We start from the raw sequence: 144,179 nt of genomic DNA on the forward strand, positions 1-144,179 counted from the left end.
TTAGTCAGGAGGTCCCTGTGGGTGAACCTAACTCAGACATTTTATGGTTTCATGGACCCTTCTTGTAAAAACGGCTTACTACTATCCTATGCATTTTATAAATGTATTTTATACACTGTTTTCTTTTTCATAGTATGTACAATCCTTTGTTCTGGCAATGCTTACTCACCCATTCACTCACACTATCACTACGCATTCATCCACACACACATTATTAGAAAGTCCTTGGAAAACTTTATTAAACACACATAGTTTACAATTGATGCTCATCACAGCCATACTCGCCAAAACATGAGCACTATGCTTGGACTCCTTTATCCCATCTGCAAACATTGGTTTTTATCTCATTTTGGTCCTTTCTCTGACATTGAGGCCACCATTGCTGTCAGTCATGTGATATTTGGGTGACCACACTGAGCTGATTCTTCATGGCAATGCAAATGAAGTCTTAAGTAGCTGAGATCCTTCAATACTAGAAAGGAACATCAATGAGGCACTTGTTATGTATTTTGGCTGAAGGTAGTCAAAGATCCCGGCCACCCCCTACCACTTACCTCTGCAGTTGCCATCTTCTGTGCTGAGCACCGGCATATGTTGGGGTCAGGGGGTTAAAATTCCTAAAAACTTATGGGAGACTCATGCCCAAAGCCATGCCTCCCCCTTACCCCTCCCTGGTTAATAGGGGTCCTAGGACCTTCATTTATTAATTTTCTTTTTGAATGATGTTTGGGAAGAGGGGCTCTCAAGTCAAATGAAGGTAAGTATACCCTCGCGTATGCGAGTTGGGCTTTTTCCGAGATTTATTATTATTTAATTATTTATTTGTAATTTTTTTTGTTGACAAATCTCACAGTTTAGTGAATAGACCCTATTGTTCTTGTGGTTTAATATACTTCATGCACAGGTAAGTTCGGAAAACATGACTTAAGTCCATAGAAAGCCAAGTAGCCTCTTAACTTACAAAGTCTGCACTTCATAAACTCAACCATTTGGATGAATAGCCGGTGATTTGAAAACTGATCCCCGTCAAGTACATGGCGAGTGAGGAGCCATGAAATTCTTCCGAGTCTGTAAATACCGAGTAACCACCGTGTCTTGAGTTATTGAAAACACAAGCGTTTTTTTTTTTGTCTGAACAGTGTATAATTTCACTTTTACGGCATTTTTATTAATATATGGGGAATTAGTGCCTACGTTGTTTGATTTTAATTTCATAAGCAGTTAAACTTAAGTTAAATAACTCAACAGGGAAAATAAAGTGATTTTTAGAGCAAATCCTTGGTATTATAACCGAATTAAGCTATTTTATGTGTATGCAGTTCAGTATTCTTCTGCGTGAGAAATAAACTACTTTCTATAATTTTACAATTTGAACTTAAAAGCTCTAGAAAAAAAAAGCATTCAAAGGATTTTCCTAAATATTAAGTGGAATTTTTCATAAAATAATAATAATAATAATAATAATAATAATAATAATAATTATTATTATTATTATTATTGTGGTATTTAAAGGGAAAGTGTCGTTGAAAGGTTTATTCACTATGGCCTAGGTGTTAACTAGTAAGCTTGTGGACATTGACCTCATGGAATCAAAAAACGATTCGGACAATTTGTTTTTGGACAGCAAATTTTGTTTCCTGCCTTTTCGGTTAGGACCAAAGTTGGAGGTTTTTTTTTAATTGGAAACAAAATTCATTACCGCTCACCTTCACTCTCTATCACATTTTCCTTCGCAATGTCTCCCTTAGTTTTCCGTGTCGCCACAGCTCCGCTTCTTGTTCTCTCTTTCTTCTTTTTCTTCCTGTTCTCCGCTACTTCATTCTTCTTTCTTCTCCTCCAGTGTTCCACAGCTTCACCTTGGCCTCCTGGAACACTTCTACATCAGGGCAGAACCTTGATGTGCGCCATTAGGACAAGTCTCTCGGTTCCTCCATGATAAGGGAAGGTCCCTAGAGGTCTTGTTTATGGGAGCTGGTGAGAAGTAGAAACTGGAGCAGAGGACAAAGATCATCTGATGAGTTTAAGGACTGGGTGGGTATATATTTGGAGATAAATAAGGAGATGTAGCTAAGGAAACAACTATGATGAAAGATAAGTCTGGCAGCAACATTTGTGATGGATTGTAAGGAAACAAGATGGGTATCCAGTTAAGTCAAGTTAAGACTGAGTGGCAATAGTCAAGAGGGGAGATATTGAGGGAATGGACAAGAGCTTTATTTGCTTCTTGTATTAAGAAGAGGAAGGCCATTTGTTTGGATGTTGGAGGCAGTTTTTTTAAACAGATTAAATGTGAGGGATGAATGAGATGAATGTCAGTGGTGACAGCAAAGCAGGGAACATGAAAGCAAGGGGTGATAATTGTGCCATTGACTATGAGGTAGACTGTTGATGAAATGTTAGCATTGGAGGGAAGACATGAAGTCCCTCTTGCCATGGAAACAGGAAATAAACGCGTAGAAGAAGTTGAATTAAAATGGTGAGCTTCTCCTCTTCTTAGTGTAGTTAAAATGGCGGCCGTGACGAGAAACAAATGAACGAAAGATTTTCATATTGCGCACGTTCGTTTTTTGTTTCTTTCATCCAATGTTGCATTCATTTGTTTGTACACGTGTACTGGAAGCCAAAAGATGTCAAGCGAGGTAGAGTAAAATGAGAACAGAAGGGGTCCTAGATATTGAGATACTGCAACTGAAAGCGGAAGGGCAGAGAAGGAGTTACTGGAAAGGAGGACAATGAATGTGAGGTGTTGTGGAGACCAAGATTGTAAAGGGTTTGAAGAAGAAGAGGGTGGTCCACGGTATCAAGAACAACAGAAAGGTCCACAAGGATTAGCAAAAGAGTGCTGGCTCTTGGATTTACCAAGTAATTGGTCACTTTAGCAAGAGTGGTCTCAGTAGAGTGCCAAGAACAGATTCAAGAGGGTCAAGTATGGAGTTGATTAGTTGGCTATATATACAAGCATATGAGAAAAAGACTCAAAAAGATATCTATTTAATTGGGTGGTTTGGAGACACGTCATATGCTTGGGACTTTCATCTGAACCTGGAACCTCTAGAACCGGAACAATTATCGATTCCCATACGATGTCTCCACAGCAGGTCTTGGGCAACTCCACAAGAGTAGACCATTGAGTTCAGACCAGTTTCCAACATACAAAGTTTCACATTTAAAGGTGACCCTGTACCATTTTAATAAAACAATCGCTGTTAATGTCATCTCTATCATAAGAGCAGGCATAGCCATATGCGATTGTATAAAATTATCCTCACGACTCTCGGCTACTAAATAATTTACGGACTTTCTGTGCTCCGTGCGCTAAAATGCTATTAAAGGTTGAAAACCGCATTAATGCCGTTTCTCCGTGAAGAAAGTATATCCTTCATAATTAACTTAACTTTGATTTGATATAAACGCATGCATGGTGACACATATCGATGTGACGGTTTCTCCTCAAGTAATGGCATTTCTAATCCGATTCATCCTTATGTCATAGTATGTTCTCGGGAGCTTTTCACCCATGGCAGGTAATCCTAAATTATAAATAGAGGAGTCAAAGCAGAGATGACAGGGTCAACATCGAAGATGACCAATTAATAGCACAAAGTACTTCAAAAGACTTTGACATTTCTTGAAGGGTACTTAACTTTCTAAGCAGGTCATCGAGAAGACGATGGCCGAAAAAGGAGGAGTAGGACAGGTGGAACCGAAACCGCCTAATCAATAATGATCTACTCATTCAAGTGAGACCCATCAATTCTGATCAAAAGGCGCACGCAATTCTAACCAAATCAAAAATATGTCCCACTCAGTACTAAGAAGCATGTCTAGATCCCAACAGTCTTCAAAAAGTTGACCTCTGTTGATCACATAAAAAAAACAAAATTCCAAAGTCAAGCACTATTTCTTTGTTTTTCTTGTGTTTTCTTTGATATTATGTTCTGATTAAACAAAAAAAAAACAAAAAAAAAAATAATAAAAAAATTATAAAAATGAAGAATTTATTTCCTAAGGGTAAAAAAATTGTCAAAGAATTTCTAATTGCAAAAAATGGGACATATTCAGCCATAAACCTCAAGTAAGACTGGGGAGGCACAGAAATTGATGTAGAAATTCTTCCCAGAAGAGTGGAAGCCGTTATAGCTCCAAAAGGGGAGAGTAACTGTCACGAACTGGGTCCTAGCCGGTGACTGGAAGGACCCAGCGCGCCCGATGTAGTTTGCAGGAGTCACGATGCAGCAGTGGAGTCAGGGGCAGGGCCTGGTTGCAGGGTAACCACACTCGCCCAGGCTTTGAGCACCTAGGAAGTGCAGCCAAACACCAGCGCCCTGATATGGCAGCAGATGTAGTCCAACACAAAACGAATCCTGCAGGCACCCTGGAGCAGGCATGAAGCATATCACACGGATCACGAGCAGGATGCTGCAGGCTGGGAGAATGAAAGCTAAGCAAAGGTTAATGAGCAGACACAAAACACAGCAAAGGGAAAGGGAGACCAGGCAAGAAACATGATATGAGATGTACACGAGAAGTGGCTAGAAACATGACATGAATAGCATAAAGTAGAAACAGGCACAAGACAAGGAATAAACATAACCTGACAAGACATACATGGTACAGGGCACAACAAAGGACAGGGAAGAAGGCAGGGAACACAGGGGAAGGAGTGAGGAGCCGGAACCCTCGGACGCTTCTCCTATAAGCAAGGATAGGACATATTAACTGGGACATGGGGAGAGGAGAGAGGAACCGGAATCCTCAGATGAATAGGAAGAAGGGCAAAGGTACATAAGAGACAGACAAACATGAATACAGCAACTAGCCTAGGACTACAAGATAACTATTGGAGATTCCGTCACATGATATGGCCATAGTATGCTTAGCCCACCACTACGCCAAAGTACTCCAATGACGGTGGGTCCTAACGCTAATCCCTGCAGACAAGATACAAAACAAACCACACATGTAAACCAAACACAGCACAGAGACATACCTTAGACTGCAGACTGCAGACTGAGACAAACAGAACACAGGTGGGGCACACCTAATAAAGGAAGCAGAGCTGAAGCAAAGAGCCGGAGCAGAAGCAAGGAATGGAAAATAGAACAAAGCAAAAGGAAATCCAGGAATGGATCAAAGCAAAGCAGAGAAACTAAAGCAAGACAGATATGCAGCTCCGCAGCCTGGGCAGAACGTGACAGTAACCCCATATTAATGTCTATGTATTTAGAATGTGATGTCATCAAAGTCCCTGTTGGTGTAATGGCCAGGTGTCCCAATACTTTTGTCCATATAGTTGATGTTGAGATATGCTTGCTAAATGTGTTGGTACCGTTGGTTATTTGGAATACAAATGAGAATCTTAGGGGAAAAAATATATATTTTATGCACAAAAAAAATATTGAGTTTATTAGTTGACATGTTTAATCTGAATTTGATTTAACCTGATTTTTATTTATTATCTGTGTCCAGGGAGTGCAAATGGCCCTTTTTTTTAATTTATTTTTATTTGATTTATTCTTTCTATCTTGGTTAATTGCCAGCTTGTTGCCAGAGCTAGTTTACAGCCTGAAGGTATAACGCACGAGATAATAGGCAACTTGGAACGCAAGTACTATTTACCACCTTAAGGGCACGGCCACGGCTCGATACTTTTAGTATTCAGGGTGGTAATGTGAAAAAAATCCTTTGATATCATGACAAGCAATTTATCAGAGATGAGCGGCATTTCATTTCCATATCACACCAATTCTCATAAAACATTTAACGTAAAAAAAAAATGCAATGAAAAGAGATCGGCTTTATAATTACAGAAGAATCACGAGCCGGTAAATATTGTTCTTTCGCCCCGATGATGACAATCAGGACGCATTTGATGAGCGCTCTATAATTACTTAAAATCGTGTGCAGAAACAGAGCGGCGATCGGTGCGTCGGTGGATTGCAGACCTGCAAGTCATTGTGGGCTTCCCGACAACCTCCCAGCTCTCCGTGTGTTCTGTACAGCCTAGGGCCCCCCAGATAAACATGTACAGCAGCCTGAGGTTCTGCAGCCACCCCGGGCATGAAGCCCTCTCCAGCTGGACCTCCAGGCGCTGCTACTGATGCCCTATGAGGAGAGGAGCTTCCATGTCGGCAGGCCAACTCCCCGCAAGTTTGGGTGGACAAAAATATGAAACCGGGTGGAATGATGGACAAATTAGCTAGTAATAAAATCGTAATTCAAAAAATATATATTTACCTTACAAATGCCCCTAAAACAAGAAGAAACCAGTGAAAAATCAGGATATCCCAAGAAAATATATTAAAAAAAAACATAGAAAATACAAATGCTCTTCGACAATCGGTCGAAAGAAAAAACAATTCAGGGAAGGTGAGAATGGGTCTTTGTATTACATGAAATGACATCTAATTAGCGTAGAACGCGATTTAAAATGCATTTCTTCTGTATTATCAGAAATATAATGTGTTGACGCCGATAAGAGGCCCGTTCAATTTTGACAATTATTTATCTGAGAAATGCTTACTTATCAAGGTCAGCGTGATCTTCAATGGATTCGTTATTTAGGGAATATTCACTAAACCTCTTGCTGGATTCATTTATTAATTTAGTATTTTCTAATTCATTTTGAAAGGCATTCTAAAAAAATTGGAATGCAGAAAGTCAAAGCTGGTGTATAGTATTAAGGGTAGCATACTGTCAAAGGAGGAGGTAAGCAAAATGCAAGCAGGGTGTCAGTTAGAGACATAAGTAGCAGGAAGAAGGAGGTAGTTGCCCCAATTTACAGATCTGAGGTCGGACCTTGGCTGGAGTAGGGTTGCCAAATTCAAAAAAGGAAACATTGTTACATTGTGTCCAATCTGCTGGGAGGGGAGGCTGCCGGTTCCATGCAGGCACTGCTACACTCTGTCTGACTTCTACTGTCAGAGGGAAAACCAGGCCAGACTGGGTAGGAAAGGGACCCTAGTGCTTTACATATGTGTGACTGCACACAACGCAAAATAAGAGAGTAGCACCATCTTTGCCCAGGTTTGGCCAAAGGCCAGTTTGGGCCTACAGCCTACTCAGAAATGTCTCTCTAAGGAGTAGGTAAGAGAAGCCAACTGGCAAAACACCAGCCACTAGCTAAGAATAGAACATAATTGGGGACCCCCATCTCCAAAATGATATAGAAATAGAAGCAACATCTAAAAAACAGGTCTACCTGTCCTAGCTGCCAACAACTTCCATGTTTCAATTTTTTTCTACATCTTATATTTTCAATCCAACAGCCCAGCCGGGACTAGCCATGTGGCACACCAGGCAAATGACCGGTGGACTACTGGCCAACATTGCTCCATACACACCCAATCTGCCACTCCAGTAGCCAATCGAGTGCTGTAGTGTGCGGCCATTGGCTGGATATACCCTGCTGAAGGTGTCGTATTCAGTTGTCGGCCATGCTTTTGACATTGGGCGGCCACCGGTCTTAAAGAGCCAGGGTCGTCTCTTTATCCCCAGTCCTTCCTGTCGACAGCGGCGCTGTAATCGTAGCAAATCGAGGTCCACCAAACTACTTATTAAACTTTAAATAGAAAACAGGCCATTCAAGTTTCTTACCTGTTACACAAACTTTTTTTTAAAGGAGATTGCCAGGCTTTTAACTGGAGCAGAACAGCAGAATGTCATAAGAGACATTAATTAGGTCTTGGTTGCTAGATTAATTTTATGTGTCAATTGGCTTGAAGTGCTGTTTAGAAAACAATTATACAACAAAGAACTGGGATGCTAGTCATTCATCACAATTGTTCCTTGTCTAATTGTCTTCCCCCATCATGGCTCAAACATGCCCAAACCAGCTTCTTTGCCTAACGTTTCAATGATTTCTATTTTTTTTACCTTGAAACTCTAGAATATGTCCGTTCTACATGGAGGAAGAAGTTACGGATATGAGACATGAAGGTTGATCCTGTACTCTATCTTTGGGTAATTAAAACTGATTGTCTCGTGATATGGCAGACACAAATATTGATAAATGGCTCTTCCGTGTTGCGTAACAGGAAATCTTTTAGGCTTCAGTTCATCTGCTGCTGTAAGCTGTTTTTTTTTTTGTTAAAATGCATTATTATTTAAAAAAAAATATTTTGGTTGATCGATATTATAAATATTTTCTTTTGGGTAATTTAGTAATAGCACAAAGATTTATGGCAAATATGGAGTGGGAAATAACCATTTCCTAGGGTTTCAGAGAAAGAAGCAATGGTTGTAGGGAGTTCTAAACTTTACTCAACACAGGTTTACATGTCAGTAGCCAGTGTGACCTCCCATTCCAGATGGGGACATAGTCCGACTGTGGGTTACCAACAGCTTAATGTAAAAGTGGCAGGTTAAAGCAGAAATGAATGGATAAAGGGGAATCTGCAGAGATTGAATATTTATCAAACATATTTATGTTTATTGTCTGTTTTGCCCAAGGTTTATGTACAAGAATCATCGGTTTATTTAGAATCCACATTGGAAAACCGCCTGGAGCTATGAGTAATACACGTGAGTCTCCCTGTTTCACAGACAAAAGGATAGGAATTGCAATGAAAATCTGAATGCATGAAAACACTTTGGATGTATCTTGTATGAAGGGGACAAAAAGGGGCAAATTTGGTGAATGCTTAAAACATGTCCCAAATAGGACATAGAACAGGACAATCAGATGCCAAAATTCCAAGATGAAAAACATGTTCATAATATCATCCCATCTATAAATTAAAAAAAAATGTTCATAATTTGTTCCTATCAATAAAAATGAAAAACAGAAATAAACATAAGAATAAATCAAATAAAAGCACATATTTTGGAACATGACTATACAGGGCCCATCTCGTAGTAAAAGTAATGTTTGAAATAACATTTCCAACCCTAGATCAGTCACCCAGACAAGAGCGCCAAATAAACACAGGTGCTTCCTTTTTCGTTGTGCTCAGGGCCTCGGCGCAGATTTAAAGTACACATCTTACTATGAGAGCAGTATCTATGAGATACTTAAACCACTGATTTTTTGGAGTGTAGATCTCAGAGATCTCTTTGATCAGAAGAAGAGGTCTGTTAAGGTCCTTATGTGCCTTGATCAAAATAAATAAAGGCTCCAGGCACTCAAGGGTTCCAGCTCAGGCAGATTTATTAAAGGAAGACAGCAACAACGTTTCAACCTCACAATGTCTTCTTCTGTGTTGGGATCAACTCTGACTAAGGACTCCATCTTCTCTTGAACCAATATGTCTAAATCCATTTTACTTCAAACATGCAAAATCCAAAATCGCAACAGCAAAGTGGGGTGTATGAAGACTAATAGTTTTTATTGAGATTAGCCTGAACTAGTGATGAACATCAAAACAAGTGTAGGACACATCCAGGGACTTTCCTACTTCTCATCATGCATCACCGGCTTCGGTGTTCACCTCTAACTATATGTGAACGAGAAGAGTTTTGGTGGTCCAATCCATGCGTGAGGACATTTGCTGAGATACCGTTAAACATTTCTGGAGGACCCCATCCGTTCATCATTCTGGTTATTTGCCAATTTTGTTTTTTTCTACGTTAGCGCAACTTGTTGAGATGTGCGATCTGAGGTCTAAAAATAGCAAAAGGGGCAGTTTGTTACCTGGAGCCCCCCTTGCTGGATGCGTCCAGAACAACCCACTTACATCGGTCAGTGTTCTGTCCCAAAAGGCCGATTGTTCTGCCCAAATGGTTGCAATCTGAGCAATTCGTTGGCATTGGAAGGCTTATGTTAGTGCCTGGAACCCGAGACATCTTTATACTTGGTTTTTCTGTGGCCTTGTTTCATGACAAAGTGGTGGTACAAATCGGATTACATCACATCCAAACCACCATCAGCTTAACACCTCGCCAAGGAATGGAGTCCTTCTAGTGGGAAGCAGAGACGTCTCCCCTTTGCTTGGCACAATTCCAGCAAACGGTAGATACATCACCATCTGAGAAGACATATTACCCAGCCCCATAGGTACAGGTATAAACGCAAACTACAATCAATTACGGCACACATACAATGATATATACCTACATACAATTATTATTATTTTTTTATTTATATAGCCGAATGGGGCCGATCTGCTGGAAAATTCTGTGTTTCTATATTTCTGTATCAACTCAAGTAGTGCATCACGTAACAAATTGGGCTTGAAGAAAAAAAATGCTATGTATCCCCAGACACGCAAAAGTAGTTTATATGTAAACTAATTAAAAAAAACTACATATCCAAACATGCTGCATTACACCCAGCTACTCCTATGCAGCAGCGGCCTCTGGTGGTTAGAAGATGTATTGCATCCTACATTGGTTACATTGGAAGTAATACGGTATATACACTTAACTCCCATCATCCTTCATACAAAAGGCCCTTGGTTTTTTAAAATAAATGTGCGAGCATCCTGGTGTTTTTTACTGGGCCTGGCTGTAACGTGACTCTGTTGCGTGAAGAGCCTGGTCAACCCTTTGTGAATACCTTAAGAAATATGTTTGAATGCTCCCACATAAGCAAAATATAACGTTTCCCCAACTCTGCCAATCAGTTAATGTTCTAATGTAGCGGTGTTCCTGGCTCGTCTTTCATAGATGATGTCACAATAATCAGAAGCCTTTTAGCCAAGCCATTGTTGACCTTCTCAGGGTGTCTAGGAATGGTCCTACAAAGCTCACAGGCCGCAGCACTCGGTCTTCAGGAGTAGAAAGCATTCTTTTGGGGAATTGTAGAAAAAAACAATGCAAGAATGCAGATAATTGCACACGCTCAGGGGCAGGAATAATGGGCTCCTAGGATAAGTGTTGATCAATATGAGAAGCCACGTCATCATATGGGGATCATCATCACACCTCTATTCTCTATTCCTCATTGGATGATTTTCTGCGCTATTACCTGGGACATTTGTGTTATTACCAGTGATTCTATGGAAGATGTAACATGTCACGTCATTTTTATATTAAACCCAACGTATTTAGCAAACCAAAATCAATTGTGGAAGTAAGTTTAAAGAATTTAACATATATTGGCACAAAAGGGATTTTGTGTAAAAAAAAAAAATTGCATTAAATTATTCAGTTAGATCTTGACTAAAAAAATAGAGATCAGAGTACCGAATTCTGAAGATCTGACAAGCCGTAATTTGGCCCTGTAAAATATTTGCCTTGCCTCTCAGATATATCCCTTCAATTAATTTCCAATAGCCCCTCTGAAACTTAAAAGAGAAGAATATCAATACGAGTTGGGTTTTTAATCTGCATATAAATATAACCCGTATTCAATCATTTTTTTTCTTTTTATGAAGCCATCAATTATATGCTCTATGAAACGAGAAGCTTGCCGAGACATGTGTCATTCTCGGAAGGACGAGGTAGGTATGAGCCTCCAGTTTCATTCTTCGTAATGTCCTTCATTCTGCCGCGTGTTCTCCTAGTCAGTTGTCCACGGCACATTGAAGGCCTAATGTGGCATAAATAACATAGACAATAGTAGATATAAGACATTTCAATTGATTTCAGCGCATTAAGCAATGGTTTTCATAATTCATTCAAGGTGCCTCCGCAGATTGAGTAATGAACCTAAAATTTAAGAATGTTTTAGAAACCGAAACAGTGTTGTTCTCGAAATCCACAGAAATCCACTTTCTGACTGATTTTGAAGCGCAAAATGTTGGCACCCCCCGAATGCTCATTTGAGGGCCCTCGCTCTCCTCGTATTTAACCTATTGTGGATCTCAATGCCTTTGTGTCTTAATCTTTAACTTATATTGTGGAGCCATTGATATCATAGCAAACACCATCCACATGTCTAGTGATAAATATGTCCACCAAGAAGCCCTTGTGGGACCCCCAGGACCACAGGGGATGCAGGAGCCTATGTTGTGATCCAGACCTGAAGATTTGTCAAACGTTCTGAAAAGGCAGGGAAGCCCTACTTGCCAGCTGTCTTGATCTTGCCGGGACAGTCCTGATTTTTGAGGGGCCGCAATTGTGGAGAGGAAGTTCCCTGGTGCTAGTCTACGTTCTTCTGCTACAGAAACCCTTCGCTCCTCCAGGGTTGCTCTTACCTCACTCAACTCTGAGTTGCAACGGCAGAGTACATTTCACATACGGTACAAATAACAATGAAAATATCAAGAAGAGAAAAAGAGAGTGAGACCAAGAAAAGAAAGTGAGAAGAAGACAGATTGGGAAAATGGGGGAGAGGGTATTGCCAAAGAATCGGTATGGAGAGAGAAAACAGGCCACCCAAGCGAGGACAGATTCTCAGAGCCCACTGGAAGTGGAAGCTTTCTGTTATGATATTAAGAGAGATTTCAGAGCAAAGGGGTTAATATAAACAGTGCAACATTTTACTTTAAAATTCATCAGACAACAAGAAAGTGGACCAATAGACCTGCTAGAGAGGAATGACCTATCTATCGGACTTTTTCCCAACATGGGTCGGTCCCCCTTCATCCTAAGCACAATTTGTTGGACCGTATGATTGGAATTCAGGGTGTTTTTTAGTTTCTCTACAATTTGGTTTCTCTCAGCAATTCCCTCAATAACGTTGGCCTGTCCTGCTCTGTGTTGGTCAGCTTAGCTTCCGGGTTGGATTGGACCCCATCATATACATACCTGGGAACTTAGAAAACCAGTATATGTTTATCAGTTTCCATAGAAATAAGTTGGATTTTTCTAAAACTTGGGTTTTCATAGCATTTCCTCGCGTTGGCTGATATGCGATTGTCAAAGATCCGGCAATTATAATTCATACATTGACTTTCAAATATATTTCAGACGAATATATGTCAAGTCAAGCATAAAATAATGGTCTATGTGAGTATTTTCTTTATTCGGCTCTTGCTAGAATGTCAACTTTATTTCATCCTCCCTCATCCAAAGAAATTATTCATAGAGACATACCTTATTTACAAGGAAGCAACATTAGGTCAACATTGCTTAAAAAAACAGGACTTTATCATTTTTAACCATATACGGAAGAGTATTATTCGCATCACATCATACCAAAGGTAACATAGATCATACGTTTTCTGTCTCAACGGTGAACATCGTAAATATCCCTCAAAATAAAAAAAAATTCTTAGGTTGGTTAATTTATAATACAATTCATTAGCAATCTATGGTGGCAACTGTAGAGCACCGTTATCATCTGTTATGTGAAGTATAGTATGAAAGCTCTACTTACCCTCATATAAGCATACCTGGGACCCTCCAGGCTCTTTGGGGTGAAGTGGCTTCATGTGGAGCTGTATATGGACCTCTTCTGGGGAAGTAGCCTTGTTTAAAGGACAAGGCTAACCACATGTGTGCAGGGAGCAGAAGATAAAGTAGATGGGTAGCAGGCAGAACATGTCGGGGAGAAAAGAAACTGACCCGGAGACCCAGGGAAGCAGGGCTTCAACCAGAGACTCAAGGTAAAACCTGCCCCCAGGCATGTGTATCACTAGAAATTGGAAAGCAGTCCCCAAAAGAACCCTGGGAAATTTGGCATCGCCAATAAAAAATGGTCTCAAAGACCATTTGTTTGTTTACAAATTGATGTCACGGCTTTAGATCCTACATTGCTTAATAGACTAAGTTTGAGTCCAGTTTTCCTCAACTCTCTTCTTGTTTATGCACTTCTTTGGCTTTTGTGGACCAAAAATGTCTCATCATAGATTCCAGTGGTGGAAGACAAAACTGTGCCTGAGCTGTGAAGAAGCTGTCATGGGATCGTGGAATTTACAATGTTCAAGAAGTTAATTTTACTCTTCTGTTTAGCATGAAAACTCCTACCCATGATCCTCTTGAACTCAGTCTTCTCCTCGCAACCTTGAAGCCACCTGGAGCTTGGAAGACTACAGCAATGAAGTTTCACTTAAGATAATTGTGACGTCATTGCGTAAGTATGCCAAAAATGGCGCCCAACATCCCATATGGAAACAACTATGTCTAAAAAGAACTGAAACTGTGATTTTGTTTTTGACAACACGCGGCTTCTGATGGCATCAGAGGTTGTCTTGAACCTGTCTGGCTGTGGGAAGTGAAGCCGGAATACCGAGAAGACAGAAGAGATGGCAGTGTGTTCTAATGGAAGCGAGGACAACCAAACATTTTACAAATGGTTTCCTACACACAGATTCACCTAACACCTACCGACAAAGCACACAACACTAAGTACCCTACTGACCATGCAACTATACAGCCATCAACAACAACAACAAAAATCTGTAAGTAGTATTTTTTGGGGGGGAAATTTGTATTTGTCCCAAATATTTCTGCTCTTAAATTATTAATTAAATTAATTAATTATGTGTTATGACTTCAGAAATCTACCAAAGTAACCGAAATGTTGTGTGTTCAACGAGGTGGCACCAGGAACCATCTCAAAACCCCCGCTTCACGACGGTTCCTGAGATGTAACAATGGTACAAGCGTTTTCTCATGAGAGCAAGAAGACAAATTCATTGTGTGTGAATGCAGCTGTAGGGTAGACTCAATCAGCACACATTTCAGCTTATTCTAACCTTTGAATTATATCCCTGGGCAGTAAGAAAATACACTCAATGGAAAGCTCCTGAGAAATGAATTCATGTAATTTCCGTGAACTAAAGCTTTGGTAGAGTGCGATTGTATCTATCGTAATGTAATATGTAACGACGTGAAGGAGAAGACATTTAAATAGAATTGTAGTGAGATAATGATGTATAATGACTCTACAAAGAGTGTGGTAAACATAGGCACACAATATTTACATAGATATAGGGGGTAGGAAAAGGAATTGTAAAATGTTAGAAAAGGGAAAACGTTAAGCACAAAAAGTCTTGCCATACCTGGGAACTTCCCAGGGCAGGTACAAGACGCCACGTCTCTTTTGGCTTTGTGGGAGGGTAGCTGATCACAGGGTGAGGTCTAGTATTGCATGTGGTGGGGCTTATGGGTTTGATGTGTGCTGTGGGCATGGGGACAAGGCTAGTCCTGGAACGTAGGAGCCAAAGTGGTCAGGAATGGGCATGACAAGACAGCGCTCCCATCGCCGATAGAATGAGCAAATTGACCCAGAGACTCGAAGAAGCAGAAGATTTACCTGGAGACCCCAGGTCGAACCCCTGGAGAGTTTGACATCACACACGCATCGCCATTACTTTGCCTGATCATGGAATCCGCAAACGACACTTCTGGCCATGGCTGGATATGTCCAGCCGCAAAAAAAAGGTAACCTGTGGGCACGCATATCCAGATGTTGGCGGCACTTATGTCATCAGACAGCTGCTGGCCTTAAAGTGCCAGGATCGAACGGTCACCACCAGTCTGGCCCTTGGGAAGGATTATATTAGTACAGCACTGCAGAATATGAATCAATGAGTGATAATGAAAATAAGATCTGGCAAACCCAAATGACTGCCTCAGAGAAATGGAAGAAGGAAACAATTAAAACATTTTCTCCCCTTTAACCCTTTGGTATCCTTGATCTGTAGCTTTGCTGTTTCCTTTGGTTGGTTTGCCCATCTCCAAGAAGAATATGACAAATAACAAATTGCCCAGGTATTATCATGTTACCCTCGATGAGCTGAGCCTGAGGCTCTTAACAATTTAACTGTTTAATAGCCCACCATGACGATTCTCACTGGTCATCACGGGCATCAATATTTAAAGATATACCTGTTGAGTCTCTTGTTGAGTATTCAAGCAGGGACATCATACTGGTACGCAAAAGGACAAATATATGATCACAGCAGGTAGAATAGGAAGGAGTCATCTCCAAACTGTGTGACCCTGAGAATTTACCCCTTCACCCAGAGATTGGGGCAAAGAGACCCGGCTGTCGTTGTAGATGTCACATGACTATGCTTCCAATATTGTCTAGCTCTAATCATATAGCAGAAATCAATACTTAACATATCACATACGGTATTACATTTGCTTATTGACGATTCAGTCCATGCCATGGATAAATGGCAAATAAATTCAGCTGCTGTAGTCCAATCAATATACAGTTTTTTGACGTTTTACTGGGTTAGACCAGGGGATTATTACGACGCTCAGTTAGCTTTTTATGTTTCCCTAGCAGACTGGGATTTTAATTCATATGGCACTCCATGGACAAGAAGCTTCACTGGTCTCAGGCAACATAAACACAATTTCGGAGAAAAGCAGATGTTCCGGTGGTGAAAAAAAAAAAAGATCTGACATTTGTTTAACCCCTTAATGACAAAGCCCGTACATGTACGGGCTCAAAATGCATTGTTTTCAATGGGTTTAGGGACCGCCCATTGTCCTTAAGGGGTTAAGATTCAGAATACCTTTTAAATTTACTAATTTTTTTCCCGTTAATTGTTTTTGTAGACAGGTAATACTTCTTCAGGTAAAATATCTTTTTCTACTCCTGTGACTGGACACCAGGTCATTAATGTGATTTTCAAATGGTAAAATAATACAAGTTTGCATTATTTTTCAAACACAATTACCCCAAAAATTTGGCCTATTTGGCGTGGACTTCAATGATTTTTTCCTGCGTGCAAATTGGTGCTGGCATTCCTTTTTTATTGAAGTTAGAAAATAACACTTTTGCTTCATTTAACTCCTCCCCCGACTGCCGCTATTGAAACCAGGAAGCATTCTCAGGTACACTTTTCTCTCCTTGCTTAAAGCCAGAGGGACTGGTGCGTCTCAGTTCCGCCATGTAGAGAAAAACATGGTTGGTGCCCAAGAGAAGTGTTAGGGTCCCCAATCTTCCTCTTCCAGTCACAGGGGGATACGCGACCCCTTACTTTCCTCGATACTGAAGCCAAGAGAGGACCAGATCTTCTAGAGTCCACCCCAAGAGAGGTCTTCAAGGACGAAATGGCAGCCAAAAGGCCCCAGCCTACCCTCCTCACCAAAAGCCAAGTTTTCAGGCACCTGAACTCCACTGTGGCGTTTGCAGTGATACCATTTCAGGTGCAAAATTAGGAGGTGCTCAAAAACAACAAAAAAAGTGCTTGTGAACCAAAAAAAAATACCATTCCACCACCAGCCATAGGCCGGGGCAATTTAAAGTGCATGACAAAGTGCCAAATAGTGTGCTCACCAGCTCTTGCTCCTAAGGTGAAAATATTGCCCCCTCACAGCCACCCATGTGCCGAGTGCTCATGCAGACCAAATCAGGAGGCTCCATCTCATCCCTATGGCTTCATAATGCAAACTCGTCCTTAAGGCCAAAGGACCAAGCTTCCGCTCGAAGGTATTCACTTGATCTTAGCCGATAGGTCGAGAAGGTAGATCCGCTGCGCACGAAGAACTTACTTTAAAGAACTCTGGCAGCAGCCAATTGCATGCATGCTAGCTAAACATCAATGTCCCAAAAAGACATCTGATTGGCTGCTGCTACTATGGGTTGGATAGTTGGACTGATCATGAGCAAGAAGCCTACATAAAGATCTCATGGCTTAAAGATACCCTTATGCATTGAATGCCATATAAAATCTCAATTAGCACCGTTATACGAGATGATTAGGGAATTAAAACACATCCAGAGAATTTTTAAACAAAATCCCATAATCTGCATTCCTAATGCAACCTTTCATTCGGATCTATTGAGACAGAAGAAACGCATTAACTCAACGGTACCCATCTCGTCTCTTTTTCCATCAAAGAATTTCAACCTTTTTTTAAAATAATGAGTTGCGTAATTAGCCAAGAGGTTGGTTTATCTCAGTCGAACATACATTCAAGATGTTTTTTTTTTTTTTATATAATTATATTACCCTTTGATCATAATTCATTTGCAAAGCCCTTCTCAAAAAAAAAGGACGCAATGCAAAGTGGCACTTTTTGTGCTACGACACATTGATTATAAAATGTATTCATTCATTAAATACAAATCCCTCATTATACTAGAATTTTTACAGAATGTGTACATTATATTATATAAAAAAAAAACAATATACATCAATGTCATTTACTTGAAAACATAATTTTAACCATTATTATAATTTTTTTTTATTTATAATTTTATTATCCAGAATTTTCTTAAGAGAGTTATCCTTATTATACTGTTTTGATACCTTGGAATTATTTTTTTAATTAATTTTTAATTAATTAATAATTTAATTAAATTTAATTTAATGGCATCATGCAAATTTTTTTTTATTTTTTTGTTTGTTTTATTATTAATATTTTGTACATTGTGTAATATTATATTATATTAATTTCATTATTTTATTAAAGGTATCACTAGATAGTATTACATTCTGAAAGATATATGATTTCAATACCTAGAGCAAAAAAAAGTTATTATAGACAAATAAATATTGAGATAAATACAAACCAATATTTTACCTGATATTGAATTTTTTTATGGAGCGAATGTGGCATAAATCTAGCTTTTCTCTTATTAATATTGACAAATTTCTATACAAAATATATATTGAATTTACCGTATTTGCTCGATTATAAGACGAGGTTTTTTCCAGAGCAAATGCTCTGAAAAATACCCCTCGTCTTATAATCAGGGTCGTCTTATAATCAGACCTCAAATAGATCCAATCGCGTAGAGCTCTACACGCTTCCCGGACTAAGCACTGGGGACCCAGATGCAGGGGACCTGGATCCTCCTGTGTTAACCCCCGACCCAACTTACCGGTGCATCTGAGTCCCCGGTGCTTAATCCGGGCTGCGTGTAGAGCTCTACGCGATATAGTCGCGTAGAGCTCTACACGATACAATCGCGTAGAGCTCTACATGCTGCCCGGACTAAGCACTGGGGACTCAGAAGCACCGGTAAGTTGGAGGGGGGGGGCATAACACAGGAGGATGCAGGGGACCTGGATCCTCCTGTGTTATGCGCCTCCCCCCAACTCAGAAGCACCGGTAAGTTTGGAGGAGGGAGGGGGAGTGTTAAATGGGGGGTGTAAGGCATTTCTGGAGGCAGAGTGCTCTGTGAAATGCCTTTTAACCCCTTTAATGCCACTCTGCCTCCTGAAATGCCTTAAACCTCCCTATATGCCACTCTTCCCCATAATATGCCTTTTAACCCTCTAAGTGCCAGAGTGGCATATAGGGTTAAAAGGCATATCATGGGGCACAGTGGCATATAGGGTTAAAAGGCATATTATGGGGCACTGTGGCATTTAGAGGGTTAAAAGGCATATCATGGGGCACAGTGGCATATAGGGGGTATAAGGCACTTCTGGGGCAGATGTGCATAACTGGGGGCAGGTTGGAAAATAGAAGGAAATAAAACCAAAATATTTTTCTCAAGCATAGCTTTTATTAAAAAAAGTGTTTAAATGAATTAACATTTACTGGTAAAACTTTTTTCCTATAGGGTCGTCTTATATTCAGGCTTTTTCTTTTTTTCCTAAATTAATATTAAGATTTGGGGGGTCGTCTTATAATCAGGGTCGTTTTATAATCGAGCAAATACGGTATATATAAATACATTTTTAGTCCAAGATAATATGTTTTACTATATAATATGAAATTAATAAAAATTAATCTAGACTTTTTTAATTCTTATTTTTTTATTATAAAATTATTCTAATTTTCAAATATTTTTATTTTTTTTTTGCTAGGGACTTCCGCCAGAAATGTTTAAAACTCAAAAAGCGCATAGTATCTTCTCTTAATGGTGCCTGATGCCACCATCTTCATTAGCAAAGCGCTCGATAGGCTGACATAAAACTTTTACTCCAATTAACCAACTTTTTCAAAGGTTATCGGAAAAAATTCAAATTAGTGAGTCGGAAGGCAGAAGGATTTTTTTTTTTTCCTTTTCTGAGTAACACGACAAAAGGTTAAAAAGCCACCAGATGTCAGTGTAGTACAAAATTTAACATTAAGGAGCAAAAGCAGGTTCAGTCAACTTGATGAGATCATGATACCTACACTATACTAGAAATATAACGTATCTACAAAATTATATTATTTCAGTCTTCGGAATTATGGAGAATATTCTATTTTATATATATATAATAACGAATTTGTGGAGCGTGCCTACAAGACTATACTGTTGGATTAACTTTGTCACATTTTTCCTTTTTTTTACTTGCCAATGAGTTCTTCTGTCGTTATACATCAGTGATGCCAGAACCCCCGGAAGCTCCTAAGATTTTTTATTCTTTTTTTTTTTCTTTTTGTTCCTCAGCGTTGGTAACTTGGCCAAATAAAGTTTCAATCCTTACAGAAATGCAAATTCCAGGTCATGTACATTTTTTTTGTTAAATCCCAAAAAAATGTATTCTTGTCTTCTATTGTTTTTTCCCCCAATGATGTCTGTCTCATAAATTGACTCAAGGGCTTCAAGACAGATTTTTTTTTCGGTGGGAAGTGCTGCAAATTCTACGTGTTCTACCTTAAGTTGGCTTTAACGTGGATAGAATGGAAAAAAGTCATTGTACGATTGTTTAAACTTCAGATTATATCACCAAACAGAGAGTCCAAGTCTCCAAAGTAATGGCGACCCAATATCTCGATGGTTGACCTCAAGAAACTGACCACCATAGACTCTCATTGTCCGTTTTCAAACATTAACCCTAATCTCACGCTCACGCTAGGCTCTGTGTAAAGAGGAACCTCAAATACAGGAGCATTTGTCTGTAGGCGCGATGTTAGAGAAAGAATAGATTGCGTCCCCTTTGAGTCTTCCATGTACATTGGGTTTCCTGATAGGATGTCTGATTCAAGAAGGTCTAATTCCTCTTAATTCCTTTTATACAAAAGAGTATACATTTTTTAAAGGACAATTTATATGTAAATTCACAGTCTCCAAAAAAAGATTATTTTTACTGTTTAGAACAAAAGAACTAATTTCTTTTCAACAAAGGACAAATACGAGCTTTGAATAACCGGAACAGACTAATTTTATTTGAATCTCAATTTCACTTCCACCATTAAGACGTCTCATTTGCCTTTGAATTAACGGGGCTTGTTATGTAAGAGAGGCATTAGTGTTGGGTTAAAGGGATTTACTTTATTGTTGTGTTTTGGGGTTTTTTTTGGAAGATGACTTGGGTTTTTGTAGTTACGTTTCCACCTTAAACTAAATTGACTAGTGATCAAGAAGAATTATTCCCATTGGTGGGCAATTAGCTTCTGTGAAACAAGAGCTTATAGGTCTTCACCATTTGTAGAGCCTACAAGTTAATGATGATGGGATGAGAGAAAGGGTAAGAGAGTGAGTGAGGAAGACAAGCAGGCAGGGAGGGAGGGAGAGCATGAAAAAGTTAATAAGGGAGTTAGAGAAGGAGTGAGCGTGTACACATGCAGTGAACATAACGGTGAATGTGCATTTGTTAGTATGTGTGTGTGTATGTTTGTGTATTATTATGAGTGTCTGTGTTAGCAGGGATATGTATGTGTGAATCTGTGTGTGTTAGCATGAGTGTGTATATGTAAATGTGTATTAGTATGAGTGTGTGTGTTAGCATGAGTTTGTATGTGTAATTTTGTGTATGTGTTAGCATGAGTGTTATGTGTAAGTGTACATGTTTGCATGTCTGTGTATTAGCAGGAGTGTATACGTGTAAGTGTGTGTTAGCTTACTCCTGTTTGTAGAATGAGGGTGTATGTATGTATGTGGAGAGTATGTAAACCTTCTGAGCCAAAAGCTGTCAGCTCTCCCCACACTCTTTCTCTGATGGATCCAGCCGGCAGGAAGTGACTTGACATCCACTTCCTTCATGCTGGATCAGCCTGCACACAGCACAGAGGAAGAGAGACACAGCACTCCTGTAGGTAACTGGTATGGCCAAGGGCACGGGCAGGCTGTTTGGGGGGAAGAATGGTTTGAGGGTACTGACCACTTGTTGGACAAAGATGGAGCAGACAAATTGTTTGGGGGCACTGACAACCTATTTGGGGGCAGAGATGGCACATGCACTCTGTTTGGGGTACTTTAAAGCTGGTTGAGGACAAAAATGACAGAGGCAAGCTTTTTGGGGGCAAATATGGCATAAAGAAGCTGTTTGGTGGTGAAGATGGGACAGACAGGCTGTTAGGGGGCACTGGCAAGCTGTTTCGGAACAAATATGGCACAGACAACCTGTTTGAGGATGAAAATGGCACAGTAAGGCTGTTTGAGGCTAAAATGCCACTTATAAGCTGTTTGAGTGCAAAAGTGACACAAGTTTTTTGGGGGCAAGGCTGGCACTGTAGGAAATGGCAATTTACACACCGGGGCCCTGTGGTTTCTAGTTATGCTCTTAGGTAGAGGGAATTTAAACATGAATCAGATAGCTATATGGCTTCTGAGTTGAAGCCCAATGACTGATTTAGATGAGAAGAATGAGTCTTATCTGCAATCAATTTCTATATTTGTAAGTAACTTGGTAGCAGGAACATTTTTTCTCTAGTATTGGGTACCATACTATATAGGACCACTGCTTTCCTCCACAATACTTTCTACTAGACTTGGGCAAAAGGGGGCTCTTCGTCTTCGTGCTCGTCTTCGGCAAAAAAAAATCTTTGTATTCCGCGAATATTCACTCGTTCCTGTCTTCTCTTCGGGCGAATATTCGTGGACATTCGTGGTATTGAAAGGGGTTAATACGGGGTTAATGCGTACCGCAGCAGCTCAATGGTTGATGGCAGATGAGTCCCCTGCTGGCAACCAATAGAGTCGCTCATACAGACATTTAAACCCCTAATGCAGCAACTTGTCCGGCAGGGAGACCAGTGGTGTTCCTGCTCTATCAGTTAAATGTCCGTACCAGCGACTTTGTTGAGTTATTGTAACTGTAACGGTAAAAATTTAACTTTTTTGAAGTTTACGAATTCAAAACAGGGCTTCAAAACCTCAAATATTTGTTTCAATTGCTCTGAATTACGCTTTGTGGTTTGTATATTGACCATTCTCCATCTGGTGCGGCAACGTGGAATATTGTGAACATTTCCAGATACAATTTTATAACCCTGAAGCTTGAACTGTTGCTTTAACGACGTGAAGCAATTACATTTAATTGGGAATTTCGTCTTCATATAGATTCACGCCTGTGGCAAGGTATGAGTTTATCATCACTATTTATGCCATTTTCGATATTTTTTCCTTATCTTTCTAAATATTTTTTTCTAGTCTCAAAATAGGTCTACGAAAATGTGAACAGGCTCCAAAGTCAAGTACAATATGGTTCACTTTTGAAGTTTGCGTGGTTTTCCATGAGATAAACTCAAATTACAGGCGTGGATAAAAATAAAGGTTGGTGCTGGTACCTACAATTAATCAATGGCTCTATAGAATAAAAGATAGAACTAGATTGGTAACCTCAACAAGTCTACTTGGCTAAATAACAAAGTTGTTGACCATAAAGCTTACAGTAGGATACTCTGCCAAGAACCTTAGCTTTCTGGATACTGCTATAAGGACTTATCTCACTTTTCCATCTGTATAAAGCCATTAAAGACTCCACTCGAAAACATGCTGGTTGGTCTACATATTTTAGAACATGGATCATTTTATTATTCAAGGGCATCTTCAAAAAAAAACCCCCCAAAAATATCAGTATTTCCAATGGAATCACAATAATAGATTTCTGCATCTAAAATTGTGGTATCCATAGCCCTCATGTCATCGTTTAAATGTCAATATGCCAACTGGATTCGTTTCCAACTGGTTTGTGGCCCCAGGGTACCACTCATAACGGGGCCCACACAAAGTTCCAGAAATTCCCCCTCTCTCAATGTCTCCCTATCTTCTCCACCAACCACTTCCGCTTTCCTGTCTCCTTTCCCGCCGCTCCACTTCTTCTCTTGCCTCGTCTTGTCCTTCTGTTTATTGTAGAAAGGTTCACTTCATAAAGGGATGCAGAAACGCTTTCCTTATTCCTCGGAGAAACACGCGAATGGCGGCCCTTCAGAATTTGAAACTTCAAACTTCTTGTGACGTCCCTCTTTGATGAATAAGTCCATGGCAGATCATATTAGGTTGGTGACCATAAAGTGTTAATAAACTTTATCTATAGCTCACAAAAAAGTATTATCCGGAAGTATTTCTTTTTGCTTTTTTTTTGTTTTAATTTTGCCTTTTCTTATATTTTTTGTTTTTGAGATGTAATACTGTCACTCCTGTTGCAATATATTAAATCATTATTAAAAGTTAACAGAAACCAGAGTTGTAGTTTATGACCTTCAATATCCATTAATGCAAAATATGTTAATCATTTTGTAGAACACAATCATACAATTTCATTTAAATAGCTTGCTCCCAGTCCACGTATGCACCTGGTTGTGTATTTACCAATTATACCGCCTACACATTATTTATACACATTCGATTTTTTATACTTTGGTGGGTAATAAAATCAGATTAGATGCTTTATTCCTAAAAAAATGATTAAATTAATGGGTGGTCTAAGACAGCCTTAGAGGGTAGGGGTCTCCAGGTAATATTGCTTGGTAAACATTGCTTGGTAAACAGAGTGGATAACGGTACTCACAGGAAGCAGACAGCAGGCAAAGGGTTAACCAGGAACAGTTGGAGGTCACAAAGGCAGGAGGCAGGCAAAGAGTTAACCATATGCAGTCCAGGAAAGCAAAGGCAGGCAACAGGCAAAGGGTTAACCATATACAGTCCAGGATCACAAAGGCAGACAGCTGGCAAAGGGTTAACCATATACAGCTAAGGATCACAAAGGCAGGGAGCAGGCAAAGGGTTAACCATATGCAGCGAAGGATCACAAAGGGTTAATACAGGGACCACAGCAGAAGCACACTTACAGGCACTAGGGAGGTCAGAATATCTGTTTCCAGGGGCTTTATAGGGCTGTTGGGCGTGACATCACGCATCACGCCTCAAGTCCCGCCCCTTGCGTATACCATCACCAATAGTGATAAAGTAGCTGGTGCCGTCATGTTAAAAAGCCTGTCCTTCTTTATGTGTTAGGACTTGGTTAAAAAAGCTCTAGACACATGTTCATGCAATGAAATGCGATTTATCTCCCCGATGTAAGAGAGTGAATGAGAGTTTGAGAGAGTGAATGAAAGTGAGTGAATTCCGTTCCCGAATTGAAATAGCCTTCCGAATTCATCCGAACCAAAACAGAAAACAAAATTCATCGTCCAAAAACAACTCAAAAATATTTTTGCATTTGCACAAGTCTAGCAGCAAGTGTTTGTTGTATCATAATTCTGTGAAAGGCATCTGTCCATATCACAACATTGTTCCAATTTAAGAGATATCGGCAGATTTAAAACATACAAGGCCTCGCCAGCATGCAGTAATTATCCAGACGACTGCCAAACAGAGATAATAACAGAGATTGAGTAATCCTTTTTGACAAATGGAATGATGAGAATTATCATTAGTGGAGTAACTTCTACCTACAAAGTTTGGGGATTAAAAGCCATCAAGTCAGAACAACGCAAAGGGATTCGACCCGGAAGAATCGTGGGCTCCCATTATAAGAGAACCTGTTAATTGTAGTAATTTAACAGAATCGTTAACCAATATAGCAAAGAAAATAGCTTTCTTACTAAACCACTAAAAAAAAATGTGCCAACGTGCAAATGGGCCAAAAGCAAATGTTCCGGTTTGTTTTTGGCCCATTCGTTTTCGGACAACGAATTCCAATTCCTGACAAAAATTAAGGGGTTAATTTAAATTCGGGAACAAAATGTATTGTTCGAGACCCACATTTACCCTCACTCACGCTCTCAGACTGTCACACACTCACAGTTTTGTTCAATCTCTCATGCTCTCTAAATGTCTCCCTAACTTCTCTGCTGACCACTTCCGCTTCCATGTCTCACCGCTCCACTTCCGTGTCTTGGAGCTCCACTTCTGTGTTTTGCATCTTCTTGTTCTCCTTTCTCCTCTCAGCTATCTTCTCTTTTCTCTCTTCTTTCTTTTCTCTTCTTTCTTTGTTTGCATGTCCCAGCGAACTGCCACCAAAATGGTAGAGCTTCTGTTATTGTCCACCCCCCCGATCCTCCTATCAGGGGAGAGGATGTCACCAGAAGATGTACAGTATTGAGGGAACTTTACAGAAGGTTATTGTAGTGCTAAATGGCGACTCTTCTGATGACGTCCTCTCCCCTGATTATTTTGGCAGATGTTCACTCAGGGGTCTCTTGGGGCAAAATAGCAGAACTTCCGGTGACATCCGATTCTCCAGTCAGGGTAGGCACGGTCACCAGAAGCTCCCCCATTTTAGCATTTACACAAGGTGATCTTGGGGGCAAAATATCAGAGCTTCTAGTGACGTCATCTACCCTGACTGGTCTGAGGCTACACAGCAACGAACTGCGACGCTCTGTGTGTTCTGACTCCTTTCTATCAGAACCAGCATTAACTCTTTCAGCAATTTCAGCCACAGTCGCTCGTCTGTTGGATTCGACCACACGTGCCAGCCTACACCCCCCCACGTGCATCAATGAGCGTTGGCCGCCCATGACCCTGTCGCCGGTTCTCCGCTTTTCCTTCCTTGGACCACTTTTGATAAATACCGACCGCCGCAGACCGGGAACCCCCCGCAAAAGCTGCAGTTTTGGAGATGCTCTGCCCCGGTCGACTCGTCATCACAATTTGGCCCTCGTCAAAGTCTCTCAGTTCTTTACAGTTGGCCATTTTTCCTGCTTCTATTATTATGGCGCTTTTTTTTATCTTTTTCGTGATTATGTATAAGGACATTGTGAGATCTATAACATCCTGTAGTTTCCTAAACCCACAGTTCAAATACAATTACAGAAATGGGTATTATCTAGGGAGGGGAGGGGGGAAGCACCGGCTATAATTTCTATTAATTAGTTTAAACCCTCTGCGGTTAACAAGGAGAATGTTTTTTTTTTTTTTTTCGTATTACCATTTAAATCCTAATTTGTGCGTTGAAAGAAAACGAAAGTTTGAAACTTTTAGCTTCAAAGCTAGACCTCGGAAGAAAAAAAAAAAAAAGAACATTGTAGAATTACAGAAAATGTGCTGTTTGATCCTTTCTGTTCCTAGCCTAAAAGAAGCAGGATTAAAAATTCACTCTGTAGTTATCGGGCATGTGTCCCGTAGATACAGCCTGGTCAGACGGTGGGATCTCCTCTTTAAGGTTTCTCTGCAGCCGTAACAATAAATAAACAATAAGGCAGAGAACTGGGGGTGGGAAAAAAAAGAAAGAAAGGTAACGTTGAATGTTCTATTGTAGCAAATTCCATAGCTACCTACAGGGATATTTCTAGATATTTCATAGAGGAGGACTGGCAAGCTGTCGCATCAATGTATCTAAGCTCCAATTAATTGACCTCTTCTCTGATTGGGTGGGGAGAAATTGGTGAGGTCGCGGACAAAGACAGATCTGTTGATCCGTGCTGAAATAGGCCAATGGAATGGGCCGGGTGGATAGACCATTCGAGCCAAGGAGAGGGCTGGTATCAAGTGGCCCAAAGGCAAGCCCAGCTAGGAGGTCCATGAACACGTAGAGCCATCAAAAAGGTCTACCTAGAATGAGGATCCCATAATAGGAATACGGAAGGGATCCAGACATGGGGTGAATGTTGTATTAAATATGTTTTTCATATAGACCTTTTTGGGTTGAACTACAAGTAGGATATACAAAAAATGGCTCTGATAGTGCCCCAAAATTGGGCCAGAGCAACCATTCGCCCTGTCTAGTCTTCCCATGTAAGGACCTAAACCTGAATTATTAATCTCGTCTTCGATTTAGCATAGGACTCACTGAGGTCTTTAGATAACCTTCAACTACCGGCTCCATCTTCTCTCGGACCAACGTAGCTCTTTCCAATATCCTTAGCTATAAAATAGAAATCATAAAAACTGCTTTAACATAGAATGGATAAAATCTTACTATGCCGGCATTCAAAATTAATTAGTCTTAAAACCCCGCAACCTAATCAATCCAGTCAGCTAATAAATTATCAAAATTTAGTGATAAGGAACGCTTTTTTTGTTAATTTATTTTTTATAATCATTGCCTAATTAAATTTAAGAAACAGTAAAAACAAAAAGTATTATTTCTTGTCATTAAAATACATTTTTTTTGTTTTTTTCTTAAATATATTCAAAAAAACAAATATAAAAAAATAATTATCAAGGAGTTTATTAGCGCTTTGTGCCGGTACATGGGAATTCTGAAGTAGCCACGAGAAACAAATTAAATAGCCCCGATGAGTATCACTGCGGTAAACATCTGATTGCCACTTAATGTGATACAAGGAAAGCCATTATCACATACATCAAATTGTCAGCTCACAAGTTAATGTCGTGAACTGCAACACAGCGTACTGCATCACTCCCGACAGACTGGCATTGTAGAAGTCGCGGGGATTTGGCCGGTGGGTACATCATACGGCATGTAATTCATCACCGAAGTAGACTTAATGCATCTACCGGCTTGACATTTAAATCATTCTTAGAATGTTCTCTGATGAGCAGCGGAAACAGGTAAATTATTCTGCACATAGTCATTTGGCAAATACTCCAAATGAACCGTTTGCGAGTCCATAGATGTGTCATCGCCCCAAAAATAAACGAAGCATTCAAATATTCTGCTCCCCTCTAGACCAAATATGAATTGTGCTCTCCATAGAACTTTAAGCCTCAAAGGTCTTAAAGGTGCCACCCCAAGTCCGGTCCTGACCAGACTCCTATGTTTTTCAACCTAGTATAGTTCCAGAACAGATTTGGAGATATCCGTTAGCATCCCAGCCCTTCAGTGCTCTGCCTACACTTGAGAGCTATTGCGCCCCGGGCCAGTCCGACATGACTGTATGGTAAGAGGGAGGCTGCGAATAAGGTAAGGGGTGAGAAGAGGGAGTGAGGGAGAGAGCAAGCGAGTAAGTGAGAGGGTAACGGAGGGAGTATATATGTATATATATATGTGTTAAAGTGATAGTGTGTATAAGTTTTTGTGCGTGAACATCAATGAGTTTGTGTGTGTGAGCATAGATGTGTATGTGAAAGTGTGTGTGAGCATGGATGCATATGTGTAAGTGTGTGTGAGCATGAATGTTTTTGCGTATATGCGTGTGAGAGAGAGTATGTGTTAGCGTGAATGTGTGTGTGTTAGAATGAAAGTGTGTGGGTTAGTGAGTATGTGTAAGAGTAAGTGTGTGTGCTTTAGCATAAATGTGTACGTTTGTGCAAATGTGAGAGTGCGTGTACTACTTTTCGGGAACTCCTTCACTCTGACTTCTCTCAGAGAGCCTCTCATCCTAATACTCTCAAACAGCATCCTACAGAATCCATCCGCCATGGCCACCTGAAAGATCAACACTTCAAAGATCAAGAGTTCTCCCTCTCACCTTCAAAGATCAAGAGGTCTCCCTCTCACCTTCTCTATCATTAACTCATCCTTACCCAAACAGTCTTCCCTTAATGTCTCGCAGTCCCCTCATCCGCTCAGTAGACTGTAAGCTCTTGAGAACGGGACGCTCTTTTCTTCCATAACAGTCTGTCTTGACGTGCATCAATGATTCACTGCCCCCCTATTGCAACAGCGCTACTGAATCTGCTGCCGCCATATATTTAAGTGGGGGTTAGCAGAAATGGATGGAACTGCTATGAATGCGGAACAAGAGAGGGCTATCAAGTGTTCTAAAACAAACAGCAGTTGCATGAAAACAAATATTTAAATTGACAATGCTCTCCCAGCTCATAGCTGTACGCAGCTGAAAGAAAACAAACATTACCTACACGATGGTTTAGAAGTGTACTTGTTCAACTGTCTGCATTGCATGTGGTTACCATGGTAATTTTCCCAATTACGCAGAAAACACTTTTTTTTTTTTCCCCACACCAGGAGGGGTTTATTTCCCCTTCAGGCATCAACCATCCATGCTGTTATATATTTGTCGATATAAACTTTTTGATCCGTTTCTCTATTTTCCCTCCAATAGTGTCAAGTGACTTTTTTGTTTTTTGAATTTATGATGATGATGTTACATGTAATCGCTAATTATAATTTATTTTTATTAAATAAAAACTAAAATACAATAGAAAAACTTTTAAAAATGTTTTAAAAAAAATCTGTATTAAAAAAAAAATATATTACCGTAAAGGGAACACAGAAAGGATATAGTCTATGAGATTCTGTATTAAAGGCCCCTAGTGGCTGTGTGCAGAATTGCAAGTAAACACACAATTATTTTAATATGCTCATACCTGTGAATAATCAACATTTGACTATATTTAAATTCACTTGTGCTATTGTTCATGTACTAATAAGTACATACTGGGCATTGTTGTCTTAGAAACGCTTTGAGCTGCTTTATTATTGGCCATGTTGGACCACTAGGGGCCACAGGGCCACAGGCAGCCTGGAGAGGAGGACAACAATGACCACAACCTGGTTCAGAAGTCTTGACAAACAGCTCAACGTCTTCCTCGTTACTCCTATATTAATCCTTAGACTTCTGCCTCACAGGAGTCATCAGCACTATAACAATACAAGTTTGGCCCGTCTAGTCTTCCCGTTCATTCAGGAGCCATATGCCTATTTCATGCATATTCAAATTCAACGTATTAACCTCTACCACTTCTGCTGGGAGGCTGTCCCACCTATTTACTACCCTATCAGTAAATATAACAGTATACATCAGCTGATTTGGTTAACCCCTGCAACCTTCTATTGCAAGAAGATCATGTCTGGCCTCACATTACACATCTTAACTGCGGGAATCCGGACAAACCCCCCACCCAAAAAAAAATTTTCTTTCAATATCTACTAAAAATGCATATTTTATAAGACATATATATTTTCAACTGTTATAATTAATATTTAGCAAATTTCCTAGTTTTTTGTACATTCTTACCCATTTTAGCCACTAATTTTAAATCATGGGAGTAATTGGAACTTTACTCAAAGATACCTAGCGAAGGTAAGCATTTTTTTTTAATGAAAAACACCAAAATTTGCTTTAGGGCTATGAAAAGCAATCTTAATAGAAAAAAGAAGTACAGATTGTTCTATTAAAAAATACAAAATAGCGTAACTGTTGGGATAGTTGCATTTGTTTAATAAGTAGTTTTTAAAAAATAACAGCAAGTTGTTTTTCTTTCAAATTTGTACTTTTACAATTTAACACATCAATAGTCCTACCATATGTTCCAAATAATTTAATTTTACATCTTTAATATACCATATGTAACGCTTTCCAGGACTCCGAGCCCTACTAAAGTTTTCAAAATGTTTTGTAACTAAAAAGAAAATGCAATCACAATTTATGGATTAATCACAAAATTATATATATATATTTTATTATTATTATTATTTATTTATTTATTTTTTATTTATTTTTTTAATTTTTTTTTTTTTTTTTATAATTTATTTTAGCCCAAAAATATGACAATTTAAATGTATATCTCAATACACTTTCAGGCGGTCCTACAAGAGCACACCCAGAGTAGCAACACACAAGCCGTCTCAACAGGTTTGCTTTATAAAGGCTGTACTTGTTCATGTGGTCTGAAAAAAAAAATACTGATTAATTGCAAAATGATATATTTTTTTCTAATTGATTTTATCCCAAATATGTGAAAATTTTAATGGATATCTCCAAACATATATTACGCACATGGGAACTCTCCAGGTTTGTCCCGGGTGAAGTTCTGCTTCTTTGGGCTCTCTGAGTCAGTTTCTTCTTTCTCCACACCCACTCTCCGCCTACTCCCCTCCACTCTCCACCCACTGAAGTCGACCTTATATGAAGGTGGTCCCGCCCCTTCAAAAAACCACTCCCCTAGAGGAGGGAGAGCCCCAGGCAGCCTCTGGGTATTCAAAGATATCTAACTAGCAATTAGATAGTTAAGCACAATTCATTCGTATTATATGTTTTAAAACATTCAATACGCCAAATGATATTGAAGTTAAAATATCCCAGAAATTAAATATTTGCCGTTGGAACATTTCTTCATGAAAAAAAAAAAGTATTTGACATAGACTTGACTTTACATCCTGTCAAAATTCCCAATTCTCATTGTTCTTTTTGTCGCTTTCCTGACTTCGCGCTTTCATTCTTCGCTTCGGAATCCTAAGCAGAGAAAGGTTACGGAATGAAAAAGACCATTCATAATTAATTGTTTCACAGGGCAGCCGTGTTACAAATTATGGCAACGCAGACATGCTGTAGTTCTGTGAACCCCAGCACTAGCTTGGCGGTTTTCAGTTCTTTTGAAATAAAAATCATAACAGCTACCTACAAAATAGATGCGGAAGAATATTTTGATACCGTGGAGAGAAAATTGAAAGGAGAAAAGAAATATAAAAAGGATAATGTACATAAGGATTATAAGATTTATGGTTAATATCATTCCTGTAAATATGGTTAGCAGTAGGGCTTCCAGCACCCTATGAAAACATTGTCCTTTTGTACTAGAGCCCCTGGAGTCAAACTTAATCTACAAGAAGAGGCCAAAGACTGATTAGGGTTTGCGTGTTTACATCAGGAAGACAGGCCGAATGATTCTTATCTCCCGGCCAATTCTAAATTTCCAAGACTAATAAAATTACACAGTGTCTGTCTCTAAACATGTACAGAGCTGTGGTTTATGAACCTTTCTAAGTTCCAAAAAAAAAAAGAGATGTAGCCATATTGGTCCAAGAGAACATGGAGTCTTCTGTCGAAGGTGACACCTATTTTCTTTTTTATAGAAAAAAAGATGTAGAGTCACATAAGCATTTGGGACACTGGTGGTGTCCTCTCTAATTTTTATCTGAACAGGTCCCGAAAGCTAATGAATAGAGATATCCCTTGACCCGACGAGCAGCGGCCTGATCTGTCCTTGGTTTTTGGGTGTAGCAGTTTGGTTCCTAGGAGGACCAAAATCAGATAGACCACAGAGCTTTCACCAATGACTGTCTCTTTTCCCAAGAGGTACTCGGACACTCTGTGGCCACTGGAAATTCGCTGCCTGCACGTGTGGCTGGAGGAGGATGGAGATTGGTAGTCAGCAGAGTGCTTAAGGGCTAACATAGTTCAGTAGAGAAGACATCTTGAGGGCAAAGTCCGAAACGTAGTCTAGGACAAGCTGCCGTTAATAAGTTAATAAGAGGCAATCTAGAGGGATAATCCTAGAGTGAAGCCAAAGTATGGGGTTCTATCAACCCTTGGCCCACTGGGCATTTGTCCAGTGTGCCAGATGGCCAGTTTGGGCCTGTTAGATGTCATGTTAGATAAGTCATACCCTACTTCTTGAGATACAGCTGGACGCACACATTGAGTTGTAAGCAACAGTAAATTCTGTCCAAGCTCTTAATGCACATGTTGAGATAAGATACCGCTTACGGAATTTTAATAGATCTATCTTTTTCATACCTTGTCAACGCTAGAGAGATCTAAGAGGTTTCGTGAAACATTAATGTCTTTAACGGGAGTCTATCTCTTCTTTCTTTTCTATCTTTGTGATGTAAAAAATTAATTTGCGGTGGGCTGCTTTAGCACAGATGTGTTTCTCTCTCTTTTTTTTTTTAGTCTCTCTGGAAAATCTTCAGGTGTATACGCGAAACCTAGAATGGCTTTGCCTGCAGCCTAGGGACAAATGGCAAAAAATATCCTCCTTGATTGATAGAGAGAACATTTGGAATTTTAAATGCACATTTGCTGGAAACGTTCCAGGCAATATAGAGACTCAATATAGTCATCCGTAAGTAATCCCGTCTGTGCATGCAAATTCTCTTTCTGCCCAGAATGGATCGTAATAAGGAGGAAAGGAATTAAAGGAGAGGAATTTATACTCCTGCAGGACTGTTCCTCAGGTTCGTAGAATAACTTTAAGCTGATTCCCCGTAGAAGGCAAATATATAGAAAACAAGCTTGAGATGAACTCAAGGGTAGACGGCCCCTTAATATGGTTCTTCGCCGCTTGTGCTTTCTTTGTTTCCTACACACATACCTGGGAACTTGTTGGCTACGGTTATCCGGAGTCTACCCTTGTAGGACGCGGCCAGAACTGCCCACTGATGCTAGTGGAGGGGTCCTGCTGACATTGGAGGCGTTCCTCCTGCTGTCAGTGGTCATTACTGCCCGACATCAGTGGTCATTCCCATCGGCGTCAGTGGGAAGCACCCCCATTTCAAGGTGAAATGGAAATGGAGTGGGGCGCGTCAAGACCCAGAGGATACGGATGTTGACCCGGAGAAGAGGAGAAGCAGCTAAATCCGGAGAGTTCCCAGGTATGCCTATACATATGCTCACATGTGGCGTAAGTAAAACGTGAGTATAAGGAACATGTCCGATGATCACGTGACATAACTGTTGATTGAGTGTTGATAGGATTAGGAATATTCAATTCTTGCCCATATATGGTAGAAGCTATACCCTAACGGATAATGTTAAGGGGTAAAAAAAACCTAATTTCTCATCTTTTCAAGAACATAGAGCTTACAGCACCCAAGCTCCGTTCTCTTACTACCATGTGTCTTCAACTAGCGCTGTATGTATGCTATTCTGGTCTAACAACGAAACAATCTAACAAATACATAGAAGCTGTGATTTTGTCTTTTTTTTTTTAATGGCCTTCTTTCCTCCACATTTGTTTTTATTTTGAGTTTCTATGGCGACAGCCAATCACTGCCTGCTTTTGCGTCACATGACAATTAGGTGTTCCCAGCAAAAACTGCAAATGAGACAAAAAACTGTTACGTGATTGAACAATTATTTCGGAAAAAGGGCTGAATAGAAGGATAGGTGGAACGGCATCTTTAATCTGGTCGTCAACAAGGATCTCAATTGTTATCAAAGCGATAGAACGATATAAAAGCAATTAAGAAGACAAGAAATGAACAGGGATAACTAGGATTTATTGCTATAGGTATGACGAATGTATTGAATTAAAATCACATAATTAACACACAGTTTTATCTTATCCCGCATCATATAATCTGTGAAGGACAACACAGATCCATCCTTTGTTCTTTCAGTTGGGAAATGTGAAAAAACAAATTTAAAAGCTTTAAGCCCTTGTGATATTTATTTATAGCTTCGCAAAAGCTATTTTATATTTATACAGCCAGTTGACTTTATTTCGTAATTAAATATAATAAATTAATAGTAAAAAAAAACAAAAAAAACAAAAACTGATATAGCATCAGTTCAGAAATTGTACATTGTTGTGGAAAATGATGGCCCTATAAAAACCAGTGAAAATAAATAAATAAATAAATAATAATTATTATTATTTTTTTTTCATTATTATTATTATTTTATTATTATTATTTTATTATTATTTTATTATTATTATTGCTGTTATTATTATTATTATTATTATTATTATTATTATTATTATTATAATAATAATTAATAATTATAATATATAATATAATATTATATAATATATAATATGATTTTTTTTCAAACCTGCATATACTGCAATTTAAATTAAAAAAAAAACTCAGTATTAATGAAATTAGATTTTTAATCATAAAAAAAATATTATTATTATTTTTAAAGAACATTTTTGTTTTGGAATAACTGGTTCTCGCTTCAGATTGTAAAATATACTCTAGAATGCCACATCCTTGGGAGATTTTGAGATATCTCTTTTGAAAGGCTGCCATAAATCAATCAATTTAATTAAAATATGGCTTTTTCTGTGCCAGATTTGGATCAGGGTAATGAGAGAATGTCAACAAAAATCAATATTCTGGACTCTCCTCAGTCAAAGCAAAAAAAAAAAAACTAAAAAAAAAAACAACTGTCCAAATGCCAAATAAATAATTAGAGCCCTTACTGTTCAATGCAATGCAATAGTAGCCAGGGATCCTAATGAGGATATTAAGCATAGCATGGGGCTGATCTGTTTCACAGATGAACACGCGACCCTCGATCTTCTGGACCGCTGCCATTTTTTGGGTCTTAATATGGAAAGATTGGGGAATAGAAAAAGATGAAATTCTAATGAACTCCAACTTGTGTTATTAAATTCACTTTACTTTGCCAATGGCAAAAACAGCCTTACCCAGTTGGGCGAAAGTGGAATGAGGTCACTCATGGGTGAAGATATGAAACATATTTTCACTGAAAACAAAGAACTTCAATAAAAATGACATGGGGAGGCGGAAGAGGTGGTCGTCGAACAGATAGAGCTGATGGACCACACTATCAGTTGATAGTGTGGTCCATCAGCTCTATCAACTGATAGTGTATTCCATACTATCAACTGATAGTGTGGTCCATCAGTTGATAGTGTGGTCCATCAGCTGATGAGAGACCAGGATGTATACTGCGGAAAACTAGGGTTTGGAGAAGCATGGAGTTGGATGAGAGTGGAAGAAGAATTGGTTGTTTGGGATTGTTATTAAATGTAAAAAATATAACATTAAATGACAACTTCAGGAGAAGGTGCAGCTTCAAGGCCACGGTAGGACATCTCCTCTGTGGTCTGAGGTTTCCAGTCACTGATTGGCTCTTTGGTTGACGGAGAACAAGACAGAAGCTGTATAACAAGAGATGTCTTATCTGACTCTGAGCAGCACCCCAGCCACCCTCTACCACTTCCTCCTTGGCCACCATTAACCATGCTCAACACCGAGATAATATGTTGTATCCTGTGTGGCACAGAGTAAGGTCACTCTGGAGGTTTCCCCTATCAGCCCAAGAAGCAGTGGTGCGCCAGGGAGCCTGATCGCTCAACGGGCCAGAATATGGAACCGAAGACAAAATGGGGACTCCATTTTTCGAGGTATATCATTTTATTTGTGACTTTATGTAGCAAAACGGATTGAACCACTTTTATTTCAGATGATTTGTGCTGATAAAACATATTTCTGTGTTTTTTTCATTTCTGTGTCTGTTCTGGTGGTGCCATTAGTCTAAAAATGTATAGTATGTAAAAGGCGGAATTAGAAAAAATCTGTTGTGCTTGGAACACAGCAGGGAATTTATAATACTGTATCCTTTAACGTATGAAGGTACTACAAACTTAAAGACAAATTCCTTGTTCTACATTATTGCAAGTAAGAGTACCTGGGGGTGATTTAATTCTTGCTGTGTATAAAGACTCAAAGATATGATGTAGAGTAGCTAAAATAAAAGTTTGTGAAAAGATGCAAAACGTCTAACCTGAAATCATTTAGTATTCATTTAAGCAAAAATGAGATTTAGTTTGAGGAATATTGGTAAATAGACATAACAAGTAGATCAAATAAAAAAGAAAGATGTTTGAATCTATAGAATCCACCAAATGAAGCATCCGATCTGTAGATAGCTTCAACAAAAGCAAACTCACAAAGGATCAAAGGAGAAATCACAGTTGCTCTTCGGAACTCCTAGTGTTGGACTCCAGAACTGCAATTTCGTAAAATTAAATTCTTTAAATTATCCATTAATCTCTTATATATTCCTCTATAGACCCAGATGGGGAGCATTATGGGCTGTGAGTCCCTCATCAGATTTTATGCTTTTTTTTTAAATTTTATTTAATTTTACTGCAATGTTGCAGTAGCAAAAGAAAAAACAAATTGTGAGAAGTTACATAACGTCTTACCTGAAATCATTTAGTATTCTCATTAGATTCAAAATGTTCAAAATGAATGACACTAATAAAGTGTATAATCAAAGGATTGAACATAATTATATATGTGTAATTTATTTTTATATATTTTTTATAACAATAAAATACATATTTTTTTGTTTTTAATTTATTTATTTTTAATAATGCAATAATACCACCCAGTGATTATCAAAGTCAGTTTTGTAAGGACTATTTTTCTGTAAGTCCTATATAAAACAATAATTAATATTTATTATAAATAAAATATAATAATTAATAATTATTATTTATTAATTAACAATACTTAATATTTATTATAAATAAATAATAATAATAATAATAATAATAATAATAATAATAATTATTATTATTATTATATAACAAAGTATAGCTCTTTTCTTATTTCCTCATTCGTCCATTCTTTGTAGTAATTTTTTAGTGAAAGAGGGAGCTGGTTACTAGATAAATCAGCAAAGCTAGCACATTATATCTTTCTAAACACAATTTAGCAACGCAACCTTGACTTGGCGGAGACCTCTGTCTCCTGTAGAAGATTTATAGAATTCTTTTCATATATGAGGGCAAAAGCTGAACAATTTGGTTCATACTCTTTCCGCGTTTAATTACAGTATTTTGCGGGGGAAGGGATCATAAATCGTCTTTGTCTTAATTGGTCACAAAAGCAGGTTAATTGCTATCAGAAATTAGACGTAAAAATTTGCTTTGAACTTTAAAGTTCACTTTTTTAAGTTTAATAAAAAACTTTTTTTTTTTTTTTAACGTCTTCAGGATCGGGTTTTTTTCCCCCCATATCCTAAGGGCCTTCTTTTGAAACCAAAGAAACAGACAAAAACAGAATAATTATTAGAGCTAATAAGTAAAAAAAAAACAAAAAAACATAATAACTCAATTTATATTCGACAACATATTACCCTATATTGTATTTTCTTCTGGTTTATGGGGGGTTTGGGGGTAGTGACTTTTTTATATATATGTATATATATATTTTTTTTTTCTACTTGTAAGGGTAAAAGGTAATGGAAATTTTAATATTATAGGGTGATTTTTTTACCCCCGTTTGGCAGCACGGGGACTACCGCCCATCTGGACCTGCCGCTCTGGCTGGCCTAGGGCAGAATACGTCCCTAGATATGGCTTCCATTAACCTTTTTGGTTTTATACTGGATGACTACTATTATGTACCCATCTGCATACTGGACTCCATCTCATCGTGGATCGTGACAACATGGAGCTGCCGGTTGGAATGGCGGTCTTCAGCCGAGCTCGTCTGTACAGAAAATAGCTGGGGGGGGGGTGACGGAGAAATTAATACGGGGGATTCTGCCCAAACTTACATTACATACCTTAAAATGCATTTGATGGCTGAAGTGTCCCTCTAATTGTCTAAAAAGCAAAAAAAAACCTTGCTTAACAAGAAATATATCTTTCTGTAACCCCAGAGGGTTGAAGATAAAAATCACAGCTAGATACCTGCTGCTGAATAATAGCAGTCGATCTCTAAAGAGATGTTACGTGGAAATAAAGCTGCAGGTGCAATCACACGCATTAGTGTTTATGCGTCCTACTAACATTTAAGTAGCATTTCAATTTTATTTACAAGCATACAAATGTTCTATGCATGATTGAAACCACACCACCATCTGTGCGATGGGGCAGTTACATTAGGATAGAAGAATTTCTATTGTTTTCTCTACATAGGATTCACAAAACCAGAAATGTCTCCCTGTCTCTGTGCCACGCAGGTCTGCTTCTTGCATCTTCTCGTTCTTCTGTCTTCGTCCGCTTCTCAAAAAACGACCTTGTTCTTCTCCGGGGACAATGGGACAGGGACATGACCGCAGGTGAACTTCTGCAAAATGGCAGAGCTTCCGGGCACATCTTCACCCCTGATTGGAGGATCAGTGGAGAGGGTGTGCCTGGAGGCTCCGCCCTTTTGCCCAAAGTAACCCTTCCAGTGAACTTCTGCAAAATGTCAGAGCTTCCAAGCACATTCTCTTCCCTGTTTGGAGGCTTGCGGTGGTTTACCTGAAGGCTCCGCCCTTTTGTCCCAAGCAACCGCCTGCTGAAGGGTTAAATATAGATTTTGACATGCACCTCTTTCTGTAATGTTCCAATTATGCTTGTTTTATTTAAAAAAAAAAAAAAAAAAAAAAAAAAAAATTGTGGAAAAAAAAAAAAAAAAAAAAAATTGTGATAAGCCACACCCCTTGTTGATGACGTCATTTGGCGCCATTTTAGACATTTCAAACTGCATAAAAACATTCAATGTATCAGGAGCTTTTCTATACACTCTGAGGAAGCCTGTGCTAGGCGAAACGCGTTTGTGTATTATTTTATATTAACCCTTTGTTGGTTTTTATTGTTTTTTATTACCAAAAGTTTAAAATAAATAAGTTTTTTTAAAAACTTTTTTATCTTGCTCCTGGACCTTTTTTAATTTATAAGACAAAATATCTTGTCAGCCACAACTATATCCTTGGTGGGGATTTTACCACCTATGCGCTGAGGAGTGAGCAACTCTATCATTGCTCACCAAAAAGGAACTGTGGACACTCCAGACTGCTTCAAAGGCTGAGGCTAAAGAAATTCCAAGGCAAGGATTATACCACCTAAATGCACATCTTGGGGCTAACTGAAGAAGCCCATATTACATAGTGCTGCCAAAGAAATCTTTAAGGCGAGGATTATATCGCCCAAGCGTATACTTTGGGGCTAACTGAAGAAGCCCCTACCAAATGTGAGTAGCCCTTTGTGGCCTTCATTTCAAACAAAAATAAGCTTTGAGACATATTGCACTATTGTGTTTTTCTTTCTTTTATATATTTCATACACATCCGTGAGAGCGCAGCCACTAACCCCCTTGTGAACTACTCTACCTGTCTAAGCCAAGAAGAGGAAACCTTGGCAAGTGGTTCTGCTGCTACATCATCATCTATAATAACTTTGTTTTAAAAAGGACTTTTTTTTTTTTTTTTTTTTTTTTCTCTCGTTTTTTGTTGTTGTTGCTTTTAGCGCTTTTATCCTACCCCTTTTAAGTTTACTCTTATCTCCGGTTTCCTCTGGTTAAAAGCTGCTCAAATTTTTTTATATATAATGTCTATATTTGAATATAGAACAAAACATAAGATAGATATGGAAATTTTTAATGAACCAAATGAAAACACCAGGTTCCCAACTCCCATACAAACGAGGGAATCCCAGAGAGAACTATTTTTCCAATTAGAAAAATGCATCAGTAAGGAAATTAAAATCAAATGGGAAATAGCCACTTTGAAAAAATACACTGATGAAAAAATAACCCCACGTGGTCTAAGATTGTTTAAATTACCTACTACCTACAGAGAAGATGGGGACTTCATGAATGATTGGCACAACCAATTAGAAAGTTGTACCTTTGGCCTCATGAACCTGTTAATTCAAAAAAAGAAACACCATCTAGTACTACTTGATAAAAAAATCAATGAGTTAAAAGATAAATTAATTGAATTTGAGGACACTCAGGAATTCAAGCAGAACTCTGTATTAATTCAAAGTAAGGTAGAGAAGGTAGAGATGGAAACAAAACACATTAAAATTAAAAAATACATAAGAGACAAACAGGATTATGCTAAAAATGAAGTTAGGACTTTTAATCAAAAATCCAAATCCTATCAACCTAGGGGAAGAACACCAATAAGATATCAAACAAATTATGTAAAAAAAACCCTACTTCAGAGACACATCCTCACCACAAAGATATAGAAAAAATGCACCACCCCTCACACGGAGGACACCAAGGAAAAACCAAGATCAACAAGATTTCACAAAACACTATAGCAACAGACAACAATATAACACAAGAAACCAGACACAATACAGAATGAAAATCCCACGTTCACCTGAATCACCAAAAACACAAATACACAGAAATAAATCACCTTTATGGAAAACTCATCACAACAAAGAATACAGAACTCATCAGCTCCTAAACAAATATCCCACTAGAGCACCTTCAATTTATGACACACCTCAACAATCACCAAAAGCTCGGAATACAATCACCCACAAACTAAGGAGTAGGTCACCACTAAGGAAGAAACTGACAATCCCCTATAGTGAAGTTTTAAAAAATAACAGATTTTATCCATTGTCCTCTGACTGTGAATCAGACTATGAGGAACATTTTTTAGAGATACGCACAGACACAAAAAGGAAAAAGTGCAATACTACGCTAGAGGAAATAGAGGTGGAAGAAGAGTACAAAAAAGGAAGAATAGGCCCATCACCACAGAAATAATTACAAAAAACAAAACAGAAAAAGAACAAGGTATTTTTAATTTGACAGATAAATCTTTTAACCCCACACAAATATCCGTTTTAAGTAAAGGTCTCAAATATGCGCCCACTCGTAATTTTAATTATTTTAAAGCTTTTATTGACCTTAATAAATTTACGAGAAATGTCACATTAAAAAGATTTTATAAAATTAAAGAGGATGAAGCTTTAGGCACGACAAAAAATAGAAGTACCGGTGAAAATATCTCAAAAACAAACTTAAAAGTTAAATCAAAATTTTATCCATACCAATATAAATCTAGTGCAATACAAACCTTTGAGAGGCTGGTCCTTAAAGATTTAGAAAAAATTAAAAAGAATAAATATGATTTTAATAATTTTACTAATAAAGAAAGAAAAATACTTAAAGAATTATATGAGGACAAAGAAATCGTTATAAAGCCTGCCGATAAAGGCGGAGGTCTGGTTATTTTAAGTAAAAAACAATATGAGGACGAAGCATATAAGCAGTTAAACGATAACAATGTATATAGAAAACTGAGCCATAACCCTATTGAACAAATAAAAGACAAACTTAAGGTTTTGCTGGAAAAGGGACTATTAAATCAACTTATCTCAAAAGAAGAATTGAATTACATAAACAACACCAATCCAATAACACCAGTGATCTATTTTTTACCAAAAATCCATAAGAATGAAAAGAATCCTCCAGGACGCCCTATTGTGTCAGGCGTTAACTCTATCCTGTCCAACTTATCTGAGTATATTGATATTATCCTCCAACCAGTAGTAAAAAAAACAAAAGCTTATCTAAAAGATACAATTAATTTATTGCAAATTTTAGAGGATTTTAAGTGGAATCCCAATTATATGATGGTGACATGTGACGTTCAGTCTTTGTACACGATAATTAATCATAATTTGGGCTGTCAAGCAGTAAAAAATCTTTTAGAATCAGATGGAAATTTTCCTCCTATTTTTATAGATTTTCTAATAGAAGCCATTAGGTTAATTTTGGAAAATAATTATTTCTGGTTCGATGACTCTTTTTATCTTCAATTAACAGGTACTGCTATGGGAACCAAGTTTGCGCCCAGTTACGCCAATTTGTTCATGGCGGACTGGGAAAATGACGTAATCTGGACCAATAACAAGTGGAGTGCAAACTTGGTCACCTATAGCAGATACATCGACGATGTGTTTTTTATTTGGGGAGGCTCTGTACCAGATCTTAATGATTTCTTAAAATTTTTAAATAACAATAATAGGGGAATAATCTTAACCTCTAATTTTAGTCAAGACAGTGTTAATTTTTTAGATTTAGATATTTATATAGAGGATAATAAAATTAAAACAAAAACTCATTTTAAAAAAGTATGCACAAATACTTATATTGAACAATCTAGCTGCCACTATGGTCCTTGGTTGGAAGGAATACCCAAGAGCCAAATGCTACGAATTAGAAGGAATTGCACAGAGACCCCTGTTTTTAAAGCACAAGCGGATTTTTTAAAAAACAAATTTTTAGAAAAAAACTACAATGCACAGAAAATTCAACACACAATAGCTAGCATAGAAAACCTGGAAAGAAAAGATTTAATAAAGTATAAAGAAAAGCCAGATAAAACAAATACAAACTTTATCCTACCTATAGTAACCGATTTTAATAATAAGAATAACATTTTTAAAAGAATTATTAAAAAAAATTGGAATATTCTAAAAGAGGATGACATCTTAAGAAAAATACTCCCAGATAACCCAAAAATTGTTTTTAGAGGTGCACCTAATTTAAAAATGTTATTAACAAAGAATTTTACACGCAAACATACGGATACGAAAGGAATGTTTTTTAATAATCACAAAGGTTTTTATAAATGCAATTCATGTTTGGCATGTAGATTAACTACTGACACGCAAAGAAAACAAATAATGTTTAAATCAAATATCACAAATAAAGAATATAAAATACAAGAATGCATTACCTGTAATTCTAAAAATGTAATCTATCTACTAGAATGCCCTTGTGGCTTACAGTATGTAGGTATGACGACAAGATGTCTAAAAGTTAGAATATCAGAACATTGTCGCAATATTAGAAATGGAATTGTCACCCATAGCGTCTCTAAACATTTTTTAAATCATAATAAAGATCCAAAGTTACTAAAATTTACTGCTATAAAAAAAATATCCATACCCTGGAGAGGAGGGGATATTGTGAAGATTTTAGGAAAGACTGAATTGTATTGGATATATTGTTTAAAAACCCTAACCCCTGAAGGGTTAAATATAGATTTTGACATGCACCTCTTTCTGTAATGTTCCAATTATGCTTGTTTTATTTAAAAAAAAAAAAAAAAAAAAAAAAAAAATTGTGGAAAAAAAAAAAAAAAAAAAAAAAAAAAAAAAAAAAATTGTGATAAGCCACACCCCTTGTTGATGACGTCATTTGGCGCCATTTTAGACATTTCAAACTGCATAAAAACATTCAATGTATCAGGAGCTTTTCTATACACTCTGAGGAAGCCTGTGCTAGGCGAAACGCGTTTGTGTATTATTTTATATTAACCCTTTGTTGGTTTTTATTGTTTTTTATTACCAAAAGTTTAAAATAAATAAGTTTTTTTAAAAACTTTTTTATCTTGCTCCTGGACCTTTTTTAATTTATAAGACAAAATATCTTGTCAGCCACAACTATATCCTTGGTGGGGATTTTACCACCTATGCGCTGAGGAGTGAGCAACTCTATCATTGCTCACCAAAAAGGAACTGTGGACACTCCAGACTGCTTCAAAGGCTGAGGCTAAAGAAATTCCAAGGCAAGGATTATACCACCTAAATGCACATCTTGGGGCTAACTGAAGAAGCCCATATTACATAGTGCTGCCAAAGAAATCTTTAAGGCGAGGATTATATCGCCCAAGCGTATACTTTGGGGCTAACTGAAGAAGCCCCTACCAAATGTGAGTAGCCCTTTGTGGCCTTCATTTCAAACAAAAATAAGCTTTGAGACATATTGCACTATTGTGTTTTTCTTTCTTTTATATATTTCATACACATCCGTGAGAGCGCAGCCACTAACCCCCTTGTGAACTACTCTACCTGTCTAAGCCAAGAAGAGGAAACCTTGGCAAGTGGTTCTGCTGCTACATCATCATCTATAATAACTTTGTTTTAAAAAGGACTTTTTTTTTTTTTTTTTTTTTTTTTTTTTTTTTCTCTCGTTTTTTGTTGTTGTTGCTTTTAGCGCTTTTATCCTACCCCTTTTAAGCACGGGGACTACCGCCCATCTGGACCTGCCGCTCTGGCTGGCCTAGGGCAGAATACGTCCCTAGATATGGCTTCCATTAACCTTTTTGGTTTTATACTGGATGACTACTATTATGTACCCATCTGCATACTGGACTCCATCTCATCGTGGATCGTGACAACATGGAGCTGCCGGTTGGAATGGCGGTCTTCAGCCGAGCTCGTCTGTACAGAAAATAGCTGGGGGGGGGGTGACGGAGAAATTAATACGGGGGATTCTGCCCAAACTTACATTACATACCTTAAAATGCATTTGATGGCTGAAGTGTCCCTCTAATTGTCTAAAAAGCAAAAAAAAACCTTGCTTAACAAGAAATATATCTTTCTGTAACCCCAGAGGGTTGAAGATAAAAATCACAGCTAGATACCTGCTGCTGAATAATAGCAGTCGATCTCTAAAGAGATGTTACGTGGAAATAAAGCTGCAGGTGCAATCACACGCATTAGTGTTTATGTGTCCTACTAACATTTAAGTAGCATTTCAATTTTATTTACAAGCATAAAAATGTTCTATGCATGATTGAAACCACACCACCATCTGTGCGATGGGGCAGTTACATTAGGATAGAAGAATTTCTATTGTTTTCTCTACGTAGGATTCACAAAACCAGAAATGTCTCCCTGTCTCTGTGCCACGCAGGTCTGCTTCTTGCATCTCCTCGTTCTTCTGTCTTCTCTCTTCTGTCTTCGTCCGCTACTCAAAAAACGACCTTGTTCTTCTCCGGGGACAATGGGACAGGGACATGACCGCAGGTGAACTTCTGCAAAATGGCGGAGCTTCCGGGCACATCTTCACCCCTGATTGGAGGATCAGTGGAGAGGGTGTGCCTGGAGGCTCCGCCCTTTTGCCCAAAGTAACCCTTCCAGTGAACTTCTGCAAAATGTCAGAGCTTCCAAGCACATTCTCTTCCCTGTTTGGAGGCTTGCGGTGGTTTACCTGAAGGCTCCGCCCTTTTGTCCCAAGCAACCGCCTGCTAATGTATGCAAAATGTCGGAGCTTCCAGGCACATCCTCTCCCCTGATCCTTGGGGAAGGGGATGTGTCTGGTAGCCCCAACATTTTACATATTGTTCCACAGGTAGTCACGTCCAACTGTTCACCGAGAAGCGGAAGAAGGATGAAGACTTTTTGGAGCTGCAGAAGAAGTCAGAAGAAAGAAGAAGAACAAGAGGATGAAACATCAGAAGTGGAACTGCACGACATGGAGACAAGGACATGGAAATGGACTGGCCCTGCGTCACACAGGGCAAATGCTTGGCTGGCCGCTGCCCCCCAATCTGCCGGTCTGCTGGCTGGATATACCAGGCCACAAACTAGCTTAGCATAAAAAGCCTGTCATATTCAGTAACGTAAGGAAGGTTTACTTTACTGAGAGGGTGGTAGATAAGTGGAGCAGCCTCCCAGCAAAAGAGGTAGAGGCTGATATTAATTTTAGCATGCATGGGATAGGCATATGGTTCCTGAATCTAAGACGTGACCAACGACTCTTTAAGGTTTGGTGTTTCTATGCATATCAGAAGCGTAATCATCAATTGACTTTTTTAAATCAAAATATAGAATATCATATAATATGAATCGATCCAATGTACTATAAGATATTATCTCACAATTATAACCAGTATAAATTGTACTTTATTGGAAATACAATATTTATCTCTATTATGAAAATATATTTCCATCTAATAGAAATCTATTTATTAGACAGTTATTCCATAATGAAGGCTAGCAATGCATAATGAAACAATTTACACTAATTAATTCACAATTGGTTAATTTAATAATATATTACTAATCCCAATAATAATATAAATGACCTATACTTTACAATCTTCAAATAAGTCTGAGGAATTATGGCCAAAAATGTTTTTTCTTTCCCAAATTATTCAAAGATGAGTTGTATAATGTAATATATTATAATATAATGAATAATATGTGAATATATGGAATAAAACGTAGTTTGTGCCAGATTATGTCTTATCCTCCAACTGGGTGAGAGGACGTCACTGAAAGCACCACCATTTTACTCTAAGGCCAACTTCCACCAAAATGGCAGCACATTGGGGGCGACATCTTTTTCACGTGTCACCCCAATGTCTTTGATCACGCGATTAGGCCTCTTTATTAAGTATTTAATACAAGATGATGATTACATACATTTGAAGATTTCTCGAACAACAGAATCAAAAACCATGCAAATGATAATTAGTGACCTTATGCTGCTATCTCGACCTTTTTGCCAACTTGAAATGATTGGATCTCTTCACTTGAGATTTCCTCTACTTATCTTAATTAATTCTTGTACCCACTTAAGAAATATATCTGAATAAATACAAAAGGTTTTAATTTTAATACAGCAGAATAAAGGTTTTATTTTCCTTGATACCAATGTTTATGATGCCGTAACATGCACACATGACATCACTGAACAAATACATCAAATAATAAAATGCATATTTTTTAAAACGTCTTCATGTAGGCATGAAAACTAGTTGAATGTGAAGGGCAAGATCAATCGAATGGAATGTCCTTAAAAAGTAGTAAAAAAAATGAGTAATTTGTAAAGGTTATATTTTCAGTTTGTATGGAAGACTCTAAGGATATCCATATTCGTTGGTGAGTATAAAGGCATGAATATTTTATTAGTAAATGTTAACAGTTTCAGGTGTGGACTTCTGTGTTCTAATATAGATGTCTCTTGCATACCCTCACCTAAAACCTGCAAAATGTAAAGTCACTTCTTTATAAGAATATATTGTGTTAGCTTGTTCACATTAAGCTCAAAATCAGATTTGATGTCAGCTCAAATACCAAAGTACAGCGGTATTCACAGATAGGGGATTTTAGTCTTAATAAGGGCCCCTGCTTTTCCAAATATTGGTGAGGTTGGGTTGAAATTGAAGCATTTCGCAAAACTACCAATTTAGTGAATAGGAGCATTATGTTGGCCAGTTTCATGATTGGGCACACAGATCGGCCACAGATTCGAATTTGCTAACTCTAATCATTGACCTTTTTGTGACCTCATTGAGTAGTGTGTCGCCCATCAGAAGTGGTAGAGGCTAACGCAGTAAGGGAATTTAAATGTGGGATAGATATTTGGCAGACAAATCCAATACGTGACCAACCACTGATCTTTACAACAGAAAAAATTGGCAGACTAGATGGGCTGAATGTGTCTGATCTGTCCTGTCCCCTGATAGGAGGACCGGGGAGAGGACGTCACCGGACGTGCCGCCATATAAAAATAGAAGAGATAAAATATAGAAGATGAGGAAGTGGTCGGCAGAAGCGGAAGTGGTCGGCAGAGAAGGTAGTGAAACATTTAGAGAGCGTGAGACAGAGAGAGTGTGAGTGAGCATGTTAGAGAGTGTGAGTGAATGTCGGCACCGGGCAGCGAATTTCATTCCCGAATTAAAAATCCCGCCTGAATTTTCAGCCAAAACAAAACCAAAAAAAATCTATGTACTTACATTGGAGACCAATGTCGTTCAACCGATTATCTCCAATATTTGGATGCACATGAAATCATTAAATACGATTAAAATAAGAATTCTCTAACGGGAAAAGTTACGTATTTTCTACTCCCATTTAATGTTCAATACCAAATTTTTTATTTTCATATTGTTAAGCTTTATTATCATTGGTTGCAAACCACCTTAGAATAATTATTTTTATACTTTTGCAGATAATTATTATCAAACATACATTTTATGATATCTTACGCGTATCATTTGTAACATTACCGGGAGAATTTAAGTCATAAAAGTATGAATTTCAAATGGCAAAAATAAAAACGATGGTGGATACCAAAACAAATAAACAATGTCTCAACAATTTAATCAAGCTGTAGGTTTCAGAAGCAATTTCACGGCGAAGCAGGGGGTAATAGCTTAATTATACATTTTCACTATATTAGAAAGTTTCCACGGTCCATTACAACAGATTTTTGGTTTTTATTTGAAATTACCAGCTGGTACGAAGTTCTTGTTTGTCTAAAATGACCTTAATGCCGATCATCTGCTATAACTTGGAAAATGCTCGTGAGTTTTTCAATTTTTAAAGGAAAATAAAGTTTTTTTAATGTATTTTATTTACGAGCAGACCTTGCAATCTGGCACAACGGACGATTCCCCGGTGGGCCGTTTCCCGACAACACTTCATTGGCACCCAATCCATCGCTCTACCACCAGATCAATTGCTATAGAGTGCAGCCACCAGGGTCCAACCTGATATACCCAACTAAAGAAATGGACCCTCAGTCTTAAAGTTCATCTTATTTCACATTATGAACGAGTACCCCTAAGGATACAATCAAATAGAAAAGATTATGTAGGTAAGTAGAATCCAAAGTGACTCAAATGATAAATATTTTCAGTGTCTGCTGCATTGGTGGACGACAAAGTCCACCAATGTCCCCTCTCGGTGAAAACTTGTATAGAAAGCCCAAAAAGAAGACAGGCACGCAAATGTTTCTGGGTAACCCCCTTTGTTGATGTGCAAAGCCAGCCAGAAAACGATGGAATCAACGGGGAACCTTAAGGAAATGTCACAGTTTGGAAGGGAAAACCAGGTTTGGTTTATCTATAGGACAATGTTTGATGTTTGCATGAAATTTCTCCAGCAGGTGCCTCCAAACCTTTAAAGGTGCTAAATTTAATACTTGTGTAACAAAACTCAGCATCAGGAACAATTGCATGCTTCTGACTTTGTGGGGACAGTTTGGGGAAGACCCCTTTCTATTTCAGCATGCACAAATAAGGCCCATAAAGACACGGTTGGATGAGTTTGGGGTAGAAGAACTTGACCGGCCGCACAGAGCCCTGGCCTCAACCCCAACAAACACCTTTGGGAAGAACTGGAACGGAGATTGCGATCAGCGCCTGACCTCACAAACGCTCTACTGGATGAATGGGCAAAAATTCCCACATACCCCCCCCAAATCTTGTGGAGAGCCTTCCCAGAAGAGCAGAAGCTGTTATAGGTGCGAGGCGGGAAACCTCGTATTAATGTTCATGGTTTTAGGATGGGATGTCCAACAACCTCATATAGGTATGATGGTCAGGTGTCCACATACTTTTGGTCATATGGTGTAGATGGCTATACAACTGGCACAGATACAGGATGAGCATATGGACAAAGATTTATAAGGATATTTTTTAAATTAAATTAAGAATTTGGATTTTTCACAGATTTTTCCTTTTTTTCTCTAATCATTTAAGTAACTTTGTAATATCAATCCAAAAGTTAAGTTCTTAGGGTATTGCATTTTTAAGGGTGGACACATCTACAAGAAAAGAAGACCAAGGACTTAATAAAGCTTGAGGATTGTGCAGCATTTAATAATAAGCAGACCTGATGGTCCGAATGGTTATTTTTTGCCTTCACATTCTGCGTCTGTCTCTAAGGTTACTTTCCGGTGTCTACGTTAATGGATAAACCTTGGATCGGAAATAATTCCCATTTTGTCTAATTCAAATATTGAAACCCAACAGAGTCCACAATAGATAACGGTGTCCTGTACTTTTCCCCCCCACCGCTTTCTGATTATTGGTGGTATTTATAGATGTTATCGCAGGTGAAAGGTAAGCAGACGTTGACCGATTCAATTAAATGATAAAATCTATTACCAACAATGAAAAACAATTCATTATAGAAGATGAACATGTATTAGCTAACCATCCCACCGTTTCAATGTATGGGATACGTATATGCTCTCCGTCATCTAATATCGACTTTAAGAGCATTCAAATGTCTGGTAGAATTAATCATAAAATTTCTATGTTGTCCTGTAATTGAATTTATCAATTTTGGTCTCGGAAACCTGGATTCTAAAATAGAAGGACGGTATTTAATTACAGTGGGTAGGGGCAGAGACGTTTACATATATTTACAGATTTATTTTACATATATTCACAGAATAAAACAATACTCACATGGGTGAGAATACATTACTATTTCCACTAGACTTGGGCCGCAGGGGCTCTTCGTGTTCGTCTTCGGCAAAAAAAATTCTGTGAATATTCGCCCGTTCCTGTCTTCTCTTCGGGCGAATATTCGTGGACATTCTTCGTGTTCGTTTTTTCTTAGTTTTTTCCGGTTTTGTATAAGGGGTTAATACGGGGTTAATGCGTACCGCAGCAGCTCTGGCGCCAGGAGTTTAAATGTCGGTATGAGCAACTCTATTGGTCGCCAGCAACAGTTAAAAGTCCGTACGAACGACCAATAAAGTCGCTTGTACGGACATTTAACTGATAGAGCCGGCCAAGTTGCTGCATTAGGATTTTAAAAGTCTGTACGAGCGACTCTATTGGTCGCCAGCAGGGTCTCGTCTGCCATCAACCAATGAAGTACAGGTACACTTCATTGGTTGATGGCAGAGGGGGCCCCTGCAGGCGACCAATAGAGTTGCTCGTACGGACATTTAAACTCTTGGTGCCAAAGCTGCTGCGTAGTCCGTACCGTATTAACCCCTTCTAAAAAACCCTGAAAAAACGAAGAAAAAAACCGAACACGAAGAACGCAAGCGAATATTTGCCTGAATAGAAGACAGCAATGGGCGAATATTTGCGGAATACGAAGACGAACATTAAGACGAACACGAAGAGTTGGCCGGCGACCAAGTCTAAAAGTAATACAGAAATGAGAGGTCTGGATGACCAAGTGGCAGGTGAATTTTAATGCTGACAAATGCAAAGTATGTATTTTGGGAAAACAGATAAGTGTGTAACGGGAAATCATTAACCGTAAAGTCCTTGGTCGATCCGGCGTTGAGGTAGGCTTTCTGCCGGCTCCATTCGGCCAGCCCTGCCGACCTAGCAATGAGGGAGGCCTCCTGCTGGCGCCAGGTGGGCAGCCTGGTGAGCCGATGACGAGGGCGCCCCAATATTGTATGTCTAAAGAAAGGGCAGAGAAAAGGCTAGATGAGGGTGAATTCTAAATCCTAAAATTCCAGCTAGAATGACCTTTGATGTAAAGGTCAAGGTATATTTTCATATTCGCGTTCAAAGCCTTTGTTCCTTTTAGCGCCGGTACACGAGGAAATTATCCTTTATGTAATACGGATAATGGCGGGTTTTTCAGAAATTATTTCATGTGATTTTTCAATTATCTCACTGCAATTTATCAATTTTGTGCTGCACCTGTTGTTCTCGATGTTCTATTCTGGTAATGAAAAGTTATACCTCTCACGAAGCGGCGGCGGCGGCGGCGAGAGAAAAAGAAATTCTATAACGGCAGAAAATCGGCCGCAAATTGCTGTATGCATATTCGCTGCGTTGTTACCCAAATCAGTTCGATTTATTTTACGTTTTTTCCCACATTTTTACGAAATTATTCGAGTTATTAACAATTTTTAAAAGTCGGGATATTACGGTAAACAAAAAGGTAACGGGGAAAGCATTTTGACGGATTTTAATAAAGCTTCATTTTGATACATTGCTTAATAATGTTTCGTCTGGAGTACATCATTTGCACAGCAACAACAATCCAATTATTACATCTGTATAACAACGTCAGTGTATTAACTCTTACATATTTTATTTTATTATTATTATTTTATTAACATTCTCATATGCAAAAAAATACATATTACATAGCTAAAATTAATTCTTTCTTTTTATTTCTTTTTTTTATTTACCTGAAGGAGAAGATGTAGCTCTTCCCTTTCTCCACAGTCCAACCTTTCGTGACTCTGATTAATTGTTTTACGTGCATGGTGGGTCTTGTTAGACCACCCCTAAACGTTTGCTGAAGCTGACTGGCAGTGAGTATATCACTCCAATTTTCGGTTTAAATTTCATTTTCCACACTCCCTTTTTGTCATGCGCTTTCACTCTCTCACAATCTCCCTCAATGTCTCCCTACGGTCTCCTTTTTCACAGCTCCGATTCTTGTTCTAAGTCTTCATGTTGTCACCATCTTTATTCTTTCTTCTTTAAGGATCGGCTTCTACTGGTGATCTGTTGGGTTACCTTGGCTGCCTGGAGTGCTTCTGCATCCGGGAGGACCCTTGGCAAGTATCACAGGGAAAACCTCTCCCACATTCGTCCAATCGGTGTCCCTGTGGTGCGGGCTGAGGCTTCACCAGAGTAATGAAGACAGACCCATGGAGAAAGAGAAGCATTTCTCTTTCTTCTCTGCTGCTGAAGTACTCCAGAAGGCCAGGGTGTCATAGCCATAGTTGTTTACTTTCTGGCTCCAGCTACTCGACCCTGCCCATTGTGGGATGTGGATAGGGGGTCCCGCTGTCATTGGTGGGGCGGTCCAGCTAAGGACAGTGGTCAACCTCGTCAGGGTTGTGGGACATGCGCTATTGTTGGGGGGAGAAATAGGAGGGGGGTGGGCGTGCCACAACACCAATCCTGCAACTTAGAGTTTCCTTGTAGTGACCTGGAGTTCCCAGTATTATTGCACTGTATAACTGAGAGAAGTGGATCAACATAGAAGAAGAAAGAAGAGGAGAACAGGAAGAAGAAGAAGCAGAGCTGTGGTGAAGGTAGGGAGAGTGACAAGGAATTTCGTTTCCAAAAAAAACCCCTCCAAACTGAAAGGGGGGGCACAATGGACCAAAAACAAAATACAAAATAGTTCGGCCCATGTGCACAGGAGTAGTATTTATATAGAAACATATAAATTAAGGGCAGATAATAACCATTCAGCCCATGTAGTCTACCCACTTTTTCATTTTTTTGACCAACACTACCATTGACCGCAGCCAATTTGACCCGACCACCGATTATAACTCAAAGTTCTAAAAGAGACTTTGCGTCCTGGTTTTACTGGGGGGGGGGGGTACACGGCACAAATACCTTTTAAAATAATCATTCTTCACTGAAAGATAACACTTCTTTTATATGAATTCATTTTCCGAAAACACCTAATTAATAGAAAAACCGTGAAAACGGGCAGAGCAAGTGAACAAGTCGCGTGTGTTTACAAGACATGCTGGTAATTATCAAACCGTAATGTTTTGTTACTCATTACGCTAACAGCAGGTTTTATTTTTTTTATAATGTCAGACATTTTTAGAATGTTAAAAGTTTTATAATGAACTGTTTTATCGGATAGTGAGAGCGTACCCATATAACAATTTAGCTCCTAAGTAATTCAAAGTAATCTACCATGGAAGTGCGTCTGCGGCTTATACTTTAAGATTTATTATATAATAGTTTAAATGTGTTTTATTCTTATTTTCTTGGTATTATATTGACCTTTTGTATTTGGAATCGAATTTCCTTTCATGAAACTATAAACTCTTACTGAAGTAAAACAATAACTTCGGGGGTTAATACGAACAAAAATTATACATAATGTCTTCTCCTTCTTCTCTTTTTTTCTCCTTCTCCTTCTCTTCCGTCTCCTTCCCCTTCTCCTTTCATTATTATCATGATCTTTTATTCCTATAGCGCCAACTATTTACGTAGGACCTCTTATAGCCCATGCATTCAAAGGGTATGACAAAACTAGAATTGACAGACTAATACAAACCGGTACATTCATGAACGAGGGTCTTAAACTCAAGAGAGAATGGGGTGTAGAAAGAGAGATATAGATGAAGAGATGGATAAGGATGGGAGTTGGATGAGTAGTAGATACGTTCTAGATGGACAGATTGTATGCTCCCTGATGAAGTGGATTTTGAGGTTTTTCTTGAATATTGAGAGGGGTGGAAGCTGGGGGTTTGGTGAAAATTAGTTCACGAGGTATGGGTCAGCACGAGTGAAGGTCCGAGGAGATCCTTACCCCACGGAAAGATCAAGTAGGGCAGTATTTTGTTATGAAGCAAGAAATATATGGAGGATCAATATCTCAGAGGGCTTTGCCTGTTGGTATAAGAACTTTACATTTCATTCTCAAGGTAATTGGGAGCAAATGGAAGAACAATATCATGGGGGGGCTTTGTGCTCCTCCTTGAAGATGATGCGTTTGGCCAAGGGTTGGGGTTCTGATTTTCTTAAACTGGCTTTCAGATTAGGGGGGGACGCGTTGTGCCCCATGACCTTAACCTAACCTTAACCTAAAACCATGCCGTTATTTTGCTGTGAATTAATCAGTCAGAGTTTGCTCCGCTTCATACACTTCTCCGCGTTTTCAGAGCGACTTGCCACCAACTGGAACGTTCATAGAGCCCCCCCCCCGTCGTCTTATTTGTTAAACTTTAAATAGAAGAATATAAAGTAAATTGTATTTGAGCAAATGTTTTCAGTCCGAAAGTTTTCTCCGCAAATCTGCACAGATCCTTTCCCTAAACAGCTGTCTGATGCCGCGCAACATGAATCTGACCAGCTGTTGTCAGGATGTAGCAAAAGTAAGGTAAACTGCTTTGGGATACATATATTTTAAGCTTTTAATGGGTCATTTCATTCAAAATGCTTAACTGAGATGAACTCACGATGTTCCAGCAGCGTTTTAAAAGTAAATCATAGAACTATTAGGTCTGAGAACTAGCCAACAAGAAGCCCCTTAGCTACGGTTGTATTGCCACAACCAAGATGTCATGTTGAAATAAGTGCATAGGGTGGTTTAGGCTCATGGGGGTCGTTATTTCCCAGCAGCTGGGGTGTTACATGTTACTAGCTTGAGACACACCTGCCCCCGGGTCCCCGATGCCGGCGGGTTCCTCGGGGGTATGCTCTTGATGTCACTTCCGGGAAGCGTTGCCCAGCAGGACTGCAATTACATGCCTCCACCGTGCTGCTGGTGCTCCCCCTTATTCAGCGCCATCTTAACCTCCAAACTGCTTGCCTCTGTCTCTCTCCCTCTGTCCAGACTGATCCAGCATGCAGGAAATGGATGTGATGTCACTTCCTGCATGCTGGATCAAGATGAACTCTACACTACTCTACAGCTAGCGATCCCGATTGTTACGCCCCTGACAACGACAGAAGAAACAGATCTTTGATTTACCCAAAATGCCTTCTGATTTACTGAATAATCCAACAAAATGTCTTTGTAATAACTCAGAAATTGATATTTCCCTTAGAATTTAACACCTTGACTGTGTAACTTTTAAATCTATGATGGTGTCAGCGTGTCCTGACTTTTAAAAAGGTAGATTTTTTTTTAATAAAGTTATGTCTGTGAAGTCACAAATCTTCTTTGTAACAGTTGCTGGCAGAAAAGGTCACAAAAGATTAATTGCTGTCAAATTGTTGTCACTTCATGTGTCACTTCAGTCACTCTAACAATTTCTAAAGATCATTTTCTAATTTCCAAATAAATTTGGTTGCGTTCAAGTTTAGGAAAAAGAAATAACATTAAAGGACATTTAACTACCAAAAAAGCGTACCTCCAGGCAGAGAGATTAGATAGTAAAATGGCACAAATATTGCACAAATATTACCTTGCTGGGGGAAAAGAGTGGCACTTGACACAGAAGGCAAAGTGTGTATGAATGTGTGAGTGTTAGCATGAATGTGCATGTGCAAGTGAATGTGTGTTATCATGACACCATAAAATCTGTTTTGTTACTCAAAAATAAGAAGTCCACCTTCAGCTGCCTCTACTGAAAGTAGGAAGCATTCGTGGATAAGCAGTAGCACTCCCAGTTAAGTCATTATCTAGGAGTTAAGAAGCACCCAATCGCATACATGCTAGTAGAACATCAGAAGTGAATTACTTCTCTTTTAGCCGTCAATCATTGCTTCTCTTCTACCTTTGTGCCAGCTATTCTGTGAGGGGTATGAAGAGACCTCTCCCCATTTTTAGTCAATATCCCACCGAGGCACTTCATTGTCCCATTTTTGCGGGCAGTGGGGATCATGTGCCAGTTGGCTTAACCGACCAGCCACACAGGTGCCTCACTAATGGTGTCCAGAGAATGCTTTAAATCGCATGAGGGTCTCAGTCCCACTGATTCAGCTCTATGGTAAGCAATATAGCCATGAAAAATTAGACAGGATGCGCCAAACTTGGTGGTGGGCTAAGCAATGTATGGTCATATAGCGTGATGGAATCCCAATATTTATGGCTTAGATAGGTGTTTTTGGAACGGTATTCTCGGAATTCTTGCTCAGTCGGGTTACCAGCTTGGTTATCTACAAAATTCATGGAGGCCTAAGGCAAGCTTGGCTTAGAGCAGCTACCCCTTTTGTTAAAGTTTGCCCTAGGCATTGTCAGGGGTATACTCACTATGTGTCGCCTTGACTTGGACACATCCCCTTCTTGCCTCGTTTGAGGATCAGGACAAGGGAAGCTCATTAGGAGCATTGGTGTCAGCATCAAAAGACAAGCTTATGCACTAAAAAGGCCTAGGGACCTCTAAGAGCTTATGGCTCCCCTATCTGCAACAGACAGCATGGCAATGACAAGGTGGCCCTGGCTCTTTAAGGCCAGTGGCTTCCTGATGACATAAAGGCAGCCGAAACCCGTATGCACTGCTGCCTGCTACATTTGTATGTGCAAATAATGTGCAGTCGGGCACAGACAGCCGCTAGCCACGCCAGTGTGCGGTGCTGCCAGCCTGCAGCCCCACCAGGCACTGGCTTGGTTTGCCAACTGGTCAGTCCGAGCCCGAACAGCCCCTTTAACCCCTTAATGACAAAGCCCGTATATGTACGGGCTCAAAATGCATTGTTTTCAATGGGTTTAGGGACCGCCCATTGTCCTTAAGGGGTTAAATTGTGAACATTTTACCAAACACACAAATAACTACGGGCACAAAAATTTAGATAAGAAAACCTATAACAGCACCCGTAGTCAATTATATTATGTATAATTAAGCAGCTTATAACACATTTGTATGACACATTTTCATATAAAACTTCTGCCAATTAAAAAAAAAAGTTGGCGTAATCTTGCAACAACAAAATGCCAAAGATCAAGGGAACAGCTGCTGGGACGACGCAGTGACTTATCAATCGGCCTCATGATAGCATGTTTGTATTGCCATGGAAACCCCATGTAAAACTAGCAGGGGGGTATGCAGATGGGGAAAAAAAACATTGAAGGCAAATGTGTGAATGTTTCAGATTTAGATCTGTTTTTTAATACGGAAACGTCTGAATTGATTTAACAAATTTAAAAAATATATTTCAATATTAACTTCTGTGTCTTTAAAAGTAATATAGAAAGAAATCAAGGCGTGATTTTACAAATTAAATTTTGAAAAAATAAAATAAAATTAAAAAATATATATATTTTTATTTTTAACTTTAATTGTTTTTTTTGCAAATTTTATAAATATAAAAAAAATTATATTTAAATATATTTAATTAACAATAAAAATATAAAGTTATAAATGAAAATCTAAAATTAAGAATAAAAATATAAAACAGAAAAAAAATATGAAATTAAAAATATTCTCCTGCTATACTTAAGTCACTAATAATAAATTGTAATTATATGTATATAAATATATATATATAGCTATTAATATGTTCTAACTAAGTTCAGCTAAAAAGTCTCATTAAAGTATTAGCATTATGGGAGAACGCAGAGCGATTTTCTATAGCTATTTCTGGAACGTAAACAACATAAGTGAGTCTGGTCATGATGATGATGACATTAGCAACAGTCTCACTTGTTACTGGAATAAATATTTTGTCTGCTTTCAGCGTTGAATATCCAGGCTTTAGCTACCCAGAGCCTTCCCCTTTTGGGATGTGCGTAGACGCCCCCGCTGACTGGAGGGGAAATGGGCCCGGGAGTGGGGCGTTCTGGAACGCCACTCCTGTGACCCAGAGTTTCTTCATGGTGCGCTGGAGAAGCGACGCTTCACCTGGAGTATCCGGGCCAAAGCCAGAGAGTTCCCAGGGATGGGCGCCAACAGCAGATTCTCCCCTATGTTACTTAGCAAATTTGGGGTGAAATGGGTAAGGCTGTTTGCCCCTACTGTCTCTGATCCATACATTACAGTAAACGTAATTCAAAGGGAGTAAAAGTCCAACCAAAGGACAAAATTAATGCTCTTCTTACATGGACTTTCCCTTCTCAATGTCTTCTCAACTCCAATTTAGTCAAGGGCAATGCTATGTGAGTATTGTACTGTTTTTCTATGTTGATTATATATTTTCTCATAGTCACAGTGATGGTGATTTCCCCCTAGCCAACGTATAATGAAGATCTTGGAAGTGGACATTGTGTCTGGACAGGCATGCCCAGTAAGCGGATTATGATCATTCTGGGAAATTAATAAAGCGGTGGCCAATGCTCTTACCCCGTTAAAGGGTTGAAAGGATTTTGGCCTGGAGATGGTGGGTGGAACGCTCTAGGCATAAGCAGTCAAGACATATGGCTCCTGAATCTAAGACGAGACCAAGCACCGCTTAAGGTCTAAGTGCCTACGTTCATAAAAACGGGCAGAGTAGATGGGGTTGAATGGGTCTTATTTACCGGAACATTCTATGTTTCTATGTTTGCAAGCAAACTGCATTCAGAAATTAAAAGAAATACAAAGCAACATAGAACTTGGTAATAAAATGCGTAACCTTACATTTATCTACATGTTCTCCAACTTAATATGGTCCTTATTCATTTATAAATGTATCGGAAAATAATGAAATCCATAACTGTTGGTATACGTGTATGATTTACTCCCATCCCCAGTTCTGATCCGCCACACGACATGACTTATTAATTCAGTTTTGCGTTTGGCAGCAGCTAATATTCAGCGAGAATGGCCTACCTTGACACGTTGTAGTTTGAGGCTATGCAAATATGTGTGTACATTATTGCATGACAGGCTTATAACCAACTATGACACATTTTCCTAGGCTAAGAAAAATGGAGGGAAAAAAAAAATGTATTTGCCAGCGAAATGTTCAACTGACTAGTTTCATACATTTAATTTCCTCAAAACTACCTGACGTTGCCGTAGCAATCTCATTGACTAAAACATCATTATCGAACGTTAAGTTTCCTCGGTACAGTTACAAATGAAGATAGAACTGCATGCAGCTCGATTTCCATGTAGATATTACACAAATCAGCAATTTTTTGGTGGTAGGCGATATACTGGTCTGACGTCAATGCATATATATTAAAAATCCATATATTAACCCCTTAATGACAAAGCCCGTACATGTACGGGCTCAAAATGCATTGTTTTCAATGGGCTTAGGGACCGCCCATTGTCCTTAAGGGGTTAAAATGGACCCGCTAAACCCATCAGTATAACTAGCTCGTTCTTTTTGTTTATCAATCAGTTTAATTGTTCTAGGGATAGTTAAAACCAATGAACTATTTTACATACAAAGGGTATGGTTAGGGGGGTGGCCTACCCCGGTTGCCACTCACCACTCAGACTGCTTTCGTGTTCCTGTCTCCTTTTCCTCAGTTATTCCCTCCTTCTTTTCCCATCTCTTCTCCTTTCTTCTGTCTTCTTTCTTTGTCCGCTTCTCCCTGGTATCAGCTCCATTGACAAGGCCTCAGTAAGGACTTACCTGGATTCAACTCAGCTGGAGAACCGAAAGGAACGGCTCGAGGGACGTGGTCATGGAGTCACAAAGTTCAGTCACGTGATCCCGGGATCTTGCGCTCGCATTGGTGACATCACTGAAGCCAGGTGGCTGCCCATACTTGACCCCAGAAGTTTACTGTTGAAATCCCATCCATTTCTATCAGTTACCCTTGGTTGGTGTATAAATTTTTCTTGCTCCTGTGTTATTTTGATGGACTTTTGACTCGGCTTGTTTGACCCAGTTTTTGATTCCTGATTTAGCTCCACAGACATTGTCGGACTATTTACCCGGCTTGCCTGACCTTGTATTCCTCCCTGCTGATTTTGTTCTGTCTTACCCGATTGTTGCTGATCCATTCTGCCAGCTTTGCTCCTTGTGTCCACCTGTGTCTGTCTCTGCCCCTGGGATCCTCTCATCTCAGCATTACAGCCTCCTGGAGTACTTCTGCAAAAGGGCGGAGCCACAGCGTGCACCACATCAACATCCTGTCCTCTGTTCTTCCAGTCGAGGGAGAGGGTGTGCGTGGACTCCCCTGCCCTTTTGAGGAATGCAATCTGGGAGGTCCAGTCAATGGAGCCAACAAAGAAAGAAGACAAAAACAAGAAGAGGCAAGAGAAGAAGCAGAGCTGTGGGAAAGGAGACAGAGATATGGAAGGGGTCAACGGAGAAGGTAGGTGGACATTGAGAGAGAGTGAGTAGGAGTGTAAGAGAGTGTGAGAGGGTGAGTAAGGGCATGAGACAGCGTGAGTAAGAATGTGGGCGTTTTTACATTTTAGAATGTGGGGCGGCTGGGGGAAATATAGGATCCGCTCCAGGTGGCAAATACTCTAGGTAGGCCACAGCACGCAGCGTGTCAAATCCAGCCATTGGCCGCACTTCGTTAGTAATCAGGGGACCACTGGCCTTAAAGTGCCGGGTCTGCCTTATTCCTAGACCGGCCCTGCCAGAACCCATGCAAATCCCTACAACTATAGGCCTGGCGGCCATATTGGAATACATATAATATCCAATATAGCAGCTCATGTGAAAAAAATACAACTTTCTATTTAGGTTGAAAAATTCTATCTAATGCCGCTAAACTCTTCTTCCGTTATTGTTTGGAATATTAAGCTCACAAGACGAATCTCTGTTATGCCGGGGAAATGTTTCTGCAAAAAAAAAAAAAAAATCAATTTGCATACTGTTGCTTTATCTCTTACGGAGATAATATTCCTCCTAGGAGATCCGTTAAGAATTTTTAAGGGAGTAATTAAATAAGAGAATCGGCAGAATCATTCCGCGATACAATTCATACTCTTCCGATAACGACTCCCTTTTTGTAAAACTTTGTCTAAAATATTAGTTAGAATTCCTTTAAAGTCATTAGCTGGTCTACGAAGCAACGTTTTTAATGTAAATGCGGCTCCCCGCGGGCCCCCGCGTCTCGTTCTTGATTCATCTGCACCGTATCGTTTTGGCAAAGCTTTTCTTCGCTTATTTTGCCCTCAAATTATTGCTCACATTAACCCCTTAAGGACAATGGGCGGTCCCTAAACCCATTGAAAACAATGCATTTTGAGCCCGTACATGTACGGGCTTTGTCATTAAGGGGTTAAATTTTATTAGTTTTATTTCATCGCGTTGCTTTATGCTTCCTGTAAAAAAAAAAGAGACTATATTGAAAACTTAATTTTTTTTAATCAAAATGTGACGAAACAACACAAAAAATTGTATATTTATCATGTATTATGTATTATTTGGTACTTCTGTCTTCTTTCAGCCAATCAATTTTAAGTACTAGTTTTACGGTCACTTATACTGATCCGTAATAATAATAAAAATAATAATAATAATAATAATACTCGTTTTCTCTTGAAGTGAGACAATTGCCGGTAAGAATGTTTTTTTTTTATTGCACTATTTTTTTAAAATTATTACTGATATTAATTTTCAAAAATATTGTGTTTTCTTTTTTAAAACAGTTCTAATTTCGGGTAATATAATATAATATTTTTAGGCAGCTGCGTATTAGCCGTTTGTATGTGTTCTAACTCTGTTATCTAGATAAACACCCTAAGACTCCTTATAATATCATTGTAAACAACAGAATGCCTTGGTCTCAATCACACAGTCAGACCTTCTGACTAATGAAAGTCTATGGAGGAAGGGACTTCATTAGCATTGCCATAAAGCATCCGCTCAGTGTGGTGATTGAGCAGGGAACGTCACCCAAAATATCACATGACTGACAACAATGGCCGCCTCCAGGCCTCAAGATAAATTAGTTTATTGAAACAAAATGTGATAAAACATGTTGTTTTTTTTCAATATTAACGCAGATTTGGTTTATGCTCAAAAAAATATTGTTTATCTCCATTAAATGTATACAGCTCAATTATTTCACAAAAATAATGTTTTTTTTTTTTTTTTTTTTTAACTCTGTTATGGTGACACATACAGTACAAAAATACAAAGATCAATCGTCGTTTTCCCAAATCCAAAACAAAACACACTTAACAAAATAAAAAAACAACAACCCCCCCCCAAACCGACGCCACCCCCAATTCCCCCTCCCTATGGTCAAAAGGAGAAGGGGTTGTTAAAATACATCATTGGGACCAGGGGGTATGCAGTAAAGAGTGCAAAGAAGTATCCTGAAAGAGAGCCTGATCCAGATCTCTATCGGTATACTTGGGCGTCTCGGATATCTAATCGACGACATATCGGAAGAGAGCTGCCATATTGTAGTATTTTATGTTTAGCCCCATATGGCCTCCAGAACACTGCAGCTTAACAAGTCCTATCCTGGGTCTTTTGTCTTTCCATATAAACTTAGAGAATGCCGAAATCAAGTAAACGCAAATCCATTTAAGTAAGAAAAAGCAGCAAGACTTGTAGGAGATTCAATAATTTGGGGAAACTTAGCATTTTTAGAAGGGCAACTCTTCCTGAGAAGGTTAGCGACATCCAGCCCCTCAGCTCGGCCAACACAGTAGCTTTCAGCGCCCCTGGGGCCTTCTTCAATCTGACCCAGTGATAATTAATATACCGCAGTTCCCATTTAATGCCCAAATCATGGAGGTATGCAAGTAAAGGCCAGAAGACTTTATTAAATTAACTTTAAAGCCAACAACAGGGCCCCAGGGATCAACGCGTATCAAGTCATCGGTCTTAAGTAGCCTAGATGCCACCTCAATGCCCTCAAAACCCGGGTCATTACACAGAGCTCGAATCAGAGGATCCAAACAGATATTGAAGAGCAGCGGGGGGGACAGCGGACAGCCCTGACGCACTCCCCCATTTGTCAACACGTCGGTTTTCTGAAAAAAAAATAAAAAAAAAAGTGTAATGCAGAAAATATATAACGGATTTTTACAAATTCTCTCATTTGAAGCGGCCGCTCTTTGAAAAATTGTAGTTGAAAATGTTGCGTTAACCTCTAATTATTAGGAGTCTGTTCTAGAAGGAGATGTAATTATCTTAACAACGTAACTGTAATTAATTTATGCTCGACGGAATAGCCACGGTAATTAGCAAAATGACAATTATAATTAGTACAATATATTTTTTTTTTCCACGTTGAAATAAATATGTGATCACAATTTGGGTTTGTTATTCGACTTGCTTGTGCATCTTATATAGTATAATGGGCTTTGCCTATACAGTATCTTAATGCTTTACGACAGCGTCGAAAATGGCCGTCTGTGTCTGGTGCTATGTTCTGTAGATGTCTATCCCACTTTGTGAAGTTAACCATACCTTCCAAGTGTCCTTTAGGGTGCAGGACAGTCCTGTTGAGCTTCCCCGACCTGCCCGCTGATCTGCGAAAATGATTATGGCTTCCCCTTCCACTAGACTTCTGCTTCAATACATCTAGTCAACTCGGCACAGCCCTCCATAGTGTTAGGGAGATCAGCGATCTTCCCGTTAACCGGCCCACCAAGTTGCGGGATTCAGGGGAGCCAAGCAGCTCCTGCCCTGAATATGTTACTGAATACATTAAAAGGCTTCAAGATGGTGGTCTACCCCCCATCAATGATGTCCATCTTGGGACACCTAATACAGCGGTGGCACAAGATAATCATTGTGTAGTCTTGGAGTGAGTTCACCAAAACCAATCGCCCTGGTGCCCGTTTTTAAAGTATGGTTATATGCAAGTCCTCTCACACTGATTGGAGGATCCGGGATAGGACGTCACCAGAAGCTCACCCCATTTTGCCCCTAAGATAACATCTTGTGGACTTCCGCCAAAATTGTGAAGCTTCTGGTGACGTCCTCTCCCCAGTCAGAGGGTCGGGTAGAGGACGTCACAGGAAACAGATATAAAAGGTTTATACAATTCAAGTCGGATCGCGTCCATTCACTAAGAGAAAAGTTGACTGCGGATTGTCCTACAGACAGAAGTTATTGCTGTTTTCTAATTATTTTTTTAATTTATATATTTTTTATATAAGGGACATTTAGAAAAAAATAATAAAAAATAAAAAAAAATATTTCAGAATTTCAGAAATTCATTAAAAGGCTATTAGACCCTATACCGGATCTAAAAGTGGGAAAAGTAAAAAAAAAAAGTGGGAAACAATGCACTTTTCTATTGTTTTATTCTTTTCAATTCTCACCAGAATAACATAAAACCGATTAGAATTCCAATTCCAATTCCAATATTCGGAGATCAACAGGCACAATGAGATACCTTCAAAAAATTGCACAAGATACGATGAAGATATGTTCCCATCACCTTTTGTATATTTCAAATTAAGACACGGAACGACATAAAGGCAGTTGCTTAGAAATGACATAAAATGACAAGTGCCTAAAAAGTATCAGACGCTAGGGCTTAAGGTGAAGATGTCTCTGCCTTGGGGGAATTTGATGTCAAGGGAAATCTCAAACCACCGAGCGGCGGTTCCCGTTAAGTTGTGTGTAGCATTCAATGTGTTCTCTCTTCTAATAGCCAGACTTTTCCTTTTCCTGTACTGAATTTTTTTTAGACAAAAAAAGGCTTTTTAGCTAATATTCCCAGGGTAGGCTACCCAGTATGGCTCCATCTTCTGGGGGAGTTCATTAGGGGGTGGGACTAACCATTCATGGAGGCGGTGCTAGCTGAACATGTGGTGGACATAGTTGGGTACTGGGGTGGGGTTAGCACCAGGCAGCCTAAAGTGGGCGTAGAGTAAGAAGGGGAGTGGCCAGAAAGCGGAATGTGACCTGGAGACCTCGGAAAGCATTTCTTCACTCAGAGACTCCATTTACATTAATATGCTTTCATCTAAGAGTGGCATGGGCGTCCGCAGTGGGGGGGCAAGAGGGGCACTTTACCCACCCTCCCTGTAAAAAAGAAAACAGGAGCATTTGGAATAATTTAATGGTCTATCCTACTGAGCAGAGATGGTTTTGGGCAACCTGCACAATGGCAGGCGTAGATCTATTACAAGCCCTCCTGCCACCGGTACGGCCTTGATGTGGGGCCTAAGCTCAGAGCTAGCCTATGAGTTATAAGCTCGACACGTGCAAATGGGCCAATCGTTTTTGGGCAATGAATTACATTCCCTGCCCATTGAGTTTCGACGAAAATCAGGGGGCATTTTTAATTGCCCACATTCGCTTTCATTCAGTCTCTCACACTCTCATTCTTGTTCATTCCCTCTCTCACGCTCTCTAAATCATTCTCTTCTTTGCCAACAACTTCTGCATCTTCTCTCTTTAATCCTTTATCTTCTATCTTCTTCCGCATCTCCGGGGACATAACCTGTTGCGAACTTCCGCAGAACACGTGTCGCTTCTGGTCATCTTCTCGCCCCATCCTATAATCGGTGTGTGGGGGGCTACATACGGAAAATTGTCCATGCCAAAAAAAATCTTTCTAGCCAAAGTGAGAATTTTCTCAACTATCATGGCAATTGTCATTGCAGAATAACATTTTGGTATTAAAGATATCCTCACAGCACCTTTTAGTCATGTGACAAGTCTTTATATAGATAGATTACAGGGCTGGACTGGTGGTGCTCCGGTGGCCCTGGCACTTAAAGTCTGGTGGCCGCTTGACAACATCAGTGAGCCCGACAGCTGGATACAAAAAGGCTGAAAGCTACTTTTTTCTGCTTGCATAGCAGCAATGGGCATCTGTGCTTAAGAACTGGGCCACGGAGCAATGGAAGAAGGTGGCCGGTCTGATGAATCACATTTTTTTTACATCACGTGGATGACCGGGTGCGTCGCTTACCTGGAGAACACAAGTGATAAAATAATAAAATCAGTTTAAGGGGTTGGCTCTTACCTACGCTATGAACTGCCACACTCCCGATTATTAACCCTTTATAATATGACAGCGACTAATAAACTCTGAACTCCAGTGCAATGGCCCTCTATAATAATGTATTATATTTATTATTACACATAGGCAGCAGCTGTGTGCTACGAGCACATGCAAAGAAGTCGTACATAAAAAAATGCAGCTGGTCTCAACATATGCCGGCGCCTAAAATGGAGAGATATTCCGAAATGTACTGGGATCTAGCGTTGTTTTTTTGTGAAATGTGTCACATTTCCCTACAAGCCATATAGTGACCTATTTACCACAAGGGCTCTTGATTTTTTTTCTTTTTTTTTATATATTTTTTTTTATTTTTTTTTTTGGAAATTACCATTTGTGTTGTACCGTAGAGAGAAAATCCCATATAAATATGAAAAAAAGAAAAAAAAAAAGCATAAAAATAATACTTCCGGATATAAGCAGGCAACGACTTGCTGACAGTCTGCTTGCTCAATGTCCAAGAGAGTAGTTTAAAGCATTGTTTCAAGATTTTGTTCTTAAACAACTCAGTCATAAGCCAGAGGCGGAAAGCACTTGCTGGCTGATTGGTGGCAGTTTGTGAAAAGTCACATACAAAAAAAAATATATATAAAAAAAAAATAGGCTAAAGGAAAAAAAAGAATAAATAAATTAGCAAGTCCATTGCCGCAGGGTAAAATGTTTTACACGTCAGTAGCCAGTTATTTCGATGCATTTTCTTTCATTTTCTTTTTTTTAGGTATAAAACATTAACAATAATAAATGATAGGTTACGCAGTGAAATTTGTGGATTTAAAATGGATTTTAAATATTAATTTTTATTGTAATTACTTTTTGTAACATGGAAAAAAGCTCAAAGGGTGTTATTCATCTAAGTATTTGTATCTGGAATGGGGCAAATAACCGGTAGACTGCTGACATTGCCCCCCCCCCCAGACTCACCTGATCCGCCGCTCAAGCATACAACCAGTGGTTGGATATACCCGGCCACATGCTTGGCCATAAAAATGTCAGTCGCGCTTACATCACCATGCGACTGCTGGCCTTAAAGTGCCAGGGCCGCCTCATGTTGTCGGTCCAGCCCTGCCAGCTGAATTCGGTCAGTTTGATCGGTGAATATGCCGCTTACTTCATTTTGCAACATTGTAACAAGCTGAGCAATAAACCGTTCACATGTAGTTTTCACCAATGAGACTTGGCAGCCAGGATGCCAATTAAGAAAAGACCAGTTTGGCCAAAACGACAATAGAGGATTTAAAAAAAATAACCCTTGCAATGCTGACACAGTAAGCCGGTTAAAATAACCCTTCCATTGCTGGTACATATTTATTCTGGCACAAAAGGGTTAAACACCTGTCTAAATTTTTTTAGATATGGCTTTGATAGCAAGGAGAATATGACTAGATGCCTACAGACCACAAATAATCCTGTAAAGGAACACTCGAGCCATCATATGCACTTTAATACATAGGACAGTTTAGCGTCTTTTAACCCTTGCAAGGGCATAGAGAGATTTATCAGACACCCCCCCCCATGCATGTACTTCTTTCCCCACCGCCATCGCTTCTGCCCAGTATACTTACTAACAGGCCGATTCAATACTGGCTTCAATTTAGGAGCCATGTTGATTTCCAAATAGTTACATACAGTCATTAGCAGACATGAGCCGTTTTAGACAATGAATCCCTCAATTACCAGAAATAAGCTGTTTTGGACAATTAACCCCTCCGCTGCCAGGCATGAGCAGTTTCAGAGAACCAACCCCTCTACTACCAGACATTACACACACAGTCACACAAACACGATGTGGACGATGAGGCGGCCTTGGAACTTTAAGGTCAGCGGCTGCCGATAACGTAAGGATGCCCGACGGCTGGATATTAGAGGCTACTGGATCTGCCACTGGATGTCATCCATAGATCGGTGTCACCCAGTGGCCCACCAGGCCATAAGTTTGGTGCGCCAGATGGCCATTCCACGCCCGATTGCATTGATTGCAAAATCAACAGTTATCTGCCTCCGTTCTAAACACATGCAGTTTGTTTCTTATATATTGCTTGCTTTAACCCCTTAAGGACAATGGGCGGTCCCTAAACCCATTGAAAACAATGCATTTTAAGCCCGTACATGTACGGGCTCTCCCTTAAGGGGTTAATCTGGATTTAAAATACACTGACGCCAGTAAGGAACAGGCCCACAAGGTATTTTAATCCTAAAATATCATTACATAGGTTTATTAAGTATAAAGCGCCGCATAAAGTAGGATTAAGCAAAAGCGACAGATCCGTGTTCAATGCTATTGCTTGGAAAATAGGGGGGTTTTTTTTGTTTTGTTTTTTTAAAGACGACTACTTTAAGTTTCGAAGCATGAGCTCCGAACAAGCAAAAGTAGAATGATGGATAGAAAAATGAAATATTCAGTAGCCGATGGTTTTTTTCCGCACAAATAACGGAAAATGTTAATAGATATGATTTGTATTCATATTCTGCCCATAAGCTCCTTTTGCTCCTTTTTTTCTCCTCCGACCTCCTCCTTATAACACAACGTAGTGAAAAATTTATTTGACAGGCGTGTTTATTTTTTATTTATTATAAAATTATTTATTTTTAGTTATTTTCATTATTAACAGAACCAATACACGTTCATTCTTTATGACTAATGAAAAAAAAAATCACTATTAATTGCACGGAAAGCATAAAATTCTATGTTTTCCCAGTTGTTTGGCAAATTTTCTTTCATAAACAAAATGTTCAACCTCACCTTGTTCCGGAGTATATATATCATAGCAGGTATCACATCTTCGTAGAATGTTTTAGTGCCTGTTGTCATGACAACGGCAGCAGTAAGCTTCTGTTTAGCTTTTTGAGCCTGGTTATGCATTTCTGTGAATTATGGGGCAAATACTGCAGATGTGAAACAACTGCAAATTCTAAAAAAAAAAAAAAATGTAAAAATTCTGAATTCTAAAAATAATAAAAAAAAAATAAAATAAAATCAAAGGACATTTAAAATCGCCTCAGGACAGGTGATAGACGGGAGGAAAATATTATTTAAGATTTATTTTATTTTATTTTATTTTTTTGAGTTCCACGAACGTCAGCTAAACATGAAGAATCGGTTAAAGTTGCTCCTAAAACTCTTTAATCAAGGAAAAATGTCATCATATTTTTGTCGGAACACTTAATTGTCACATGGCTTCTTAAAAGTTTGTTTCTTGTTTTTATGGGCTCTGCAGAGGAAAGAATGAAACCTCAGATCTGCTCAGATGTATTAATTAATATATATATCTAATCAATCTGAGGTCTAGAGTGATCAAGATCATCTGTCTCAAGATATATCATTTCTGGGGCAATCGAACATTAGATAAATTTGAGGCGACATAAGTGATCTATCACATGAGATTCTGGTACAAAGATTCAATTGTGGTCTTATCTTCATCAACCAGTGGAATGGCCCTGCCGATTGGCATCGTAACGACTCAATCCAGGCCTGGGTGAAAGTCTGAAACGGGCGCCCACGACAGTACCAGTGGAAAGTTCATCTTTTTACCTGCTTCCAAGGCGACTTCTACAGTCATGAGACGCAGAAAGCGAGTGGAAACCACCAGTTTCAGGACGTGGATGTCATGAAACGTTAGATGCATACTGGTTGCATGAGTGGTCACCGTTGGGTTTATTCACTAAAGAGAGAATTGTCTCTCATTCACTATTCGGGTTCCACACGGAGAGTCCAGATGAAGAGTCGGTTCTCCGGGGAACGAGTTAAATCTCCGGGTCGCAGCCACGTCCACTCCCCACCCTATTCCTGTAATGTGTTGGGAGCTAGCAACCTCCATGTATATAGCATGGTGTTCCTTTAGACAGGGCCAACGCTGGCATGTTCCTCCATCAAAACGCTGAGCTATATAAGTATAAGAAAGCTGACTGACTATACATTATACAGGGCCAGCTAAGTTTCTCCTTCAGCAGAAGCTCACATGGGTCTAGGAGCTTAAACACAACTCTCCCGAAACACTTCTTTTAGTGAATGGACCTAATAGATCTAAATATCACCATAAACTCAACCACTGGAACACTCCAGAAGGTTCCTTGGGTAGGTATTTCAATATGAAGGTATTTATTAAATACAGCATTTTTTTTTACTTTTGACCTATTCCGTATACAACTTTTTGTAAACAGGCAACATGATTTAACAAAACAAAAAAAACTTTATTGTCCAAGGTTCCAGCTGTAAATTAACCATGACCACCAGCCAAGTAGGACACGACAAGGCTCCTAGAGTCAGTTTCCAGGCTTCCTTTTTTTTGGGGAAAAAATTCAATCACAGGTGCATCAATCAGTTTTTCTGACACAGAAAGGTTGAAATTTGCTGCTATCTGAACGCTCGGGAATGTACTGCAAAGACCTGAGGCCATTCATTCTGAATATATGGAACAAGCTGGGGAAAAAAAAGCTGAAATAAGAGAAATGTAGAATAACGAGGAGGGATTTACGAGCGTAGCTACAGGGCGAACTTTGACATTGAACAGACATTAAGAATGCTGGTTAAAAATAATCCTCTAAGTAAGATATTTTGGGGGTGTTCTCTTTGATCCCTCCCCAAACACTTATACATCCATGCTAACACACACGTATACATACATACAAACTTATTCACACATATTCATTCATACTCCATCTTTACCTTACCTGCAGATTTCTCTGTGGTGCTCACAACTTCTCTTTTACCACCCAGGGGAAGCAGGAACGCAGCAGGGTCACGTAAACGTAACATGAGCTGCGGGCCCGTGTGGACTGTTGTGGGCTCAAGGGGCAGGAATGACCGAACCCGGGGGAGCTCCCTCTTTCGCCCTGCATTAAAGACGATCCCATGTGTTATCTTTAACTGTAACAGGTGTGTACAAACAGATGTCCTAACACAAACACTGCTGGCCTCTTCTTGTCCTAGCTGGGAAGATGCTGGTGGAACTGGAGAAGGTCTTTGCTGGAGAACCCAAAGGGGTGAAGTGCACGGAGTGAGCTGTGCGGCGAGTTAAATGGGTGCAGGGAAGGGAAGGTTGGAGGATAAATGGGAGGTGATACAGCCTTCACACCCTCAGCCTATTCTGTATCATGGAGTTGTGAACGGGGCTCGGCTGGAAAGGCTGAGTGCGTGTAGGATCTGAAATGTAAAGCAGGGTAGCTTTCTATCCTAGAAACATCAGTTATTTTCCACTGTAAAAAATAATAATAAGCCAAAGACGGACCATTGTGGGCTTAGTTACAATATTAATAAAATTCGGGATTTTTTTTAAAAAAAAGTTTAAAATTTAAATCCAGTTTAAAACAGGTCCCCATGGAGATATCATAGTTTGGAAAGGGAGATGGCCCTTTAGAACTGTAGAGGCAAGTTCAAATCTTGTTAATTCAGAAGTAAGAATTTTTTACTAAGAATTTACTATAAATTAACGAGTTTCCAAAAGTAACCATACCTGGCTCTATAATAAATATTGGGGAGCGCACCACCTAAAAAGCATAAAAGGCATAAAGATTCAGATTCCCAGGTTGCTGCTAGAATAACATGGTTCTGTATTGTCTTACATGGACACCATCTGGTCAAAAAAGATCTACTTTGAACTAACTCACCAGGCATCAACACCCAGCATCAATGCCGTTGCTTATGATGCAACTTAATCATACCAAAAAGAGCTGTTTGTTCCTCTTCAGATAATGTGTGAAGGCTTGCTGCCATTTATATACTGTAGAGATTGAACCCTGGGTAAAATAATTACTCTACTCAATGTTCTGTATCATCTTAAGTAGACACCTCCTGGTCGAAATACTGTCCACTTTGAACATACTCAACAAGCGTGAAGACCCAGCACCAACACTGTTCCTTATCATGCAGCCTTATCGCAACCAGCAATTTTTGGGTCTTGAGATCTTGACTGTGTCTAAGAACCCTGGGTAAAATAGTTACACTACATACCCTCTGCTTCATCTTAAGTAGATACCTTTTGGTCAAACTATTGTCTACTTTGAATGGACTCCACAAGATGAAGACCCAGCACTCACACAGCCCTGCGTCACTTATCTTAATCACACAAAGAACGGCAATTTGTTGGTCTTAAAATCATGCTTTTAGAACTTGTTCTAGTCTATGTAGTTCTAGAACCATGGGTAAAATGGTTACGCTACATAACGTTCTCTGTCATCCTGAGTAGATACCTTCTGGTCAAAATACCGTCTACGTTGAAGTCAAAGAACCGGCTTCAAATAAGTTAAAAGTTTGACTTTTCTTAAAAAAAATGAATGATTAAATAGAGAAAGATGTCGTTGATGTTAAAAAAATGAATTGTAACCTAAAGAATCGGAATGATAGGAGCCGTAAACAACGGCCAATGATATGAGGCGTTGACTTCAATGGGACATCCTTTGCGAACTATCAATACGAACACGATTTTAGTGCAAATCACTGTAGGGGTTCATCGGTACAAACGCACGTCTTATCAAGGCAACGAACTTTACAATCACGAAGCCATCAGGGAAGCTTTTTTGGAGAACATTTATTTTCTGTGCAATTTATCAGCTACCTTGACTGAATTAATGAGAACAGCTATTGTTGGGAATTTAAGTAATATTTCCTTTATAAAAAAAAAATCAATGAGAGTAATCTTTTTTTTTTTCTCTCCAATCTATTAAAATGAATTATGTGAAGAACATGAGGCTGATTATCTGACAACGGGGGTGTTATCTTTGAAGTTCAGATAAGTAGGAACATTTGCTAATGGAAAAAAAAAAAAAGTTAAGATGTAGACTTCTGTGAGATACCAAAGATTTAATTCAGATGTGGAAATTGGCATCAGAAGGAAAACTTCGCTAATTTGCAGAAGATTACTAATAATATGTCATATATTGAATAATGTCCGCTTATTAAGTCTGTGGAATATAAGAGTGGAGAGGATGAAGATTTTTTTTTATATACTTTAATGCCTATGATAGTTGCGGTATCTCTTTATCAAAATGTTTCCGTAGAATCCTCCATATAGGTTTGCCCTTTCGCCCGCTCCCCAGCTACTTTGCGTGCAGAAGATGTGTTCGGCCAAAAACATCTCCACCCAACTCTGTGTGTTGGACATCCCATTCCAAAACCATGGGCATTAATATTGGCTCCCCCTTGCTTTGAGCTTATAACGGCTTCCACTCTTCTAGAAAGGCTTTCCACAAGATTTTGTGGGATTTTTTGCCCATTCATCCAGTAGAGCGTCTGTGAGGTCCGGCACTGATGTTGGACGAGACGCCCGGCTCGTAATCTCCATTCCAGTTCATCCCAAAGGTGTTCGATGGGGTTGAGGTCAGGGCCGGTCAAGTCCTTCCACACCAAACTCATCCAACCAGGTCTTTATGGAGCTTGCTTTGTGTGCTAGGGTAGAGTCAGGCTGGAATAGAAAAGGGTCTTCTCCAAACTGTTCCTCCAAAGTTGGAAGCAAATCATTGTCCCAAAGGTCTTGGTATACTGAAGCATTACGATTTTCCTCCAGATCCTTAAAGACAGCCCCATGCCATTAACCCTCAGCCACTGAACTTTAGTGTCACTATGCTGAACCCAGATTGTCCATCAGACCTCCGGTGAAGATTCATCACTCCAGAGAACACGTTTCCATTGTTCCAGACTCCATTTTTTTCTGCTTTATTACTATTGTGCCTAATATATTTTATTATATATATATCACGAGAATTATCTTGGTATTCTATACTGAACATGATCATTTAAATAGGCTATGAACATCCGATCACAATAATTAGATAATTTGGTTTCATATAGCAAGCAGGCCCTGCATGTAAATTCTACAATTAAAACAAAAGTGGCATTATTAAGCCATAATAAATGAATCAGTACGTCACACGGGTTAATTGCCCGGTAACAGCATATTGAGAAGCTAATGAAAGTAATCCTGATAAAAAATAAAAAAAATAAAAAAGGGAAAAAATGAGTTGTCACCTTTTTAAAGAAAATAGGAATTAACTGAGAAAGTGGTTTTTGTGATAAATCAGAAAGTGAGAAATAAAAAAATTGGTAGCGAGCAGTTTGACAGAGGCTAGCGACCTTTATCGTAGCAGACGTGTCTGTCTGGGCTACCTCCCGAAAAAAGACAGGGAACTCATTGTACGGTACGTGTGGATTGCTCTAAAAAAAAAAATTACCAATTTTGGGTTTCAACTTCAAAACTTCAAAAATGTTTAAATAACTTCTATATGATTGTATAGGAAAGTTTTCATGAATTTAAAAACAAAAGTTCAAAATAAAATTATCATCCCTTCATTGCAAGTTTTCTAATGAAATCTGCAGCTATAAAGATTATCAAAGATGATTATAATGTTATATAATAATATACTAAGTACAATAATAATAATAATAATAACATACTAAGTATAATATAATAATGCTATAATAATAATACTATACTATAATATACTGAGTATAATATAATATAATAATCCTATAATAATAGTAATAATATAATAACATACTAAGTATAATATAATACTATGGTAATACGACAATATAATAATGTTCTAAGTATACTATAATTCTATAATAATAGTAATACTATAATACTATAATATAATAATATTCTAAGTATAATATAATGCTATAATAATAATAATAATACTATACTATTATAATATACTAAGTGTAATATAATAATGCTATAATAATAGTAATACTATAATAACATACTAAGTATAATATAATACTATGATAATACTATAATATAATAATGTTCTAAGTATACTATAATTCTATAATAATAGTAATACTATAATAATACTATAATATAATAATATACTAAGTATAATATAATGCTATAATAATAATAATACTATACTATTATAATATACTGAGTATAATATAATAATGCTATATTAATAGTATAATACTATAATAACATACTAAGTATAATATAATACTATGATAATACTATAATATAATAATGTTCTAAGTATACTATGATAATTCTATAATAATAGTAATACTATAATAATACTATAATAATATATATTAGGTATAATATAATACTATAATAATAAAACTATAATAATATACTGAGTATAATATAATAATACTGTAATAATAATAGAGAGCAGAATTTTCCATTAATCCACTGGCTGCAATATATTAACCCTAAATGCAACATCAGAAACACCATTCCCGGTACTGTTGAACGCCCAAACCCCTGTCCAGAAAGAATTATTTGACCTAGTAAAAATTTGCCTTGTTCATGGATTTGTAGGGAACACTTAAATGTCACGTGACATAAAAGCTGCCACTGATTGGTTCTTGTTAAAAAAGGTGAAATGGGTCTTAAAAATGTATGTGTTGTTTTTTTATATAAATTAACTTGACAGATCTCATAAGGTTTATTTGCTTGACAGACTAGTGAACACAATTAATGCTTTGTCTAAGCAGAACAGCGAGCGGAATTCCCTCCATAGGATGTTCTCACTTAGACGTTTATTGTCAGATTATATTGTGCTCGGTTCCCTAAATAAATGATACAAAGTACCCTTTGTCTTCCCGCAAATTGTAAACCAATGTCCAAGCGTCATTATCTTACACTGGCCTTGTAATTGATTTTAATTACCAATGAAGTAGAAGACCTCTTGGAGCCCAGGTCATAATTTAAATTGGTCAATGAGTCATGGTCTACAGGAACGAAATAAAGAAAGAACAAGATGTTTTTGCTCAATTTTCAGTCTTTGAACTTCACCTTTCTGTTTCTCCTGGAGATGTGGAATGGAACGCAGTGTTTTAATTAGATCTTCTGTGTACTTGCGTCCAAAGTTTCTGTCCACAACATATTCTAGCAGTTAGCAGCGTGCCGTTTAATGATGAGCAGAACTATGGAGGCTGTGGCGACTCGGCGTGGTCCTCCATAGTGTTAGTGGCCAGGCTGGGGTAGATCACTGATCTCTCTCTTAAACCGGCCCACTGAGAGATGGGCTTCCTGTTTTCTGCCACCCCTGGACCTGTCGTCCTAGGCCTAGTCAGCCTAGGCCAGAGTACACTACTTAATGATACATGTCATCTACACACAAGCAGGGATATCAACCAGGTCACACCAGTTGGGGGTCTTATATGTGGTGAGAGCAGTGTAGAATAGGAAGGAGTGAGTTTGAGGCTGTGTCACCCTAAGAAACTGCCCCTTCACTCTGAGATTGGGCCAAAAATACCTAAAACGATCGTTTTGAGGAAGAATTGTCAAGTGAAAAGTTCACAAAGCTCTTCCGTATTTGTAACTTTAGAACAAGACCTATCTACGGTCGTCACGAGCCGCACGTAATCAAGGGCTGCCTTTTGGGATGGTGTTGCGACCCACGCCACATGAATTTATTATGCCCAAAGAATAGAAATTTAGACTTAGACAGATAGAGATGAGAATAACAATTCGCACAATGTCACAAAATGTATGCTAGTCCTTTTACGATGGAAATTTTATTCAAATTAGTCACTTTTTACCATTCAACTGTTTCTCGGAAAGCGATACCACATGGGAAGAGTAAGAAACGATCCGACATCTAAATTCCAACACGTGTAAATAGTTCCTTATTGCTGCATAATATATGGTAAAACCAATAGTTCCTGGGCTGCAGCAGTTACCAAGTTTAAGCTAACATGTTTTAGCAGTCGATTTGTATGTTTATTACAGTTTAAAATATACGTGGCCTTTTATCTCCGGCCTCTGCGTCTATGGCTTAGTTTGAATATAATTGAGTGACCAAATTCATGTTGCACCTTTCGTGACCGTACCTGGGACCTCACTGGGAGAAGCACCGGGTCCGACACCCGAATCCTCCAGGTCGCGTGAGCGAGGTCCTGACACTCCGTACCCAGCCACGCCCACTGATGTCGGTGGGAACGCCCACTACATCAGTGGGAACGCCCACCAACATCAGCAGAAACGCCCACCAACATTAGTGGGACCGTCCACAAGGTCAGCACAAGCACTCCTTAATATGTTAAGCAAATAAACCAACTTGATAAAGACCTCATTGTGAGGTCGAAACGTTGTTGTCCTTCTCCTTCAATAAACCTGCCTGAGTTGGAACCCTTGAGTGCCTGGAGCCTTTTTCTAAGCAAATAAACCTTGGCAGATCTGTGGGGGTTATATTACTGTATACAGTGCTCGGGGTTATTACTGTATACAGCGCTGGGGGTTATATTACTGTTTACAGTGCTGGGGGTTATATTACTGTATACAGCACTGGGGGGTTATATTACTGTATACAGCGCTGGGGGGTTATATTACTGTATACAGCGCTGGGGGTTATATTACTGTATACAGCGCTGGGGTGTTATATTACTGTATACAGTGCTGGGGGTTATATTACTGTATACAGCGCTGGGGGTTATATTACTGTATACAGTGCTGGGGGGGTTATATTACTGTATACAGTGCTGGGGGGTTATATTACTGTATACAGCGCTGGGGGGTTGTTGCCGTATACAGTGCTGGGGGTTATATTACTGTATACAGCGCTGGGGGGTTATATTACTGTATACAGCACTGGGGGGTTATATTACTGTATACAGCGCTGGGGGTTATATTACTGTATACAGCGCTGGGGGTTATATTACTGTATACAGCGCTGGGGGTTATATTACTGTATGCAGTGCTGGGGGGTTATATTACTGTATACAGCGCTGGGGGTTACATAGAAACATAGAAACATAGAAAGTGACGGCAGATAAGAGCCAGAAGGCCCATCCAGTCTGCCCAACCTCTGAGTACTCTCCTTTAGTACTTGCCCTTATCCTATATCTAGCTTGGCATTATGCCTATCCCATGCTTGCTTAAATGACTTTACTGTATTAACATCTACCACTTCCACTGGGAGGCTATTCCATGCGTCCACTACCCTTTCCGTAAAGTAATATTTTCTGATGTTACCATTAAACCTTTGCCCCTCTAGTTTATGCTTGTGTCCTCTTGTTGCGGTTTTATTTCTTCTTTTAAATAAACTTTCTTCCTTTACTTTGTTGATTCCCTTTAAGTATTTAAATGTTTCTATCATATCCCCCCTGTCCCGTCTTTTTTCCAGGCTATATAGGTTAAGATCCTTTAACCTGTAAAAGGTTATATTACTGTATACAGCGCTGGGGGGTTATATTACTGTATACAGTGCTGGGGGTTATATTACTGTATACAGTGCTGGGGGTTATATTACTGTATACAGCGCTGGGGGTTATATTACTGTATACAGCGCTGGGGGGTTATATTACTGTATACAGCGCTGGGGGTTATATTACTGTATACAGCGCTGGGGGTTATATTACTGTATACAGCGCTGGGGGTTATATTACTGTATACGGTGCTGGGGGGTTATATTACTGTATACAGTGCTGGGGGGTTATATTACTGTATACAGTGCGGGGGTTATATTACTGTATACAGTGCTGGGGGTTATATTACTGTATACAGCGCTGGGGGGTTATATTACTGTATACAGTGCTCGGGGTTATTACTGTATACAGCGCTGGGGTTATATTACTGTATACAGTGCTGGGGGTTATATTACTGTATACAGCGCTGGGGGTTATATTACTGTATACAGCGCTGGGGGGTTATATTACTGTATACAGCGCTGGGGGGTTATATTACTGTATACAGTGCTGGGGGTTATTACTGTATACAGTACTGGGGGGTTATATTACTGTATACAGCGCTGGGGGTTATATTACTGTATACAGCACTGGGGGTTATATTACTGTATACAGCGCTGGGGGTTATATTACTGTATACAGCGCTGGGGGTTATATTACTGTATACAGCGCTGGGGGTTATATTACTGTATACAGTGCTGGGGGTTATATTACTGTATACAGCGCTGGGGGGTTATATTACTGTATGCAGTGCTGGGGGTTATATTACTGTATACAGCGCTGGGGGGTTATATTACTGTATACAGTGCTGGGGGTTATATTACTGTATACAGCGCTGGGGGTTATATTACTGTATACAGCGCTGGGGGTTATATTACTGTATACAGCGCTGGAGTTATATTACTGTATACAGCGCTGGGGGTTATATTACTGTATACAGTGCTGGGGGTTATATTACTGTATACAGTGCTGGGGGTTATATTACTGTATACAGTGCTGGGGGTTATATTACTGTATACAGTGCTGGGGGGTTATATTACTGTATACAGCGCTGGGGATTATATTACTGTATACAGCGCTGGGGGTTATATTACTGTATACAGCGCTGGGGGTTATATTACTGTATACAGCGCTGGGGGTTATATTGCTGTATACAGCGCTGGGGGTTATATTACTGTATACAGCGCTGGGGGGTTATATTACTGTATACAGCGCTGGGGGGTTATATTACTGTATACAGCGCTGGGGGGTTATATTACTGTATACAGCGCTGGGGGTTATATTACTGTATACAGTGCTGGGGGGTTATATTACTGTATACAGCGCTGGGGGGTTATATTACTGTATACAGCGCTGGGGGTTATATTACTGTATACAGTGCTGGGGGTTATATTACTGTATACAGCGCTGGGGGTTATATTACTGTATACAGTGCTGGGGGTTATATTACTGTATACAGTGCTGGGGGTTATTACTGTATACAGTGCTGGGGGTTATATTACTGTATACAGCGCTGGGGGTTATATTACTGTATACAGTGCTGGGGGTTATTACTGTATACAGTGCTGGGGGTTATATTACTGTATACAGCGCTGGGGGGTTATATTACTGTATACAGCGCTGGGGGTTATATTACTGTATACAGTGCTGGGGGTTATATTACTGTATACAGCGCTGGGGGTTATATTACTGTATACAGTGCTGGGGGTTATATTACTGTATACAGCGCTGGGGGTTATATTACTGTATACAGCGCTGGGGGTTATATTACTGTATACAGCGCTGGGGGTTATATTACTGTATACAGCGCTGGGGGTTATATTACTGTATACAGCGTGGGGGGTTATATTACTGTATACAGCGCTGGGGGTTATATTACTGTATACAGCGCTGGGGGTTATATTACTGTATACAGCGCTGGGGGGTTATATTACTGTATACAGCGCTGGGGGTTATATTACTGTATACAGTGCTGGGGGGTTATATTACTGTATACAGCAGAAGAAATGACCAAAAAAAGGATTTTTGAAGCATATTTGTAATTGAGTTATTTCCGTGCCTTGTCCACCATTTCTTTTTTTTAAAAAAAGTAGTATGTAGGGCATTAAGTTACATATGATTGCAAGTTTGTAAAAGTTTACAGGTCTACCCTCCCCAGAATGGAGTGAATAATTTAAAGGCCAAATTTACATTATGTTAGCAGAAGAGATAATAGCAGATGCTCGGGACGCGTAGTGACAGCACCGTCATCCTGCCTTCCCTAAGCAGATGGCTCAGAAAAGGCGAACTGAGGCCGGGAGTAACGATCATATTATATAAGTTTAAAGTACGAGGACGTGGCTGTCTTTTGTGTTTAAATCCATACAGAGCTAATCAGTGTTCCCCCATGATCAAAAGATAATTAAAGGGACACTCCAGCCATCTTATGAGAAGTACTTTAAAGCAAGCAAACAGAAACATACAATTTTACGGCCGATAAGACCCATTGGCTCCTCCAGGGTGCAGGATTTCTTTGGCGCGCCCCTTAATTAACAAACACATACTCATGCTAACACACAGACACACATACTAACACCAAAACTTGCTGTAACACCCATACATACCATATTTTTGTGGGTTAGATTACAGCGTTCAGCATTACCAGAAATTATGTTTTCTAATACTGCTTTTAGTTACCAACTTTTCTTAAAACAAAAAAGTAATAAAAAAAATTATGAATAAATAAATTAAAAAAAATATAAAAAAAAATAAAATGATGTTTTTTCAAAAATGAATTCTCATCGTGTAAATTCTCACATGATTAATGTTTATGATGTTTAGAAATAGAATAATAGACACATATGTATGCTAACACACAGACACACATACTAACACCAAAACTTATATATGGTATATCCACACATAACATATTTTTCTGGGAAAGATTACAGCGTTCAGCAGTACCAGAAATTATGTTTTCTAATGCTGCCCTTAGTTACAAAAGTTTATTAAATCATAAAAAAAATCATAAAAAAAAGATTAAACATCAATAAATAAATTAAAAACAGAATAATAGACACATACTCATATTAACACACAGACACACATACTAACACCAAAACTTGCTGTTACACCCACATATACCATATTTTTCTAGTAAAGATTACAGCGTTCAGCTTTACTAGAAATTATGTTTTCTAACGCTGCTTTTAGTTACCGATGTTTCTTAAAACAATAAAAAGTAAAAAAATATTTTAAATATAAATAAATTTCAAAAAATACTAAAAAAATTAAATAATGCTTTTTCAAAAAATACATTTGTCAATTCTGACTTTATTAATGTTTATGATGTTTAGAAATAGAATACTAGACACATACGTATACTAACACGCAGACACACATACTAACACCAAAACTTGCTGCAACACACCATATTTTTCTAATGCTGCCTTTAGTTACCAACTTTTCTTAAAACAAAAAAGTAATAATAAAAAAATAAAAAATTATAAATAAATAAATTAAAAAAATACTAAAAAAAATAAAATGATGCTTTTTCAAAAATAAATTCTCATCATGTAAATTCTCACATTATTATTGTTTATGATGTTTAGAAATAGGATAATAGACATTGGATTCGGCCGACGACCAACGTACAGTGACAGAGATCAATTTCCGTTGTTCTCTCGTTGCTCCGGGTTTCACGTTTTACTGAATTGTTTAGACGAAATAACCGTTCTTGTTTTTGCAATGATAATCTTGTTTTAAAGACAGAATCTTTCATGTCGCTCATGCTGCCCCCAAACCAGCGCGTTCGTGAATTACAAACGTGCTCCGATGTATGCGACACTACATTATCTGCTATGGCGCAGAGAAAACAATTTAAAAGGCGTTCAGCGTCTACTTAATTCCCAAGAGATTTTCTCTGAACTCGCTCGAGCCCTGGGCAATTGACGGAACACACATACAAAAACAAAAAAACAAAAAAAACATTTTTAACAATTTTCTGGCAGATATGGCCTCATTTTATTGTTACGATCCTTCATAAAAAGGAAAAAAATAATAAAAAAAGGGAAAAAAAACATTAGCAGAACAATTCAAAGGTGAACTGTACATATTGTTAACACAGAAAATCTACAGCGTTTTAAGTGGTAGAGGAGAGATGTTTCGTTCTGGAAATTTGCAGACAGTCCCTTTAAAAAAAGAATTTTTTAGAATTTTTTTTTAGTATTACTAGAGCTACTGCCTCCCCAGAATTTTCCCAGAAATAATTCCTTAATTTGGCCTCTTTTGTAATTTTTTTTGCTGGGAACACTTAATTGTCATGTGATTCTAAAGCCATAGCAACTGGGGGAAAAAAATCTTAAAAATTGCTATGTTATTTTTATGTTAAAAAAAACTTGTAGAGGAAAGAATAAAAAGGCAGATCTGCCAAGGTTTATTTGCTTAACATATTAAGGAGTGCTCGTGCTGACCTTGTGGACGTTCCCACTAATGTTGGTGGGCGTTTCTGCTGATGTTGGTGGGCGTTCCCACAGATGTAGTGGGCGTGTCTGGACCTCGCTCACGCGACCTGGAGGATACGGGTGTCGAACCGGTGCTTCTCCCAGTGAGTTCCAAGGTATGGTCACAGAAGGTGCAACATCAATTTGGTCATTCAATTGAATTTATTTAAGCATGTTCTAAGCTCAAGAACCCAGACTACCTAACTGCTCCCTACACTGTCTATCCTACTGTATACCTAATAAGCTATATTGTAATGTCTGTCAACCTTAAACTGAAAACAGCCCTTGCATTAAGTCTTAATCCAATGCTATTTTTTAATGTTCTTGCATGCTCTCACCTGAAACACGCAAAATGTAAAGTTGGGTGTACTCGCAAACAACTCACATATTGATTAAACCTTAACTGGCAACCAACAACTTGACTTCTCTGTAATTAGACCCATTAGTCAAATCAGGGATTATTTACATTTTAGCTCTCATCATCCCCGTTATGTTCTAATCATTTGCTTCGGAATTTTATACCCTACGAAAGTCGGAAGTAACGTTTGATAAATCATGTATATAATAACGTATTTGATGCCTGCAGCTGAAGAATGTATTTCTTAGAAATCTTTTCGCTCACTTCACATCTAATTTGTAAATGTCAGCATAAAACTAATAAAACAATATTTCATTTTTTGCTTTTTTTTTAATCAAACAGTTCCAGCTAGAACATACCTACACTCTTAAATTTGGAAGGAATTTGGGGCCCTGAAGCTGAGGTGGCAACATGTAGTCCTCGAAGTCCCAAATAGAGCATTCCCCACTTTACCCTCGTCCTTCACCACCACCATATTAACAAGGTTGAGATCCTAGGACAACAATCTTCCTAGTGGCCCTCACCAATGTTTTTTCTGGTTGAACGTTACAACACTCAAACCTATGGCCGTCTCGGTACAATCTCTCTTGTGAAACATCCAATGCTCAAGCAGCCACTTGTACTTTCTTATCATAGAACCAGACTATAAACCTCCACATCAGTTGGAATATGGAACCCGCAATTACATCTAAGAACTACTTCCGAATGATGGGGCTTTGTAATTGGTATGACATTTAATTAAAAAAATGTTCAGAATCCTTTAACCAAACTTCGCCCTTGATCTTAAGACGCTTTGAAGAACATAATTAAAGAGGACTCTTTTATAATCTTATGAAGGACCTTAACTTGTAGTTGAGCATGATCTTTGCCCCCCAACGCCTTTGGATTATATTCCTTTGTTTAACCTATAATCTCGACAGCATGTTAACAAATAATGTTCATGTCTTACTTAATAATACTAAAATCCACTGCAATTATCCGGATATTAAAATTTTATGCATTTCATTATAGGTCTGATCAAAGGAAGAAACACGTTTTTCATAGGATGGCAGGCATCGATAATTGATAATGTTTGTCTCTAGAATTGATAAACACAGGGGAAGTGAGCACCACTCAACAGTCAGTCATATCCAATGCTCCATTACTCCATAGATGAAGCACAACAGAGGCTCTCTACAGCATTCATTGGATATGGATATAATTGGATGTTGACACTTATTTCCGTAACTGTTGGTGTCACAGAAAATACCCTCAGTAAAAAGAGAGGTTGACCGCCTGTGTGTGTAACGGTACATGTGCACTAACTGGGTGTAGGGCTAAACCCGTGTAAAAGTCTTCTGCTGAGAAGATGGGAAAAGACTGATTGATTGTAGTAGAGCACAGGGGAGGTCAATTGAGTTTAGTCAATGACAGAATATAGAGTGTATACTTCCAAATTGTGACAGGGTTAGGAGGAAGAGCATATGACAAGGGTCAAGTGTTGGGGGCAAGAGAATGAGGGCTGAGGGTTAGTTCACACAGCCAAGACTGTCAATGATGGAGCAGCCATTAAGAAAGATCAGATGTTTCTTACTCAGGATCAGGTTCTTCCTAGCAAGGTGTCCTTAATACAACACATTCGGTGGCAGACTTCTTCAATGTCACACTTCGTGTGAGTTCCTGGATAAAAAAACTGAGTGGTAGGAGAGGAACCTCTTCTCCACAGGGTCTTTGAGCTCATTTTCCAGACATCTCACCAAAGCCTACACAAACTAGTCAACCAGTGTGATGCCACATCTGTCTCTGTCGTGTCATTAGGGAGACCTGAAATCTGCTCCATCGAGTCCTTGGCTCTTATGAATCACCCTAGTTTAACTCCTTCCAGTTGGTGATACCTCACAAGCTTGATAACATCCAGATAAAACCAGGGTAAGGTATGGAGTTGCCCCACTTGTCCCATTTCATTCTCCTCCAGGAGCAGCAAATAAAACAGAGGCATGGAGGTCCTTGCAGAGGTCCTCTACATTGTCCTACACACACAGTTGCACACAAACGAGGCTTGCGGCCAAGTTGGTATAACGGGCCCTCCTTTGAAGGGTCCTTGTACACTAAGAAGGCACTGCATTAAGCATCCAGTGCTACAGGCCGGACCGGCCATCTGCCAGCGCTGGCCATGGGTGCTCCATACATAATGTCAGCTGTCATTTGGCCTTAAAGTGCCGGAAGTCACCCCTAGTCCCGATTTACAATATGCTTTTATGGCTATGCTTAATCCAGCTATAGGCTTTTTGGACCACTCTATTACCTTGTCACATGGCTTTGTGTATTTGAAATGTTAAAAAAAATTGCATTAAAAAAAATTTGAAATTAAAGAAAATAAAATATTGTTGGATTGTTGAACTGTTATCTCATTTATTTATTATATTATATTACATAATATTACATCATAATGCACGTTTAACCTCGACATACAAATGAAACCAATGTATGCATATATATAAGATTAAATGGATACATTTGAATGATGATGTCATAGCATCACTATTGCTAATTGTTTTTATTACAAGTGATGTAAAAAAAAAATATGGTGTTTACTGCGATACTCCCAACTGGGGTAAAAGCAATGAATTACTTATTGTTACAATGACAGAATGGCTGCCAGTCTCGACTCCTCTTCACAGTCTGTCACTTTCTATATATCGCCTGTACCATAAAATTTCACATCATGTTAATAGCCGCATGCTGAAATAAGCACGAGAAAAGAAGTTTTTTTGACACCGGGGGTCAAATACATTTTGAAAACGATGTAGTGCTTTTTACGCGGTTTCCTGTCTCTTTCACTAAATGCTACATTCATATAAGTAAATATATATATATATATACACCACAGTACACACATACTAACACACACATACAATAACATACCTATACACACAGTGTCATAATACACTCACAGTGACATAATTACACACACTAACATCCTATCACACATATACTAACATATACACATACAGTATCCAGTAACATACATAGAGCAACATATTATCACACACTAACATACTTATTCACATGTACACACCTACACACAGTGTTAATGTAGGGGCATCGGGGCAGGGGGTGCTATCTCTTGTCAAGCATCCCTATCAGCTGATCTGCAGTAGTGGCTAAGCAGGGCCCCCTAGGTAGATGGGGGAGCACCATGGTCTAAATAATAAGGGATGACGTAGTCAGGAACAGTCCAAAAGGTCAAGACAGGTGGCAATCAATCAGAGAAGAGGATATCAAGCAGAGGTCAAGGGCAAACAGAGCAATCCATGAGGCAAGCAAGAGGTCAAACATCAGATAATATAAAGGAGACACTGTAGCACAGCAAGGAGGCTAGGTCTGGAGACTGGAGTCCAAGGACACACAGGAACCAAAGCTCTTGAACACTGTGGCTCTGTGGTACCGGTTTGTGGAGTTCTTATAGTGTTGTAAGTCTTCACTTCTCCCTACTGTTGGCTAAAGACCTCATCAGATTGGATGACAGAGGGGTGTTTTTCCATAACGCATATGCCTCTTTGACTACAGGTCATTGGTGGCAGTATAATTGAGGAACTAGAGTCTACTTCCCCTCTACAGGTGCAAACGTCATTGGTGTGTCAGTAGGCCACGCCACTACTTCAGGTCGCAGCTTCGACATACTCCACCACCACCATTGCAGCCAACTCTGCAGTGGTCAACCTTGCGACCACAGTTGCGGCCTACTCCAGTTGATTGGGCTCGATACAGTAGGACACAGGTACTCTGGTTGAGGCTCTGACCACCAAGTGCAAAACGAGAAACATGTGACATTGGCTGGATACATTGCAAGATCCAGCATTAGTCATGTCAGCCCTACCAACCACTGTCCCGTTGGGCATCTGCCACATGGCCGTCTCAAGCCAAGTGCATTTGGGGACATGGGAGACATTTTTACTCTAACTTTACTTACCATATATGCATTCACCCAACACTCCCTTGCACTCCCTATGGTGTTCAGAAATATTTGTCTAAATGACAGATTTTCTGTTGATTTCGAATATTTGAGCTGACATCACTCTTTCAGAATCCAATATATGTACTCCATGAATAACTCAGTTCACTTTAGTTCTGATACGATATTAATCGAGTCCGATACACTCCAAATCTGTACGGCTGTCACGTTTAATAAATGTAACGCATTGATCACGTTCGGAGATTTCCCCTTCTGTAAGTCCTGAAACATACGTCGAAATAGGAACATTATTTATGAAATAACACATTTTTATTACCGGGAGGGAGGTTGATAATGAGTGATATGTAAAGAAAAAAAAGATTAACTGTCAACAAGATAATATTTTCTGGATTCATGAGATGAACACACCTGTTATGGCTACAGAAATACACGTCTCCAACATGCCTAAGACACGGCTGCTTACTAAGAAAAAAAGACTGACCTATTATATCACATTTATTGCCAGATTGCAAAGCGCTATTGCAATAAAGGTACACTGAAAAACAATAACATCAACAATGGACAATAAGATTAACGCTCATAAAAACATACAGCAATAGTTGGAAAAGTGGTCTCTCCTATATTGAGCTTACAATCTATTCGGAGGTTGAAGGGGGGGGGGATGACACCTAAGAAGAGGGGCTGCTGGAAAGAGGATGACTTGATTGTATCGAGGGTGGTCTGGAAAAGTCAGGGCCCTGGAGACCTCAAAAGTGGAGAGGACAGATGTTGTATGCTTGTATGTTGTATGTTGTGTCCTAGATGCTTGTTCTGGTTCGTGTCCGGGCTCTGCACTGTGGGTCCCCAGCTACTGATCCTGACCACTCCTGGCCGTTACGTCCAGACATGACATCACAAGGAAAAGGATTAGTATTGTGCTTGTCTCTTGTGTGAGAAAGGGATGAATTAGAGGGGTAAAGGAGGGCTACGAGGGCTAAAGGAGAGACTCAAGCCAAGTGTGACACCAAAGCAGCAAACTTGGTAGATTGGGTAGAATCTGGAACAGTGATGGAGAATTATGGATAGAAGTGGCGAGGAAATAACCAAAAGATGAGTCTTGGTCATGTTGCTCTTCGGGTAGTGGGATGCCTTCCGGGATGCAGGCGGTGAGGGGGTATATTTAAACAATATACTCTCCCCCACCCCCAACGGGTGGCTAAATAAGGGAACAATAGCTCCCCTCCTACATTAAGAGAGGACCCCAATTTAACTTTTATTATTTATTTAATATTTATACATTGATTGCTGGGCTGGCTTGCGAGTTTCAGGTGAGAGCATGCGAGTTCCTGTTGATGTTAAAGGCCCTAACATGCACAGACAAATTATTTGCATTTTGCTTGTGTTAACATGCAAGACCATGCAACTTTAGTGGTTAGACCACTTTGTCTGAAGAAGAGGGATATTGTATGCAATGTATTTGGTCGATATCCTTCCAGAGCAATGATAAACTTCATTTTTTAGTTCAACAATTGAACTCAAACGATTGGCACTACTTCTTATCCCCAAACAAACTACTACAATCCTTTCTTTTGTTATAAAACATGCATGAGTCCCGTGATAATTTACCTTATTATTATTTTATAATGCAGTTCCTTTCATGGCCACCACAGAGAATATTATGTTGATGATACAATTCATAAAGTTCTTTTTGTGTCATGTAGTTTCATTTTCATCTCCTATCTAGAGGTTTGGCTACCACGAATGGCACTTAAGTTAAAAACACAGCATTTTCTGCCTTTCTTCAGCCCAGGAACTTGGGTCTTGTATATTGTAATGAACATGTCATTCTATTGACAATGTCTTGCATATCAAAGAAGGCGGAATTGAATAGAAATACAGATTTTCAATTTGAATGCATTTAGAATGTGCATGAATAATATATATTTTACAAATAGAGCAAGACTAAATCTACAGCTAAAATGTTCATTTTAGCTATTTTTCCATGGAGCAGATTGGTTCACGCATAATGTTAAGTGTGCAGCATCTTCTCATGCATAACTTTGTGCACCAGGAGTCCTATAATGTTTTGTAATGCATTTTCTTTTCTATACATCTATTTTGTTTTTTCCTGGTTTAGGGATTTTTTAAAGGCATGCCTGGGACCTCTCTAAGTTTGGCTGAAAGTCTCTGGGTGAAGACTTGCTTGGGCCTCCTGGTCACTTTCCTCCTTGTCTAAGCAGTTTTGGCCGTGTCCGTTTACCCTCTTACTCCCCATCCGCTTAAGGCCATCTGGAGGTAGCCCAATTCCATGCGTCGTAAGCCCCAACCCTTTCAAAGCCACAGAGCTTTAGATGTCAACCATAGGAAGCTCCCATGTATAGTAATGGGCAGTCTTTGGGGTGGGCAAAATCAGAAGCTCCCCATGTCTTAAGGCATTTAAATCCATCCAGATCAGCTGGGTCTTATGCCTAGCTAAGGTGGAGGATAAGGCAAATGGGATTCAAAGTGAATTAGGTACAATGAGACATGCTGTGATGGAGGAACAGTTAGGCAGGGTAGCATGGAGATGGAATTATTGGTGAACTCATGTGGGAGGCACAAATAAAGGATCTTCAAGGGCTTCATCAACTTAAAAGATGGCCCTACACAATGGTAACCCAAGATGAGGTAAATCATAGGTAAGATTTAAGGGTTAAATTTAGTAATATATCTGGAGTTCCTCTAAAGTTCATGCTCCTCTGATCCTCCCCTGATCAGAACAATCCAAAGGAAGTCTTGGTAGGCCTTCATTAGAACGTGACGTAACTTTCCACCCAGCTCTACTCCTGATGTCAACATTATCGTGAAAGGAGATCCAACATATATCAGCTATGGGAAGCTGTTGCTTCTTAGATGTAATATAAGGTGGTAGTTTTACTTTACTGAGAGGGTGGTAGATAAGAGGTCTATCCTTCCAGCAGAAGTGGTAGAGGGTGCTACAGTAAAGGAATTTAAACAGTTGTATAACTCCTGAATCTAAGACGAGACCCATGACTGACGGGGAAAATGATGGGAATAGACGGGCCGAATGGTTCTTATCTAATGCGAAATTCTGGGCTTTTATGTAAAGAGAGCAAATAAGCGGAACAGCACCTTTAATATGTATGTCCTATTTAACAGGGCTTTTAATCACGTCTTGTTCTTTTTAATTATATATATAATGACGTATTGCTTACTAAGACTTTAGGCACACGAATGATTGAATGAATGAATAAGTTTGTGATTTCTCGTAGTAACTAGATAGACTTTGTCACTTCATGTTATATGACATGCAGAATGAGTTAGCATGATGTCACAAAATGTGACATCAATGCGTTCCAGAGGCCAATTCCAGTCCATGGAATGATCTTAAAGTTAAATAATACAAGTGGTTTTCTGGCACAAAATAAATTACTTATATTCAAAGCTAATTATAGGTGAATTGTAGAAAACTATAAATCTATATAAACAATTTATAGCAAGCCCCAGATTTAATCAAATGGTCCAATCATGTGTGAAATGGGGTAATTCACTAAACATGAGGTGGCATATTGCCACATATATACCCAACTACCCCATCCTTTGTTCAGAGGGTGGGGGGCCGTGAGCCATGACTCACATCCCATCCTATTCCCAGCGGGATGAGAAGTTAAAATAAAATAAATACCTTTTTATTTGCCCCTTGCTCACTTTAAACTCGCATGACTTCGCCTGAAACAGGCAAAATTGCAAGTCGCATGCCCTCGCCAAGAACTTGCAGATTAGTGAACCTCAGTCTTGGCTGATTAGTAGATATCTAAACATTAACTCTGCTGGCCATCTGAGTCATTAGTGGGCTACCTTGTATAAGAGAATCTTTGCAGTTAACCCCCCCTTTTATTTTTTACAAAATATGTGTTTTCTTAAAGCTGTATAGACACGTTGGGTACTGTAGTGGTTGCAGGCAAACAGGAATATGTATCTCTATTAAAGGCTTGCTTTTTTTTGCCAAGCCATTTTAGTCTGGTGATACGATTGAGTAACTTTGTAAAGAATATCAGTGTAATTTACTCGGCCTATGTGGGGGAGGGAGAAAATCAAAGTCTTTTTTTTTCTGCGAGGACAATATTAGAGCTCTGTTTACATGTTCTATCTGTCTGTACGTTTTCATCATAGATGTTCTTTTCAGGGGAAAAAAACCAACAAATAGCATTTTTATCATAGTCTTTCATTACATAACATCACTGATGTGTGTTCGACGTTACAAATAATACGTTTTCCATTGATTTCTGGATTTTTTTTGGTTTTTCTTTCTACAACTAACTGCTAAATGTTCCAGGAAAATAACACTATCTTGGAGACCAAAGGAAAGGTCAAGCGCTGACAATTATGTAAACTACTCAACATGATTTTTTGTGATTACAATACACGTTTTATTGTTCTTTTTTGTCTCCGACGATCAGCTTGGGTAACAAAGAGGTCATTCCTATTCTTCATGTATTGAATTACCCATACGCTTGTTTTTTTTTTTCTTCTTTTTCTCGGAAAACAGTAATGACTATGAATTGAGTATATTTTTTTTCTAAAAAAGGTTGTTTTTGCTACTCAGTATGTAATGCTTTGTACTGAACAAAACAATAGATCATCAGCAGATCGGGTGAACGTAGATTTTTCATTTTTCAGTCATCTAGTAAAAATGCAGATTAATAATACTAGATTTTTTGTTGATGGATAGCGTGTCTGAATGACTGAGATCCTTTCTGCTTAGTAATGGCCATGCCTGGAAATTATTTGGGTTTTGCCTGGAGAATCTGGGGCGAAGTGTTGGGACTCGTGGTAAAAAGTGCCCATTCTTTAAGATTTATAGACTTTGGCTCTCATGGTTGCTAATTACTTGTCTTTTTTTATATATATAAATTAACCCCTTAAGGACAATGGGTTGTCCTTAAACACATTAAAACCATGTCATTGTGAGCTTTGTCATTAAGGGGTTAACTTTTTGACCAAGCACTTTTATGGCTTGAGAAAAACCCTTGAGCGGGTTGAAACGTCAGCGCACATTTGGAAAATTCATTTATCCTATTGCTGAGCGTCTTTCGAAATTGCTGGTAGACCGAATCACCAGCCAGTTTGAGATTCAATTTCAATTCCAGCTTCAAATATTCCTTACATAAACGTTCAAGAAACCTCACTGATCTGAATATGCTTTATGAAGGGTCATCCAAGCTGTTCTTGGAGTAGAAGAACATGAGTGGATCAATGACAGTAGTGTCTTCTGTAAGGGACATATGACACCCTAGCCATGCCATCAATTCCAATGCCAGTTGACCTGGAAGCTAAAACTGATGGGACACTTTGGAGGGCTCCTTATTCTCCTTGGGTCTACCCATGGTTCGTATCAATATATTTTTTTCCAAACCATTCTCTTTGTGAAAAATACATTTGGTACCAAAAAACATTGACCGCTATCTCTCTGGATTTTGCCAAACCATCTTCGATGGAGCTGAAGACCAGCCTTTATTATATTGCTTTATTCAACACCAGCCCCACATAATGCCCCATGACTGCATTTACATGCGAATTGTTTAGTCACTTATACCCTGCTGCTCGACTCCACATTAGAATCCTCATTTCCTATACAACGGAAAATGAAATATCTATGACCTGTATAATGGCAGTTGACATCTGCATAGAGATAACGAGCATGTTATAACACAAAAGCGACGTGTGTGTAATGTTATAATGATCCTTAGTGATGCATGGTTGTGGCTAGAATTATTTTATTAATCCTAACAGGATAAGAAAAAGACATGTATTTGATATTTTTATTCCATTTCACTGCTTTAACTATAAATTATTAGGGACCAACCCTGACCAATTGTGAACCCACGAACCACAGTAGATGTGTCATTTTTTTGTGTTGGCCAGGTGTCCAACTCTTATCAGACTCTTCCATGGTTACATCCTGGTGTTCCCTATGGGATCCTGAGCTTAAGCGCAAGTTCTAGAGGCTTGGGTTCCACCTGGGATACGTAGTGCTACCCCTTTATACCCTTATAGCAACACACAGGTACTTCTTGGTCTTTGCAGGCACACCTCACAAGGGTAGGTTACTTGGAGCTCCCCATCTTCTGGGGTAACTCAGCCAGCTGGATAAGAGTGAACTAGCACCAAAAAGTCGGACTTAGACTATCAGTCGTTGATTCAGGAGCCGTACGCCTATCCCATGCATGCTTAAATTCCCTCACTGCATTATCCTCTACCACTAATGCCGGGAGTGACCCAGAGATCCAGACCAGCTTTATGGTCCTTCATTCAAGTTTCCCTCTCGTGCCCTCGAGCTCCCTCTCATGAAACCTAGGAAAGATCTGTCACCTGATTGGTGCAGCTGTTCACATGTCCTGCTTGCCAGGGTTGATAAAAGGAACAGCCAGCTCCTCCAATTTGAGGCTCAGTGACCCATCAACATACCTGAGAAGGTTATGGCTCCGGAGTCCTCCCTTGCGGAATGCGGGCAACAAGTCCCACCGACGCCGGTGGGTGTTTCTGCTGACGTTGTGGGACACAACGCTGGAGGAAATGGGCACAACCTGGGAGGAAAAGACGGGAAGACACATCGACAGATTTTCGCATGACTTTACACCGTTGCCCCCCAAAAAAGTGATAATATTCCAATTAAACACAACTTGTTAAGCAAATAAACCCTAGCAGGTCTATCATCTTTTTCTCTCCTTAGAGGATTAAATCTCATTAATTTTTTTTAAAAAAAATCAGTATCTATGGCAACAACCTATCAGGGAATCCTCTATTTTGGTAATTAAGTGTTTCTGGTAAAATTATGAATGAAGCAGAATTTTACTTAATTACAGAATAATTTCTGGCATTCAACAGAACTAGGAATCGTGATTCTAATGCTGCTTTTTATTTACTAAAGTGTTAAACCAGCTGGAACAGCACGTTTTCTGCTAAATTACACAAGAAAACTGATATGCCCGTCATGCCCCGTGTTTTGTGCATGGATGTAACAAGCACGTCTCTTCTACAGAAGTCATATAGACGGAGAAACTGTGATTATATACTTTGATTTTGTACAATAATCATAAATAATAGCCTCGTGTGGATCATATGCACAGATGATGTGTTAACACCTTCAGGCCCAGGGGGTTTCATACCTGGGGGAATTGTCTGTCATGCTAGGCGTGGATTAAGTTCCATAAGTGATTTAGTATTTTATTACTATTTTATATCTGTTGCCCTTCATGTCCACCTGGTATCTGGAATCCCCTCTGACCCTACCTGGGGACTTCTTGGCTCTGGCGGCTACCCGGAGCCTTCCCTTGCGGGACGCGGCCAGGACTGCACACTGACATCAGTGGGCGGTCCCACTGATGTTGGTGGACGGTCCTGCTGATGTCAGGGGCGTTCCCGTTGATGTCGGGGGGCATTCCCGCTGATGGCAGCAGGAAACACCCCTATTTCAGTTAAAAATGGGAGGGGTGCGAGGCGTGCCAAGACCCCGCCCCCGCGACCCGGAGCATTTGGATTTTGACCCGGAGAACCGGAGGAGCAAGTTCCCAGGTATGGTCATGACCCATCCTTTCCACCATCTCCTGAGAAAGAGAGAGGGGGGGAGAGAGAAATAGGGATGGGAAAAGGAGAGAGAAAGGAGAAAGAAAGATGGAATGAGAAAAGAAAGGAGAGAGAAGAAAGGAAAAAAGGAGAGAAGGGTAAAAGAAGGTAAGAAAAGGAAACGAATAAGAAAGTATGAAAAAATCTAGAGAGATACAGAAAGAGGGGGAAAGGAAGATAGAGAGAGAGAGAGAAAAACAGAAGAAAGTATGAAAGAAAGAATAAAAAAGTGCTTGTCATTTTAATGATGGGCATATTCGCTAGTAAATATAGAGATCCAGACCATATGAGCTTGTAGTTTTATTTTGTAGACATGTTCTGCGGCAGCTCTATCGAGTCTATTATAGAAAGTAAATGTTCCATAAATACTGCAGATGGTTCAACGACGGGCTATAAAACGGTAAAATCCCCCATATCCAAGTGCGCTGTGATGCTCGACGGCGTCAGCGCCTAATGACAACAATCGACATCGTTCAACAAACAGCGTAGCGCGATGCTCTGAAATAAGGGTTAACAGCAAGGTGACCGACGATATAATACAGATCGTTCTAAACATCAACGCAAATTGTACATTTGACATCATCAGAACAAAGGCGGATTTATTTACTTGCACTGTTTTCTCCTAAGCAGATATAAGCACATGGGCCAGCGTAGGTCAAACACTCGCATCTGTGCGAAAAATGTAGTGGATGACTTAAATGCTTTTTTAACCCCTTAATGACAAAGCCCGTACATGTACGGCCTCAAAATGCATGGTTGTCAACGGGTTTAGGGACCGCCCATTGTCCTTAAGGGGTTAAAGAACTTATGTTTCTCTTTCCAACAAGCGTAAGGTATGTCAAAAACAAGTAAATTAGGTTGAAAAAAGGGACCTAAGTCCATCAGGTTCAACCCTTAAACCCCCAATTTATCCCAATTATTTTTTTTACAATTCTCTTGACTTCACAGGCCAATCAGATTTCTCCTTGGATCAAGACCTTCTAAAAGTTTAATACTTTTCAAGGACCGGTGCCCAGAATTGCGCCGCATATCCAAGGTGAGGTCTTACCGTTGACTTGTAAAGAATCAAGTTGATCTCCCCCTCCTGTGAATCAATCCCCCGTTTTATTCATGCCAATATCTTATTGGCTGTTGTAGCTGCTGACTGGCATTTGGCACTGTTGCCATTATTCACAAATCTTTCTTCTTAGTAGTTTTTCCAACAAAAGTATATATTGCATTTTAATTATTGCTCTCCTACTGCATAACTTTACTTTCATCCATGTTGAACTATATAAAACAATAACTATATAATATATATATAAGTAATAAAAAAGAAAAAAATAATTAAGAGAAAAATACGAAAAGTAGAAGAAAGATAACCTCATATGATATCTTTCTTCTACTTTTTGTATTTTCCTCTATTTTTTTCTTTTTTTTTAATTATTTCCTCATCTTGTAGGAATTATGTTGATAATGCAGCATTTTGTTATAAAAATATGACTTTTAGCAGAGTGGGTGGACCAGCAGCTTTAAACCCCCCCCCCCCGGTCAAGTGTTTTTCTTTCGGTGACAATGGACAAATTTAGCACATATGAATTTTTTTTTCTTGGTACATTTAAAAAAAATAAATAATTGGAAATGAAATGTCTTTATAAACATATTTCACGGTAGGTAATAATTACAGTCACTTCTTTCATAATTAACATTCCTGACCTACCGACTTCGTTTACCTTTTAAACAACCTTTAGAGTTTTTGAAGAAAGTAGAAAGGAATACAATATATATTATTGTAAAAAAGGGCAATGTTATTTTTTATAGAAAATAAAATACATTTTTTCATAAAATGGTTGCTTTTCACCTATTTTAATATTTTTTCCTCCAATTTTAACAGCTCTACTGAATCTGCTGGCGCTAAATAAATATGAAGTGATGTAATTAACTCTCTGTTGGGTGTGTAAATTGCCAGCCTCACAATATAAAGCATGACATATTTTCCTATGCGTTCCTCTTCTCACGTTTGATTTTTCTCAACAAAACAGTACCTTTTACTTTCTTTCAGCACGGAGCAACCCCTCGATCACTGAGCCTAGGGTGAGTGGCGCCTGGGTGTAGAATTTCTTTGGTGCCCTCCCTTAACTAAAACACACGCACATACTAGTATGTAAACACTCTCTAACACCGACTCATTCTAACACCATACACACACACACTCAACCTCTGACACTCTAACACCATATACTAACACACACACACACACACATGCTGGCACCAAATATTAACATACGCTCTGTGCACCTGTGCTCTCACACATGCACACACCATATACTGACACAGTAACACACACACTCACTCTGCCACCGTACACTTACACATACACTCACACACCGTCCCCAACATACACCAACACAAACTCTCACCCCATAAACGTACACATACACACTATCACGCCCCCCGTTATTAGTGCAGCTTGCCAGCCCTTCCTTCTCGCTCTGTCCTCGCACAGAACTCTGTTGTCACCCAAGTGAGCTGTCTCCCCACTACCGCATGTTACACGACCCCACCGGGCGTCTCAGTTGCCAGATGCCTGGTTGCCATGCGCCTCCCCCTCTTACCAAAACCCTGTTTCGGCATAGGTATTTCAGATAGGTGTAAAAAGTTATTATACAAAGTGCAGGATCATTTACAAAGACTTCATTTTCTTTTCAAGCTCTTTAATCCCTTAAGGACAATGGGCGGTCCCTAAACCCATTGAAATCAATGCACTTTGAGCCCGTACATGTACGGCCTTTGTCATTAAGGGGTTAAGAAGAATTTCTTTATGATTTAGCACCGACTATTTCGTAATAATGAAACCCGTATATTCTGGGATAGGTAGAAGAGACTAAACGGAGAAGATTTATAACAAACGCTGGCCTGAACACACACTGGTCGATCTCATCGACCACAATAGGAAAATCAGCGGGTTATCGTCGGCTGACGTCGTAACAAAATATAAAGTCTAAATAGAACCTTACCAAACTGTAGCAAATTGAAAAGGCTGCCTTCTACATTATAAAGACAACATTTATCCGAAGTCGCTGAAATATAAAAAAAAAAAAAAAGCAATAATAGCCTTGCGGTGCTTCTAGAACGGTTACTGAAGAAGTGATTATGGTTCAAATCAAAATACAGCTCCATGGACAAATCATTTTGTCCTCCAGACCAAGAATAAATTTCTATTGTAGACAAAGCTGTACATAAATCTTTTTGAGGAGCAGAAAAGCATAAGTTATTCAATCTAAGTGGTTTACGATATATTATCTTTCCCCCCCCCTCAATGATATTCAACATTCCAAATGATAAAAGTCGTCATTGTTTAACTATCTTTGTAAAATAAATAAATGAGTCTCCTGCAAATTTACATTTTTGACAAATGTTGTTGAATTGTTGTTTGATTGGTTGTTTGAAATCTCTGAAAGCGAGGAGGGAGATACAATGAATCAAACAAACAAAAAAAAAATGCACCGTCTCATACAAATATACTCCGGATTGATTATTTTAAATGGTTTCATAAAGTAGTTATTTCACTTGGTATTGATCATTATTCTGTTATTGTGCTTCTCCAGAATGACAGCATTTAACTATTTTGTGCACTTTTTTTTTTTCTTCTCAACCTGAGAACTTGAAACCGCAGGGCACGGGTGCGAAAATTGCTCCGTAGCCCCCACCTTCAACATGTCCCACAGTGCCAATTTTGCCCCCAAACAGCTTGTGAGTGCCACCTTTGCCTCAAGCAGCTTATCGGTGCCCCCAAACAGCTTGCCTATGCCATCTTTGCTCCAGTTAGTCAGTGCCCTCAAACATCTTATCTGAGCCATCTTTGCCCCCCAAACAGCTTGTCTGTGCCACCATTGCCCCTTGCCCCCCTCCATAAAATTTTCTGAAACTTTTTCCACCATTTTTCGTATGTGGTTGAAAGTTTGTGCTCACTTTTTTCCTTTTCATACTTTTGCGCCATCTTCTGTAAGAAGAGAAAGAAAGAGATCAGTTTGATATTAGTTGATGAAGGACATAACTGTTTTGAAGAATTATAGTGATATCATTTTTTATTATCAACAAGAACGTTAAGTAAAATTAAATGTCAAGGTGAACATATGTTCTTTTGTTATTTAGCTTATTAAAATGAGATACTTTGCTATGAAGGGAAGCCATTTTTTTGTTTAGGTTCCCTTACATGAATTAACCTGAGTGGCCTACCCTGATCTTCACTTGAAAGCTCATTAAAAGTCCACTCCAGACCCATCTCCATGTTAAATTAATGAGTTAATTTTGCATGGATTCCAGTACACTTTACTGCGTGCCAATTGGTTGAGGCATTCTTTCCTTTTAAATCAATGGGAGAAGCAACAGCCAATCATTGAAAGCCAAGCATCAATGTTTCTCTAGCATGCCTGTGATTGGCTGTCACATTTTCCATTGGATTCAATGGGAGTGCCACCATTTCTTAAGCCATATTTATCATCTCATGAGGAGGTTATGAATGCATGGGATTGGCATAGGATGAAAACCACATGCTAAGACAAAGGCTGAGTCAAGTTTAGGGCCTTAAAGCAAGTTTCAAAGTGTGGGTAGACTAGATCGAGAAGACTTTTAACACTTTACACAAGAACTGCGTTCTCTGTAAATAAACCCTATTTATTTAAAGCAGATCCTGGGCTATTCTGATGTAAAGGTTTTTGAAGCTTTATTGTATTTCGATTGCAATTCCGCATATGGCCACTAGGGACAGGGCCTTTAAGAAAGAATTTAATTACTGAGTGTATCCTTTCTGTATTACCTTTATGTCTTTTCTATGCATTCTCTTTCTGTTAATGTGTTTAAGACCAGACTGGAATGAACAGGTTGGTCATATGTTCCCCTGAATGTGCTTTAGGCCGCTTAATTGACCCCCTGGATGAATGTTGCCAGCTGCTCCCTGATTATTCCCATTCCATAAACTCAGAGCAAATATTCTCCGAAGCAATCAAGATAACTATGAGCTAAAGATTAATTATTCTAATATCTAAATAATTTATATTATTATATTTAAGATAATTAAGGAAAAGGAGAATTGAAAAGCAATGATGATTTCGATACATTTTGTTACCATATTTAATGGAATATCACACAAAGGATAAGTAAAAGAACGGACTTCTTTTACTAGGTTTCAGAGTATTATGATATTCATCTTGATAACAGCATAAAAACAAAAACTGTACTCAGTTTAACCATAAATCAAGTTAATAGTGATTTTGTGTTTACCATTCAGAAGACAATTGCTTTGTATTAAAAAACAAATAAGGATTGAAGATCAAATCCTTCTCTTCATTTTCTGCTATAAATATACTTTTAGTGTTGCTGTTAGCTTTTATAAATGACTTATCAGTTGTACCGAGACAAGGGTAAATCACAGAAATGGTTTCCATCTGAAGAAGAGACCTCTGAGGAATTGAAAGATAAGCTATAGAGCCTGTATCTGAAAGATGGTGGAATCCTGGAAACGTTGGAGCCATGTGACCGTTCAGGACACTTCGTTCATGTTGTTGTCTTTTTTGACTAAAGTAAGAGCTGATTGGAAAATTTGCAGGAGAGTCATGGTTGCAGCTACTTGGCCTCACTATACATTATGAAGGGCCAACCCAAATGAGCTTCCGCTGCAAGGAGAACTTGGCTAGCCCTTTATAATGCATATTGTAATACATGAAATTCCTCCAAAGTCCCCTAACTCATTGAGTTATACATTTTACAGGGCCAGTTGAGCCTTTCCTAGTGGAGAGACTCGCCGTTGTTGGCCCTTCATGATACGTAGTGAAGTGAGGGAGCTGAAACTCCAACTGTCCTTCAACCTCTCTTACCAACTCTTCCTTTAGTAAATAAACCCCACAGTGACACTGTATAATAACAGGGAGATGATTTGTGTGGGATTGGAAGACCATGCCAGGATATGAAGGTCCAGTCTAAGTCCAACAAAGCCTGCAACAGGTGTAGAAGATGGACATTTATATTTCATTAGGCTACAGACTGGGGATACAGTTGAGGGGAGAGGAAGTCCCCCTGTCCTCCAAGGGCAAAGAAAGATCCTGAAACAAAATTCCTGATCCACGTGAGGCATTAACCACCTGGAAGGAGTCTGCTGTCTGGGGGATCTTGTCTTGTATATGCATCTGGTAGGGAGATACCTTGGTTTAGCGTGGACTGTTAGGTTAACAAATTATAGTCTAAAGAACCCCTTGGTTTTGGGGGGTACTGGGGACCCCTATTCCTTTTTAAAAAAACTATATATTTTATTTAATTATTAATTTAAGGTTTTTTTCCAGGAGAGGTGGACAACCCTTGGGCTTACGATTTTGTTAATGGGTTAATGAATCTGTGAATCATGCTCGCACATACACTCATCTTTCCCGCTGGCCAGTGTACACGAGTCGACAGTTATTCTTTGTGATTATGAATGCAGATTATCTTCAATTTTGCTCTTTTGTCCAACTCATGACAGTTTGCCGCTACAAATTTGTCTTTTTTTTTTTTTGAGCCAACTCGTAATTAAGTGAATAAACCCATTAATTAGATTTTTTTAGATCTTGAACACATGTATTTTTGTTTCCGAGACCAACGAAGGCACAGTTGTCTTTGGCGCTAACCAACTGGCGACGGTTCTCCACCCAAAGTCTAACTTCGCAGTCAAGAATTCTCATTCTCCGCCTCAATGACATTCATTCGCATAGTGAGCTTTCTACAGCTATCTACAGATCAGCAGGGTGACTCCGTATCCTATTATAATCTGCTAGGTAGAAATAGATAAATCTTTTAGCCTTCTGCTTGTTTCATCATTGTGACAGCTTCCTATGAGCTTGGATTTGTCAGCTCTTTCGGAGCAGGCAGCTCCTGCATCTCCTGACAGCTAAATCCACGCAACAGAACCTCAGGTTAATAGATCTTTAATCTCTATTTAATTACTCATTAATAATCCAGCTACCGATACAGTTTTTAATTAATTAGTTGTTTATCGAGGGGGGAAAAAACGCTGATATAGGAAGACCTGGTTGCGATGCGACGTGGAGTACGTAGGACTTAGGTCGGGCCTAAACCTAAATTTGACCAAAGGCCGACTATGAAATGTCCAATTTCTAATAGAAGTTGAATAAACCGCTTCAAATCCGTAACGCTCGGAGGAAAATGTTTTTAATTTCCTTTTGAAGGCCGCGATTGATTTTTTGTTTAAGAGCTTTCATTTCAATCGACTGAAATTAAATTGAAGGGAATGAGAGATGATGATATGACACGTATATGGCCAAAAATTTACATATTTAATTATCGCGATGTAAATAATAGGTGGCGTCTTAATCTTACGCCGAAAAAAACAATAGCATGGACCTCACCGGTCTAATTAATTGGCTAGTCATAAACGGTCGTATCATTATTTCCATTAAAAAAACCTAATTTTATCGTATTAAAAATAGAAGATAGTAATAGATTTTCTTCTCTAAACTAATTAGCTTTTATCCATCAGATCTGACAGGCAACTGTCTTGTGAAACTACCCCCCGGCTATCATCGAATGAATGTTTTTCTAATGGGCCTGCTGGAAGTAAGAAAAAAAAATAGCACCAAATCCATTCAATGCATCTGAGTTCAAGTAGAGAGTTACAAATTCGACAGATAAAACGCAATTAAGCACGCGACGTGAAGAGTGGGCTGAAGTATTAAATTGGTGTTAATTGCTGGATGATAGGAAAAAAATGGCTTCGATATTTACCAAAAATATTCATAACTTTTAATAGTTCACTAAATCTAATTATTTATATTATTTTTTATTTTATTTTTATTTATTTTTGTTTAGTTAATATTTTTTTATTCTGAAAAGTTCAAAGAAAATTCTCAAGTTGCGGAATAAGTGGTGACACAGATTCCCGACGTTTCGCTTGGCCTTCGCGCCGTGTGAAATGAAAATGATGGTGTAAACTGCGTGACCCGCGTGTCAGGATGTGATAGATTAAGGATTCTCAGTTCAGATGAGTTGAGCTTAATGCTTGAGAAGGATCAATAAAGTGAGAACCTCCGCACGAATGAAAGAGAGACACTCCGGCCATCATATGCACTTTAATGAATATGAAAGCTGAGTGATTTTAGATTTCCACCTGGTCCACCTTGGAAACGCAAAATTCCCCATATATATGTCCCTACCCTGCCAGCGTTTTGGCTTGCATTGTATACGCACCACCAGTCCAATCCAGAGCTAGCTTGGTGAGGTTACCAGAGACCCCCCCCTGCAGAAAGTGATCCCATTGATTTTAATGGGAGCACTTTCCTGCCGCTTATTGTCTGAAACATTGGACCACGGAAGAGGTCTTCCACGCTGGAGGTCTGGAGCAGAGTACTTTGAGGAGACTGTCTGGATAAGCAATGGGTCATTCTCCAGGTGAATGGGTCTATCTCAATATGAAGCAACTCCTAAAGAGGGTTACATTAGATATATAACAACGCCAGCTTTTCCCCTGGTCATTCAGAGCAGACTCGAGGATGTGTCTAGCACCATGGATAAGAAAGCATGTTGATCTCCACTGTGGAAGTAACAACGGGTTGGCTTTGATTGCCATGTAATGGTCCCGTTTTCTGGTGGGAATGGGACGTAGAAAGACACAAGGTGCCATAGACAAAGGTGGGAGTTGTATTAGAGGCATATAAGATTGTACGCTTCCTTGAAGAAGTGGGTTTTGGGGGTTGAGAAGGAGGGTGAAAGCTGGAGGTTTGGTGGAAGTGAGTCCTAGAGGTATGGGGTAGCAGGAGCGAAGTCTTATGAATGAAAGCCTTAGTCCACGGTAAGAGCGTAAAGATCGAGTAGGGAGTATTTTGTTGTGAGAGCATAAATGTATGGGTGAGGAGGACCATGGAGGGCATGTAGAAGCCTCTTATTTTCTCGACTAATTAACTCTAATCGACTCTAATAAGTTAACTCGACTTAGCGGTACAATGTGAACTTTGTTGAAAAAGTTGAACACCAGTATCCCAGCGGAGCAAAAAACACAGAATTATAGTGACATTTATGATTATGTGGCTACATACTCACTTGTCACTCGAAAATATCCGTCGACGGTGATCAGTTTAATAAACGTAACTACACTTATGGGCTTCATTTAAAGGTAGCTAATGTTCTGCCCGTAAATGAAAAATAGGCCATTCGGGGGCCACTATTTGTATCCATTTAGTTTTAAATGACTTCTGGGTGTAGGATATGAGAGACGATACCAAAAAAATAAGTAGCTTAACAAATATATTAAGACTCACGAGACAACGGAGTTAAAAACGGTTGCAATATATATATTTTTTAATTTTTTTGGGTTTTTTTTTTTTACTAATTTTTAATTCTAGGCTCCTGTTTACAAGATTAAAAATGGTTGCAAAATATTATTCTTTTAATTTGTGTTTTTTTTTTTTTTTTTTACTAATTTTTAATTCTAGGCTCCTGTTCACAAGATTAAAGATGGTTGCAAAGTATAGTTTTATTAATTTTTATTGTTTTTTTAATTCATTTTTAATTCTAGGCTTTTGTTTACAAGATTAAAAATGGCTGCAAAATATTATTTTTTTAATTTGTGTTTTTTTCACTAATTTTTATTTCTAGGCTTCTGTTTACAAGATTAAAAATGGTTGCAAAATATTATTCTTTTAATTTGTGTTTTTTTTTTTTTTTTTTACTAATTTTTAATTCTAGGCTCCTGTTCACAAGATTAAAGATGGTTGCAAAGTATAGTTTTATTAATTTTTATTGTTTTTTTAATTCATTTTTAATTCTAGGCTTTTGTTTACAAGATTAAAAATGGCTGCAAAATATTATTTTTTTAATTTGTGTTTTTTTCACTAATTTTTATTTCTAGGCTTCTGTTTACAAGATTAAAAATGGTTGCAAAATATAGTTTTATTAATTTTTATTGTTTTTTTAATTAATTTTTAATTCTAGGCTTTTGTTTACAAGATTAAAAATGGTTGCAAAATATAGTTTTATTAATTTTTTATTGTTTTTTTTTTCTACTCATTTTTAATTCTCGGCTTTTGTTTAATGTGTGAGTAGAGCTTAACCAGAAGTCAAATACCGGCCACGTGTCATCTCTTGGAATACGGAAGAAGTCACTTTATTACATTTCGGAACTCTGATACGCTGTAAAAGAAAGTCTGCGAGGAACATCAACAATCCTTGGTCTATACATCTTCTCAGATCTCTTCTGTTAGCTGCAGATTAACTTGTGTCTTCCACAGACCAACTCAATATCAGCAGACGCTCGTGCTGCATCATAAAAGATGGCAATCTTTGTTGGCGCCGATATTAAAATCTTTGAAGTGTCTGAGCCGAGGTATATTGTGGAATAAAATTCATTGTGAGGGAACCAATAAGGAAATGTCATCTAGGGATCTGGACATAATCCACCAAACAATTAAACCCCACAGCACATTCAATGCGCCTTAGCAAATATTGTCTTCTGCACAGCTCCAAGTCAAGCTTTATTGAATACATGCTGCTGGAGAACTCATCATTTTGAAACCAGCAGCAGGTCTTGCGTCTTTTTTTTTATCAGAGCAGTAAGATGGACTCACTTGAGTAGCAGCGTCAATGGTCAAACAAACTCAAAAATTCTTTGGTAGAACCATGAAAGGTCATGTTTTCTTCTCGTATTTTAGAATACCTTGTGACGCTTCTACTTTTGCTGGAACATCGTCGTCTGTGGAATTAGTGAGGAAACTGCAAGTCTCTACTCGTTGAGGTCCCAGTGCACCTGATCGGAACAGTGTAGACGTAAACCTTATGACGCCATTGATGAAACTGGCCTCAGGAACAGGGGCGTAACTAGAAACCACAGGGACCTGGTGTGAAAATTGCCCCAGGACCCCCCAACTTCACCAAGCAACATGTCCCCTAGTGCCAGCTTTGCCTTAAATAGCTTGTGAGCACCTCATTTGCCCTAAACAGCTTGTGAGCACCACATTTGCCCCAAACAGCCTCTCTTTGCCTTCTTTGCCCCAGTTTGTCAGTGCCCGCAAACAGCTTATCTGTACCATTTTTGCTCTAAACAGCTGGTCTCTGCCCACATTTCCCCAAACAACCTGGCTGTGCCTACCCCCCCCCAACATACACTCTGGCACATATATGTAAAGGCACTTAGACAAATTACAAACTCATACTCACTAACACACACGTACAAAACTCACATTCCCTCTCACACCACTCATGCTAACACATTCATGCTCACACACAAACACATCCATGCTTACACACAAACATTTACACATCCATGGTCACACATAAACATTTACACATCCATTTTCACACACAATCACACATGCATGCTTACACACACTTATACATAGACATTCATGCTCACATACATACATACATATGTACTGTATGGGTAGAAGGGCCCTTTTAAACGGGCACGGGTAGATAGGATAAAGTAACCGCAGGGTGCACCTGGGCTCCCTAGAGAGATGGACCCCATCGCAGCGGTGACTGCTGAGACCCCTATAGTTACGCCACTGCTCAGTAACACATTTGGGTGGAAAGTGCCATTTTCTGCTATTTTTAAAATATATAGACTTAACTGTTTCCCTCCTCATCCTATCTGCATACAATGGTTTCTACCAACACAAACAAATGTCCTCAAACAGAGGCCCTTCATGACCATGAGGACCGTACAGAACATCCTCTGTTCCATCACTCACTGCTCCTTTGTGGGCATTCTGGCAGCCGGTTCCCCCTAAAAAGGGTCATGCAACCGAGGAAGCTTCATTAGTTGTGTGGAATTTATTTTTTTTAAACAAAACTGTGAAACTTTCCCAGGTATGGACATTACATTTCATAAAATTGATTATGGGTCATACATTTTTCTATAAAGTACCGTAATATTGGACAATAATGGACAATTTTTATCTTTCAAGAAAACCTTTGCCCAACTTGTGTTAGTTAGTACTAGAATGTATTTTTTCGAGCAATCTAAATAATTTTTCACTTCCATCCCACTGTTCCACGGAATATTGAAAGAAATTACGCTGGCCCTAATGAGCTGCACTTTATTTGATACGATGAGCAAAGGGAATAAAATGTCCAAGTCACTTGGATATATTCTTCTAGATGACATATTAATGTCTCGGATTGGAGCTGGTTAAGGGCAAATTTCATATTTTCTCCTAAAGAAGAATCAATATTTAGTGTAACAATCACAGTTGACTGAACCTATATTAACCCATTTGACAGCGCGATGCTCGCAAGAGGTATTTGTCTCTTTCGTTTTATCCTTCTTTCTCATTACGCAAAATTGACAAAATATATTCCATTCTTTCCCAAGTCACCTAAATTACTAAAGACAGATATTTTCAACCCATTTTTCCCTTGCAGTGTTTTTTGAAAAGTATTTTGCTGAAGTCATCATTTCTTCTCCAAATGCTAGCATTCGAGGTTCTTCTGCTTCATCTGACCCACACAGAGTGATTGCTCCCGGACCCTTGCGTTCTGATGGTCCATACCACTCACAAAGCGGCAATCTAATGGGGACCAGCGACGTGCGCCAATCATCCTTCCTCAAAAGTGAGGAGAAGATGTCAACAAGTGAGGTTGACAAAAGAGTTAGACAGGGCAAAAGAAAGAATAGAACAGAAGAGGAAAAGGCCACAAAAGTCAGGAAGCAGAGAAATAAAAAGGGGAAAAATAGGTTTCCAGCCATCAAAAATGTCTGGGGCCCCGCGCTCCTCCTAAACACACACAGTAACATACTTACACACAGTAACTTATTTCTACACCCACAGAAACATACATACAAACTAACACAAAGGCATACATATTAACATACCTACTCACAGTATCATACTCACACACACAGTAACATATTTATACACACACAGTAAGATCAACTGTGTGGCTCTCCAGCCTACTGGTATGCACAGCATGGGGGAGTAGGGCTTTGGTGGGGCTGCACTAGTGTCGAGGGCACCCCAGGACATGGAGTCCCCTGTAATCCAGGGGTTGCGGGACCCTCCGTTACACCAGTGAATACAGAGAAAGGGCCCTTTCTATATCATAGCTCCAGGGCTCAAAGCTCCTTAATCTGGCCTTGTCTACAACTAGCCATGTCTACCTCTGAACTCTTAACCTTCTAGAGGCCTTCTCCACTGATCATTCTGTTGTCTACTTGTTTGGTCAAACACATCTTCTGCTTGTCAAAGTGCACATGCTATACACACCACCAGCCATCTCTAGCTCTGGCATGTGAACGTTCAGCCTTCTAGAGGCCTTCTCCACTGATCATTCTGCTGTCCACTTCTTCGGCTGGACACATCTTTTGTGACATGCCAAAGCTGGTGATGACCGGTGGTGACAATGCGCGTTGGCATGTCTTTTGCTTACCAGAGTTATTATCTGGGTAGTATGTCATATTTTTATGACATTGAACGGTCCTCCTTGTTGACTTTTGAAGTAAGGGACCTTGTGATTTTCCCCCTTTACCTAAAAATCTAGGTGCACCCGAGCTTACAGACAAAGGAAGCTTTCCAGTTCAAACACAGCTGACTACAATTCACCGTTGTTAATTTGCATTGTGGGAAACCATTTTTTAATTGAATCCAGGAGAGCTGCTTAATTATGGCCTTTAATAGAGGCCAATCAATAATATTCAATTAATGTTCTCTCTTCGTAATTTCCCTGCCTAAAACATCTAAAACGCGGCTTTTGGGATGTTTTCCAAAAAAAAGCATATAATGTAGCTGATTGCATGATTAAACTGCGTGTGAAAAGCCAAAAAATGACACTTCCATTTCTGTGCCTTGAATGAATGCAGACGTATTTAGACTTATTAGTTAATATCGAAAAATCATCGTCCTCCGTGAAATATCATTGTAACTTTATCAAAAAGTTAACAAGCGCTCTTTTAACATCACAATACGTTGTGATTGCCTGTCATTTGTAAAACGCGGCCCGTTTATCACCGCTAATACCTCTTTCAAAGAACTTCTTAAATCACGTCTTGCTCACGGAGGATTAACATTTGCACTTCTATTGATTCTCCAAGGACAACAGAGAGTTCGGAAAATGCAACCAAAGGTAAAAATTAGGAACGTAGAATTTGCTGATGAGCCCATTCGGCCCTCGTCTAGTCTGCCTGTTTTTCCTGCCGTAAAGGTTCGGGCCTTGTTCCAGGGTTTTCCAGATTATGGAGCCCTCTAGAGCCTGGCGGTGATGGACCTGGCACTTTAAGGCCGGTGGCCACCTGATGACATAAGCGCAGCCGACGCCTGGATATCTAGCCACTGGCCAGACAATGCAGCAGCCCACTGGTGCCCATCTCTTGCATGTTTGAACTCCATCATTGTATTGACCTCTCCCACTTCTTTGAGGAGGTTGTTCCATCACAGAATTACAGCCAACACTGGAATGGGCCTGAAAATGGGGCACGTTAAGGCCGGTGGCTGATAAATCACACGCGTGGTGCCCTGGATGTGGTAGGTAAGCATATGTGCTTTGGCCAAAATATAGTACAAACAGTAACGTAGTTCTGGAGTGCCAGGGCCAAGGAGATGGCTGCCCCTCTGCTGCATAACAGGGAGCCAATCGTCCTCTTGGGCCACCAGGCTACCTGTAGCACCATTGGATCATTGATCTCCTCAACTGGCCTATCAACACAATGAAGGACTACATCATGTGCCATAATTAATCCCCCCCCCCGCAAAGCGCTTCTAAGACATCATATGACAGCGCCAATGACTGTGGAGTAGAGGGGGCCGCTGGTGGGGCTGCCCTGACTTAAGCTTAGGACAGCTCCTAAGGTCCTCATGTTCCTGTAATGCATATATTGACATGCTTAGATTCGAGAGCTGGTAATTTGTTCTTTTATGATACCCCTAAAGCTTTATTTTTATTTAATACAATTTTTATTTGATTTATTTAGCTTATTTTGGGCTTTTCCCCCCAAACACAAATATTTACTGAAATTTAGGGATTTATTTAAAAGCTCATGTGCTTTATCGGTTCTGCCATCTCTTTCAGCGAATGTTTTTCCTCCGCATATTAAGTGTTTCTTTTTCTCTTTTCCTCATTTGTTTCTGTGACTTAACCCCTTAAGGACAATGGGCGGTTCCTAAACCCATTGAAAACAATGCATTCTGAGCCCGTACATGTACGGGCTTTGTCATTAAGGGGTTAAATAATCCTTAAGCTTGTTTATCACCGTATTTAATAACTAATGAATATGTATATAACAAGAACTAAAGGAATAAATCAGATGTTTTGCTACAAAAGAACATCGACATCATATTTAAATCCCTTAAAAAAAAACAAAAACAAAGAATATTTAGTGGAAAAAAAAAAGAATAGGCAGATGTTTTTGTCTTTCAGGAAAATATATTCCGCAGTAGTTATCTCCGCATAATGAATTTCTAAATTTGGCTAAGAAACAATTAGACGTTCATAAGCAAACTCCTTGAAACTCTTCGGTTGCTGTGGCGATATGACACAAAATCTTCATTGTGGTTATTTCTACAGAAAATTGCAAACAAATAAAAAAAAATTAACAAATCTGGTGTATTTAGGCCTAATCCAGGGTAGCACTGCCTACTGCCCTCCATGCCAACGTCTTGGCAATGGAAACCATTGAGTAGTGGTTCTATAGGGAGTCTGATCGCCGAAATTGCCCCATCCACCTGATCCGCCACCCAAGGCCTAGGTCTTCTTGGCCTAGGCTAGAAAACATCACTGTCCTTACCATTACATTTAGATATTGATATTTACTACCTGAGTAGAAATCACCAACAAAAGGAAATCGATCAATGCGTTCATCATTATGTCCGGATCTTATCAGCTACCAAGAGCCTCTTTGATCCCAGAAGGAATGCAAGGTTACCATACCAAGGAACTTCATGGCTTCGGCTACCAGGAGCCCACCGTTCCGAGATCCAGGCAGGAAGTCACGCTGATGTCAGTTGGCGGTCCCGATGACGTTGGTGGGCAGCAACGCTGTTCAAGGAGGGCGCGGAGTGACAGGACGCTGCTCCATGGGCTGGAGTTTGCCGATGGCAACCAGGTGCGGAGGTGACATATATTTCAGTTAAAATACATAAAAAAATGAAAATAAATAAATAAAAAGTTATATGGATTACCTTGAAAGTGTTATCATTCGAGGATACGCTGCTTAAGTTGAGTTTGGTCAATCAAGTAAATGAGCTTGAGGCTCCTTTGAAGAGGTCCCTCCTTATCTTTTATTTTTGTAAGGTTCTGGAGAAAGCGTTCAGAGGAGGTCGACTAAAAGACTGAGGGATCTCAATATTTATAGCTTGGAGAATAGAAGAGAGAGGATGGGATAGAAAAATTTACATATATGAAGGGAGGAGAAGAAATGTTAGATCAGGAGGAGAAATTTTAGATCAGGAGGCCATAATCTAAAACCAGAGGCCTAGATAGAATGGCCAATGGCAATGGCTATTCTGAATCTTAGATGAGACGAAGGACTGATGAAGGTTCGAGACTTTCAGCAGGAAAGTTTCGCTAAACCAATAAATAAATAATTTTTAATAACAGAATATTGTTTTTTCCATCCTTCCATTTTTTTATTTACTTCTACCATGCAAGACCATGTTTACAACTGGCGTACAATTGTTTAGCAGATTTTTTTTTGGCGAAGAATTCTTTCTGCTTAATAAATTTTACACTTCCTAGCATGCTGTGTGAAAAGCAGTGCGTCGGGATTTACTTACGGGTCAAGTGTACTGGAAAATAACCTGCATGTTTAGTGAGATGCATCCTTTCACGGTAAACAATAGGAAAAAAACTAAAATTAAAAGTTTGGACAATGTTTATTTTTTTTCTCTATTATAGTCTTCCTCAATATTTTTGTCATCATTTAGCCAATATTCTATAAACATTCCTAGCTTATTTGAGAAACGATCTCTACATTTTAAAAAAATTGTATAATTTAGTATTTTTATATTTCTATAAGACATTTTGTTTTGTGGTGTTTTCTGGCCTAGGCCGGCTAGACATAGGACGGCAGATCCGAGGGGACGGAAGTCCATCTGCTTCAAAACATGGAGCTTGATAGCCAGCCGGCACAGTCCTCCATAGTTTTCTTCCACGACGCCTTTAAAAGTGGATTTCTGAGATATGATGTCATATGCCGACATGATATGATGTCATAAGGGCAGCTGCCCAGAGTGGGCGACAGGTGGTGCTGCCTGGGTTAGGCTGAATTTACTGGCTTGTTTCTAAGAAAATGTGTCCATGAGCCAAAGAAGTCCTCTTCTTCTCCTTTCTCCTCTCTTGTGTCCTCCAATCGGGCGAGAAGACGTCACCAGATGCTCCGTAATTTTGGAGGAAGTTATCGTATCGCAAAATAGAGGATATCCTGTCCCTGATCCTCCACTGCGTCCTGGGAAGCACTGCCAACTAGAGTTATCTTAGGGCAAAATGTCAGGGTTTCCAATTATGTCCTTTACCTGGACCCTCCAATCGGATGTCACCGGGAAGCTCTGCCATTTTGGAGGAAGTTATCGTATCGCAAAATAGAGGATATCCTGTCCCTGATCGTCCACTGCGTCCTGGGAAGCTCCGCCATCTAGAGTTATCTTAGGGCAAAATGTCAGGGTTTCCAATGATGTCCTTTACCTGGACCCTCCAATCGGATGTCACCGGAAGCTCCGCCATTTTGGTGGAAGTTATCCCCGCCAGGTTATGCCCGCAGAGATGCGTACAAAGAAAGAAAAGAGAAGAAAGAATAAAGAGAAGAACAAGAAGGTGAAGGACAAGAAGATGAGAGACACGGAAGCGGAAGTGGTCGGCAGAGAAGTTAAGGAGACATTCATACAGTGTGAGCGGGAGTGAAAGAGCCCTGGAACTTCAGATGAAAAATTCTAGCTTTTGGCTTAGTTTTTACCTTTTTCGGTGGGGGGGGGGTCTGGTCTATTTTTTTTTAGAGATTCTTATGAATTTGACAAAGTCTGTTACGTACTGCTCTTGTATACATGTTAAATAAACGCAGTCCTGTTTTAAAATAATATACCATTTTTGTGTAGTTGCTTGTTGAATTCCTTTCTCTGTTTCTAAGCACCTCTAGTATCTCAATTAACCCTTTAATGCAGTTTTTGAGTGACAGGGACCATTGAGGAGGAAAATAACATGGCGGATGGGCTTTTCTCACTTCTCTTTAGAGACCACAGTGAGCATGTATGACGTTATCAATCGGTGGCAGGAAAGGGGTCCAATCCATTTCAATAGGAGCACTTTCCTGCCACTGATTGACAGATTCAAGCAGCCAATCAGCTGAAAAAGATGTCCGATCATGAAGGAAGATGTTGCAGAAAGGTTAAGTACATTATTTCCCATGTTTATTTTGTACTCACAAAGGGTTAGAGTTACTCACAGAGTGCTTTAACCCCTTAAGAACAATGGGCGGTCCCCAAACCCATTGAAAGCAATGCATTTTGAGCCCGTACATGTACGGACTTTGTCATTAAGGGGTTAATGTGCATTTTCCTATACTGTCCCTTTTATTAACAGACTCCATGTTTGAAAGTGCCAATCATAACCTAAGAATAATCATCGATCAATATAGTTGTCATATTTTCATATAATACGGTACTAAACTTAGTCAAAAGCCCTAAATGTATTTTACGATTTTATTAGAACTCTAGAAGTCCCTTTCAACTACAATTTAGACTTGTACGTAATTAGGGCACCAAATGCAGACCAGAATACTTAAACCTATTAGACACTCCAGGACATAATATACATCCCTCAAATTGTGATATAAATGTCAAATGATTCACGAAATTGATTTTATTCTGCATTAGCGAACGTAGTAATGTGAAATGTAGCCAGCAAACTTACTAGAATTCTAATTGAGATAAAAAGTTTAGTATTACAGTCAGGCAAAGTGCTCAAAATATTAATTTCAACTTTTATTTCGAGACATTAATGTGCGCGGCAGAGAACACGGCTTATCTTCTCATTGAGATGACTCATGAGAATTATCCGGCAAAAGAATTATGATAACCTGAGATTCGGTGGCCGGGTTGGAAATAAAACGTCTCTTTGCTGTTAATTCGAAATACAATACTTTGTACCAATCATGCAATTAATTTTTGTACATGTCAAGCTAATTATATATATATTATAATAATATATAATACTTTTTTATATATATATATATAATAATTGTCCTATGTTCTCTCCTAAACCAGGTCTTTGTTTTGTGTATATATATATATATATATATATATATATATATATTATATAAACTTGTTTATTCCTAGTATTAGAATAAAAATACTTTTTTCAAAAATATTGTGCTGTTTTCTTTCTTTCTTTTTAAAAAAAAATAAGCATAATATAATGTTTTCAGGCAGCTGCAAATTATCCATTTGTATGGAGAATGGCTCAGTCTTAATCACCCAGTCGGACTCTCTGACTAACGAAAGTCTATGGAGGAACGGACTTCGTTAGCATTGCCATAAAGCATCAGCTCAGTGTGGTGTTTGAGCATAAAAGTCACCCAAAATATCACATGACTGACAACGAGGTCCCTTTTTATTTGGCGGCTGACAACATACAGAGATCTACGGGATCCAAGATTTGTTAAAAGTAGGTAGGAAAAATGTAAATTCGGCAAACCGGAGATCAGACTTTGGTTATAGTAGGAAACGTAAACAATCAATACAATAGTTTAGAAGGATGTATGGATAAAAAAAAGTGAAATGTGTTAAATTATGTTGTAAAAAGTCTTTGGAACATAAAATTATGACGTTATACAACAAAAATGTCCATCTGGAATATGTCTCCCTAGGATGTAGTCTTTGACTTTAACTCTTTAATTTCCGGTAATGTGAATGTGAAATCTGTGGGCCACCAAAAAAAATATAACAACAAAATAATGATTAAAATAGTAAAGTAGGTTCACACATACCTACTTCTAAAGTTCTAATGTTGATCCAAAATGAATAATAAACAAACTTATAATATTATATCCACAATACTGATAAAAAAACGATATATATATCTAAAACAATAGGTGAAGAAAACATAGTGTGAAATAAAAAAAATTAGATGAAATACATTTGTTTGAAAATAAACGTGGAGCTACGTATGAACGCTTTCATGAGGTCACCGGGAGCAATAAGGTAACCAGAAGAAACGCGTTGGTTGAAAATGGACCACAGCAATGGAGAAGAGCAGTGAAGACGTTGAATCGGGGAAGAAAACGTATCAGCTGTCACTGTTAACCCCTTCATTGTGGTCAGAGCCGGCCTTAGGTGTTCCGGCGCCCTGTGCGAACTACTCCTCTGGCGCCCCCCCTCACTACCCCCCCTCTGCCCCATCAAACTACCCCCCCTGCCCCTTCAAACTACACCCCCCCCTTTGCCCCTTCAAACTACCCCCCCCCTCTGCCCCTTCAAACTACCCCCCCCCTCTGCCCCTTCAAACTACCCCCCCCTCTGCCCCTTCAAACTACCCCCCCCTCTGCCCCTTCAAACTACCCCCCCCTCTGCCCCTTCAAACTACCCCCCCTCTGCCCCTTCAAACCGCACAGGGCGCCACACTCCAGGGGGCGCCGCCGCCGGGTCCTCCACCGCCGCCGCCCCGGGGTCCTCCGCTGCCACCGCCGCCGCCGCCGCGGGGTCCTCCTCCGCTGCCGCCGCCGCGGGGTCCTCCTCCTCCGCCGCCCCCGCTGCACCTAAATGAAAACGTTGTTTTTTTTGTTGTTGGTTTTTTTAACTTTATTTAACATCCTCCATGTTAAATAAAGTTAAAAAAAACTTTATTTAACATGGAGGTTATTAAATAAAGTTAAAAAAACCAACAACAAAAAAAACAACGTTTTCATTTAGGTGCAGAGGGGGCGGCAGCGGAGGAGGACCCCGCGGCGGCGGCAGCGGCAGCGGAGGAGGACCCCGCGGCGGCGGCGGAGGACCCCGTGGCGGCGGCGGAGGACCCCGCGGCGGCGGCGGGGGAGGACCCGGCGGCGGCGGCGGCGGCGCCCCCTGGAGTGTGGCGCCCTGTGCGGTCGCACAGGTCGCACACCCCAAAGGCCGGCCCTGATTGTGGTGTGCCAAAGAAAAAAATCCCAGGAAATCTTATGTGTAGAAGCAGAGTTCCAGTATGTCGAGTGGACCAACACTCAATGAAGCGTTACCAATACCACCTACGCGTTTCGCCTCTAAACTGTGGCCAATTGAAGGGACACTCTAGTCATCATACGCACTTTAATGACCCTTTTACGTTGTTGTGGCCCTTCTCTCAGTGGTGAGAAAAAAAGGACCTCGGAGGGAGGCAATGTACTGCAGCTGTGGAGCTGCAGCTTCTCCTGCTTTTCGAGACATCAGTTCAAAAAATAGTATGATGTTGGCCGTGGAAAAGAAAATATTTAGATTACGTAGGCATTGTTTTCCAAGGGCTCTTCAAGGTAAATCAGTAATAATTAGGCTGCCGTTCTCATATTTAGCAGATTACTGATTTGCGGTGAAAGCATAGAAGCTGCGAAAGCTTTGTTTCATTTTTAGATACCATCTGTTAAATTAGACTCTCCAAAAATACATAGGAGAACTGTAAAAGAACATTGGTTTTGATAGCTTACATTAAAATAATATTGGGATACAACTCGCATCGACGGGCTGGCAAATGTCAGCCTGAGGGGCCGGAAGAATTGGCAAAAAAATGTCTTCAACTGAACCAAAGAGATTGGAGCGTGGACGGAACACATGTACATCGAACTATTAAAACGAGGCAGACATATTAACCGCATGCACAACGATCGTTTGGCAAATGAAGCAGTTGACATGGTAGAAAGGGAGATTCTTACTCTCGTTTGACCTTTAGTTGAATGAATGAACATGAGGAGAGTGAGGAACACGAGCAGAGGAACTCGGACTTGCTGAAGCCAAATTAAAGAAAGCAAGATGCAGAAGGAGAGTCATTGACCACCCTGTGTATATACAGGGAAGAAGTCTCTTGGGTTTAGATATCATTCCTTTGGTACCGATAGAGACAATATTCCAGTCAGTGGGGTTATTGAGGCTGGTCTAGTGAAGTGGTTGGTAGCTTTTGACCTTCTTTACCGAAGCAGTTTGGCCAGTGGGTGGTCAGGCTTCCTGGTGCATTGCAGCCCAATTGGCCTGTTGAAGAGACCTTCAATGTAACCAGTCCATTTACACGGAGAAGATTTAACATGAAAACATGGAATCATCATCATAGAATGATGTAGACTCACTCAAGACTTTAATTGATCCTTCATCCTATTTAGGATGGCCGTATGCCTATCCCTGTATTACCCTCTACCACGTCTACTGGAAGGTTGTTCTTCTTATCTACCGCCCTCAGTAAAGTAAAACTTCTTTATGCCACAGCTACCCCTCTGACCCTCTAGTTGTAGGCTATGACCTCTTGTTCTAATATTTCTCCTTCTTCGCAAAAAACTTCCCTCATGTTCTAGTTAAATCTCTCTTCTCTCTGTCAAGCTATACATATATTAGCATCCCTTGGCCTTGTTATTATCCTGAAATAATTCACAACTTTAGTCGCCTTCCTCTGAACTCTGACAAGAATGTCAATATCCATCTGGAGATGGGGTCTCCACAACGGTACCCAATACTCTAGGTGACATCTGACCAGACATCAGTAAAGTGGAAGAACCTCCTCCATCTTCCTGCTTCTAACGCCTCTGGCTTCTGGTTCTTCCACTTTACTGATGTCTGGTCAGATGTCACCTAGAGTATTGGGTACAGCTATTGAGACCCCCATCTCCAGAAGGATATTGACATTCTTGTCAGAGTTCAGAGGAAGGCGACTAAAGTTGCAACCTGCTTGCTTTTCTGACACTTTTTTTTCCTATTGCTTGCTTACTTTTAACCCTCCAGATATAATTACTTCCAAGTTCTATGAGCTGCACAGAACTCCTTAGAATGACTCCTTTGTTCTGTGTGACCTTCTATTGCTGAGACCAAGCATGTAACGTCACGTTCTGGAGCTCTGGCCAAAGAAGCGGTGCAGCAAGAGAAGAGGAGATAGGTCAAGTAGAAGAAGACCAGAAGTACCAATGATTGTAAACCATGGTCATGGGACAGCTGCAGTGTTTTAGGTCTGTAAAACCTAAACTTTGGAAAGGAAAAAATGTCGGTGCGCTAAGCTAGTCACAGGCTCAAATAATACAAATGTGTAATACGAGGCCTACCAAACAGGTGTAAGCATGCTGCAAGAAACAGTGTATTGGCTGTACAATGTATACAAAAAACAAAAACTGTCTGCGCTTCTTACCCTAATAAAGTTGGCAACAAATATATAAACATAATATAAATGAGAGGTTTTGGTTATATGAATTGGCCAAAGCATAATTAAGCTCACCCGCCACGTCAAGGCACACTCTCAATAGGGTGAGAACCTACTCTCACCTCCTACATAGTGGGCACACAAAGCAGTTTATACTGCTACCAAAACCTTATTAATGTGTTGGGGGAGGTGTAATTAAACCTCCTCCCTATTAACCCCTGGACAGCAAGCTGCAACCAGACTGATGAGGAGCCAACAACCTCAAATATGTGCAAACAGGGAAAGGAAAAAATGTCGGTGCGCTAAGCTAGTCACAGGCTCAAATAATACAAATGTGTAATACGAGGCCTACCAAACAGGTGTAAGCATGCTGCAAGACAGAAGCGCAGACAGTTTTTGTTTCTTGTATACATTGTACAGCCAATACACTGTTTCTTGCAGCATGCTTACACCTGTTTGGTAGGCCTCGTATTACACATTTGTATTATTTGAGCCTGTGACTAGCTTAGCGCACCGACATTTTTTCCTTTCCCTGTTTGCACATATTTGAGGTTGTTGGCTCCTCATCAGTCTGGTTGCAGCTTGCTGTCCAGGGGTTAATGGGGAGGAGGTTTAATTGCACCTCCCCCAACACATTAATAAGGTTTTGGTAGCAGTATAAACTGCTTTGTGTGCCCACTATGTAGGAGGTGAGAGTAGGTTCTCACCCTATTGAGAGTGTGCCTTGACGTGGCGGGTGAGCTTAATTATGCTTTGGCCAATTCATATAACCAAAACCTCTCATTTATATTATGTTTATATATTTGTTGCCAACTTTATTAGGGTAAGAAGCGCAGACAGTTTTTGTTTCTTGTAAACCTAAACTTTGGACAGGATTATCATACAAGCTTTGGAACCCAACTGATTTTTGGATGAGCTTCCAAGAATATCGATTGTCCTTTCTCAAGACCAAACCAATACCCACAAAGTAATAGAGTTATGTAAAAAAGCTGATTTTCTCCATGATTTTCTCTATGATATGCATATATGTAATTAACACAACGTTGTTACTCATTGGACAGGTCATTAATGTCCAAGCTGACATACGAAGACTCCTAATAATGGCAGTAAAACGGTGTAAAAACTCATTAGATTCGTACAGCCAAAATTATAGGCGGCAACTTGTTAAAGATGAGTTAGTAAAACTGGAATTAGAAATGGAGAGTCGCTTTTTAATTACCATCTATAGATCATCAGAAGAAGTTACCTAGAATATGTTCGACGCCAACAGTGTGGGTGTATTAAATCTATCAGAGCAGAAAATAACAGTGTTTTTTTTTCTTCTCTTGATGATGGACTTCAAACCTCTTTCATTCCTGCTGCGGCTCAGCGTGTAAAAGGCCAGGAAAAATATAGAGAGCATTTTTTTTCTTTAAAGTTCACACTCCTCCTAAAATATATATATATAAAAAAGAAGCTTAAACTATCCTGTTGTTTTTTTCAAGAAGTTTAAAATAAATGTATGTTTTTTATTTTTTTTATTGTATTTTTTTATTTTGTATTTTTTGTTTAATATTTTTTAAACTCACTGGGCTCGGTTTACGTTTTATGTTTTCCATAAAAAAAGACATAAGTAAGAGGTATCTGGATGGGTTTCTACCAACAGTGTAGCTAAAATGTAAACTGTTGCTGAAGTTCACAGCCTTTATCTTGATCAATATGGCCGTCTGGTGGAGTATGTTGGCCAACGCTTCTTTTGGTATTGTCTATTCTTACGTAGTGTCCTATTTTCTACAGGTTTGACCCAGAGTCTCACGGTAAAGCCTTGCTTCCTCAGGTTCCCTTTTCTCCGGCACTTTGTACACTTTTCCTGCTCATGAAAGCCACTCCAGAAGAAGGAGAGCTACATACCTGTCCTATGAAGTTCCCAGATGCTGTCCTGATTTTGGGGCACTCTCCCACAAAGGCAATGGGTATCATTGGCTGCTTGGAGGATATCCTCTGATCTTCCATGGCCGGCCCAGGGAGCTGTGAAATTGATGGAGGTCCGTGGTGCTCCTATGTGGCCACCTTGTGAAGTTCTGGAGATGAGATCTACAAGGTGGTTCTTCGGATAAGCCAGATGGGCAGTCACGTTGTGGCCTGAACCTCTCTGCCCCCAACCACATTCCACAACAACAGTGTCCCAGCTTGGGCGCCTGAAATAATGGGTTCTATGGATGCCCCATCAGGCATTTCATTAGAACGACTCATTTTAGGGATGCGTCCATCACTGTCTATCTTTCTAAACTCTTGGGTAATTAATTTAATTACTTTGAACCAATCCTACAAGACATGCGTCCATTTATATATATAATTACCCCTTTTTGCTTTCTGGAAATGTTCCTACTCTTAAAAATTTGGAATTTTGGTTTCAGGGAATGGCCTAAAAGCTCAACGTTCAATATATTTCCCATCGGTACCTTTATGAAAAGGCAATGCACTCAATAAAAAGCACAGAGCCGTGTAAGATAAAAGTGAAATATTTTCTCTAATTTACTGTTTACTGCTTCAGCAGAATCTCTGTGCAGCTGCGACCGGTGGAAATATAGACCCATGCCTCGGTTAATCTCCTAATTGAAAGATTACTGTGCAAGGTACACTTGATTATAGATGGTGCTAATGAAATGGTAGCTTTAAGGGGAGGGGGGGTTGAAAATGACATATTTATTACCGTCTCTTATCTCCTAGAGCTGTAAATTAGAGGATATTTACCCATCACGAGTACTCCTGCTGGTTATCAGTACGATGACATTGCATCAATAAACGGACACAAGGTGGACGTTTTTTAGTGCTCTGGAATAAATTTGAGGAGATCTGAGTCCGGGCCGAGGGTAGTTTCACGCATGCTTCAATTATTCCGGAGCATGAATATTCTTTGATTAAGCGCCTATCCGTTGTGAATGAACTACTCAAAATGCCATTCAAGGTTGCCTTTTAGCGAAAGAACAAAAGCGACAGCTGCCGAGGTCGTAATGATTCTGCAAGGTCCTCCCGACCTGCCAAAAGGGTTCTCATTGTGTGTATTTGGCGTATTGCAGTAGAGGAGGCAATAGCATTCCATTCATGACCAGGGCCAGGCTGGGGCTGACGTTGGACTTTCACGATCACACAGCGTTCAGCCAGGCGGATCCAGCTGGTGGGCACACGATACGTTATGGAGCGCTGTTGGCCAGCGGGCCTGGACAAGACTAGAATTTACAGACAACGATAAACCGATTCATCAGGTAAAGAAGGTTCTGCTCGCGAGGGGATGGGGGGTAGAAAGACACAAGGTGTTAGAGAGAGAGATGACTGTGGGATCTGTATTAGTGGCGGATAGAACATGAAGGTCCTTTGAAGTAGTTGGTTTTGAGGTTTCTCTTGAAGAAGAGGAAGGGTGAAAGCTGGAGGTTCGGTGGAAGCGAGTTCTGGCGGTATGGGGCAGCACGAGTGAAGTCTTGAAAGCGACCAAAGGTAGAGGTCATAAGGGAGTCTTAACTTAAGGATGTCATGAGGCAGTGGTGGGCTGGCCCAGATGGTAATTGCCCCCCCCAACTTGCTCCAGATCAGAAGCATCATGGTTTCTGAGAGCCGAAGAGGTCCAGTCACCAGACAAGGTGGACAAGATGCCTTCTAAGCTGCGTCTCTGTATGACTTATAGTCAGTTTGCACCGTATGGTGTAACTTTTATCCTCACTTAACACTCAAGCACTACCTAGAGCGCTCAAGGTCACTACCCAAGTTTAGCATCATTCTCCTGAAAAATCATGGACTTGAATCTCAGCAGGAGAGGACAGATCTCAGGGTGAAGGTGACTCCTTCCTATCCCCCCCCGCTATGATCACACCTAAGACTCCCAGTTGGTACTGCTTCCAGTATCACATGGTTGATCTCCCTGCTTGAATGCAGGTGACTCAATCAAGTGTATTTTTAAATAATGACAAGTCAAGGTTTCCATTAGGGGTGGAACCAGGGTCACTTGGTTGACACAATCGGCGAGCCATTCACTCCATAGAATCTTCACAATGGGTTATTAAAGAGTTAATCTTTCAAGAGCTTACCTGACACAGAAGGTTGGCAAAAGAGACGCCACAGCTTTAAGGCGCGTGTGATGGCTGGAGTGTCCCTTTAAAATATTAAAATGCGGATTTAGTTGGGGTAAGCAGTCATTTTTATTTAATCGTGAATAACAAAAAAAAAATAAATGGCCGCCTACAAAAGAACTAAAGAAGACTAGATTGAACAAAACATTTTATTCCCGTGGGCTGAAAGAAAAGTCATTCGTAAAATGCTGAAAAAATGCTCGTTTCTCTAAAGCAAGCAATTTATTTAAATACATTTAGACTTCAGAGTTTACATTTTTAACTCTTTAACACTTCTGTCCCATAATTCTTAAGAAGGCCTTGTCAACAGCTCGATTACTCCAGTCTCATAGAGGTCATTGGACCACTGTGACGTAGCGGCGGGCTACTCAATATTAGGCCCTATAGTGTGACGGAATTCCCAATTTTTATGCTTAAAATGGATGTCTGCTGGACGAGCGCTGAATCCCTGGTCCTATTTTAAACATGGAAGAAGTTCTTCGCAGTGAGGGCTGTAAAGCTTTGGAGTGCACCACCTATGAAAGTGGCGACCATGAGTACTGTGCAGGCTTTTTAAGAAGATATGTGGTTGGCTTTTGAGAAGAAAGGGTATTAGGGGAAAACACCATAATTCTGGGGTCTACAGTATTTTCACTAACGTCCACAAAACCTTAAACTGTGAATTGGAACATTGTAATATAAAAGAAATATTCAAATTAAAAGTTATCAAAAAGAGAGTCCAAGAGACCCCACGTTACCCACCAAAGGGCGGTCGCACCAACAATTGATTTGATTTATATTTTTCTTCTGTCCATTTACCTTTTATTTTGTTAAATGAAAAAAAAAAATACACTATTAACATGTATGTGAACATTTTATGTCAAATTTTTGTCAAAAGTTCTAATTATGTCACTGGCCATCTTCCCCGTTCCCCTCTTGGTTAATAATTTCTCGTGTGGACCACACTACTATTTATTTTTAATGTATTAATATTTATTTATTTTTTAAACTTTTTTTGTATATTGCTCTGGGTGATGTTTTGTTAATGAACTTTTGAGCAGACCCTTAAAAAAATAACAAATATTATTAAATTACAATGCGAGGGCATGTGTCCTCAGTTGAGTTAACCTTTAGCTCGACTGATCAACCATAAAGATATTGGAAGCAAATGTCCTAGGAGAAGAGAAAGAGTTTGGGGTTCAGTTGGGCGGTCTCCTACGTATGACATCACAACGTTGAATAGATCCAACCAAAATTAGGATTTTTAATGTAGAGTTTTAATCGCTACGCATATCTTTATGACATCAATCAATTCTCTACATTGGCAGTGTAGACGACAGCCCCTTCAAGAAGATATCAAGACACAACGAGAGGGGCGTATTGGGTAAGAAACGACACCCATGAAATATTTACGGTGGAAAACATGAAACGATGCGATTATTTATGAATGGGCTGCCTTGTGCGGTTCAGACATCAGACTCTCTTTCAAATGATCCATTGCATAAAATATGTAGCGGGATCTGCGAAGGTCTATTTAACGAACCGTCGCTGGGACGCAGAAAGGCTCTTTTATTAACAAACAAAGAAGCGAAGCGCGGAATCATCTTGTGCCGTGGAGTGCTGTCATCCATGTAAGCAAGCCCGTTACTTATTTCCATGTGAATGGGTTAGATGTCATCTGAACACATTACACTTCCAAAGGCCACGGGCTATACTTTCATTTGCCCAAGTATGAATCAGCGTATCCGTGGGTCTTTTCATTCTGGATGAGTCGATGTTTTAACAATTTAGGTAACTAATGGGATCTGCAGATGCTTTCTTGCATCAGCAAGTTCCCATACCCTATAATAACAACCCCGTTAATGAGCCCCCGTGGACCAATCGGCAAGGGGGATATAGCTGCTGGCCTATGCAGGAAGGCTTTGTGTTCTTCTCATTCATTGGTCACGTTTACAACTTTGTGTCAAGCAAGTGGTGGCACTTTCTGACTTCCTTTTCAACCAGGGTCAGGCAGGGAGAAGATCTGGAACAGATAAGGACAGACTGATTTTTCATAAATTCAGATAGAACCCTGGATAGGATAGGGGCACGTTCTGGTTTCCATGACTGATTACATCATGAGCCTTTTGCTGTTAATCATGTGACCGCTGATGATGCCATGGAATGTGAGACGTTAAGAAAACATTGCATGCAGGTGACATGACAGTTTTCCCCTCATACTGGTGTGATGGTTCATAGACATGGTTGGATGAGTTTGGTGCAGAAGAACTTGACCGGCCGCAACCTGGAATGGAGATTGCGAGCCGGGCGTCTCGTCCAACATCAGTGCCTGACCTCACAAACGCTCTACTGGATGAACGGGCAAAAATTCCCATTGTGGAAAGCCTTCTCAGAAGAGTGGAAGCCGTTATAGCTGCAAAGGGAGGACCGACTTCATATTAATGTCTATCTATTTAGAATGTGATGTCATCAAGGCCCCTGTTGGTGTATTGGTCAGGCGTCCAATACTTTTGTCCGTATACTGTACTTATTATGCATTCTTTGTTGAAGATCCTCACTGGGACACTGGGGTGTCTCGTTAATAGAGCCGGCTGACTCCATCTGCTTGGTAAACCCACCATGATTGCCTTCGTATTCTGCACCTTCACAAACACTCTTTTGGCTGATTAACTTACTCTTTTAATCACTGCCCTTAGGACTTTTTAACCCACTTGTCTTTTGAGTTTGTTTACATTGCAAGCAAAATAATCAATATTCCCAGCGAAAGGGAAAAGAATACTTGGATTGTCTTAACATCTTTAATCTTTAAACATGTGTGCCGATACAAGAAAAGGTTATGATGGTGGGGTCTCTGAAGTGAGTGCGTTACGGAGGAGGCATCGGATCAGAGGATGTTTTTTTTACCCCGTGAGACAGCGCAAGCAGTAATATATCCGCCTAACGCTTCCGTAGCACGACGTACAATAGCTTTGTACTTAGAAGACATCAATAAAATTGTGCTTGCCGGTTAACAATACGGTGCTTACAGATAAACAGAACAAAAAGGAGAAAAGACGGACTGTAGGAAATGAAATATCATTAGGGGATGCATTTATCAGTGAGGCTATAAATATATTTCGATGATTACTGTAATAAAATATTTCCTGTCCTTTGAGTGTGAGAGTAAACAAGAGTGTGAGAGCGTAAGTGAGAGTGAAAGGGCCCACGAGCTTTGGGAGAAAATTCTCAGCTTTTTGGTTCATTTTGAAACACCCCCCATTTAATGGAAAAAATGGGCGGGGAGGGGGGCGTGTCAGAGTCTTGACCCGGAGAACCGGAGGAGCAGCGCTCACCCGGCAATCTCCCGGTCAAACCCGGAGAGTTCCCCGGTATTTAGCTACCTTCTATTATGCAGTTAAATAATTGTTCTACTTGTTGACCCACACATTTGCTATGACATCATAGACCTGATTAAATGCCTTTTTTTTAATTATAAAATGATCTTTACAAAGGCTAGAAAAAGTTTTTATCTAAGGTAGCGTGTATTGGGTTGACATGTATTTCACAGAACGGACCATTCTGCAAACAACCAGAAATAATATAGATCGCATCTCCAAATAGTTCCCATTTCCCCCCAAAAAAAGATTGCTAAATAGCTTACCATAGCAACAAGTCTGACTGGGAAGTCCATCCATGAGACAAATAAAGTAAGAACCAAAATATCAAAAGTGAACTGAAAAATCAGCCACAAAATAAACTGCGTGCTAAAAAACTCTGAAAAAAAAAGAAAGAATATATAATAATGATAATATATATAATAATATATTAATTATAACATATTTGAGAAATAACACATACATTGAAATAGCAAGAAAAATAAAAGCACACATTGATATATTGATTAAAAAAACAAAAAAAACAAAAAAGAATAAAAAATAATAATAATAATAATAATAATAATAAAAGTTGATAAAAAAAATTTCACTGGAATAATTATACCCTGTATGACCAAAAGTATGTGGACGCCCCTCCTAATTATTGAGTTAGGTTTTTTTTTAAAAAGTCCAAGAAACTAGAAATAAAATATACATTTTTGGGTTCTGGAATTGTAATGTTTTCGATACACTTTAGTATTAGCTAGATTCGTTCATGTGCTTTTAAGAAGCTGGTGGGCTCTTGAGAAACGCAGGAAAGGGACATGGAAAGACCTAAATAGTCAACCTTTATCCAAGAGAATTTCCAGCTGAAATGATTGGCCTTTGTGTATTACACAATGTTATTTTGATCAAAAAAATGCTAAATACTTAACTTTTATTGCAATTTGAATTCAAATAACCATACCTCGGAACTCTCTAGGGTTCGCCTGGAGTCTCCTGGGTGAAGCACCACTTCTCGGGTTCTCTCAGGTCATGGCGTTCAATCTTCAGGATGCGAAAAATCCACAAAAAGAAAGGCCAAGGGTCCAAAACAGGAACCTAGGGAGTATGGAGCATGCAGATAATCCACCAAACAGGACAACCGAGCACCTGGTGAGGCTAAGGGAAGGAGAATAATACCAATGGAAGGTAAATCACACTTCTGGTCCATGTCCTCAGCTAATCCCTACTAATCAATGAGCCTTGGCTGCCCATGACCTTGTCGCCGGTTCACCGCTTGTCCTTCCTTGGAATGTAAGGAAGTTTGACTTTACTGAGAGGGTGGTAGATGATTAGAACAGCCTCCCAGTAGAAGCCTCATACAATAAAGCTATCCTGAATCTAATGCAAGATCAAAGACTGATTAAGACCCGAGTCTTACATCGGGGAAAACGGATAGACGAGATGGGCCAAATGGGTCTTATCTGCTGTCAATTTCTATGATTCTGTATCTTCATAATGCTAAATTAAAGGAGATCAGCAATTCTTTGTGCGATAATTCTGTATCGTATACCACTCCAACAGTTGTATCTATTTTCGGGAGGAAATGTAGAAAGACTTTGCGTAAGCTTCTATAACCTACAGATTAATTAGACTATATTTTTCCGTCCTTTGACCACGACTGACGCTTCGAACTGATACGCCGTCAAACTCTTCTGCAGGCAGCATACTCATTAGCGGCTCAACTCAATGACAGCCTGTAATCCAAACAGTCTGTGTGTATAAAAAGCCTGTAATCAAATCAGTCCGCGTGCACTGTGATTACCACCCGACATCAGTATTCTGTCCTGTTCTCTTCCACGAGTAACTACTGGTTGCCCATGGTCTAGCTGCGATGGACTCTGTCTCTATAAGTTGACACGCGCGAATATAATGGGGGAATAAAATAACACCTGTTGTTGTTAAGGGGGACGTAAATCTAAATAATTGTTCTTCTAGGAAAATCAGCTCTGTGTTCCACAGGCGTTTGATCCTGTTCGTAGCCTTGAAGACTCTTGTAATCGTGCACGAAGGTCAAGCTGTAAATCCTAGGACAACTAAGGGGAGGGCTGGCACCTTCTGGTCCAGGTGGCAGGCAAATCCAATTCAATTATACACACACACTGCTACATTCACTAACACAAACTCATGCTAGCGCACACACACTTATTCATCTACACTACCACGCACACACTCATGCTAACACACACTCCCTCTAACACTTACAGACTTTTGCTTACACACTCCTGATATAACATACACACTTACACATACCCACTCATGATAACATGCACACATTCAACACGTACTCACCCTCTCCCTCTGTTCCCTCACGCCTTTACCTGGTCACACATTGTCTATGAGCACCACAGGGTCATGCAACATTGCGTTATGTGAACCCACCACTTTCCTCTTTTGCAAGTGGGCCGCTCCAAGTTGGACCAGCTCTTTGGAGTGCCCCGGGGGCAATTACCCCTTACCCCCCAGACCAGCTTGCCCCTGGAAAGCATTTTGATTCCAGAGTGAGACAAGTATGGTGACGGTACCTAGAGGCTCAACTGGAAGACATCATGGCTGCTCTACGCAGAAGACCTTTCGTAGACCCATCAAGACAACTGCACGCTGCCCTGTCACCAAATAAGAATCAATCTCTGTAGTGAATAACATCTTAAAAATATACTTATTCTACAAATATACCAATATCCCAGAAACTGAAGCACTGTTTTACTGTTACTAAACATATATCAGAGCTTATACTCTTGAAGAACTCAACATGTCTGAAGCACGCCATTGGCTTCGAGTGATATTTATAAAGTGATATTTCTCTGACATTTTATTTTCAAATTATACTGAATATAATACATTTTAACAATAAAAACCATTGCACAATAAAGATTTTGTAGAGAGCACCGAACAAAACCCAAGGTAGAAAGGATTAACTATCACCCTAAAGGTTTGCACGGAACTTGATAATACAATGATAGAGGCAAAGTGAAAATAATTAATAGCAATACAAGGCATAATTCATTTTGCCGGCATTAAGTGACAATTCAGTGCGGGCGATAAAACATCTGGATTCTCTTGAATGACTTCATGAAATGATTAAAGAAAGGTACAAATTCCAATGATATTGTACTCACGTAAAACAGTCTACTCGATGCGTTAACATTCGTTTCGGTGGAAGTGATATATGATACCTTTCAATCATTATTCCAATGTACTAATGCATAATTCCTAGCTATTAACCTGTTCTTTAATACTTAATTCAATTTGAGGGTTCTGATATGCTCTTCGACCAAAGGATTATTAGCCGGCCCATGACACTAGTATAACGCGACGTCTTAATATTAAATATTATTCTATATTATTATTCTACATTGCCATACATGGTTTAGTTAAGGAATGAAGGGTGTACATTAGATTGTGGCCTAAAGTCTTTTTCTACCCATTCAGTTCAGATGTAAAATCGGAGGGCATTTTGGTTGCTCATTCGCTCATGCTCATTCACTCTCTCATGCTCTTTCCCACTTTTCTCATACTCTCACACTCTCATTCACTTTCTCATGCTCTTTCACACTTTTCTCATACTCTCACACTCTCATTCACTCTCTCATGCTCTTTCACACTATCCCATACTCTCACACTCTCATTCATTATCTCTTACACGCCCTACCTTCTCCGTTTCTCCTTCTCTTTCTGGGGGAGAGGGTGTCCAGATTTTGGTTCCTTTTCATTTGTTTTATTGGGGTTCCCTTCTCGTTTTTGGAGATTTGATAAAGACCAAACCATTCTATTGTTTATATAGGAAATATAATAAAAAATACAAGTGGCATAAGACAATAGAGTTAAAACACGTACAAAAGATTATAGCAAAAGTAGAACTGTTTTAAGAATGGAACACCACAATATTTGTGAAAACTAAAATAAATGTGTTGTAATAAAATGTAGCACTAGGACTACTAGTGGCATAACAGAACTTCTAAACTTCTGTGTGTCATGCCAAACCTTCAAAACTTTGTTTTTTTCCCCAGTTCAGCACATAATAATAAGGGATTCCTAAACGGATTCTTCATTCAGGATGTTTGTCTTGTAGACTGTGCTAAGAACACAAATACAAACGGCGTACATGTAGGTGCATTACACAAAAAACTAGTTTTTAAACAGTTTTTAAAAGAAAACAGCAGAATACTTGGGATACTAGAATATTTGTTCGAATTCCCCATTAAAGTTGAAACCTCTAAATCTAGGTCTTGTAGAAGCCAAATAAACCAACTTTTAAGATACAAAACGGTTTAGTGCACTGGGGTCATCTTTAGAACAGAACGCCAAGGGGAAAATGGCCAAGAATGTTCACAGGAACCCACAGCAGCTGCACCCATAGGGTGGAGGAACAAGAAGACAAAGAGGTCAAATACAAACTACATTGAATAATAAAGAACATTAGAGATCTTATGGTGCATTTGATGGCGCCTCATCCAAATCATACATTTTCTTTTAGTTTTTCGTCTGCAATGGTAAATCACTACTCGATCATTTCTCACATCAAACGGTTTGATAAATAGTAGACTTGTGCAACCGGACCTAAAACGGCTGCACAACAGCTTTAGTTTCCTTCCCTTTCAGTCTGGATGCAATTCTGAGGGCTTTTCCTATTCCTTCCTTCCTCACTCACTCACTCTCCCACACTCTCTCACTCTCTATCACTATCGTTCTCATACACTCTCTCAATGTCTCCCTACCTTCTCCGCCAACCACTTCTGTGTCCACTTCTGCCTTTCCTCAGCTTCTTGCCTCTTCTTCTGTCTTCTTTCTTCTGTCTCTTTTCTTGGTCCACTTCTCCTCGCTATTTGCTATGTTATCTAGACCTCCCAGATGGCTTGTGCAAAAGGGCAGAGCCTCCACGCACACCCTCTTCCCCCGATTGGAAGAGTGGGGAGAGGTTGTCCACGTGGGGCATTACATGGCTTCACCCTTTTGCAGAAGAGGTAGTGAAGCACTTTCTGCACTTCTCTTAGTTCGTGAATCAGTCAGGAGGCTATTTTAAGGGATCAGATGGTGAGGAGAAGTGGACCAACGCAAGAAGAGGCAAGAGAAGAAAGGGAGCTTCAGAAAAGGAGGCAAGGACACACAACCAGTTGGCAGGGAAGGTGGGGAGACATTGAGAAAGAGCATGAGACGGGAGAGAGTTTGACAGAGCGTGAGAGAGCGTGTAACAGAGTGGCAAATTTCTAATAAACAAAGAAAGAATATTTTCAGTCTCTGCCAGCCATGTACTTTTTATTCATGTTCATAGGATCATAAAAAAAATATTGCTTTATTTGGAGAGCACTCGCTAGCTATTGCTAAAAGAATCACTTCTATGTGAATAGAACATTTATCCATTTGTGTTTAAGTAGTGTTAGAACAGAGACCGCCCTACCTGCTTGAAGCAGAGACATGTTATTGATACACGCTGAGAAAGCTCTCAGAACCTTTCAAAAGATTCCGCACATGGAACACAGGAGATGCAAATAACTTCACACACCGCAGGTGCTTCTTCCCACTTCTTTCATCTTATACTTCTTATCGCTTCGTATATTCCACTTCCATGCCGCACACGACACATTGTCACTTTGAGGACTGAGATTTGGATCTCACGACTTCTCGCTGATTTTGACCACGTCCCATGTGGATCTATGGGATTAAACTTTTGTTAAAAAAACTAAATTCTCCGAAAAATTGAGAAAAGCAAAAAAAAAATGATGGATTTTTTTAAAATCTGGAAATATTTGGAATTCTATTATCTGTTTAGAATGTAATATAAGCTTTTGAGTTATAGGTGTTGTGTTGTTCAGTTGAAATAGAAGAGAGAAAAGATAGAATAGGTCCTTGTGAACTGGTTGAGGCCTACGTGAAGCCGCAAATCGTTATATTATATCATATTTTGTAATGTAAGGATGTTTTACCGCTCTGAGATAAGAGATAAGAGACTCCTTCTGTTCCACCTCCTCTCCTACTTTAAATTCCCCCCAAAATGCTAACAATCTTATCCCCACATCCCCACGCCAAGACCAGTGTCTTGATATAGCCCATGCATAGGCAAAGTGTCCATGGCAAGGTTTGTGAAGGTCCATAGAACATCAATAAATTGTCCACCACAGAGCCCGGTAAATGTCCACCATGAGCAATGTTTGTGCCTCGACCTGGTTCCCTCTTGTATTCTATTCCACCATTTTTAAGTCGTTTCCGTATGTAAGACACAACCAATCTCTTTACGCACTATTCATTTCCATTAAATGGAGGACCATACCGAAATCCATCAAAAATAACCACGTTGCTACTCAACGGGTTTGCATTCACACCCCCCAAAAAAAATCACTTTTTTTGTCATAAAGGTGTTGGTTTCCCAAGTCTTATTTTACCCACAAACTGTGATCACAACTTTCTTCTCTAGTTTAATAAAAAACCATCAAACTGAGATAATCATCAACATTTTAATCGTCTCTTCTTTTTATATATTACCATATTTTAAGCGATGAGACGTTTTAAGGAACTCTGTTTACTCAGACCTTGCGGAGACACCGACGTTAAGTGTTTAGATGATGAATAATAAATACATTTTCTTGCAGGTACATTAGATTGAGATGGATACACAAGGTTGAGGTTTAATGTTTTAGTTTTTTTTTTCCCAGAGCGTGTCTTGATCTCTCGTTACTGAAGTTTCCAGATACTTTAATGAAGATTCAGGAAAACATGTTCATTATAAGTTTCTGCCCAGCTGAACTTTGAGGTTCTCTGTAGACTTCGTATTTAATGCGTCAGGTGCCCTCCATCGTCCAGCGGAGTCTATTATGAGAGTAAGCCTTGAATCGCAAGTTTATATAATTATATCAAATAAGAAAAGTTTGTAGTCAGCTAAGTAAAGTTTATTATAGAATTTTACAGAGAACTATAGCAAATTACTAATTAATATATTTTAACAGAAGGTATGATAAGATGTCCATAAAATATTATTTTTGAGCAAATATTATATATAAAGACCTTTAGAATAACGTAAATAATATATATATATATATATATATATTATTTTCTGAAAAATAATATTTAGTATTTATTTATATTTATTATTTATTTATAATATTTGTTTAATAATAATATATATAATAAAGATCTTTAGAATAACGTAAATATATATATATAATATTTTCTCAAAAATAATATTTAGTATTTATTATATTTATTATTTATTTATTATTTATTTTTAATATTTATTATTTAATAATATATATCATAAAGACCTTTAGAATAACGTAAATAATATATATATATATATATATATATTTCAGATTATAATTTTTAACATATAGCTTTGAAGCAAATATTCAGACATTTTCCGTTGCGATCACCCATGAAGGAGGAAGGAGTAACTATTCAATTCCATATCATCACATCTATGTGATAAATGAACTACAGTTGAAGATGAACAAATATATAACCTTTCACTGCGTGAAGCATTCATCAACCGTGAGAAAGGTATCAACCGAGGTGGAAAAGACTCTTTATGAAGAGCTCCACGCAGAAAGATTAGGTCATGTTTTGATTTTATATGCTGGACCACCTAAAAGCGGAAAAAAATGTATTGAGCCATTCATCCATATAAGCATTTCTTTTGTTTTTTCTTTTTTTTTTTATACTTTTAGTTTACAAATCTTGGTTTTATTATCTATTAATCTAAAATGGATAAAATTCCACCAATTGCATTTGGAAAAACAAAACAAAATTTGCTTACGTTAATCTTAATATAGGGTCACTTGACTAATTTTTAGAAGGCGAATAATGTATATTGTGTATACAATATATGTTGTGTATATATGTGTATACATATGTTGTCAATTTTAATGTCATTGTTAAATATTTTTACTGTTTCCTATTTTAAAAGCATTACAGAATCTGCTGGCACTATATAAATAAATGTCATGTAAAATAATATCATAAAAGTCCTAAAATCCCCCCAAAAATAGTTCCAAAAAACATTAAAAAATTTTGACCTATACATTAATTATTCTTCAGGGAGATATTTTCAGGGGAAAATAATTCCACTCTTTGTTGATTTGAGAGACAGATGTGACTTTAGTTATTGCATGTCAATCAACGAGTTGGTGGACCAAAGCCACATACACAAAGCCCTGAATGGGCAGAGAGTGGCTGGCTCGCCAATTTTCTTCAAAAATCCTCGGAGAGCTAGCTATTATTTTTTCACACCTTGAAACTTACCTTCACCAATAAAAATATTTAATTACAGTAAAAAAAAATATTAATTCAATGTTTTCAATCTACAACAGTGTTCTACTTGCTTTCGGCTATATGTGCTATATGTAAACTTTGAAAATAACAAAACCACATAAAAAATACATTTGAAAATCAAACTAAATTTGCATGAGTTTGAACTTATCAATAAATGAACCAAAACCACAAAATTTCTTACACAAAGTTTTCGAAATATCTATGCCTTTTACAACACTTTTTTTATCTATAAATTAATTCATTTATGTTATCGATTTATTTGCTAAAAAACAACTAGATGGATGGAATGGATTTATGACACTAAAATCAGTGTAAGCAACAGACCTGCTTTTGGTTTAATTTAGTTTACAGAAGCAATTCATTTTATGTAGATAAGGTTTGTTCAGCCATTCTCGTCTGTTGATTTCCCCTTGTTCCATTCATCACGGAAAATAGGGGATGTGTATCTTCGGAAACCGATCTCGCGCGCGTCAGTATTGCAGACCGCTCTGGGAATGAGCAAATTATTATCGTTACATTTGCAGACTTCTGATTTCCAAGAAGCAAGCAAACTAATGTCATGGAAATAAATTCAGACAATACGTGCGCGCCCTCGCAGATAAAGCATGGAACACTACTCTGTCTTCTAAGCAATTCATTTTTATTTTTTTTTGCAATGAGTTATATGACATTTGAAATGCTCAATGCTGGAGCTCTTAAGATTTGTAAAATGTCACTGAGCCTCAAAATTAATTTGAACAGTTTATACAAGCAATGCGTTTGCTTTTTTTAGATGCTCGGGACATTACATTTGCAGATACAAATATATTACTCAAAAGTTCAGCTGTACCGTAGTGTCTTCAAAGTAGAGCACTATTACTCCAGAACAGGGGTGTTGAACTCTAGAACTCAAGGACTTCTGCGATTCCAAATTGATTGAGATGCAAGTATTCCTCCCGGGATATCCAGAAAACCTGGCTTGGTTGTAGCCCTCAAGGCCTTGAGTTTGACGCCCCTTCTCTAGAGCATCAAACACAAGGGTTTTTAGAAGGTTTCTGGCTGTATACCAACTCCCAAAACATGTGATCACTGTGCTCCTTCTCGGGGCACTGCATTGGTCATCAAACCATACCTGAAGGACCAGTATAGGTCCTGAGTGTGTGGGTGACTATGTTGCATGCAACTGCAATTGGCCACTTTATTGAAAAGCAATTCTGACCTAAACTAGCGTAATCAAAGCCAGCGTCAACAATTACAATAATGAAATAATTGTTACTGGAGAAGAGAACTAGACAGCAGGGGCAAAAAGCATGCAGGTCAGAGGAGTAGCCATTCACCTGATGAAGCAGGAAAACGCATCATGTGAAGTATTGATATCACGTCAACCAGGAAGTACATACCGCAAAAATTTAATTGTGGAGCTGGCAGATAATCTGGTGATCATAAGGACCAAGTGGGACGTCTATGAGGATTTGCTATGGCTATGGTTTGGGTTATTGGGCTCCTTAGATTGCTTCAGCTCTTAATTGGCTGGTTGGTGTGATCGATAATCTGTTGCCAAGGTGGAGCTCTGGGATCATGCTAGATCCCAGGGCTCTTTCACAGAGAAGATGGACAGTGATGGTGTAAAAGGCTAGAAGAACATTGAGAGGTTTGAGGGCCTACTGACCCTTTTGACCTGGCTCTCTGGAGAACCTTGAGTCTAAATTGATACCTTTTTTGGGGGGGGCAAAATCACATAAACGTTCGGGGGCCACAGTTCTCTTCCTCAGATGGAATGGCAGACTAAAGCAGATCTAATATACATGAAGAGAAAGAGACAATGGCTGAAGAAATGAATTTAAAATGATAATCCATAGAAGGTAATGGGTAATGGGTCCACCAGCCTCAGTTTTTTGGTCAAGCATTCCGTTGCCCCTCAGTTTAAATAGTGAGGTCTCATCTAGTGTGTCCAAGCGTTGAGAAATGTTGGCCAACCTGTGTTTTCCCATTCAAGTTACATATCGAGTGCCTCATCCGCGTATTTTTTTATTGGTGCATTTCAAATAACAATAACATGATTTTGAACGTTCTGTATTACCGTGGGGATATGTTTCCTGTTTTCCGTGCTGTATAGTAATCACTCCAACGTGCATGCCAGATAATTATGAAATATTGCTTTTTCTACGAACTGAGAAGTTATGCAGAGTTATAAAAAAAAAATCTGCATCTTGACTTTATTGTTCTTGCCAATCGGTTAGAGAAAACCCTATATAAACAAATCAAGATAAAATATGTGAACAATACGGTATGATTGGGTATAATAAAATGTAGTTTGTGATATATAATTTAAGGTTATCATGCGCGTTTCAGAATCCTTAAATTAAAGGGAATCTCTAAAGTGGTATGTACATCTTATAGTGATATATATATACTAGAGGGTCGCTTTAATCAGAGTATAATGCTTATGGGCTGATGTGGTTTCTAACATAAAATAGCATTATTGTTCTATTATTTTTCCATGACGAATACTTGGACATAGTCGAGTCTTTTGAGGCACCCTGGGTCCACATTAATGGTGGATATCTAACCAATATCACCCAAGATGTTTTTTTTTTTAAGTTTATCTATACTGCTTCATTTAGCACCAAATGTAGGGTGAAAGACTGTTCGTCCAGGAAATGTTACATATTGACATGTTTATGAGTATATTGGCCTTAAAACATATTGGATTGGACTCAGTTGCTTAGATAGATGTATGACAAGGTACTGAACAGCAGTCCTCCTGCAAACTACAATGGGAAAACATGACGTAGGTCAATAGACAAGTCCAATAACAGGCAAGGCAAATGGATAGTCCTTGATGCATAGTCAAGATAAAGCCAAAGGTCAAAACATCTGCAAGCCATGATAAAAGAGCACACCCAGCTTCTTCAAAGGGCAGTTCATCTGAATCTGGTGCCATATAAAAGCTGTACTTGTACAGAGACAACCAATGGTATCAGGGGTAAACATAGGGTTAATGAAGGCCAGGTGGAGTATTTTTGATGCCTCCTAGACATGTTAACACACAAGTCTAACGCCATACACTTACACGTACATACACACTATCTCCCACATCTTTGCCCTTCCACCACTAACCCTAGGCTTACTAACGTACGTACTCACTCTAACATTATACACATACATACACACTAACTCTCTCCTATCATCAGTGCAGCTTGTCAGCTGTCATGCTGTCTCACATTGCGCGGAGACCTGTCTTCGCTGGAACTTCCACTCTCTGTGTGAGCTGCCACCATCCTACTACCGCTTGGCACCTCAGTTGCCAGGTTGCTCTGGTGGCACCTGTAGCATTCTGCTTAGCGTGCCCCTGACCCATGTTTCAGAAATGCCATTGGCTTAACTGGCACTTCCTGGTCATGTTATCTGGAACAGCAAATGGCATCATACTTCAGAGTGATGTCAGGGTGGACTGTCACTGGCTGATTGGTAGTTTCCAGTCATGTGTTCAGAAGCCACAAATAGCACCAAGGTGAGTCTAGCTGGACGTGGTACGTTGCTGCCACGAGACAGTAGAACCTGAGCGTGAATGGAGCATCCATCCACAGGGAACGGTCAGCGCAGGAACTTCGACACCTAAGTATGTGACATCATTATTATTTGCTGTTCAACATCTTTAAGATTCATCGCTCGTAATTTAAAATAAATAATAATAAAAAATAAATAAAGAATAAAAACCTAATACTTGATAGTAATTAAAAAATATGTACTTGAATAATAAATAAATAAATATAACAAATATAATAAATAATAATGACACGGCGATGACAACTTATCTCGGCTAATAACAGCTTCTAATTGTAGCTTTCATGGTAAACCGCAATGTTAAGTGGATTTGTTACAAGGTTTGTTACTATTAGCATATCTTGTTATCATTCTGTTGTCTTTCAGGTACCGTCTGTCAATGTAATAATAATTACATTTCGCTATCCAGCTTGGAAAGGTTTTTTTTTTCCCTCTGAATCGGGAAAAAAGAGAATAGCAAAGCAGAAATAACCAGTAACCGACTTCAATATTACAATCCAAACAGAGACGTTTTATATGCTCTATTTAATATGATATTATTATCTTTTTTATTTTTTTCTTATTAATTAATTTAAATTTTAATATATTTTTTTTATATGCCACTAGTTTTTTGTTATATCACACTTATAATTAACCTATTTATATTCCATAATATTATTATTTTTTTTTTTGCATTTTTATTTAAAAAAAAAATGTATAAAAATAGTTTACATAATTTAGCTAATTTAAAAAATATTTATATATAGAAATGAAGAGAAGTATTTTAAAGGAAGAAAAATAATTTAAACTGAGAAAAAAAAAGGTAATGTAATTAGTATTAATTAATTGAACCAGAAGTGCCGCCATTTTGGCGGGAGTCCCCGTCAGGTTATGTCCGTGGAGATGTGGACAACGTTTTTTTGCTTTGTTTTTGTCTGCTTCGTGTGTGTGTGTGTGTGTGGGGGGGTCTGGCCTCGTTTTCGCTGCTTTGTACGAATCGCCCAAGTCTACTTTACAACATTTGCCCACCACAAAGAAGATGAAAGAGGCCCTTTCACACTGGAAGGTCTGAGACATGGCTGAGGACGTTGCACCGGGTCTGGTCTTGGGCAGCTTCCCCCCATAAATCCGTCAGTAAGCAAAAGCAGACAACATATTTCACTGGCACTAAACAGAGGCCTCCATTGTCTCCTTGGACTTGTCCAGGTCTATATATACAACGATACAATATAAACGATATATTACGCATTGTTTACAAAATTGTTTACAAAATTGTTTACACGGTATATTATCAAAGTTATACAATATTCACATTTAATTTAAATAGATAATGTTTCCGTACCTCGCTTAACCCGATATTATTTATACTCCTTTCTCCGTCTTCCTCCTGTTCTAAACATATGGCGAACAAAATGATAGAAAAGAATGCCAAATTGCTAAAGCAAAATTTCGAAGTGTTAACAGACTGTCGAATTGCGTTAATAAACATTTTTTCTGTGTTGTTAACGGCCATATTTTGTCGGATGCCAGACCTATCATGACTGTTGACCGAGACGTCTGACGAGTACATTCTGGTTTGTAGGACGTAAATATGGGATCCATATAGGACATTTACCAAATGCTACATGGACACGTTGAGTCGATAACTGTAAACCATCCCGCGTGGATTTACGTTGTTTCTTTACGTTTTTTATAGGTGGATATCGCATATAAACATTATTTTATCTCTGATCCTATTTTTGACATCAAAAATATATTATTGCACAGATAAATTTATAGAAAGTAATTAAATTCTCTTCATTCTACACCAGCTGGTATTTACTTCATACTCCATCAGGCATCAACAGAGCATAGGGATTCTAGACAGAAATATTACTCTGGCAAGCATAAATATTTCATTTTTCACACCACAAATGCGTTGATGATTTATTAATTAGCCTAAAGGCCTGCTGCTACTCGAAACCGAGGAGTGAAATATAGTGATTCAGTAATCACGACGTAAAACATATCCAGATCCTATGCCCACTTCGAAGCTCGGCTCCACAGCGCAGTGGAAGTCAAATTAAATATTTATTTGGACCGGCACCAAAAATAATTGGGAAACGGCACCATCTATGGTTACCAAACCTTTAAATTACATATTGTCCATCTAATTATACATATTAACCTTTTTACCCCAATACTGCATTTTAGACTTTAGTATACTACATAAAACCATGCAGAGGGATTTATTTAATAAAATAACATTTATATATGTCTAAGAACCCGTTTTAGGTGCTCATCATGAGAGCAGCCATCTAAAGGGACGCTCCAAGCATCCTCGCTTGCACTAGAGGTCCAGAGGTTTGAAGAGACTCCTCTATGCCCATGTTAAAAAGTGTTCCTATTGATGTTAATGTGGCACTTTCTAGCCAGTGATTGGCTGCTTGAAAGGGACTTTTCAGCCGTCATACGCCGTATGGTGCCTTTAAATTTTCATGATGTTCTCCTTGCAATTGAATTGGCCCCTGCCCTCCCTTGCAGCTGAACACATCTCTGTTCTATAAAGCACTGAATCTATAAAGATTCAGTGCTTTACCATTGATTTTAATGGGAGTGCTTTCCTGCCACTAATTGGCTGCTTCAAGCAGCCAATCAGTGGGAGGAATTGTTGGACAACAAAGGAGGTGCAAAAGTAGCTGCACATTTTACATCAGGCAAGTCTTTTATTTTTTTTCGTTTTTGAATTTTTTTTAGGGTTTCTTTAAAGTAAGGGTTAGCGTTGCCGGTGACATTAAACTGTCCCTTTAAGCAGCTAACACACAGGCAGTACATCATATTACATGGAATGTCCAAACAATTCATAGGAGGTAATAGTACGTCCTCTGTCAGCAGGAGCACATGAATAAATAAAATACAATAACTATGTGGACCCTAGTTTCCATGACATAGGTTGAGACAGAGATCCACAAGGCCAACAAGGCCCACTTTTTTTGCTTTGTTAAAAAAAAATGAAGAACAGCTCCCTGCTGCCCAGGAATTAACAAAATCTAACGTAGTATGTGATGGAGCATTTTGTTTCCTTACAAAACATTACAAAATCTATGCATGTGGAGCATTATTATACTTGGTAAACATAAATCTGAGTGTTTTTTTCACACTCAGGTATCCCTTTAACCGAGTCCTTTAGCAGGGTCACATGACATATAGTATAAGAATGTGTGTGTTAGTATATGGTGTTAGCGTGTGTGTGTGTGTTAGCATATAGTGTAGTTTAGATTGAGTGTGAGCATATATAATGTTTGAGTGTGTATGTTAGCATATGGTGTTAGGGTGTGTAGGTGTATGGTGTTAGAATGTAGGGACGTTACAGCATGTTTTTGTATTAGTATGTGTGTATGCGTTCCTGGGCAAGGGAAGCAGGGGCTAGGAGATCCTGAAAGTGTGAAAGTGAGCCACTCCATCTTGTGTCAATTTCCCAAACTCTTATTGGTTAGTTGATCTGTTCTGCTATTGGTTATATTGGTTGCTATTGGTTACAGCGGAGATCTCCCCAACCAGCCTGCTTACACCATAGAGACTGTGCTGAGCTGATAGGCCGTGCTACAAGGCGCTGTGTGCCTTTAAGACAAGGTGGCCTAGTAAGTGATGAATTATTGCAAGTAGTTATTGTCCTTAACGTACGATGTGATCTTAATCTGAGAGGAACATATTTTTGACTCAGAACTCCGAAACCAATTTCTTGCATGTAAAAAACGTTCGGTTTGCATTGTCATGTTATGAAATCTCTCTATACAAAGACAGACAGAGAGAGGGATTGTATTGCAGGTGACAGCTGCAGAAATACCGCCTGTAAAATAGATAAACATTTTGTATAACATTTCAGAATCTGTTTTCTTCCAAGATGATAAATGCTGGCATCTTGGCAAGTACAAATACACTTGTCTGCCGGATTTCCATAGGACAACTAATAAGCTCCAGTGGAGAAAAAGAATTGTGCTGTAAATATCAACGTATCTTTTGTACATTAGAAGTGCCCAGACTGGTCATCTGGCAGGCGAATGACTGGTTGGTCACTGGTCAACATCATACCATAACGCGCCCATTCTGACACTCCAGAGCCTGGACCCATCATCTCGTACACCCACAAATGACCAGTGGGATGATGGCCAATATCATTTTGTACATTAGAAGTGCCCAGACTGGTCATCTGGCAGGCAAATGACTGGTTGGTCACTGGTCAACATCATTCCATAACGCGCCCATTCTGCCACTCCAGAGCCCAGACCGATCATCTAGTACACCCACAAAGGACCAGTGGGATGATGGCCAACATCACCCCACACTCGCACAATGGAGTACCACAACCAAGATCAGTCTATACTGACATGATCTGCCGCTCCAGTACCCAGACTGATCATCTAACACACCAGTCAATGACCAATGGGCCGGTGACAAACACCACTCCATACTCGCACAATCTGCCACTCTAGCTCTCGGACTGATCATCCAGCACAATGGCAAATGACTGGCGGGCCAATGGCCAACATCATTCTATACTCATACAACTTACTATTTGACCCATCATTATAAATAAGGGACGTGAGGCAGCTGAAAAATTTCAACTCTCCCTTTAGTGGGCAGAAAGGCTTAGTGGAGAGGTACACCTGAGGTACGGTTGGACCATTGGGGGATCCATGGGGTGGCCTGGCCCCGAGCGTCTTTATTTTGTATATTGTAATACTGCTATGGAATCTGCTGGGGCTATATAAACAAAATCCAATAATAATCATAATAATATATAATTTATTTATATTCTGTTTCCATTTTTTTTGGAAATGTTTTTATTTACATTTTGACATTTAGATACTATTTTGTTTATGAATGGTATATATATGTTTAACCTGAATTTCCTTTGTTAAGTATAATATGTTTGAGTGCTCGCTTTTGACGAGACCCGTGTTATTACCTTCACGTATCCTTTGTAATTACTTCTGTTTCAGTTTTGCTATAATAAACTCTTTATTGCTGTTGTTGCAAGTTTTATTGGCCGCATTCCACTTTGATTGTTACTCTTGGCATGAACTCTTCTTTTGAACGGATACCGGGATGGATTTAAGTTAATTAGCTGTGTGTATTACTAAAGCAACAGACCGGCATTTTCCAAATGTAAAGCTAAATTACGGGATGCAAGGTATAACTTTACATTTGCGCATGAGTTCTACCTCTATTCAACAAGGCCTGCAAGTCCAATCAATCCTAGGAACCAGTAAAAGAAGACATTCAAAGGGGTCTATTCTCTAAAAGAAGAGCTAACATGAGCGTTGTGTTTCATCTCCTTGATTGTGGAAGGTCTAACTCCAATGAGCTTCTACTATAGCAAGACCTTGGCTGGGCCTGTATAGTATATAGTCAAAGAAGTGAACGTTCTTGAAAGTCTCCTCACCCATAAATTATACAGGACCAGCTCCGTTCTTCTTGTCAAAGGACTGAAGTGGTGGGTCCTTCATAATGAATAGTGAAGAGAAGGAGTTAAAACCACAACTCTTCTGCTGAATAATTCTGTATTAACATTTAAAGTATCAGTGTCCTTCAGAATAAAAAAAAATCCATGGTAAGACAAGTCCATGGTAAGACATGAACCAATGTGATCTTGCCCTGTGGCCAACACTCACTTATTTCTTCCCAATGAGTAGGATCAAGATCTGAAGACCTATCAAAGCTATCTTGCCCAGCTCTATAAAACATTTGTTAACTTTTCATAGAGGTAATATCGCATGTGGCTAGCTAATTACTTCCTTGACCAGAACCCCTAACGCTATCGATCGGGTTTCTAAGTCTGTATAATTTAAGAAGAGCCTGACAATTTCTTGGTCGATGCAACTTCCTGAGAAGTTGAGCTTATTAAGTAAAATCTCCTTAAAATCTGTTCCAATTGATGTAATGAATCTACAACTTGGCATTATTTTAATGTTAAATGCATCCTGAACTACAAATGTAGACCTCTTTCATTCAACGCATTCCTCAGCTGCCTTCACTAAAAGCCTTAACTAAAAGGAGGAAGCATTTCTCAGTACGCTTCTAGCATGTAAGCATTAGAACTTCCATTCTGATGCAATTAAATGAATCACCGGTGTTCTACTAGCATACGAGCGATTGTCTTCTCCACTTCCACATTGAAGCTCAGCTCCTCTTGGCTAGAAGGCGAGTTCTACTGAACATGTGTAAGAAATGTATATATTAATGCTTCCTGCTTCCAGTAGAGGTAGCTGGTTTCATTTTCTAATGCAAATGAATAGATAATGTTTGTGGCAATTTGCATACAATAAAATGCTTAAAAAATGGACCATGGGACAAAATGGTTGGAATCATCCAATAATGACCTATGATTTCTTTCTATAGCCTCTGGGCGATGTGGAGAGTTCCCAAATATGAT

The sequence above is a fragment of the Spea bombifrons genome, chromosome 11 (assembly GCF_027358695.1).
Source record: "Spea bombifrons isolate aSpeBom1 chromosome 11, aSpeBom1.2.pri, whole genome shotgun sequence".
Taxonomy (NCBI): Eukaryota; Metazoa; Chordata; class Amphibia; order Anura; family Pelobatidae; genus Spea; species Spea bombifrons.